General features: G+C 47.4%; 3 protein-coding genes and 1 long non-coding RNA gene across 4 annotated transcripts in view; 2 read left to right on the top strand and 2 right to left on the bottom strand.

The window, feature by feature from the left end:
- Positions 1-10,439: 10,439 nt before the first annotated feature.
- Positions 10,440-11,573, top strand: ntf3 (neurotrophin 3). The gene has a single exon (XM_055905894.1). It carries the CDS (start codon positions 10,473-10,475, stop codon positions 11,253-11,255), a length of 783 nt encoding a protein of 260 aa, XP_055761869.1. The 5' UTR covers positions 10,440-10,472; the 3' UTR covers positions 11,256-11,573.
- Positions 11,574-43,593: 32,020 nt separating this feature from the next.
- On the top strand, positions 43,594-94,345 carry LOC129838791 (golgin subfamily A member 6-like protein 6). Its single transcript, XM_055905965.1, has 6 exons — positions 43,594-43,989; positions 45,656-45,698; positions 47,734-47,847; positions 49,153-49,221; positions 91,613-91,708; positions 92,914-94,345. The coding sequence occupies exons 2-6, from the start codon at positions 45,657-45,659 to the stop codon at positions 93,004-93,006; spliced, it is 414 nt and encodes a 137-aa protein (XP_055761940.1). The 5' UTR covers positions 43,594-43,989; position 45,656; the 3' UTR covers positions 93,007-94,345.
- Positions 94,346-121,446: 27,101 nt separating this feature from the next.
- Positions 121,447-122,880, bottom strand: LOC129838639 (uncharacterized). The gene is made up of 2 exons (XR_008756880.1): positions 122,003-122,880; positions 121,447-121,898 (listed from the first exon to the last, which is right to left on the bottom strand). It is a non-coding gene; the product is annotated as an uncharacterized LOC129838639 (long non-coding RNA).
- Positions 122,881-124,770: 1,890 nt separating this feature from the next.
- Positions 124,771-144,179, bottom strand: part of ano2b (anoctamin 2b) — a gene marked incomplete at its 5' end in the record, with an annotated part of 119,668 nt that continues 100,259 nt past the window's right edge. The window contains 2 exons of the mRNA XM_055905278.1: positions 124,771-125,610; positions 127,474-127,579. Coding sequence (XP_055761253.1) covers positions 125,215-125,610; positions 127,474-127,579 — 502 coding nt within the window. The remainder of the gene's footprint in view (positions 125,611-127,473; positions 127,580-144,179) is intronic.

Raw genomic sequence — 144,179 nt, 5'->3', positions numbered from 1 at the left:
CTGGACCAGTCTGCCCTTTACCGTGTCTGTATCAGTCTGCCCTTTACCGTGTCTGTATCAGTCTGCCCTTTACCATGTCTTAACCAGTCTGCCCTTTACCGTGTCTGTATCAGTCTGCCCTTTACCATGTCTTAACCAGTCTGCCCTTTACCGTATCTGTATCAGTCTGCCCTTTACCATGTCTTTATCAGTCTGCCCTTTACCATGTCTTAACCTGTCTGCCCTTTACCGTGTCTGTATCAGTCTGCCCTTTACCATGTCTTAACCAGTCTGCCCTTTACCGTGTCTGTATCAGTCTGCCCTTTACCATGTCTTTATCAGTCTGCCCTTTACCATGTCTGTATCAGTCTGCCCTTTACCATGTCTTTATCAGTCTGCCCTTTACCGTGTCTGTATCAGTCTGCCCTTTACCGTGTCTGTATCAGTCTGCCCTTTACCGTGTCTTTACCAGTCTGCCCTTTACCATGTCTTAACCAGTCTGCCCTTTACCGTGTCTGTATCAGTCTGACCTTTACCATGTCTTTATCAGTCTGCCCTTTACCGTGTCTGTATCAGTCTGCCCTTTACCATGTCTGTATCAGTCTGCCCTTTACCATGTCTTTATCAGTCTGCCCTTTACCGTGTCTTTATCTGTCTGCCCTTTACCATGTCTTTATCAGTCTTCCCTTTACCAGTCAGCCCTTTACCATGTCTTTATCCGTCTGCCCTTTATCATGTCTTTATCAGTCTGCCGTTTACCATGTCTTTACCAGTCTGCCCTTTACCATGTCTTTACCAGTCTGCCCTTTACCATGTCTTAACCAGTCAGCCCTTTACCATGTCTTAACCAGTCTGCCCTTTACCATGTCTTCACCAGTCTGCCCTTTATCAGTCTGCCCTTATCAGTCTGCCCTTATCAGTCTGCCCTTTACCATGTCTTTATCAGTCTGCCCTTTACCATGTCTTTACCAGTCTGCCCTTTACCATGTCTTTACCAGTCTGCCCTTTATCAGTCTGCCCTTTACCATGTCTTTACCAGTCTGCCCTTTACCATGTCTTTACCAGTCTACCCTTTACCATGTCTTTATCAGTCTACCCTTTACCATCTCTTTGTCAGTCTGCCCTTTACCATCTCTTTGTCAGTCTGCCCTTTACCATGTCTTAACCAGTCTGCCCTTTACCATGTCTTTATCAGTCTGCCCTTTACCATGTCTTTATCAGTCTGCCCTTTACCATCTCTTTGTCAGTCTGCCCTTTACCATGTCTTAACCAGTCTGCCCTTTACCATGTCTTTACCAGTCTGCCCTTTACCATGTCTTTATCAGTCTGCCCTTTACCATGTCTTCATCAGTCTGCCCTTTACGATGTCTTCATCAGTCTGCCCTTTACAATGTCTTTATCAGTCTGCCCTTTACGATGTCTTTATCAGTCTGCCCTTTACCATGTCTTTGTCAGTCTGCCCATTTAAAATACCACAGGCCTTTTTGGGTTGGAGAGTGCATAGTTTTTCCAATAATTATTCTTCTGTAATTGTGGTATCCACAGGATTCTGATAGTCTTGACTACTAATTCAAGGATTTGTAATTTTTCTTGTATATGTTTTTTGTTCTGGGCTCTTTATTATATTTCTGTAGAGGTTTGCAAAGTGATTTCTCCACATATCCCCATGTTCGATAGCCAAATGGTGAGGTTTGCAAAGTGATTTCTCCACATATCCCCATGTTCGATAGCCAAATGGTGAGGTTTGCAAAGTGATTTCTCCTCATATCCCCATGTTGGATAGCCAAATGGTGAGGTTTGCAAAGTGATTTCTCCTCATATCCCCATGTTGGATAGCCAAATGGTGTTTAATTTATTCCAGTTCTCCCAGAAGTGGTTTGATTCTAATGATTCCTCAACTCCATCCAGCTGATTTCTAATGTTGTTTTGTTCTTAGGGTTTGTATTGCTTCAGTGTTTCCCCATATTGAAGGCCTATATATTTGTTGTCTGGTTCTCTGTGTTTTTGATTATATATATTTCTCAATGACTTCTTCAGATTTCTTCATCATTATCAAACCATTTTTCATTCTCTATTCTCTTTGGTTTCCTCTTATGTTTCCAAGGAGGATCATTTGTCAGATATAAAGTTTATGTTCCAAACTGACACATGTACACCTTCGTTGCTGTAGGAGGATGTTATTAAGGCTAAAAAGTTGTCCAGGAGAGATTGTATTTTTTGGCTACTAATTTATTTTTGGTAGATGTCTGTACTGTTCTCACTCTATCTACAGGCCTGTTTAGTACCATGTCATTTATTGGGCCGTGTTGCTTCATGGTTGGATTCCACTCTTCTCAGATACACTGTGGGCTGACTGTGAAGGCTCTGAGAGACTCTGGGTTTAGGTCGGTGAGGAAGTAGTCTACAGTGCTGCTGCCAAGGGATGAGCTGTAGGTGTACCTACCAAAAGAGTCTCCTCTCAGCCTGCCATTGACTATGTACAGACCCAGTGTTCGACAGAGCCTCAGGAGCTGTACTCCGTTTTTGTTTTTCACTTTGTCATAGTTGTTTCTGTGGGGGTATGTGTGGAGGGAAAGGTTATTGCTTCCTGGTAGGTGTTTATCCCTATGACTGTTAATAGTGTCTTGTTCTTCTGCTGTTCTAGCATTCAGGTCTCCACAGACCAGTACGTTGCCTTGGGCCTGAAAGTGACTAATCTCCCCCTCTAGAATGGAGAAGCTCTCTTCGTTGATGTAGGGTGACTCTGAGGGGGGAATGTATGTGGCACAGAGGAAGATGTTTTTATCTGTCAAGATAGCCTCCTTGTTGATTTTTAACCAGATAAAGAATTCTCCTGTTTTGATCAATTCGATTGAATGAGTTAGTTCAGATTCATACCATATTACCATTCCCCCTGAGTCTCTGCCCTGTCTGATTCCTTTTAACCTCTCTAGGATATGTGGGACGGTAGCGTCCCACGTCGTCAACAGCCAGTGAAACTGCAGGTCGCCAAATTCAAAACAACAGAAATCCCATAATTTAAATTCCTCAAACATACAAGTATTTCACACCATTTTAAATATACACTTGTTGTAAATCCAGCCAAAGTGTCCGATTTCAAAAAGGTTTTACGACGAAAGCACACCAAACGATTATGTTAGGTATGAGCCGAAAAGTCACAGAAAAAGACAGCCATTTTTCCAGCCAAAGAGAGGAGTAACAAAAAGCAGAAATAGATATAAAATGAATCACTAACATTTGATGATCTTCATCAGATGACACTCATACATGTATGTTTTGTTCGGTAAAGTTCATATTTATATAAAAAAAAATCTGAGTTTAGACGGGACGCTACTGTCTCACTTGACAAAAAGCCTGAGAAAATGCAGAGCGCCAAATTAAAATTAATTACTATGAAAATTACTATAAAATCAAACTTCACACATGAAAGATACCAAATTAAAGCTACACTGGTTGTGAATCCAGCCAACATTTCAGAATTCAAATAGGCTTTTCGGCGAAAGCATACGATGCTATTATCTGAGGATAGCACCATTGTAAACAAAGAGAGATACGCATATTTCAACCCTGTAGGCGCGACACGAAACGCAGAAATCAAAATATAATTCATGCCTTACCTTTGACGAGCTTCTGTCCCTATAACCTAGTAGAAAGCCAGTGGAAACATCACCTCTGCTCCATGTTTCCTGTAGTACTGTAGTACTGTAGGACTGGCTTTCTGGATGTCTGTAGTATTCTCTCTGGTCTGCAATCTGGTTTCAGGTTATGGACGTGTCACTGCTACCTTAATGGTCCTCAATGATGTCATCATTGCCCTTGGATTCTAAGCAATGTTGTGCTGCTAGTTTTATAGACCTGACCAAAGCTTTTGATACGGTAGACCATTCCCATTCTTGTGGGCCGGCTAATGAGTATTGGTGTCTCTTAGGGGTCTTTGGCCTGGTTTGCTAACAAAGAGTGTAGTATATCAAGTCAGAACATCTGCTGTCTCAGCCACTGCCTGTCACCAAGGGGGTACCCCAAGGCTCGATCCTAGGCCCCACGCTCTTCTCAATTTACATCAACAACATAGCTCAGGCAGTAGGAAGCTCTCTCATCCATTTATATGCAGGTGATACAGTCTTACACTCAGCTGGCCCCTCCCCGGCGTTTGTGTTAAACGCTCTACAACAAAGCTTTCTTAGTGTTCAACAAGCTTTCTCTGCCCTTAACCTTGTTCTGAACACCTCCAAAACAAAGGTCATGTGGTTTGGTAAGAAGAATGCCCCTCTCCCCACAGGTGTGATTACTACCTCTGAGGGTTTGGAGCTTGAGGTAGTCACCTCATACAAGTACTTGGGAGTGTGGCTAGACGGTACACTGTCCTTCTCTCAGCACATATCAAAGCTGCAGGCTAAAGTTAAATCTAGACTTGGTTTCCTCTATCGTAATCGCTCCTCTTTCACTTAAGCTGCCAAACTAACCCTGATTCAGATGACCATCCTACCCGTGCTAGATTACGGAGACGTAAGTTATAGATCGGCAGGTAAGGGTGCTCTCGAGCGGCTAGATGTTCTTTACCATTCGGCCATCAGATTTTCCACCAATGCTCCTTATAGGACACATCACTGCACTCTATACTCCTCTGTAAACTGGTCATCTCTGTATACCCGTCGCAAGACCCACTGGTTGATGCTTATTTATAAAACCCTCTTAGGCCTCACTCCCCCCTATCTGAGATATCTACTGCAACCCTCATCCTCCACATAACACCCGTTCTGCCAGTCACATTCTGTTAAAGGTCCCCAAAGCACACACATCCCTGGTTCGCTCCTCTTTTCAGTTCTCTGCAGCTAGCGACTGGAACGAGCTGCAAACAACACTCAACCTGGACAGTTTTATCTCTTCATTCAAAGACTCAATCATGGACACTCTTACTGACAGTTGTGGCTGCTTTGTGTGATGTATTGTTGTCTCTACCTTCTTGCCCTTTGTGCTGTTGTCTGTTCCCAATAATGTTTGTACCATGTTGTGTTGCTGCCTTGCTATGTTGTTGTCTTCGGTCTCTCGTTATGTAGTGTTGTCTCTCTTGTCGTGATGTGTGTTTTGTCCTATATATATATATATATTTATTTATTTATTACCAGCCACGGTCCCCACAGGAGGCCTTTTGCCTTTAGGTAGGCCGTCATTGTAAAATTTGAATTTGTTCTTAACTGAATTGCCTAGTTAAATAAAGGTTAAATATAATTTAATATTAAAAGTACTACAATATCAACATCATCAATTTCTTTCAGGAAGTCTGTGTTTCTGCTCTTTAGCCCAAAAGCAGAGGACTTCAATCCTTGTCAATTCCAACTTTTTTTAGATCCACACTCACAATCCAACAAGGACAATTAAAATATGATTTTTCAATTAACGTAAACTCTTAGTATGCAAATGTAATTCGTTTATCACGGTAGGTCTCATCTGGGTGGGTCTGAAGCTGGGCTGGTTGAGGACAGGGCTGGGGTGGTCTGAAGCTGGGCTGGGGTGGTCTGGGGAGGACTGGGCTGGTTGAGGACAGGGCTGGAGTGGTCTGAAGCTGGGCTGGGGTGGGCTGGGCTGGTTGAGGACAGGGCTGGGGTGGGTCTGAAGCTGGGCTGGGGTGGTCTGGGGAGGGCTGGGCTGGTCTGGGGAGGGCTGGGGTGGTCTGAAGCTGGGCTGGGGTGGTCTGTGCTGCGCTGGCTGTGGTGGGCATTGAGGTTGGTGGTGCTGTGGCCGTGGCTGGGGGGTCCTGGGCGCTGGTCCGGGACGTTGTCTCGGTGATCCCGGGGGAGGGCTGGCTGGTTGAGGTGGATCTCCTCTGCTGTGTGAGGGCAGGGCTGGGGAGGTCTGGCTGGTTGAGGACAGGGCTGGGGAGGTCTGGCTGGTTGAGGTGGACTCCTCTGCTGTGTGAGGACAGGGCTGGGGAGGTCTGGCTGGTTGAGGACAGGGCTGGGGAGGTCTGGCTGGTTGAGGACAGGGCTGGGGAGGGCTGGCTGGTTGAGGACAGGGCTGGGGAGGTCTGGCTGGTTGAGGTGGACTCCTCTGCTGTGTGAGGGCAGGGGCTCAGTGCTGAGGGGGACATGGTGTCTCTGGGGGGTAGAGAAGGGACTCAGCGCTGAGGGGGACATGGTGTCTCTGGAGGGTAGAGAAGGGACTCAGCGCTGAGGGGGACATGGTGTCTCTGGGGGGTAGAGAAGGGGCTCAGCGCTGAGGGGGAGTGGGGACATGGGGCCTCTGGAGGGTAGAGAAGGGACTCAGCGCTGAGGGGGACATGGGGCCTCTGGAGGGTAGAGAAGGGACTCAGCGCTGAGGGGGAGTGGGGACATGGTGTCTCTGGAGGGTAGAGAAGGGACTCAGCGCTGAGGGGGACATGGTGCCTCTGGAGGGTAGAGAAGGGACTCAGCGCTGAGGGGGACATGGGGCCTCTGGAGGGTAGAGAAGGGTCTCAGCGCTGAGGGGGACATGGGGCCTCTGGAGGGTAGAGAAGGGTCTCAGCGCTGAGGGGGACATGGTGTCTCTGGAGGGTAGAGAAGGGACTCAGCGCTGAGGGGGACATGGGGCCTCTGGAGGGTAGAGAAGGGACTCAGCGCTGAGGGGGAGTGGGGACATGGGGCCTCTGGGGGGTAGAGAAGGGACTCAGCGCTGAGGGGGACATGGGGCCTCTGGGGGGTAGAGAAGGGTCTCAGCGCTGAGGGGGACATGGTGTCTCTGGAGGGTAGAGAAGGGACTCAGCGCTGAGGGGGACATGGTGTCTCTGGAGGGTAGAGAAGGGACTCAGCGCTGAGGGGGAGTGGGGACATGGGGCCTCTGGGGGATAGAGAAGGGGCTCAGCGCTGAGGGGGAGTGGGGACATGGGGCCTCTGGGGGATAGAGAAGGGGCTCAGCGCTGAGGGGGAGTGGGGACATGGGGCCTCTGGGGGATAGAGAAGGGACTCAGCGCTGAGATGGAGTGGGGACATGGGGCCTCTGGGGGGTAGAGAAGGGACTCAGCGCTGAGGGGGACATGGTGTCTCTGGGGGGTAGAGAAGGGGCTCAGCGCTGAGGGGGACATGGTGTCTCTGGGGGGTAGAGAAGGGGCTCAGCGCTGAGGGGGAGTGGGGACATGGGGCCTCTGGGGGGTAGAGAAGGGTCTCAGCGCTGAGGGGGAGTGGGGACATGGGGCCTCTGGGGGATAGAGAAGGGGCTCAGCGCTGAGGGGGACATGGGGCCTCTGGGCTCTAGTACTGCTGCTGTTCTGCTGCCACGGTGCCATGGCAACCGTTTTTGTTTGTCTGCTGCTGTTGCTAACTAGCTCTAATTTAGCTCAAAAAACAGCAAAAAGAGTGAAACCTCTTCATACAAAAAAACAACAGAAGATATATTTAAAGTTAGAGTCCGTGATCCTTTTTGGTTTACTCACTCAGTATGGTTGTTTGATGTAGTTGTATTACCTTCCCTTGCTAGGTTTGTTCCAGCTCGTTTCTTCTGGCTAGCTTGTTAGCCTGCTGGCTAGGTTTATGTTGTGTAGCTAGCTAGCGAGAGGCAAAACTTCTTCATTTGAGGCACAAAGTTACTTTTTTTTCTATTCTGATTGAATAGAGTTGTTGTTCATCACTTCTTGTTTTTCATTATTTTTTTTAGATTAGAGGTTTTATCTCATTCTGTAGCTCTCTCTTTCTCTGTCATTCAGAATCTGGGTGACAACAATGATCTGTCCCAGTGAGAGTCATTATCTAACTGCCAGGGTCTCTGTAGCCAACAGGAATAAACTAGTTCCTCAGACAGAAGACAGGGTGTATCAGAGCAGTGTGTACTATTACTGTGATAGTTTCTCTCAGTGCTGCAGAGGTAGGATCCGTTTAAGCCTGATCCTTTTCTTCCCTCAGGACGTCTACTGGCGTTACACAGACTACTTCCTGATCTGTATGGTGGAGGGTGAAGACATCCCCTTAGATGCTGGTCTTGGGTCAGTTTAGCATTTCCCCACTTATGGTTAAGGTTAGGATTGGGGGAGGTGAGGCTGATCCTAGATCTGTCCCGAGGGGAACTTCAACCCATGTGTTGCAATGGCGTCAGACTTGTAAGAGTTTGGACAGGTTTCCTCTCGTCGTGGCATCTGGAGTCTATAGTAGCAGCAGAGCTACACGCAACACTGCTGCTAATGTTACATTATATTAGCAGAGACCTGCTTTGACCCTTGACCTCAAATAATAGAAATAGAATCTCATTCTAGTCCCCCTCCTGTTTCATGCTCCCACTCCTCCTCCTCCTAATCCTCCTCCTGGTCCTCCCCCGTCCTCCAGCTCCTAGTCCCCCTCCTGTTTCATGCTCCCACTCCTCCAGCTCCTAGTCCCCCTCCTGTGTCATGCTCCCACTCCTCCTCCTCCTAGTCCTCCTCCTGGTCCTCCTCCTCCTAGTCCCCCTCCTGTGTCATGCTCCCACTCCTCCTCCTCCTAGTCCTCCTCCTGGTCCTCCCCCGTCCTCCAGCTCCTAGTCCCCCTCCCACTCCCCATCATCCTCCTAGTCCCCCTCCCACTCCTCCTCCTCCTAGTCCTCCCCCGTCCTCCAGCTCCTAGTCCCCCTCCTGTGTCATGCTCCCACTCCTCCTCCTCCTAGTCCTCCTCCTGGTCCTCCCCCGTCCTCCAGCTCCTAGTCCCCCTCCCACTCCCCCTCATCCTCCTCCTAGTCCCACTCCCCCTCATCCTCCTCCTAGTCCCCCTCCCCCTCATCCTCCTCCTAGTCCCCCTCCCCCTCATCCTCCTCCTAGACCCCCTCCCCCTCATCCTCCTCCTAGTCCCCCTCATCCTCCTCCTAGTCCCCCTCATCCTCCTCCTAGTCCCCCTCCCCCCTCAATCAATCAATCAATCAAGTTTATTTTATATAGCCCTTTGTACATCAGCTAATATCTCGAAGTGCTATACAGAAACCCAGCCTAAAACCCCAAACAGCAAGCAATGCAGGTGTAGAAGCACGGTGGCTAGGGAAACCTCCCTAGAAAGGCCAAAACCTAGGAAGAAACCTAGAGAGGAACCAGCCTATGAGGGGTGGCCAGTCCTCTTCTGGCTGTGCCGGGTGGAGATTATAACAGAACATGGCCAAGATGTTCAAATGTTCATAGATGACCAGCAGGGTCAAATAATAATAATCACAGTAGTTGTCGAGGGTGCAGCAAGTCAGCACCTCAGGAGTAAATGTCAGTTGGCTTTTCATAGCCGATCATTGAGAGTATCTCTACCGCTCCTGCTGTCTCTAGAGAGTTGAAAACAGCAGGTCTGGGACAGGTAGCTCGTCCGGTGGACAGGTCAGGGTTCCATAGCCGCAGGCAGAACAGTTGAAACTGGAGCAGCAGCATGACCTGGTGGACTGGGGACAGCAAGGAGTCATCATGCCAGGTAGTCCTGAGGCATGGTCCTAGGGCTCAGGTCCTCCGAGAGAGAGAAAGAAAGAGAGAATTAGAGAGAGCATACTTAAATTCACACAGGACACTGGAGAAATACTCCAGATATAACAGACTGACTCTAGCCCCCAGACTCAAACTACTGCAGCATAAATACTGGAGGCTGAGACAGGAGGGGTCAGGAGACACTGTGGCCCCATCCGATGATACCCCCGGACAGGGCCAAACAGGCAGGATATAACCCTACCCACTTTGCCAGACCACAGCCCCCACACAAGTAGAGGGATACCTTCAACCACCAACTTACCATCCTGAGACAAGGCCGAGTATAGCCCACAAAGATCTCCGCCACGGCACAACCCAAGGGGGGGCGCCAACCCAGACAGGAAGATCACGTCAGTGACTCAACCCACTCAATTAATGCACCCCTCCTAGGGACGGGATGGAAGAGCACCAGTAAGCCAGTGACTCAGCCCCTGTAATAGGGTTAGAGGCAGAGAACCCCAGTGGAGAGAGGGGATCCGGCCAGGCAGAGACAGAAAGGGCGGTTCGTTGCTCCAGTGGCTTTCCTTTCATAAAACAACATTCATAATGCTCCAGGGCTAATTCCGTTAGCATTTTGGCATGATTCCAGATTCAGAACATAAAACAACATTCATAATGCTCCAGGGCTAATTCCGTTAGCATTTTGGCATGATTCTAGATTCAGAACATAAAACAACATTCATAATGCTCCAGGGCTAATTCCGTTAGCATTTTGGCATGATTCTAGATTCAGAACATAAAACAACATCCATAATGCTCCAGGTGATTAATAACTGATAACTGATAGTCTGTCTCCTCTACTCCACAGATCTTACAGGTGAATATAGTGATGTAATTATTGATTATAGGTGATTGATAACTGATATTCTGTCTCCTCTACCCCACAGATCTTACAGGTGAATCTAGTGATGTAATTATTGATTATAGGTGATTGATAACTGATATTCTGTCTCCTCTACTCCACAGATCTTACAGGTGAATCTAGTGATGTAATTATTGATTATAGGTGATTGATAACTGATAGTCTGTCTCCTCTACCCCACAGATCTTACAGGTGAATCTAGTGATGTCCATGTTGCTGTATGCGTTGTTCCTAGCGTACCTCTATGGTATCCAGGCAACGCACATGGAGCGCCAGCAGCCCCCGCCCACCCAGGACCCCATCAACTCCCTCATCATCCAGCTGCTGCAGGCGGACCTGACACACGGCCGGGGGAGGCAGGGTGAGGGCCGGGACAGGCAGGCCCAGGACACATTGCCCGCCGTTGACACCCATCTGGACGACACTAAATTCCTGGAGAGACGGAGCTCGCTGTACCAGCCTATGGCAGGCCTGTCGTCCGACCTGCTGCAGCAGCAGAAACACTACAACTCTCCCCGGGTCCTGCTGAGTGAGCGCCCGCCCCTGCAGCCTCCTCCGCTGTACTCTATAGATGACTACGTGGGCAGCTCTGACAGAACCAACAAGACCCGCAGGAAGAGATACGCAGAACACAAGAGTTACCGCGGGGAGTACTCCGTCTGTGACAGCCAATCACAGTGGGTGACAGACAAGACGAATGCGGTGGACATCAGGGGTCGTCAGGTCACCGTCCTGGATCAGATAAAGACGGGAACCGCCGAAAGCAACTTTGTTAAGCAGTACTTCTATGAGACCAAGTGTCGGACTGCCAAACCTTTTAAGAGCGGCTGTCGCGGCATCGATGACAAGCACTGGAACTCGCAGTGTAAGACGTCTCAGACGTACGTCAGAGCTCTGACGCAGGACTTGACCTCTGTGGGCTGGCGCTGGATACGGATAGACACTTCCTGTGTCTGTGCGTTGTCACGGAAACACCGCAGGACGTGAACACACACGACCCGACTACAGACATTATGGAATATATTTCCTTATTGTGAAGGGGGGCGGCTGTACATATAAATTATTATTTAAGTTATGTGAAATGCATGTAGTTTCTACATGGCTATATATGATATATAAATATATTTGTTATTTATTGAAGTCATCATCAAAGGAAAAACATAAACCAAGAACTCCTAATGCTGCTCCACAGCCACCACACAGCCTAGCATCTTCAGACTCTACCATTGGGCTGGACAGTACAGCCTAGCATCTTCAGACTCTACCATGGGGCTGGACAGTACAGCCTAGCATCTTCAGACTCTACCATGGGGCTGGACAGTACAGCCTAGTATGGAGAGACTCTACCATGGGGCTGGACAGTACAGCCTAGCATCTTCAGACTCAGACCATGGATCTGGACAGTACAGCCTAGTATGGAGAGACTCTACCATTGGGCTGGACAGTACAGCCTAGTATGGAGAGACTCTACCATGGGGCTGGACAGTACAGCCTAGCATCTTCAGACTCTACCATGGGGCTAGACAGTACAGCCTAGCATCTTCAGACTCAGACCATGGAGCTGGAAAGTACAGCCTAGTATGGAGAGACTCTACCATTGGGCTGGACAGTACAGCCTAGTGTGGAGAGACTCTACCATTGGGCTGGACAGTACAGCCTAGTATGGAGAGACTCTACCATGGGGCTGGACAGTACAGCCTAGTATGGAGAGACTCTACCATGGGGCTGGACAGTACATCCTAGTATGGAGAGACTCTACCATGGGGCTGGACAGTACATCCTAGTATGGATAGACTCTACCATGGGGCTGGACAGCCTAGTATGGAGAGACTCTACCATGGGGCTGGACAGTACAGCCTAGTATGGAGAGACTCTACCATGGGGCTGGACAGTACAGCCTAGCATCTTCAGACTCAGACCATGGATCTGGACAGTACAGCCTAGTATGGAGAGACTCTACCATTGGGCTGGACAGTACAGCCTAGTATGGAGAGACTCTACCATGGGGCTGGACAGTACAGCCTAGCATCTTCAGACTCTACCATGGGGCTAGACAGTACAGCCTAGCATCTTCAGACTCAGACCATGGAGCTGGAAAGTACAGCCTAGTATGGAGAGACTCTACCATTGGGCTGGACAGTACAGCCTAGTATGGAGAGACTCTACCATTGGGCTGGACAGTACAGCCTAGTATGGAGAGACTCTACCATGGGGCTGGACAGTACAGCCTAGTATGGAGAGACTCTACCATGGGGCTGGACAGTACATCCTAGTATGGAGAGACTCTACCATGGGGCTGGACAGTACATCCTAGTATGGATAGACTCTACCATGGGGCTGGACAGCCTAGTATGGAGAGACTCTACCATGGGGCTGGACAGTACAGCCTAGTATGGAGAGACTCTACCATGGGGCTGGACAGTACAGCCTAGTATAGAGAGACTCTACCATTGGGCTGAACAGTACAGCCTAGTATGGAGAGACTCTACCATGGGGCTGAACAGTACAGCCTAGTATGGAGAGACTCTACCATGGGGCTGGACAGTACATCCTAGTATGGATAGACTCTACCATTGGGCTGGACAGCCTAGTATGGAGAGACTTTACCATGGGGCTGGACAGTACATTCTAGTATGGAGAGACTCTACCATGGGGCTGGACAGTACAGCCTAGTATGGAGAGACTCTACCATGGGGCTGGACAGTACAGCCTAGTATGGAGAGACTCTACCATTGGGCTGGACAGTACAGCCTAGTATGGAGAGACTCTACCATGGGGCTGGACAGTACATCCTAGTATGGAAAAGACTCTACCATTGGGCTGGACAGTACATCCTAGTGTGGAGAGACTCTACCATTGGGCTGGACAGTACAGCCTAGTATGGAGAGACTCTACCATTGGGCTGGACAGTACAGCCTAGTATGGATAGACTCTACCATGGGGCTGGACAGTACATCTTAGTATGGAGAGACTCTACCATGGGGCTAGACAGTACAGCCTAGTATGGAGAGACTCTACCATGGGGCTGGACAGTACATCCTAGTATGGAGAGACTCTACCATGGGGCTGGATAGCCTAGTATGGAGAGACTCTACCATTGGGCTGGATAGCCTAGTATGGAGAGACTCTACCATTGGGCTGGACAGTACATCCTAGTATGGAGAGACTCTACCATTGGGCTGGATAGCCTAGTATGGAGAGACTCTACCATTGGGCTGGACAGTACATCCTAGTATGGAGAGACTCTACCATGGGGCTGGACAGTACATCCTAGTATGGAGAGACTCTACCATTGGGCTGGACAGTACAGCCTAGTATGGAGAGACTCTACCATTGGGCTGGACAGTACAGCCTAGTATGGAGAGACTCTACCATTGGGCTGGACAGTACAGCCTAGTATGGAGAGACGACGATGTGCCTTGTTGATATACCTAGGGCAGCAGATGAAAAAGAGGATATGACATCACTAGGGGATATGACATCACTAGGTGTGGAGTACAGGATCTACACCGTCATCCAGCTCATTCTATGACATCACTGCTCTGACTGTTGAAAACAGAAATCTGGTCCAAACGCTATTGTGGACTAAATATGTACTGAATGGATATATGGACAAACCACCAACATGTACAGCTATACGACACACGCGTGCTGATATACAGCAGACCAGACATGTCTGGGTTTTCCATGATGTAGTAACTAATGCTTTTGATGTATCATCCAGGCTCAACACATGAGGTCTGATATGGAGCTTTTTCTACCAAACACCTGGGTGACCTCTGACCTGGAAGAGCTGTGGCTGTAGGGAGGCTGGGCAGTATGCATGGAGCACATGGAGCAGGTCTGGCTGGCCTCATTAGGTCATGTTCCACTAATGTTATCAGGACCAAAGCCTCTCAGCCCAGTCCTCTCCCTGTTAATCTGGTCCTGTCTGACTGTCTCCAGCCTCTAACACTAAACCCACCTCTCTAAGCCTAAAGCCACCTCCACTCTCTAAGCCTAAAGCCACCTCCACTCTCTAAGCCTAAAGCCACCTCCACTCTCTAAGCCTAAAGCCACCTCCACTCTCTAAGCCTAAAGCCACCCCCACTCTCTAAGCCTAAAGCCACCTTCACTCTCTAAGCCTAAAGCCACCTCCACTCTCTAAGCCTAAAGCCACCTCCACTCTCTAAGCCTAAAGCCAACTCCACTCTCTAAGCCTAAAGCCACCTCCACTCTCTAAGCCTAAAGCCACCTCCACTCTCTAAGCCTAAAGCCATCTCCACTCTCTAAGCCTAAAGCCACCTCTACTCTCTAAGCCTAAAGCCACCTCCACTCTCTAAGCCTAAAGCCATCTCCACTCTTTAAGCCTAAAGCCACCTCCACTCTCTAAGCCTAAAGCCACCTCCACTCTCTAAGCCTAAAGCCACCAACCTCTAACCCTGGTGAATGCTCACCTCTATGTTTGGTGACACCCCGCCCTGAGTACAGTGGAACAGTATGATAGACCCTAGTAAAACTTGATAGAACCTGATAGAACCTCAGAACCTGGTAGAATCCCAGAACATCAGAATCTGATAGAACCTGGTAGAACGTCAGAACCTGGTAGAACGTCAGAATCTGGTAGAACCTGGTAGAACATCAGAACCTGGTAGAACCTCAGAACCTGGTAGAACGTCAGAACCTGGTAGAACGTCAGAACCTGGTAGAACCTGGTAGAACATCAGAACCTGGTAGAACGTCAGAACCTGGTAGAACCTGGTAGAACATCAGAACCTGGTAGAACCTCAGAACCTGGTAGAACGTCAGAACCTGGTAGAACCTGGTAGAACATCAGAACCTGGTAGAACCTCAGAACCTGGTAGAACCTCAGAACCTGGTAGAATCTAGTAGAACCCGAGTGAACCCAGTAGAACCTGATAGATCTCTGTGATGTCAAGGGCAAGCAGCAGGTAGGTCGTCCTATAGAACGTTTAGTGGTTCAGTGAGTGTTGAGGCAGGTTAGCAGGCAGGTAGCAGGCCCACATCAGACCGTGCCATAGCTAATGACATCGTGTCTTAGGGAGTGGAAAGCTGCCTAAGGAGATGTTCATCTGTGCAGAGCTAGGATTGAAACCACTAAGCTACCCTGTAAGATGCTTTACGACAGGACAATCCCAGCCTCAGATCTCTGTCGGCGGGCTTTTACCTAAATCATGCATTGATGTCATTTGGAAGTCTGGAGGACAGAGTTGTGTGTTGCATAAGACCTCAGGCTTCCTGTGGGCTACTAGGTCTGACAGCAATGCCAGAGAGCTATTCATAAGACTTCCAGGTCAGAGGTCAGAGGTTAGAGATGGTCAGTTGGTTCAGGTTCAGACACTAAATCTGACACCTGTCTATCAAACTAACCCTACCAAACAAACAACCCTGACCCTTAACCCTACCTCACCCTGACCCCTAACCCTACCCCTAACCCCTAACCCTAACCCTACCCCTAACCCTGACCCCTAACCCTACCCCTACCAAACAAACAACCCTGACCCTTAACCCTACCTCAGTAACCCTACCAAACAAACAACCCTGACCCTTAACACTACCTCAGTAACCCTACCTCACCCTGACCCCTAACCCTACCCCTACCAAACAAACAACCCTGACCCTTAACCCTACCTAACCCTGACCCCTAACACTACCTCAGTAACCCTACCTCACCCTGACCCCTAACCCTAACCCCTAACCCTAACCCCTAACACTACCTCAGTAACCCTACCTAACCCTGACCCCTAACCATACCCCTAACCCCTAACCCTAACCCTGACCCCTAACACTACCTAACCCTGACCCCTAACACTACCTCAGTAACCCTACCTCACCCTGACTCCTAACCCTACCCCTAACCCCTAACCCTACCCCTAACCCTACCTCACTAACCCTACCTAACCCCGAACCCTAACCCTACCCCTAACCCTACCTCACTAACCCTATCTAACCCTGACCCCTAACCCCTGACCCCTAACCCTGACCCCTAACACTACCTCAGGGTCAGAGAAGACCTGTCAACCTCAATGTATTGGGAGGAACATCCACACAACCATCACAGAACATTCACACAACCATCACAGAACATTTACACAACCATCACAAAACATCCACACAACCATCACAAAACATCCACACAACCATCACAGAACATCCATACAACCATCACAGAACATCCATACAACCATCACAAAACATCCACACAACCATCACAGAACATCCACACAACCATCACAGAACATCCACACAACCATCACAGAACATTCACACAACCATCACAGAACATTTACACAACCATCACAGAACATCCACACAACCATCACAGAACATTCATGCAACCATCACAGAACATTTACACAAATTGTAAAATTACAGCCCACAGCCCACAGCCCACAGCCCACAGCCCACAGCCCACAGCTCACAGGCACATAGAGACAGCTAAACCCGACAAACTCAGGCAGCTAACACAGAGCTAACAAAGTGACTAAAGCTTTGATGCAGGGATGGGGAGGTTGACAAATTCTCCAACTCCAGTAGAATTATAAAGCTGTACGATGTTGATACAGGCACCACTAGAAACAACCTGACTCAAATATAGACCCAATCTGACCCAAATATAGACCTTTAACAACCTGACCCAAATATAGACCCAATCTGACCAAAATATAGACCTTTAACAACCTGACCCAGATATAGACCTTTAACAACCTGACCCAAATATAGACCTTTAACAACCTGACCCAAACATAGACCTTTAACAACCTGACTCAAATATAGACCCAACCTGACCAAAATATAGACCTTTAACAACCTGACCCAAATATAGACCCAACCTGACCCAGATATAGACCTTTAACAACCTGACCCAAATATAGACCTTTAACAACCTGACCCAAATATAGACCTTTAACAACCTGACCCAAATATAGACCTTTAACAACCTGACTCAAATATAGACCTTTAACAACCTGACCCAAATATAGACCTTTAACAACCTGACCCAAACATAGACCTTTAACAACCTGACTCAAATATAGACCCAACCTGACCAAAATATAGACCTTTAACAACCTGACCCAAATATAGACCTTTAACAACCTGACTCAAATAAAGACCCAATCTGACCCAAATATAGACCTTTAACAACCTGACCCAAATATAGACCTTTAACAACCTGACCCAGATATAGACCTTTAACAACCTGACCCAAATATAGACCTTTAACAACCTGACCCAGATATAGACCTTTAACAACCTGACCCAAATATAGACCTTTAACAACCTGACCCAGATATAGACCTTTAACAACCTGACCCAAATATAGACCTTTAACAACATGACCCAAATATAGACCTTTAAGAACCTGACCCAAACATAGACCTTTAACAACCTGACCCAAACATAGACCTTTAACAACCTGACACAAATATAGACCTTTAACAACCTGACCCAAATATAGACCCAACCTGACTCAAATATAGACCTTTAACAACCTGACCCAGATATAGACCTTTAACAATCTGACCCAAATATAGACCTTTAACAACCTGACCCAAATATAGACCTTTAACAACCTGACCCAAATATAGACCTTTAACAACCTGACCCAAATATAGACCCAATCTGACCCAAATATAGACCTTTAACAACCTGACCCAAATATAGACCTTTAACAACCTGACCAAAATATAGACCCAACCTGACCCAAATATAGACCCAACCTGACCCAGATATAGACCTTTAACAACCTGACCCAAATATAGACCTTTAACAACCTGACCAAAATATAGACCCAACCTGACCCAAATATAGACCCAACCTGACCCAGATATAGACCTTTAACAACCTGACCCAAATATAGACCTTTAAGAACCTGACCCAAATATAGACCTTTAACAACCTGACCCAAATATAGACCCAACCTGACCCAAATATAGACCTTTAACAACCTGACCCAAATATAGACCTTTAACAATCTGACCCAGATATAGACCTTTAACAACCTGACTCAAATATAGACCTTTAACAACCTGACCCAGATATAGACCTTTAACAACCTGACCCAAATATAGACCTTTAACAACCTGACCCAGATATAGACCTTTAACAATCTGACTCAAATATAGACCTTTAACAACCTGACCCAAATATAGACCTTTAACAACCTGACTCAAATATAGACCTTTAACAATCTGACTCAAATATAGACCCAACCTGACCCAAATATAGACCCAACCTGACCCAGATATAGACCTTTAACAACCTGACCCAGATATAGACCTTTAACAACCTGACTCAAATATAGACCTTTAACAACCTGACCCAAATATAGACCTTTAACAACCTGACCCAAATATAGACCTTTAACAACCTGACCCAAATATAGACCTTTAACAACCTGACCCAGATATAGACCTATAACAACCTGACTCAAATATAGACCTTTAACAATCTGACTCAAATATAGACCTTTAACAACCTGACCCAAATATAGAGGGGGTTGAGAACCAATTACCTATAGGGTGGAACAAAGAGGGGGTTGGAACCAATTACCTATAGAGTGGAACAGAGAGGGGGTTAGAACCAATTACCTATAGGGTGGAACAAAGAGGGGGTTAGAACCAATTACCTATAGAGTGGAACAGACAGGGGGTTAGAACCAATGACCTATAGAGTGGAACAGACAGGGGGTTAGAACCAATGACCTATAGGGTGGAACAGACAGGGGGTTAGAACCATTGACCTATAGAGTGGAACAGAGAGGGGGTTAGAACCAATGACCTATAGAGTGGAACATCATTGTTGCATTGTTCTCTTGTGATAACAGCTGGAGAAGAACTGGCCACCCACACCAGTACAGATAGGAGTTCTCCCACAGACCTACACCCTGCCTTTCTACAACACACACCAGTACAGATAGGAGTTCTCCCACAGACCTACACCCTGCCTTTCTACAACACACACCAGTACAGATAGGAGTTCTCCCACAGACCTACACCCTGCCTTTCTACAACACACACCAGTACAGATAGGAGTTCTCCCACAGACCTACACCCTGCCTTTCTACAACACACACCAGTACAGATAGGAGTTCTCCCACAGACCTACACCCTGCCTTTCTACAACACACACCAGTACACTTTATTACACACTCATACACTCCAATACACTTTAATACACACCAATACACACCAGTACACTTTATTACACACTCATACACACCAATACACTTTAATACACACTAATACACACCAGTACACTTTATTACACACTCATACACTCCAATACACTTTAATACACACTAATACACACCAGTACACTTTATTACACACTCATACACTCCAATACACTTTAATACACACTAATACACACCAGTACACTTTATTACACACTCATACACTCCAATACACTTTAATACACACCAATACACACCAGTACACTTTATTACACACTCATACACTCCAATACACTTTCATACACACTAATACACACCAGTACACTTTAATACACACTAATACACACCAGTACACTTTATTAAACACTCATACACTCCAATACACTTTAATACACTAATACACACCAGTACACTTTATTACACACTCATACACTCCAATACACTTTAATACACACTCATACACCTGGACAGGTCTGACTAACTCAATGTCACTAGAACCCATTGGATATTCTGTCCTATGGTTTCTATTGGTTGGGAGGACAGTGCCCTGCTGTTAACGCTGTAGTAGACACTAGAACCCATTGGATATTCTGTCCTATGGTTTCTATTGGTTGGGAGGACAGTGTCCTGCTGTTACCGTGCCAACTCAATGTCACTAGAACCCATTGGATATTCTGTCCTATGGTTTCTATTGGTTGGGAGGACAGTGCCCTGCTGTTACCGTACTAACTCGATGTCACTCCGGCTGCTTCTAACCACTTGGTGTTAAAAGCCACATACGACCTCCAGTGCTGAATCCAATGCATTTCCTGGATGAGGAATGTTGTTTCCTTCTTCTGTAGAGTTCACAGCTATTCAATGAGGAGATTGTGCCAAACACAGCACATTTAAGGACAGCTACAGGATACGTGCCCCCCCCCCCCCCAGCCCCCCCCCAGCCCCCCCCAGCCCCCCAGCCCCCCCCCCCAGCCCCCTCCAGCCCCCCAGCCCCCCAGCCCCCCCCAGCCCCCTCCAGCCCCCCAGCCCCCCCCCCAGCCCCCCCCAGCCCCCCAGCCCCCCCCCCGCCCCCCAGCCCCCTCCAGCCCCCCAGCCCCCCAGCCCAAAGAGACTCTGTCCTCTGTCCTCTATTCATCTGACTACTGAGAGCTGACTCCAGAGCAGCGCTTAAAGACTCTGTCCTCTATTCATCTGACTACTGAGAGCTGACTCCAGAGCAGCGCTTAAAGACTCTGTCCTCTATTCATCTGACTACTGAGAACTGACTCCAGATCAGCGCTTAAAGACTCTGTCCTCTATTCATCTGACTACTGAGAGCTGACCCCAGAGCAGCGCTTAAAGACTCTGTCCTCTATTCATCTGACTACTGAGAGCTGACCCCAGAGCAGCACTTAAAGACTCTGTCCTCTGTCCTCTATTCATCTGACTACTGAGAGCTGACCCCAGAGCAGCGCTTAAAGACGCTATTCCTTTGACTCTACCGTCTCCAACAGATCAGCACTCACAGCCCGTCTGCCCGTCTGTCCGTCCATCTGTGTGGTGAAACATGAATAAACACATGACTATGTTTTCTATAACTCTCTACCTGTGTGTGTTATTACTGAGTTACATCCTGTGGGTCTGGGACTGTCCAGCAGTAGGCTCCAATGACAGAGACAGAAAGAGGCAGGGAAAAGGAGAGAGAGAGAGGGAGGGAGGCTGCGAGAGAGGGAGGGAGAGAGGCTGCCAGAGAGGGAGGGTGAGAGAGAGAGAGGGAGCGAGAGAGAGACAAAGAGAGGAAGGAAGAGAGAGAGAGGGAGGTAGAGAGAGAGAAGGGAGAGAGAGGGAGGTAGAGAGAGAGAAGGGAGAGAGTGGGAGGGAGATAGAGCGAGAGGAGGGAGAGAGAGAGGGAGGTAGAGGGAGAGGAGGGAGAGAGAGAGGGAGGTAGAGAGAGAGGGAGGGAGAGAGGCTGCCAGAGAGGGAGGGAGAGAGGCTGCCAGAGCGGGAGGGAGAGAGAGAGAGGAGGTAGAGAGAGATGAAGGGAGAGAGGCTACCAGAGAGGGAGGAAGGGAGAGAGAGAGGGAGGAAGGGAGAGAGAGAGGGAGGAAGGGAGAGAGATACAGTTGAAGTCGGAAGTTTACATACACCTTAGCCAAATACATTTAAACTCAGTTTTTCACAATTCCTGACATTTAATCCTAGTAAAAATTCCCTGTCTTAGGTCAGTTAGGATCACCACTTTATTGTAAGAATGTGAAATGTCAGAATAATAGTAGAGAGAATGATTTATTTCAGCTTTTATTTCTTTCATCACATTCCCAGTGGGTCAGAAGTTTACATACACTCAATTAGTATTTGGTAGCATTGCCTTTAAATTGTTTAACTTGGGTCAAACGTTTCGGGTAGCCTTCCACAACCTTCCCACAATAAGTTGGGTGCATTTTGGCCCATTCCTCCAGACGGAGCTGGTGTAACTGAGTCAGGTTTGTAGGCCTCCTTGCTCGCACACGCTTTTTCAGTTCTGCCCACACATTTTCTATAGGTTTGAGGTCAGGCTTTGTGATGGCCACTCCAATACCTTGACTTTGTTGTCCTTAAGCTATTTTGCCACAACTTTGGAAGTATGCTTGGGGTCATTGTCCATTTGGAAGACCCATTTGCGACCAAACTTTTAACTTCCTGATTGATGTCTTGAGATGTTGCTTCAATGTATCCACATAATTTTCCTCCTCATGATGCCATCTATTTTGTGAAGTGCACCAGTCCCTCCTGCAGCAAAGCACCCCCACAACATGATGCTGCCACCCCCGTGCTTCACGGTTGGGATGGTGTTCTTCGCCTTGCAAGCCTCCCCCTTTTTCCTCCAAACATAATGATGGTCATTATGGCCAAACATTTTTTTGTTTTGTTTCATCAGATCAGAGGCCATTTCTCCAAAAATTACGATCTTTGTCCCCATGTGCAGTTGCAAACCGTAGTCTGGCTTTTTTACGGCGGTTTTGGAGCAGTGGTTTCTTCCTTGCTGAGCGGCCTTTCAGCTTACGTCAATATAGGACTCGTTTTACTGTGGATATAGATACGTTTGTACCTGTTTCCTTCAGCTTCTTCACAAGGTCCATTGCTGTTGTTCTGGGATTGATTTGCACTTTTCTCTAGGAGACAGAATGCGTCTCCTTCCTGAGCGGTATGATGGCTGCATTGTCCCATGGTGTTTATACTTGTGTACTATTGTTTGTACAGATGAACATGGTATCTTTAGGTGTTTGGAAATTGCTCCCAAGGATGAACCAGACTTGTGGAGGTCTACAATGTTTTTTCTGAGGTCTTGGCTGATTTCTTTTGATTTTCCCATGATGTCAAGCAAAGAGGCACTGAGTTTGAAGGTAGTCCTTGAAATACATCCACAGGTACACCTCCAATTGACTGAAATTATGTCAATTAGCCTATCAGAAGCTTCTAAAGCCATGACATCATTTTATGGAATTTTCCAAGCTGTTTAAAGGCACAGTCAACTTAGTGTATGTACATTTCTCACACACTGGAATTGTGATAAAGTGAATTATAAGTGAAATAATTTGTCTGTAAATAATTGTTGGGAAAATGACTCGTGTCATGCACAAAGTAGATGTCCTAACCGACTTGCCAAAACTAGAGTTTGTTAAAAACTTCATATGGCTGCAATCCCGGTAACGGGATCGATATGACAACAGCCAGTGAAAGTGCAGGGCGCCAAATTCAAAAAACTGAAATCTCATAATTAAAATTCCTCAGACATACATGTGTCCTATATCATTTTAAAAGGTAATCTTGTTGTTAATCCCACCAAAGTGTCCGATTTCAAATATGCTTTTCAGCGAAAGCACTACAAACGATTATGCTAGGTCACACCAAACCACAATAAGCACAGCCATTTTTCCATCGAAAGATAGCAGTCAGAAAAAGCAGAATATAGCTAAAATTAATCACTAACCTTTGATGATCTTCATCAGATGACACTCATAGGACTTCATGTTACACAATACATGCATGTTTTGTTTGATAAAGTTCATATTTATATAAAAAAATCTGAGTTTACATTGGCGCACGTTACATTCACTAGTTCCAAAAACATCCAGTGATAGTGCATAGCCACATCGTTTCAACAGAAATACTCATCATAAATGTAGATGATAATACAAGTTGTACACGTGGAATTATAGATATACCTCTCCTTAATGCCACCGCTGTATCAGACTTAAAAAAAAGTTTACGGAAAAAGCAAACCATGCAATAATCTGAGACGGAGCTCAGAACAAGAGTCAAATTAGCCGCCATGTTGGAGTCAACAGAAACCAGAAATGACATGATAAATATTCCCTTACCTTTGATGATCTTCATCAGAATGCAATCCCAGGAATCCCAGGTCCACAAAAATGCTTGATTTGTTCGATAATGTCCGTTATTTATGTCCAATTAGCTAATTTGGTTAGCGCGTTTGGTAAACAATTCCAAAGTCACAAAGCGCGTTCACTAAAACGTGATGAAATGTCCAAAAGTTCCGTAACAGTCAGTAGAAACATCTCAATCGATTTATTGAATCAATCTTTATAATGTTGTTAACATACATCTTGAATAACGTTCCAACCGGAGAATTACATTGACTTCAGTTGAGCGATGGAACAGAGCTGCCTCTCGCGTGAACGCGCGTGGTCAAAGCGTGGTCACCTCAAGGCAGTGGTTACTCATTCCTGTCTCCTTCGGCCCCCCTTCACAGTAGAGTCATCAGACAAAGTTCTATTGACTGTTGACATCTAGTGGAAGCCGTAGGAAGTGAAAACTCATCCATATCTCGCTGTAATTTCAACGGGAGCTTGGTTGAAAATCTACCAGCCTCAGAAAAAATCCAAACATGAAGGGGGTCTCACCTAGACCTATACCCCAGTCCAGCCTGACCCAGCCACCTCCCCTCTCACCTAGACCCCAGCTCTCTCCTCCAGCTCCAGTCCAGCCTGACCCAGTCCAACTCCTCAGTATGTTACCTGAACCAGCCACATCCCCTCTCACCTAGACCCCAGCTCTCTCCTCCAGCTCCAGTCCAGCCTGACCCAGTCCAACTCCTCAGTATGTTACCTAACCCAGCCACATCCCCTCTCACCTAGACCCCAGCTCTCTCCTCCAGCTCCAGTCCAGCCTGACCCAGTCCAACTCCTCAGTATGTTACCTAACCCAGCCACATCCCCTCTCACCTAGACCCCAGCTCTCTCCTCCAGCTCCAGTCCAGCCCAGCGGAATGAGGTCAGAGATTTGGACAAACATCGCTCCAGGATACAGTCCTGCTGAGTTGGGAATTGTGCTCCCCCCGTCCATCCTCGGCTCCCCCCTGCCTGCCGCCCAGAACCCCCCCCACCACCCCGCCCACAGCAGGAGCAGGAAGTCCAGCAGCAGCAACAACACAAGTTGGCTGTCTATAAATATCAGGAGTGTAAAGTCTTAGACTACGTCCCAAATGGCACCCTACTCCCTATATAGTGCACTACTTTAGACCAGGGCCCTATAGAACCCTATTCCCTATATATAGTGCACTACTTTAGACCAGGGCCCTATAGAACCCTATTCCCTATATAGTGCACTACTTTAGACCAGGGCCCTATAGAACCCTATTCCCTATATATAGTGCAATACTTTAGACCAGGGCCCTATAGAACCCTATTCCCTATATAGGGCACTACTTTAGACCAGGGCCCTATAGAACCCTATTCCCTATATAGGGCACTACTTTAGACCAGGGCCCTATAGGACCCTATTACCTATATATGGCACTACTTTAGACCAGGGCCCATAGGGAATAGGGTGCACTACTTTTGACCAGGGCCCATAGGGAATAGGGTGCACTACTTTTGACCAGAGCCCATAGGGAATAGGGTGCTATTTGGGACACAGGCCCTGTGTGCTCTGTATTTCCTGGAATAGCCGTGACAATAGTTAAACAAGACATAAGCCTCTCAGAGAGTTAACACTCATCCCTGTCAAGACTCCCTCGTGACAACAGCCTCTGACCAGTCACTCCAGGTCATCTGCCATCCAGCACTGCAGCTGAAGACCTCACTGACTTGACACTGTTGATGTACACAATAACACATACATATGGTCACATCATAGCAGGGAATGGGTGATATAACTAAATAGTGGAATATTATAATGGTGATATAACTAGCTAGTAGAATATTATAATGGGTGATATAACTAGCTAGTAGAATATTATAATGGTGATATAACTAGCTAGTAGACTATTATAATGGTGATATAACTAGCTAGTAGAATATTATAATGGGTGATATAACTAGCTAGTAGAATATTATAATGGTGATATAACTAGCTAGTAGACTATTATAATGGTGATATAACTAGCTAGTATAATATTATAAATGGGTGATATAAATAGCTAGTAGACTATTATAATGGTGATATAACTAGCTAGTAGATTATTATAATGGTGATATAACTAGCTAGTAGAATATTATAATGGGTGATATAACTAGCTAGTAGATTATTATAATGGGTGATATAACTAGCTAGTAGAATATTATAATGGTGATATAACTAGCTAGTAGAATATTATAATGGTGATATAACTAGCTAGTAGAATATTATAATGGTGATATAACTAGCTAGTAGAATATTATAATGGTGATATAACTAGCTAGTAGAATATTATAATGGTGATATAACTAGCTAGTGGATTATTATAATGGGTGATATAACTAGCTAGTAGAATATTACAATGGGTGATATAACTAGCTAGTAGAATATTATAATGGTGTTATAACTAGCTAGTAGAATATTATAATGGTGATATAACTAGCTAGTAGAATATTATAATGGTGATATAACTAGCTAGTATAATATTATAATGGGTGATATAACTAGCTAGTGGATTATTATAATGGGTGATATAACTAGCTAGTGGATTATTATAATGGGTGATATAACTAGCTAGTAGAATATTACAATGGGTGATATAACTAGCTAGTAGAATATTATAATGGTGCTATAACTAGCTAGTAGAATATTATAATGGTGATATAACTAGCTAGTATAATATTATAATGGTGATATAACTAGCTAGTAGATTATTATAATGGGTGATATAACTAGCTATTAGAATATTATAATGGTGATATAACTAGCTAGTAGATTATTATAATGGGTGATAAAACTAGCTAGTAGAATAGCATAATGGGTGATATAACTAGCTAGTAGAATAGTACAATGGGTGATATAACTAGCTAGTAGAATATTACAATGGTGATATAACTAGCTAGTAGATTATTATAATGGGTGATATAAATAGCTAGTAGACTATTATAATGGTGATATAACTAGCTAGTAGACTAGTATAATGGGTGATATAACTAGCTAGTAGAATAGTACAATGGGTGATATAACTAGCTAGTAGAATAGTAAATGGGTGATATAACTAGCTAGTAGAATATTACAATGGTGATATAACTAGCTAGTAGATTATTATAATGGGTGATATAAATAGCTAGTAGAATATTATATTGGTGATATAACTAGCTAGTATAATATTATAATGGGTGATATAACTAGCTAGTGGATTATTATAATGGGTGATATAACTAGCTAGTGGATTATTATAATGGGTGATATAACTAGCTAGTAGAATATTACAATGGGTGATATAACTAGCTAGTAGAATATTATAATGGTGCTATAACTAGCTAGTAGAATATTATAATGATGATATAACTAGCTAGTATAATATTATAATGGTGATATAACTAGCTAGTAGATTATTATAATGGGTGATATAACTAGCTATTAGAATATTATAATGGTGATATAACTAGCTAGTAGATTATTATAATGGGTGATATAACTAGCTATTAGAATATTATAATGGTGATATAACTAGCTAGTAGATTATTATAATGGGTGATAAAACTAGCTAGTAGAATAGCATAATGGGTGATATAACTAGCTAGTAGAATAGTACAATGGGTGATATAACTAGCTAGTAGAATATTACAATGGTGATATAACTAGCTAGTAGATTATTATAATGGGTGATATAAATAGCTAGTAGACTATTATAATGGTGATATAACTAGCTAGTAGACTAGTATAATGGGTGATATAACTAGCTAGTAGAATAGTACAATGGGTGATATAACTAGCTAGTAGAATAGTAAATGGGTGATATAACTAGCTAGTAGAATATTACAATGGTGATATAACTAGCAAGTAGATTATTATAATGGGTGATATAAATAGCTAGTAGAATATTATATTGGTGATATAACTAGCTAGTATAATATTATAATGGGTGATATAACTAGCTAGTGGATTATTATAATGGGTGATATAACTAGCTAGTGGATTATTATAATGGGTGATATAACTAGCTAGTAGAATATTACAATGGGTGATATAACTAGCTAGTAGAATATTATAATGGTGCTATAACTAGCTAGTAGAATATTATAATGATGATATAACTAGCTAGTATAATATTATAATGGTGATATAACTAGCTAGTAGATTATTATAATGGGTGATATAACTAGCTATTAGAATATTATAATGGTGATATAACTAGCTAGTAGATTATTATAATGGGTGATATAACTAGCTATTAGAATATTATAATGGTGATATAACTAGCTAGTAGATTATTATAATGGGTGATAAAACTAGCTAGTAGAATAGCATAATGGGTGATATAACTAGCTAGTAGAATAGTACAATGGGTGATATAACTAGCTAGTAGAATATTACAATGGTGATATAACTAGCTAGTAGATTATTATAATGGGTGATATAAATAGCTAGTAGACTATTATAATGGTGATATAACTAGCTAGTAGACTAGTATAATGGGTGATATAACTAGCTAGTAGAATAGTACAATGGGTGATATAACTAGCTAGTAGAATAGTACAATGGGTGATATAACTAGCTAGTAGAATATTACAATGGTGATATAACTAGCTAGTAGATTATTATAATGGGTGATATAAATAGCTAGTAGAATATTATAATGGTGATATAACTAGCTAGTAGACTATTATAATGGTGATATAACTAGCTAGTAGAATATTACAATGGGTGATATAACTAGCTAGTAGATTATTATAATGGGTGATATAAATAGCTAGTAGAATATTATAATGGGTGATATAAATAGCTAGTAGAATATTATAATGGTGATATAACTAGCTAGTAGATTATTATAATGGTGATATAACTAGCTAGTAGAATAGTACAATGGGTGATATAACTAGCTAGTAGACTATTATAATGGGTGATATAACTAGCTAGTAGACTATTATAATGGGTGATATAACTAGCTAGTACACTATTATAATGGGTGATATAACTAGCTAGTAGAATAGTACAATGGGTGATATAACTAGCTAGTAGAATAGTACAATGGGTGATATAACTAGCTAGTAGAATAGTACAATGGGTGATATAACTAGCTAGTAGAATAGTACAATGGGTGATATAACTAGCTAGTAGAATAGTACAATGGGTGATATAACTAGCTAGTAGAATAGTACAATCGGTGATATAACTAGCTAGTAGACTATTATAATGGGTTATATAACTAGCTAGTAGAATATTATAATGGTGATATAACTAGCTAGTAGACTATTATAATGGGTGATATAACTAGCTAGTAGAATATTATAATGGTGATATAACTAGCTAGTAGATTATTATAATGGGTGATATAAATAGCTAGTAGAATATTATAATGGTGCTATAACTAGCTAGTAGAATATTATAATGGGTGATATAAATAGCTAGTAGAATATTATTATGGTGATATAACTAGCTAGTAGACTATTATAATGGGTGATATAACTAGCTAGTAGAATAGTACAATGGGTGATATAACTAGCTAGTAGAATAGTACAATGGGTGATATAACTAGCTAGTAGAATAGTACAATGGGTGATATAACTAGCTAGTAGACTATTATAATGGGTTATATAACTAGCTAGTAGAATATTATAATGGTGATATAACTAGCTAGTAGACTATTATAATGGGTGATATAACTAGCTAGTAGAATATTATAATGGTGATATAACTAGCTAGTAGATTATTATAATGGGTGATATAAATAGCTAGTAGAATATTATAATGGTGCTATAACTAGCTAGTAGAATATTATAATGGGTGATATAAATAGCTAGTAGAATATTATTATGGTGATATAACTAGCTAGTAGACTATTATAATGGGTGATATAACTAGCTAGTAGAATAGCACAATGGGTGATATAACTAGCTAGTATACTATTATAATGGGTGATATAACTAGCTAGTAGACTATTATAATGGGTTATATAACTAGCTAGTAGAATAGTACAATGGGTGATATAACTAGCTAGTAGAATAGTACAATGGGTGATATAACTAGCTAGTAGACAATTATAATGGGTTATATAACTAGCTAGTAGAATATTATAATGGTGATATAACTAGCTAGTAGACTATTATAATGGGTGATATAACTAGCTAGTAGAATATTATAATGGTGATACAACTAGCTAGTAGAATATTATAATGGTGATATAACTAGCTAGTAGATTATTATAATGGGTGATATAAATAGCTAGTAGAATATTATAATGGTGATATAACTAGCTAGTAGATTATTATAATGGTGATATAACTAGCTAGTAGAATATTATAATGGTGATATAACTAGCTAGTAGATTATTATAATGGGTGATATAAATAGCTAGTAGAATATTATAATGGTGATATAACTAGCTAGTAGATTATTATAATGGGTGATATAACTAGCTAGTAGAATATTATAATGGTGATATAACTAGCTAGTAGATTATTATAATGGGTGATATAAATAGCTAGTAGAATATTATTATGGTGATATAACTAGCTAGTAGAATATTACAATGGGTGATATAACTAGCTAGTAGACTATTATAATGGGTTATATAACTAGCTAGTAGAATAGTACAATGGGTGATATAACTAGCTAGTAGAATAGTACAATGGGTGATATAACTAGCTAGTAGACTATTATAATGGGTGATATAACGAGCTCGAAGAATATTATAATGGGTGATATAACTAGCTAGTATATTATTATAATGGTGATATAAATAGCTAGTAGAATATTACAATGGGTGATAAAACTAGCTAGTGGATTATTATAATGGTGATATAACTAGCTAGTAGAATATTATAATGGTGATATAAGTAGCTAGTATAATATTATAATGGTGATATAACTAGCTAGTAGAATATTACAATGGTGATATAACTAGCTAGTAGAATATTATAATGGTGATATAAGTAGCTAGTAGAATATTATAATGGTGATATAACTAGCTAGTAGAATATTACAATGGTGATATAACTAGCTAGTAGAATATTATAATGGTGATATAAGTAGCTAGTAGAATATTATAATGGTGATATAACTAGCTAGTAGAATATTACAATGGTGATATAACTAGCTAGAGGGAGGGAGAGTGTAGATGACAGTAGAGATGCGAGGGGAGGGTAAGGGACAGGAGAGATGTTGGGGGAGTCTAGAGGACAGGAGAGATGTTGGGGGACTGTAGAGGACAGGAGAGATGTGGGGGGAGTGTAGAGGACAGGAGAGATGTGGGGGGAGTCTAGAGGACAGGAGAGATGTTGGGGGACTGTAGAGGACAGGAGAGATGTGGGGGGAGTGTAGAGGACAGGAGAGATGTGGGGGGAGTCTAGAGGACAGGAGAGATGTGGGGGGAGTGTAGAGGACAGGAGAGATGTGGGGGGAGTCTAGAGGACAGGAGAGATGTGGGGGGAGTCTAGAGGACAGGAGAGATGTGGGGGGAGTCTAGAGGACAGGAGAGAGATGGGGGGAGTCTAAAGGACAGGAGAGATGTGGGGGGAGTCTAGAGGACAGGAGAGATGTGGGGGGAGTGTAGAGGACAGGAGAGATGTGGGGGGAGTCTAGAGGACAGGAGAGATGTGGGGGGAGTCTAGAGGACAGGAGAGATGTGGGGGGAGTCTAGAGGACAGGAGAGATTTGGGGGGAGTCTAGAAGACAGGAGAGATGTGGGGGGAGTGTAGAGGACAGGAGAGATGTGGGGGGAGTCTAGAGGACAGGAGAGATGTGGGGGGAGTCTAGAGGACAGGAGAGAGATGGGGGGAGTCTAAAGGACAGGAGAGATGTGGGGGGAGTCTAGAGGACAGGAGAGATGTGGGGGGAGTCTAGAGGACAGGAGAGATGTGGGGGGAGTCTAGAGGACAGGAGAGATGTGGGGGGAGTGTAGAGGACAGGAGAGATGTGGGGGGAGTCTAGAGGACAGGAGAGATGTGGGGGGAGTCTAGAGGACAGGAGAGATGTGGGGGGAGTCTAGAGGACAGGAGAGATTTGGGGGGAGTCTAGAAGACAGGAGAGATGTGGGGGGAGTGTAGAGGACAGGAGAGATGTGGGGGGAGTCTAGAGGACAGGAGAGATGTGGGGGGAGTCTAGAGGACAGGAGAGATGTGGGGGGAGTCTAGAGGACAGGAGAGATGTGGGGGGAGTCTAGAGGACAGGAGAGATGTGGGGGGAGTCTAGAGGACAGGAGAGAGATGGGGGGAGTCTAAAGGACAGGAGAGATGTGGGGGGAGTCTAGAGGACAGGAGAGATGTGGGGGGAGTGTAGAGGACAGGAGAGATGTGGGGGGAGTCTAGAGGACAGGAGAGATGTGGGGGGAGTCTAGAGGACAGGAGAGATGTGGGGGGAGTCTAGAGGACAGGAGAGATGTGGGGGGAGTGTAGAGGACAGGAGAGATGTGGGGGGAGTGTAGAGGACAGGAGAGATGTGGGGGGAGTCTAGAGGACAGGAGAGATGTGGGGGGAGTCTAGAGGACAGGAGAGATGTGGGGGGAGTCTAGAGGACAGGAGAGATGTGGGGGGAGTCTAGAGGACAGGAGAGATGTGGGGGGAGTCTAGAGGACAGGAGAGATGTGGGGGGAGTGTAGAGGACAGGAGAGATGTTGGGGGAGTCTAGATGACAGGAGAGATGAGGGGGGAGTCTAGAGGACAGGAGAGATGTTGGGGAAGTGTAGAGGACAGGAGAGATGTTGGGGGAGTGTAGAGGACAGGAGAGATGTTGGGGGGAGTGTAGAGGACAGGAGAGATGTGGGGGGAGTCTAGAGGACAGGAGAGATGTGGGGGGGAGTCTAGAGGACAGGAGAGATGTGGGGGGGAGTGTAGAGGACAGGAGAGATGTGGGGGGAGTCTAGAGGACAGGAGAGATGTGGGGGGAGTCTAGAGGACAGGAGAGATGTGGGGGGAGTCTAGAGGACAGGAGAGATGTGGGTGGAGTCTAGAGGACAGGAGATATGTTGGGGGACTCTAGAGGACAGGAGAGATGTGGGGGGAGTCTAGAGGACAGGAGAGATGTGGGGGGAGTGTAGAGGACAGGAGAGATGTGGGGGGAGTGTAGAGGACAGGAGAGATGTGGGGGGAGTGTAGAGGACAGGAGAGATGTTGGGGGGAGTGTAGAGGACAGGAGAGATGTTGGGGGGAGTGTAGAGGACAGGAGAGATGTGGGGGGAGTGTAGAGGACAGGAGAGATGTGGGGGGAGTCTAGAGGACAGGAGAGATGTGGGGGGAGTCTAGAGGACAGGAGAGATGTGGGGGGAGTCTAGAGGACAGGAGAGATGTGGGGGGAGTCTAGAGGACAGGAGAGATGTGGGGGGGAGTCTAGAGGACAGGAGAGATGTTGGGGGAGTGTAGAGGACAGGAGAGATGTTGGGGGGAGTGTAGAGGACAGGAGAGATGTTGGGGGGAGTGTAGATGACAGGAGAGAGGTGGGTGTGGCACACAGGGAGAAGACTAGATGGTATACAGATAAGGACAGAAGTGACTTTTCACAGCTGGTTTAAGCAATTAAAGTAGCAGTTTATTATGAATTAGGTTAAGGTTAGGAAAATGGTTAGGGTTAGCTAAAATGGTTAGGGTTAGCTAAAATGGTTAGAGTTAGCTAAAATGGTTAGGGTTAGCTAAAATGGTTAGGGTTAGCTAAAATGGTTAGAGTTAGCTAAAATGGTTAGGGTTAGCTAAAATGCTAAAATTCTCCCCGACACGACTCCAACATGCACCTTTTTTACCATGGCTGTTTACCATCACGCCGGCAGACGGGGTCAGTGGTGTTATCTGGAACATTGGGTCAGAGGTGACCAGCAATACAGCCCCCCCCCCACACTCCTTCCTGGTATGATGTCATCAGGGGAACATCAGGTTGCTGTGTGGAAAGTTATGTCCCCTACACTCCCCCCACCTCTCATAAGGCCATATAACTGAAACCTCTGGCAGTGTATTAATAAACATAAGGCCATATAACTGAAACCTCTGGCAGTGTTAAACCATAAGGGTATATAACTGAAACCTCTGGCAGTGTTAAACCATAAGGGTATATAACTGAAACCTCTGGCAGTGTTAAACCATAAGGCCATATAGCTGAATTCTCTGGCAGTGTTAAACCATAAGGGTATATAACTGAAACCTCTGGCAGTGTTAAACCACAAGGGTATATAGCTGAAACCTCTGGCAGTGTTAAACCATAAGGGTATATAGCTGAAACCTCTGGCAGTGTTAAACCATAAGGGTATATAACTGAAACCTCTGGCAGTGTTAAACCATAAGGGTATATAACTGAAACCTCTGGCAGTGTTAAACCATAAGGCCATATAGCTGAATTCTCTGGCAGTGTTAAACCATAAGGGTATATAACTGAAACCTCTGGCAGTGTTAAACCATAAGGCCATATAGCTGAATTCTCTGGCAGTGTTAAACCATAAGGGTATATAACTGAAACCTCTGGCAGTGTTAAACCATAAGGGTATATAGCTGAAACCTCTGGCAGTGTTAAACCATAAGGGTATATAACTGAAACCTCTGTCAGTGTTAAACCATAAGGGTATATAACTGAAACCTCTGGCGGTGTTAAACCATAAGGGTATATAACTGAAACCTCTGGCAGTGTATTAATAAACATAAGGCCATATAACTGAAACCTCTGGCAGTGTTAAACCACAAGGGTATATAACTGAAACCTCTGGCAGTGTTAAACCATAAGGCCATTTAACTGAAACCTCTGGCAGTGTTAAACCATAAGGGTATATAACTGAATTATCTGGCAGTATTAAACCATAAGGGCATATAACTGAAACCTCTGGCAGTGTTAAACCATAAGGGTATATAACTGTAACCTCTGGCAGTGTTAAACCATAAGGCCAAATAACTGAATTATCTGGCAGTGTTAAACCATAAGGGTATATAGCTGAACCTCTGGCAGTGTATTACTAAACATAAGGGTATATAACTGAATTCTCTGGCAGTGTTAAACCATAAGGGTATATAACTGAAACCTCTGGCAGTGTTAAACCATAAGGATATATAACTGAAACCTCTGGCAGTGTTAAACCATAAGGCCATATAACTGAAACCTCTGGCAGTGTTAAACCATAAGGGTATATAACTGAATTCTCTGGCAGTGTTTAACCATAAGGGTATATAACTGAAACCTGTAGCAGTGTATTACTAAACATAAGGATATATAACTGAATTCTCTGGCAGTGTTAAACCATAAGGGTATATAACTGAAACCTCTGGCAGTGTTAAACCATAAGGCCATATAACTGAATTCTCTGGCAGTGTTTAACCATAAGGGTATATAACTGAAACCTGTAGCAGTGTATTACTAAACATAAGGATATATAACTGAAACCTCTGGCAGTGTTAAACCATAAAGGCATATAACTAAAACCTCTGGCAGTGTTAAACCATAAGGGTATATAACTGAAACCTCTGGCAGTGTTAAACCATAAGGGTATATAACTGAAACCTCTGGCAGTGTTAAACCATAAGGGTATATAACTGAAACCTCTGGCAGTGTTAAACCATAAGGGTATATAACTGAAACCTCTGGCAGTGTTAAACCATAAGGGCATATAACTGAAACAGTGTATTAGTGTATTACTAAACATACGGGTATATAACTGAAACCTCTGGCAGTGTTAAACCATAAGGGTATATAACTGAAACCTCTGGCAGTGTTAAACCATAAGGGTATATAACTGAAACCTCTGGCAGTGTTAAACCATAAGGCCATATAGCTGAAACCTCTGGCAGTGTTAAACCATAAGGGCATATAACTGAATTCTCTGGCAGTGTTTAACCATAAGGGTATATAACTGAAACCTGTAGCAGTGTATTACTAAACATAAGGATATATAACTGAAACCTCTGGCAGTGTTAAACCATAAAGGCATATAACTAAAACCTCTGGCAGTGTTAAACCATAAGGGTATATAACTGAAACCTCTGGCAGTGTTAAACCATAAGGCCATATAACTGAAACCTCTGGCAGTGTTAAAACCGTAAGGGTATATAACTGAAACCTCTGGCAGTGTTAAACCATAAGGCCATATAACTGAAACCTCTGGCAGTGTTAAACCATAAGGGCATATAACTGAAACCTCTGGCAGTGTTAAACCATAAGGGTATATAACTGAAACCTCTGGCAGTGTTAAACCATAAGGGTATATAACTGAAACCTCTGGCAGTGTTAAACCATAAGGCCATATAACTGAAACCTCTGGCAGTGTTAAACCGTAAGGGTATATGACTGAAACCTCTGGCAGTGTTAAAACCGTAAGGGTATATAACTGAAACCTCTGGCAGTGTTAAACCATAAGGGTATATAACTGAAACCTATGGCAGTGTATTACTAAACATAAGGGTATATAACTGAATTCTATGGCAGTGTATTAATAAACATAAGGGCATATAACTGAAACCTCTGGCAGTGTTAAACCATAAGGGTATATAACTGAATTCTCTGGCAGTGTTAAACCATAAGGGTATATAACTGAAACCTCTGGCAGTGTTAAACCATAAGGCTATATAACTGAAACCTCTGGCAGTGTTAAACCACAAGGGTATATAACTGAAACCTCTGGCAGTGTTAAACCATAAGGGTATATAACTGAAACCTCTGGCAGTGTTAAACCACAAGGGTATATAACTGAAACCTCTGGCAGTGTTAAACCACAAGGGTATATAACTGAAACCTCTGGCAGTGTTAAACCATAAGGCCATATAACTGAAACCTCTGGCAGTGTTAAACCATAAGGCCATATAACTGAAACCTCTGGCAGTGTTAAACCATAAGGCCATATAACTGAAACCTCTGGCAGTGTTAAACCATAAGGGTATATAACTGAAACCTGTAGCAGTGTATTACTAAACATAAGGGTATATAACTGAAACCTCTGGCAGTGTTAAACCATAAGGGCATATAACTGAAACAGTGTATTAGTGTATTACTAAACATAAGGCCATATAACTGAAACCTCTGGCAGTGTTAAACCATGAAGGCATATAACTAAAACCTCTGGCGGTGTTAAACCATAAGGGCATATAACTGAAACAGTGTATTAGTGTATTACTAAACATAAGGGTATATAACTGAATTCTCTGGCAGTGTATTAATAAACATAAGGGTATATAACTGAAACCTCTGGCAGTGTTAAACCATAAGGCCATATAACTGAAACCTCTGGCAGTGTTAAACCATAAGGCCATATAACTGAAACCTCTGGCAGTGTTAAACCATAAGGCCATATAACTGAAACCTCTGGCAGTGTTAAACCATAAAGGTATATAACTGAAACCTGTAGCAGTGTATTACTAAACATAAGGGTATATAACTGAAACCTCTGGCAGTGTTAAACCATAAAGGCATATAACTAAAACCTCTGGCAGTGTTAAACCATAAGGGTATATAACTGAAACCTGTAGCAGTGTATTACTAAACATAAAGGTATATAACTGAAACCTCTGGCAGTGTTAAACCATAAAGGCATATAACTAAAACCTCTGGCAGTGTTAAACCATAAGGGCATATAACTGAAACAGTGTATTAGTGTATTACTAAACATAAGGCCATATAACTGAAACCTCTGGCAGTGTTAAACCATAAAGGCATATAACTAAAACCTCTGGCAGTGTTAAACCATAAGGGCATATAACTGAAACAGTGTATTAGTGTATTACTAAACATAAGGGTATATAACTGAATTCTATGGCAGTGTATTAATAAACATAAGGGCATATAACTGAAACCTCTGGCAGTGTTAAACCATAAGGGTATATAACTGAATTCTCTGGCAGTGTTAAACCATAAGGGTATATAACTGAAACCTCTGGCAGTGTTAAACCATAAGGGTATATAACTGAAACCTATGGCAGTGTATTACTAAACATAAGGGTATATAACTGAATTCTATGGCAGTGTATTAATAAACATAAGGGCATATAACTGAAACCTCTGGCAGTGTTAAACCATAAGGGTATATAACTGAATTCTCTGGCAGTGTTAAACCATAAGGGTATATAACTGAAACCTCTGGCAGTGTTAAACCATAAGGCTATATAACTGAAACCTCTGGCAGTGTTAAACCACAAGGGTATATAACTGAAACCTCTGGCAGTGTTAAACCATAAGGGTATATAACTGAAACCTCTGTCAGTGTTAAACCATAAGGGTATATAACTGAAACCTCTGGCAGTGTTAAACCATAAGGGTATATAACTGAAACCTCTGGCAGTGTTAAACCATAAGGGTATATAACTGAAACCTCTGGCAGTGTATTACTAAACATAAGGGCATATAACTGAAACCTCTGGCAGTGTTAAACCATAAGGGTATATAACTGAAACCTCTGTCAGTGTTAAACCATAAGGGTATATAACTGAAACCTCTGGCAGTGTTAAACCATAAGGGTATATAGCTGAAACCTCTGGCAGTATTAAACCATAAGGGTATATAACTGAAACCTCTGGCAGTGTTAAACCATAAGGGTATATAACTTAAACCTCTGTCAGTGTTAAACCATAAGGCCATATAACTGAAACCTCTGGCAGTGTTAAACCATAAGGGTATATAACTGAAACCTCTGGCAGTGTTAAACCATAAGGCTATATAACTGAAACTTCTGGCAGTGTTTAACCATAAGGGTATATAACTGAAACCTCTGGCAGTGTTAAACCATAAGGCTATATAACTGAAACCTCTGGCAGTGTTAAACCATAAGGGTATATAACTGAAACCTCTGGCAGTGTTAAACCATAAGGGTATATAACTGAAACCTCTGGCAGTGTTTAACCATAAGGGTATATAACTGAAACCTCTGGCAGTGTTAAACCATAAGGGTATATAACTGAAACCTCTGGCAGCGTATTACTAAACATAATGGCATATAACTGAAACCTCTGGCAGTGTTAAACCACAACCACTAAAACCTCAGCTCATCATCTATGTATCACTGGTGTTCTATCTAATAAATCATCAGGCCTGAACACAAACACAGTGAGGTCAGGTTTAAACCCAGGTCAGGAGGACCCGTGACTCATTATACAACTCCCGAGTCCCAGCAGCCTGACCGCTAACTGCTGACTGTTCCCAGCCCCAGCCTCGCACAGGCCCTGAGAGGAACCCCTCACCACTCTTTCCCCAGCCTCTCACAGGCCCTGAGAGGAACACCTCCTTCCCCAGCCTCTCACAGGCCCTGAGAGGAACACCTCATCACTCCTTCCCCAGCCTCTCACAGGCCCTGAGAGGAACCCCTCCTTCCCCAGCCTCTCACAGGCCCTGAAAGGAACCCCTCTTTCCCCAGCCTCTCACAGGCCCTGAGAGGAACCCCTCCTTCCCCAGCCTCTCACAGGCCCTGAGAGGAACCCCTCTTTCCCCAGCCTCTCACAGGCCCTGAGAGGAACCCCTCTTCCCCAGCCTCTCACAGGCGCTGAGAGGAACCCCTCATCACTCCTTCCCAGCCTCTCACAGGCCCTGAAAGGAACCCCTCATCACTCCTTCCCCAGCCTCTCACAGGCCCTGAGAGTAACAACTCATCACTCCTTCCCCAGCCCCTCACAGGCCCTGAGAGGTACCCCTCATCACTCCTTCCCCAGCCTCTCACAGGCCCTGAAAGGAACCCCTCATCACTCCTTCCCCAGCCTCTCACAGGCCCTGAGAGTAACACCTCATCACTCCTTCCCCAGCCTCTCACAGGCCCTGAAAGGAACCCCTCATCACTCCTTCCCCAGCCCCTCACAGGCCCTGAGAGGAACCCCTCATCACTCCTTCCCCAGCCTCTCACAGGCCCTGAAAGGAACCCCTCATCACTCCTTCCCCAGCCTCTCACAGGCCCTGAGAGTAAAACCTCGTCACTCCTTCCCCAGCCTCTCACAGGCCCTGAGAGGAACACCCCATCACTCCTTCCCCAGCCTCTCACAGGCCCTGAGAGGAACACCTCATCACTCCTTCCCCAGCCTCTCACAGGCCCTGAGAATAACACCTCATCACTCCTTCCCCAGCCTCTCACAGGCCCTGAGAGGAACACCTCATCACTCCTTCCCCAGCCTCTCACAGGCCCTGAGAATAACACCTCATCACTCCTTCCCCAGCCTCTCACAGGCCCTGAGAGGAACCCCTACACTCCACCTCTCAGCTAGAGGTGTACCTCTACACTCCACCTCTCAGCTAGAGGTGTACCTCTACACTCCACCTCTCAGCTAGAGGTGTACCTCTACACTCCACCTCTCAGCTAGAGGTGTACCAGTGTGTGTGTGTCCCATAAAGTCATAATAACTTCACACACAGCAACCTGACTATCCCCTGATGACATCACACCAGGAAGGAGATACTCAGCATCACACAGCAACCTGACTATCCCCTGATGACATCACACCAGGAAGTAGATACTCAGCATCACACAGCAACCTGACTATCCCCTGATGACATCACACCAGGAAGTAGATACTCAGCATCACACAGCAACCTGACTACCCCCTGATGACATCACACCAGGAAGGAGATACTCAGCATCACACAGCAACCTGACTATCCCCTTATTACATCACACCAGGAAGTAGATACTGTCCTCTTCTAGGCCAGTGATCCCTCTCTCTCTCCTGTCGTGTCCTCTTCTAGGCCAGTAATCCCTCTCTCTCCTGTCGTGTCCTCTTCTAGGCCAGCGATCCCTCTCTCTCTCCTGTCGTGTCCTCTTCTAGGCCAGTGATCTCTCTCTCTCTGCTGTCGTGTCCTCTTCTAGGCCAGTAATCCCTCTCTCTCTCCTGTCGTGTCCTCTTCTAAGCCAGTGATCCCTCTCTCTCCTGTAGTGTCCTCTTCTAGGCCAGTGATCTCTCTCTCTCTCCTGTCGTGTCCTCTTCTAGGCCAGTAATCCCTCTCTCTCCTGTCGTGTCCTCTTCTAGGCCAGTAATCCCTCTCTCTCCTGTCGTGTCCTCTTCTAGGCCAGTAGTCCCTCTCTCTCCTGTCGTGTCCTCTTCTAGGCCAGCGATCCCTCTCTCTCTCCTGTCGTGTCCTCTTCTAGGCCAGTGATCCCTCTCTCTCCTGTCGTGTCCTCTTCTAGGCCAGTAATCCCTCTCTCTCCTGTCGTGTCCTCTTCTAGGCCAGTGACCCCTCTCTCTCCTGTCGTGTCCTCTTCTAGGCCAGTGATCCCTCTCTCTCCTGTCGTGTCCTCTTCTAGGCCAGCGATCCCTCTCTCTCCTGTCGTGTCCTCTTCTAGGCCAGTAATCCCTCTCTCTCCTGTCGTGTCCTCTTCTAGGCCAGTGATCCCTCTCTCTCCTGTCGTGTCCTCTTCTAGGCCAGTAATCCCTCTCTCTCCTGTCGTGTCCTCTTCTAGGCCAGTAGTCCCTCTCTCTCCTGTCGTGTCCTCTTCTAGGCCAGCGATCCCTCTCTCTCTCCTGTCGTGTCCTCTTCTAGGCCAGTGATCCCTCTCTCTCCTGTCGTGTCCTCTTCTAGGCCAGTAATCCCTCTCTCTCCTGTCGTGTCCTCTTCTAGGCCAGTGACCCCTCTCTCTCCTGTCGTGTCCTCTTCTAGGCCAGTAGTCCCTCTCTCTCTCCTGTCGTGTCCTCTTCTAGGCCAGTGATCCCTCTCTCTCCTGTCGTGTCCTCTTCTAGACCAGTAATCCCTCTCTCTCCTGTCGTGTCCTCTTCTAGGCCAGTGATCCCTCTCTCTCTCCTGTCGTGTCCTCTTCTAGGCCAGCGATCCCTCTCTCTCCTGTCGTGTCCTCTTCTAGGCCAGCGATCCCTCTCTCTCCTGTTGTGTCCTCTTCTAGGCCAGTAGTCCCTCTCTCTCCTGTCATGTCCTCTTCTAGGCCAGTAATCCCTCTCTCTCTCCTGTCGTGTCCTCTTCTAGGCCAGTGACCCCTCTCTCTCCTGTTGTGTCCTCTTCTAGGTCAGTAATCTCTCTCTCTCCTGTCGTGTCCTCTTCTAGGCCAGTAACCCCTCTCTCTCCTGTCGTGTCCTCTTCTAGGCCAGCGATCCCTCTCTCTCCTGTCGTGTCCTCGTCTAGTATTACTGAGGCTTGAATGGTGACATCATGGGTAAATGAGTGCCAGCCCAGGCACATTCTGTAGCGATGGTACCCAGGTCTGGCAAACAACACAAACATGACATCAGTCCCCCCAGCTGACATGACACCCCACAACACCCAACCCCCCATCAGAGCCTCAGGGACGAGCATTGACAGACCCAGCAGTCACCCCGTGGTGGCATGACACCCCACAACACCCAACCCCCCCATCAGAGCCTCAGGGACGAGCATTGACAGACCCAGCAGTCACCCCGTGGTGGCATGACACCCCACAACACCCAACCCCCCCATCAGAGCCTCAGGGACGAGCATTGACAGACCCAGCAGTCACCCCGTGGTGGCATGACACCCCACAACACCCCCCCCCCCCCCCCCCCCCCGTCAGAGCCTCAGGGACGAGCATTGACAGACCCAGCAGTCACCCCGTGGTGGCATGACACCCCACAACACCCCCCCCCCCCCCCGTCAGAGCCTCAGGGACGAGCGTTGACAGACCCAGCAGTCACCCCGTGGTGGCATGACACCCCACAACACCCCCCCCCCCCCCGTCAGAGCCTCAGGGACGAGCGTTGACAGACCCAGCAGTCACCCCGTGGTGGCATGACACCCCACAACACCCCCCCCTCAGGGAACAGACCCAGCAGTCACCCCGTGGTGGCATGACACCCCACAACACCCAACCCCCCATCAGAGCCTCAGGGACGAGCATTGACAGACCCAGCAGTCACCCCGTGGTGGCATGACACCCCACAACACCCAACCCCCCCATCCCAACCCCCCGTCAGAGCCTCAGGGACGAGCGTTGACAGACCCAGCAGTCACCCCGTGGTGGCATGACACCCCACAACACCCAACCCCCCCTCAGGGAACAGACCCAGCAGTCACCCCGTGGTGGCATGACACCCCACAACACCCAACCCCCCCATCCCAACCCCCCGTCAGAGCCTCAGGGACGAGCGTTGACAGACCCAGCAGTCACCCCGTGGTGGCATGACACCCCACAGCACCCAACCCCCCCATCCCAACCCCCCGTCAGAGCCTCAGGGACGAGCATTGACAGACCCAGCAGTCACCCCGTGGTGGCATGACACCCCACAACACCCAACACCCCCCCCCCCCCCCCCCCGTCAGAGCCTCAGGGACGAGCATTGACAGACCCAGCAGTCACCCCGTGGTGGCATGACACCCCACAACACCCCCCCCCCCCCCCCGTCAGAGCCTCAGGGACGAGCATTGACAGACCCAGCAGTCACCCCGTGGTGGCATGACACCCCACAGCACCCAACCCCCCGTCAGAGCCTCAGGGACGAGCGTTGACAGACCCAGCAGTCACCCCGTGGTGGCATGACACCCCACAACACCCAACCCCCCCATCCCAACCCCCCGTCAGAGCCTCAGGGACGAGCGTTGACAGACCCAGCAGTCACCCCGTGGTGGCATGACACCCCACAACACCCAACCCCCCCCGTCAGAGCCTCAGGGACGAGCATTGACAGACCCAGCAGTCACCCCGTGGTGGCATGACACCCCACAACACCCCCCCCCATCCCAACCCCCCGTCAGAGCCTCAGGGACGAGCATTGACAGACCCAGCAGTCACCCCGTGGTGGCATGACGCGTTTCTTTATTAGTGGGAGAGTGCCACTTCTGACAGGCTCCTGCTGAAATAGCTGCCATCTCTGACACGTGTGGTCACACTGTAACATGGGAGGATCACTGGACACACACGGGCTATAATAGTGATCAGTGGACAGACAACGGGACATCACACAGAGAGACAGACCAGAGGACTCTACAGAGACATCACACAGAGAGACAGACCAGAGGACTCTACAGACACACAGAGAGACAGACCAGAGGACTCTACAGACACACAGAGAGACAGACCAGAGGACTCTACAGAGACATCACACAGAGAGACAGACCAGAGGACTCTACAGACACACAGAGAGACAGACCAGAGGACTCTACAGACACACAGAGAGACAGACCAGAGGACTCTACAGAGACATCACACAGAGAGACAGACCAGAGGACTCTACAGACACACAGAGAGACAGACCAGAGGACTCTAGAGACACACAGAGAGACAGACCAGAGGACTCTACAGAGACACAGAAGGCTGAAGCCCACCAGACCAGGCCTCAGGTCAGTGCATCTGACTGCCTTGACTGGGACAGTAGCTTATAGTAGGACACTACTGGAACCAAGGCAAGGAATATGTTCAATGTGCTTGTAATAGTAGTCTCAGACTAGTAGTACTAATAGACAATGAGTATTGAGTGAGAAGGTTTAATGTGACTGAGTGTGGAGGTGTCGGCATGCCGACTGTAAATATTGGTGTTACACTGTGAATTTAATAACTGGGGACCGTGTGTGTGTGTGTGTGTGTGTGTGTGTGTGTGTGTGTGTGTGTGTGTGTGTGTGTGTGTGTGTGTGTGTTTAGTGTTTACTGCAATATGTCAACTGTACTGACTGTGTATTAACTGTAGCTGTGTGTACTGACTGTGTATTAACTGTAGCTGTGTGTGTACTGTACTGACTGTGTATTAACTGTAGCTGTATGTGTAGTGTACTGACTGTGTATTAACTGTAGCTGTGTGTGTAGTGTACTGACTGTGTATTAACTGTAGCTGTGTGTACTGACTGTGTATTAACTGTAGCTGTGTGTACTGACTGTGTATTAACTGTAGCTGTGTGTACTGACTGTGTATTAACTGTAGCTGTGTGTACTGACTGTGTATTAACTGTAGCTGTGTGTGTAGTGTACTGACTGTGTATTAACTGTAGCTATGTGTAGTGTACTGACTGTGTATTAACTGTAGCTGTGTGTAGTGACTGTGTATTAACTGTAGCTGTGTGTGTAGTGTACTGACTGTGTATTAACTGTAGCTATGTGTGTAGTGTACTGACTGTGTATTAACTGTAGCTGTGTGTGTAGTGTACTGACTGTGTATTAACTGTAGCTGTGTGTACTGACTGTGTATTAACTGTAGCTGTGTGTGTAGTGTACTGACTGTGTATTAACTGTAGCTGTGTGTGTAGTGTACTGACTGTGTATTAACTGTAGCTGTGTGTACTGACTGTGTATTAACTGTAGCTGTGTGTGTAGTGTACTGACTGTGTATTAACTGTAGCTGTGTGTGTAGTGTACTGACTGTGTATTAACTGTAGCTGTGTGTGTACTGTACTGACTGTGTATTAACTGTAGCTGTGTGTACTGACTGTGTATTAACTGTAGCTGTGTGTGTAGTGTACTGACTGTGTATTAACTGTAGCTGTGTGTGTAGTGTACTGACTGTGTATTAACTGTAGCTGTGTGTACTGACTGTGTATTAACTGTAGCTGTGTGTGTACTGTACTGACTGTGTATTAACTGTAGCTGTGTGTGTACTGACTGTGTATTAACTGTAGCTGTGTGTGTAGTGTACTGACTGTGTATTAACTGTAGCTGTGTGTGTAGTGTACTGACTGTGTATTAACTGTAGCTGTGTGTGTAGTGTACTGACTGTGTATTAACTGTAGCTGTGTGTGTAGTGTACTGACTGTGTATTAACTGTAGCTGTGTGTGTAGTGTACTGACTGTGTATTAACTGTAGCTGTGTGTACTGACTGTGTATTAACTGTAGCTGTGTGTGTAGTGTACTGACTGTGTATTAACTGTAGCTGTGTGTGTAGTGTACTGACTGTGTATTAACTGTAGCTGTGTGTGTAGTGTACTGACTGTGTATTAACTGTAGCTGTTTGTGTAGTGTACTGACTGTGTATTAACTGTAGCTGTTTGTAGTGTACTGACTGTGTCCTTCCTGTCCAGGATGGACCATGTCATTCAGTTTGAAGGGATTCCCATGTCTAAGGTAAGTGTCCACTGTTGAAAATGAGCTCCACCTGGGAAAAATCCTGTTGAACTTTCATCCAACTCAGAATTCCAAGTTGGGAACTCAGGCATCTTTCTAGAGCTCTGACTTACTGACTTGAAGATCTCTGACGTCAGGATTTGAACTTGTTTTTCCCCTGAGGTCCCAGTTGTCTGAAAAGCACCATCAGTCTCCTCCTCTAGTCCATGGAGGGATGTTATGAGATCATGATGTCATTCTGTAGTCCATGGAGGGATGTTATGAGATCATGATGTCATTCTGTAGTCCATGGAGGGATGTTATGAGATCATGATGTCATTCTCTAGTCCATGGAAGGATGTTATGATATCATGATGTCATTCTGTAGTCCATGAAGGGGATGTTATGATATTATGATGTCATTCTGTAGTCCATGGAGGGATGTTATGAGATCATGATGTCATTCTGTAGTCCATGGAGGGATGTTTTGATATCATGATGTCATTCTCTAGTCCATGGAGGGATGTTATGAGATCATGATGTCATTCTGTTGTCCATGGAGGGATGTTATGAGATCATGATGTCATTCTGTAGTCCATGGAGAGATGTTATGAGATCATGATGTCATTCTGTAGTCCATGGAGGGATGTTATGAGATCATGATGTCCATGGAGGGATGTTATGAGATCATGATGTCATTCTGTAGTCCAGAAAGGGAAGTTATGATATTATGATGTCATTCTGTAGTCCATGAAGGGATGTTATGATATCATGATGTAATTCTGTAGTCCATGAAGGGAAGTTATGATATCATGATGTAATTCTGTAGTCCATGAAGGGAAGTTATGATATCATGATGTCATTCTGTAGTCCATGGAGAGATGTTATGAGATCATGATGTCATTCTGTTGTCCATGGAGGGATGTTATGAGATCATGATGTCATTCTGTAGTTCATGAAGTGATGTTATGATATCATGATGTCATTCTGTAGTCCATGAAGGAATGTTATGATATCATGATGTCATTCTGTAGTCCATGAAGGGATGTTATGATATCATGATGTCGTTCTGTAGTCCATGAAGGGCTGTATGATATCATGATGTCATTCTGTAGTCCATGAAGGGAAGTTATGATATCATGATGTCATTCTGTAGTCCATGAAGGGAAGTTATGATATTATGATGTCATTCTGTAGTCCATGAAGGAATGTTATGATATCATGATGTCATTCTGTAGTCCATGAAGGGGATGTTATGATATTATGATGTCATTCTGTAGTCCATGAAGGGATGTTTTGAGATCATGATGTCATTCTGTAGTCCATGAAGGGATGTTATGAGATCATGATCTCATTCTGTAGTTCACGAGGGGGATGTTATGATATCATGATGTCATTCTGTAGTTTACGAGGGGGATGTTATGATATCATGATGTCATTCTGTAGTTTACGAGGGGGATGTTATGATATCATGATGTCATTCTGTAGTTCACGAGGGGGATGTTATGATGTCATTCTGTAGTTCACGAGGGGGATGTTAAGATATCATGATGTCATTCTGTAGTTCACGAGGGGGATGTTATGATGTCATTCTGTAGTTCACGAGGGGGATGTTATGATGTCATGATGTCATTCTATAGTTCACGAGGGGGATGTAATGATATCATGATGTCATTCTGTAGTTCACGAGGGGGATGTTATGATATCATGATGTCATTCTGTAGTTCACGAGGGGATGTTATGATATCATGATGTCATTCTGTAGTTCACGAGGGGAATGTTTTGATATCATGATGTCATTCTGTAGTTCACGAGGGGATGTTATGATATCATGATGTCATTCTGTAATTCACGAGGGGGATGTTATGATATCATGATGTCATTCTGTAGTTCACGAGGGGATGTTATGATATCATGATGTCATTCTGTAGTTCACGAGGGGGATATTATGATATCATGATGTCATTCTGTAGTTCACGAGGGGATGTTATGATATCATGATGTCATTCTGTAGTCCATGAGAGGGATGTTATGATATCATGATGTCATTCTGTAGTCCATGAGAGGGATGTGTAAGGAGGAGGACTATGCGTTCCTGGGAGAGAAGGGTGAAAGCCACAAGGAGACAGACACGCTGGGAGAAGACTGGAAGGAAGACAAAGTGGAGAGGGTAAATATATACCTCTATCTCTCACTAGGAGAGGGTAAATATAAACCTCTATCTGTCTCTAGGAGAGGGTGGATATCTACCTCTATCTCTCTAGGAGAGGGTAAATATATACCTCTATCTCTCACTAGGAGAGGGTGGATATCTACCTCTATCTCTCTAGGAGAGGGTGGATATCTACCTCTATCTCTCTAGGAGAGGGTGGATATCTACCTCTATCTCTCTAGGAGAGGGTGGATATCTACCTCTATCTCTCTAGGAGAGGGTGAATATCTACCTCTATCTCTCTAGGAGAGGGTGAATATCTACCACTATCTCTCTAGGAGAGGGTGGATATCTACCTCTATCTCTCTAGGAGAGGGTGGATATCTACCTCTATCTCTCTCTAGGAGAGGGTGGATATCTACCTCTATCTCTCTAGGAGAGGGTGGATATCTACCTCTATCTCTCTCTGGGAGAGGGTGAATATCTACCTCTATCTCTCTAGGAGAGGGTGAATATCTACCTCTATCTCTCTAGGAGAGGGTGAATATCTACCTCTATCTCTCTAGGAGAGGGTAAATATCTACCACTATCTCTCTAGGAGAGGGTGGATATCTACCTCTATCTCTCTCTAGGAGAGGGTGGATATCTACCTCTATCTCTCTCTAGGAGAGGGTGAATATCTACCTCTATCTCTCTAGGAGAGGGTGGATATATACCTCTATCTCTAGGAGAGGGTGGATATCTACCTCTAACTAGGAGAGGGTGGATATCTACCTCTATCTCTCTAGGAGAGGGTGGATATCTACCTCTCTCTCTCTAGGAGAGGGTGAATATCTACCTCTATCTCTCTAGGAGAGGGTGGATATCTACCTCTATCTCTCTAGGAGAGGGTAGATATCTACCTCTATCTCTCTCTAGGAGAGGGTGGATATCTACCTCTATCTCTCTAGGAGAGGGTGAATATCTACCTCTATCTCTCTAGGAGAGGGTAGATATCTACCTCTATCTCTCTCTAGGAGAGGGTGGATATCTACCTCTATCTCTCTCAAGGAGAGGGTGGATATCTACCTCTATCTCTCTCTAGGAGAGGGTGGATATCTACCTATATCTCTCTAGGAGATGGTGAATATCTACCTATATCTCTCTAGGAGAGGGTGGATATCTACCTCTATATCTCTCTAGGAGATAGTGAATATCTACCTGAGATTAACTTAACTGGGTTTCGTAAACTAGGGGTTTTCTCTGGCCCTTTCTGATTTTACTGGTTCAAATCTTCAGCAGTGTGATGTAACTTCCTGTGATGTAACTTCCTATGGTTGCCAGGTGCGGCGGCGTCGGGAGCGAGTGCAGCAGGAGCAGGAAAGAGTCAGAGAAGTGGAGGAGAGTAGGAAGGTAACACACTCAGAGATCCTTTAAATAACCACACATCCCTAAACACTTAGAGCCTCTAGGAGCGATGGTCTTTCAGCACGGTATCCCTAAACACTTCCATAAAGCCTCTAGGAGCGATGGTCTTTCAGCACGGTATCCATAAACACTTCCATAAAGCCTCTAGGAGCGATGGTCTTTCAGCATGGTATCCCTAAACACTTCCATAAAGCCTCTAGGAGCGATGGTCTTTCAGCATGGTATCCCTAAACACTTCCATAAAGCCTCTAGGAGCGATGGTCTTTCAGCAGGGTATCCCTAAACACTTCCATAAAGCCTCTAGGAGCGATGGTCTTTCAGCAGGGTATCCCTAAACACTTAGAGCCTCTAGGAGCGATGGTCTTTCAGCACGGTATCCCTAAACACTTCCATAAAGCCTCTAGGAGCGATGGTCTTTCAGCAGGGTATCCCTAATCACTTCCATAAAGCCTCTAGGAGCGATGGTCTTTCAGCACGGTATCCCTAAACACTTCCATAAAGCCTCTAGGAGCGATGGTCTTTCAGCAGGGTATCCCTAAACACTTCCATAAAGCCTCTAGGAGCGATGGTCTTTCAGCACGGTATCCCTAAACACTTAGAGCCTCTAGGAGCGATGGTCTTTCAGCACGGTATCCCTAAACACTTAGAGCCTCTAGGAGCGATGGTCTTTCAGCACGGTATCCCTAAACACTTAGAGCCTCTAGGAGCGATGGTCTTTCAGCAGGGTATCCCTAAACACTTAGAGCCTCTAGGAGCGATGGTCTTTCAGCACGGTATCCCTAAACACTTAGAGCCTCTAGGAGCGATGGTCTTTCAGCACGGTATCCATAAACACTTAGAGCCTCTAGGAGCGATGGTCTTTCAGCACGGTATCCATAAACACTTCCATAAAGCCTCTAGGAGCGATGGTCTTTCAGCACGGTATCCCTAAACACTTCCATAAAGCCTCTAGGAGCGATGGTCTTTCAGCACGGTATCCCTAAACACTTCCATAAAGCCTCTAGGAGCGATGGTCTTTCAGCACGGTATCCATAAACACTTCCATAAAGCCTCTAGGAGCGATGGTCTTTCAGCACGGTATCCCTAAACACTTCCATAAAGCCTCTAGGAGCGATGGTCTTTCAGCACGGTATCCCTAAACACTTAGAGCCTCTAGGAGCGATGGTCTTTCAGCACGGTATCCATAATCACTTCCATAAAGCCTCTAGGAGCGATGGTCTTTCAGCACGGTATCCCTAAACACTTAGAGCCTCTAGGAGCGATGGTCTTTCAGCACGGTATCCATAATCACTTCCATAGAGCCTCTAGGAGCGATGGTCTTTCAGCACGGTATCCATAATCACTTCCATAAAGCCTCTAGGAGCGATGGTCTTTCAGCAGGGTATCCCTAAACACTTCCATAAAGCCTCTAGGAGCGATGGTCTTTCAGCAGGGTATCCATAAACACTTCCATAAAGCCTCTAGGAGCGATGGTCTTTCAGCAGGGTATCCATAAACACTTAGAGCCTCTAGGAGCGATGGTCTTTCAGCATGGTATCCCTAAACACTTCCATAAAGCCTCTAGGAGCGATGGTCTTTCAGCACGGTATCCCTAAACACTTCCATAAAGCCTCTAGGAGCGATGGTCTTTCAGCACGGTATCCCTAAACACTTCCATAAAGCCTCTAGGAGCGATGGTCTTTCAGCACGGTATCCCTAAACACTTCCATAAAGCCTCTAGGAGCGATGGTCTTTCAGCAGGGTATCCCTAAACACTTCCATAAAGCCTCTAGGAGCGATGGTCTTTCAGCACGGTATCCCTAAACACTTCCATAAAGCCTCTAGGAGCGATGGTCTTTCAGCACGGTATCCCTAAACACTTAGAGCCTCTAGGAGCGATGGTCTTTCAGCAGGGTATCCCTAAACACTTCCATAAAGCCTCTAGGAGCGATGGTCTTTCAGCACGGTATCCCTAAACACTTCCATAAAGCCTCTAGGAGCGATGGTCTTTCAGCAGGGTATCCCTAAACACTTCCATAAAGCCTCTAGGAGCGATGGTCTTTCAGCAGGGTATCCCTAAACACTTCCATAAAGCCTCTAGGAGCGATGGTCTTTCAGCATGGTATCCCTAAACACTTCCATAAAGCCTCTAGGAGCGATGGTCTTTCAGCAGGGTATCCCTAAACACTTCCATAAAGCCTCTAGGAGCGATGGTCTTTCAGCACGGTATCCCTAAACACTTCCATAAAGCCTCTAGGAGCGATGGTCTTTCAGCACGGTATCCCTAAACACTTCCATAAAGCCTCTAGGAGCGATGGTCTTTCAGCACGGTATCCCTAAACACTTCCATAAAGCCTCTAGGAGCGATGGTCTTTCAGCACGGTATCCCTAAACACTTCCATAAAGCCTCTAGGAGCGATGGTCTTTCAGCAGGGTATCCCTAAACACTTCCATAAAGCCTCTAGGAGCGATGGTCTTTCAGCACGGTATCCCTAAACACTTCCATAAAGCCTCTAGGAGCGATGGTCTTTCAGCACGGTATCCCTAAACACTTCCATAAAGCCTCTAGGAGCGATGGTCTTTCAGCACGGTATCCCTAAACACTTCCATAAAGCCTCTAGGAGCGATGGTCTTTCAGCACGGTATCCCTAAACACTTCCATAAAGCCTCTAGGAGCGATGGTCTTTCAGCAGGGTATCCCTAAACACTTCCATAAAGCCTCTAGGAGCGATGGTCTTTCAGCACGGTATCCCTAAACACTTCCATAAAGCCTCTAGGAGCGATGGTCTTTCAGCAGGGTATCCCTAAACACTTCCATAAAGCCTCTAGGAGCGATGGTCTTTCAGCACGGTATCCCTAAACACTTAGAGCCTCTAGGAGCGATGGTCTTTCAGCACGGTATCCCTAAACACTTCCATAAAGCCTCTAGGAGCGATGGTCTTTCAGCACGGTATCCCTAAACACTTCCATAAAGCCTCTAGGAGCGATGGTCTTTCAGCACGGTATCCCTAAACACTTAGAGCCTCTAGGAGCGATGGTCTTTCAGCAGGGTATCCCTAATCACTTCCATAAAGCCTCTAGGAGCGATGGTCTTTCAGCACGGTATCCCTAAACACTTAGAGCCTCTAGGAGCGATGGTCTTTCAGCAGGGTATCCCTAATCACTTCCATAAAGCCTCTAGGAGCGATGGTCTTTCAGCACGGTATCCCTAAACACTTCCATAAAGCCTCTAGGAGCGATGGTCTTTCAGCAGGGTATCCCTAATCACTTCCATAAAGCCTCTAGGAGCGATGGTCTTTCAGCACGGTATCCCTAAACACTTCCATAAAGCCTCTAGGAGCGATGGTCTTTCAGCAGGGTATCCCACTTCCATAAAGCCTCTAGGAGCGATGGTCTTTCAGCAGGGTATCCCTAAACACTTCCATAAAGCCTCTAGGAGCGATGGTCTTTCAGCACGGTATCCCTAAACACTTCCATAAAGCCTCTAGGAGCGATGGTCTTTCAGCACGGTATCCCTAAACACTTCCATAAAGCCTCCAGGAGCGATGGTCTTTCAGCATGGTATCCCTAAACACTTCCATAAAGCCTCTAGGAGCGATGGTCTTTCAGCATGGTATCCCTAAACACTTCCATAAAGCCTCTAGGAGCGATGGTCTTTCAGCACGGTATCCCTAATCACTTCCATAAAGCCTCTAGGAGCGATGGTCTTTCAGCACGGTATCCATAAACACTTCCATAAAGCCTCTAGGAGCGATGGTCTTTCAGCACGGTATCCATAAACACTTCCATAAAGCCTCTAGGAGCGATGGTCTTTCAGCAGGGTATCCCTAAACACTTCCATAAAGCCTCTAGGAGCGATGGTCTTTCAGCAGGGTATCCATAAACACTTCCATAAAGCCTCTAGGAGCGATGGTCTTTCAGCAGGGTATCCATAAACACTTAGAGCCTCTAGGAGCGATGGTCTTTCAGCAGGGTATCCCTAAACACTTCCATAAAGCCTCTAGGAGCGATGGTCTTTCAGCACGGTATCCCTAAACACTTAGAGCCTCTAGGAGCGATGGTCTTTCAGCACGGTATCCCTAAACACTTCCATAAAGCCTCTAGGAGCGATGGTCTTTCAGCACGGTATCCATAAACACTTCCATAAAGCCTCTAGGAGCGATGGTCTTTCAGCATGGTATCCCTAAACACTTAGAGCCTCTAGGAGCGATGGTCTTTCAGCACGGTATCCCTAATCACTTCCATAAAGCCTCTAGGAGCGATGGTCTTTCAGCAGGGTATCCCTAAACACTTCCATAAAGCCTCTAGGAGCGATGGTCTTTCAGCACGGTATCCCTAAACACTTAGAGCCTCTAGGAGCGATGGTCTTTCAGCAGGGTATCCCTAAACACTTCCATAAAGCCTCTAGGAGCGATGGTCTTTCAGCACGGTATCCCTAAACACTTAGAGCCTCTAGGAGCGATGGTCTTTCAGCAGGGTATCCCTAAACACTTCCATAAAGCCTCTAGGAGCGATGGTCTTTCAGCACGGTATCCCTAAACACTTCCATAAAGCCTCTAGGAGCGATGGTCTTTCAGCAGGGTATCCCTAATCACTTCCATAAAGCCTCTAGGAGCGATGGTCTTTCAGCACGGTATCCCTAAACACTTCCATAAAGCCTCTAGGAGCGATGGTCTTTCAGCACGGTATCCCTAAACACTTCCATAAAGCCTCTAGGAGCGATGGTCTTTCAGCACGGTATCCATAAACACTTCCATAAAGCCTCTAGGAGCGATGGTCTTTCAGCACGGTATCCCTAAACACTTCCATAAAGCCTCTAGGAGCGATGGTCTTTCAGCACGGTATCCCTAAACACTTCCATAAAGCCTCTAGGAGCGATGGTCTTTCAGCACGGTATCCCTAAACACTTCCATAAAGCCTCTAGGAGCGATGGTCTTTCAGCACGGTATCCCTAAACACTTAGAGCCTCTAGGAGCGATGGTCTTTCAGCACGGTATCCCTAATCACTTCCATAAAGCCTCTAGGAGCGATGGTCTTTCAGCACGGTATCCCTAATCACTTCCATAAAGCCTCTAGGAGCGATGGTCTTTCAGCACGGTATCCCTAAACACTTCCATAAAGCCTCTAGGAGCGATGGTCTTTCAGCACGGTATCCCTAAACACTTCCATAAAGCCTCTAGGAGCGATGGTCTTTCAGCAGGGTATCCATAAACACTTCCATAAAGCCTCTAGGAGCGATGGTCTTTCAGCACGGTATCCCTAAACACTTCCATAAAGCCTCTAGGAGCGATGGTCTTTCAGCATGGTATCCCTAAACACTTCCATAAAGCCTCTAGGAGCGATGGTCTTTCAGCACGGTATCCCTAAACACTTCCATAAAGCCTCTAGGAGCGATGGTCTTTCAGCATGGTATCCCTAAACACTTCCATAAAGCCTCTAGGAGCGATGGTCTTTCAGCACGGTATCCCTAAACACTTAGAGCCTCTAGGAGCGATGGTCTTTCAGCACGGTATCCCTAAACACTTCCATAAAGCCTCTAGGAGCGATGGTCTTTCAGCACGGTATCCATAATCACTTCCAGAAAGCCTCTAGGAGCGATGGTCTTTCAGCACGGTATCCCTAAACACTTAGAGCCTCTAGGATCGATGGTCTTTCAGCACGGTATCCATAATCACTTCCATAAAGCCTCTAGGAGCGATGGTCTTTCAGCACGGTATCCCTAAACACTTCCATAAAGCCTCTAGGAGCGATGGTCTTTCAGCACGGTATCCCTAAACACTTCCATAAAGCCTCTAGGAGCGATGGTCTTTCAGCACGGTATCCCTAAACACTTCCATAAAGCCTCTAGGAGCGATGGTCTTTCAGCACGGTATCCCTAAACACTTCCATAAAGCCTCTAGGAGCGATGGTCTTTCAGCACGGTATCCATAAACACTTCCATAAAGCCTCTAGGAGCGATGGTCTTTCAGCAGGGTATCCATAATCACTTCCATAAAGCCTCTAGGAGCGATGGTCTTTCAGCACGGTATCCCTAAACACTTAGAGCCTCTAGGAGCGATGGTCTTTCAGCACGGTATCCATAATCACTTCCATAAAGCCTCTAGGAGCGATGGTCTTTCAGCACGGTTCACTGTGCCTCTAGGAGCGATGGTCTTTCAGCACGGTATCCCTAAACACTTAGAGCCTCTAGGAGCGATGGTCTTTCAGCACGGTATCCCTAAACACTTAGAGCCTCTAGGAGCGATGGTCTTTCAGCACGGTATCCATAAACACTTCCATAAAGCCTCTAGGAGCGATGGTCTTTCAGCACGGTATCCATAAACACTTCCATAAAGCCTCTAGGAGCGATGGTCTTTCAGCAGGGTATCCCTAAACACTTCCATAAAGCCTCTAGGAGCGATGGTCTTTCAGCACGGTATCCCTAAACACTTCCATAAAGCCTCTAGGAGCGATGGTCTTTCAGCAGGGTATCCCTAAACACTTCCATAAAGCCTCTAGGAGCGATGGTCTTTCAGCAGGGTATCCCTAAACACTTCCATAAAGCCTCTAGGAGCGATGGTCTTTCAGCATGGTATCCCTAAACACTTCCATAAAGCCTCTAGGAGCGATGGTCTTTCAGCACGGTATCCCTAAACACTTCCATAAAGCCTCTAGGAGCGATGGTCTTTCAGCACGGTATCCCTAATCACTTCCATAAAGCCTCTAGGAGCGATGGTCTTTCAGCACGGTATCCATAAACACTTAGAGCCTCTAGGAGCGATGGTCTTTCAGCAGGGTATCCCTAAACACTTCCATAAAGCCTCTAGGAGCGATGGTCTTTCAGCAGGGTATCCCTAAACACTTCCATAAAGCCTCTAGGAGCGATGGTCTTTCAGCAGGGTATCCCTAAACACTTCCATAAAGCCTCTAGGAGCGATGGTCTTTCAGCAGGGTATCCCTAAACACTTCCATAAAGCCTCTAGGAGCGATGGTCTTTCAGCAGGGTATCCCTAAACACTTCCATAAAGCCTCTAGGAGCGATGGTCTTTCAGCAGGGTATCCCTAAACACTTCCATAAAGCCTCTAGGAGCGATGGTCTTTCAGCAGGGTATCCCTAAACACTTCCATAAAGCCTCTAGGAGCGATGGTCTTTCAGCAGGGTATCCCTAAACACTTCCATAAAGCCTCTAGGAGCGATGGTCTTTCAGCACGGTATCCCTAAACACTTCCATAAAGCCTCTAGGAGCGATGGTCTTTCAGCACGGTATCCCACTTCCATAAAGCCTCTAGGAGCGATGGTCTTTCAGCACGGTATCCCTAAACACTTATAGCATCTAGGAGCGATGGTCTTTCAGCAGGGTATCCCTAAACACTTCCATAAAGCCTCTAGGAGCGATGGTCTTTCAGCACGGTATCCCTAATCACTTCCATAAAGCCTCTAGGAGCGATGGTCTTTCAGCAGGGTATCCATAATCACTTCCATAAAGCCTCTAGGAGCGATGGTCTTTCAGCACGGTATCCCTAAACACTTCCATAAAGCCTCTAGGAGCGATGGTCTTTCAGCAGGGTATCCCTAAACACTTAGAGCCTCTAGGAGCGATGGTCTTTCAGCAGGGTAACCCTAAACACTTAGAGCCTCTAGGAGCGATGGTCTTTCAGCACGGTATCCATAATCACTTCCATAAAGCCTCTAGGAGCGATGGTCTTTCAGCACGGTATCCCTAAACACTTCCATAAAGCCTCTAGGAGCGATGGTCTTTCAGCACGGTATCCATAAACACTTCCATAAAGCCTCTAGGAGCGATGGTCTTTCAGCACGGTATCCATAAACACTTAGAGCCTCTAGGAGCGATGGTCTTTCAGCACGGTATCCATAAACACTTAGAGCCTCTAGGAGCGATGGTCTTTCAGCACGGTATCCCTAAACACTTCCATAAAGCCTCTAGGAGCGATGGTCTTTCAGCACGGTATCCCTAAACACTTCCATAAAGCCTCTAGGAGCGATGGTCTTTCAGCACGGTATCCATAATCACTTCCATAAAGCCTCTAGGAGCGATGGTCTTTCAGCACGGTATCCCTAAACACTTAGAGCCTCTAGGAGCGATGGTCTTTCAGCAGGGTATCCCTAAACACTTCCATAAAGCCTCTAGGAGCGATGGTCTTTCAGCACGGTATCCATAAACACTTAGAGCCTCTAGGAGCGATGGTCTTTCAGCACGGTATCCCTAAACACTTAGAGCCTCTAGGAGCGATGGTCTTTCAGCACGGTATCCATAAACACTTCCATAGAGCCTCTAGGAGCGATGGTCTTTCAGCAGGGTATCCCTAATCACTTCCATAAAGCCTCTAGGAGCGATGGTCTTTCAGCACGGTATCCCTAAACACTTAGAGCCTCTAGGAGCGATGGTCTTTCAGCACGGTATCCCTAAACACTTAGAGCCTCTAGGAGCGATGGTCTTTCAGCACCGTATCCCTAAACACTTCCATAAAGCCTCTAGGAGCGATGGTCTTTCAGCACGGTATCCCTAATCACTTCCATAAAGCCTCTAGGAGCGATGGTCTTTCAGCACGGTATCCATAAACACTTCCATAAAGCCTCTAGGAGCGATGGTCTTTCAGCACGGTATCCATAAACACTTCCATAAAGCCTCTAGGAGCGATGGTCTTTCAGCAGGGTATCCATAAACACTTCCATAAAGCCTCTAGGAGCGATGGTCTTTCAGCACGGTATCCATAAACACTTCCATAAAGCCTCTAGGAGCGATGGTCTTTCAGCACGGTATCCCTAAACACTTAGAGCCTCTAGGAGCGATGGTCTTTCAGCAGGGTATCCCTAATCACTTCCATAAAGCCTCTAGGAGCGATGGTCTTTCAGCACGGTATCCCTAAACACTTCCATAAAGCCTCTAGGAGCGATGGTCTTTCAGCAGGGTATCCCTAAACACTTCCATAAAGCCTCTAGGAGCGATGGTCTTTCAGCACGGTATCCCTAAACACTTCCATAAAGCCTCTAGGAGCGATGGTCTTTCAGCACGGTATCCCTAAACACTTAGAGCCTCTAGGATCGATGGTCTTTCAGCACGGTATCCATAATCACTTCCATAAAGCCTCTAGGAGCGATGGTCTTTCAGCACGGTATCCCTAAACACTTCCATAAAGCCTCTAGGAGCGATGGTCTTTCAGCACGGTATCCCTAAACACTTAGAGCCTCTAGGAGCGATGGTCTTTCAGCATGGTATCCCTAAACACTTCCATAAAGCCTCTAGGAGCGATGGTCTTTCAGCACGGTATCCCTAAACACTTAGAGCCTCTAGGAGCGATGGTCTTTCAGCACGGTATCCCTAAACACTTCCATAAAGCCTCTAGGAGCGATGGTCTTTCAGCACGGTATCCCTAAACACTTCCATAAAGCCTCTAGGAGCGATGGTCTTTCAGCACGGTATCCATAAACACTTAGAGCCTCTAGGAGCGATGGTCTTTCAGCACGGTATCCCTAAACACTTCCATAAAGCCTCTAGGAGCGATGGTCTTTCAGCACGGTATCCCTAAACACTTCCATAAAGCCTCTAGGAGCGATGGTCTTTCAGCACGGTATCCATAAACACTTCCATAAAGCCTCTAGGAGCGATGGTCTTTCAGCACGGTATCCATAAACACTTAGAGCCTCTAGGAGCGATGGTCTTTCAGCACGGTATCCATAAACACTTAGAGCCTCTAGGAGCGATGGTCTTTCAGCACGGTATCCCTAAACACTTCCATAAAGCCTCTAGGAGCGATGGTCTTTCAGCACGGTATCCCTAAACACTTCCATAAAGCCTCTAGGAGCGATGGTCTTTCAGCACGGTATCCATAATCACTTCCATAAAGCCTCTAGGAGCGATGGTCTTTCAGCACGGTATCCCTAAACACTTCCATAAAGCCTCTAGGAGCGATGGTCTTTCAGCAGGGTATCCCTAAACACTTCCATAAAGCCTCTAGGAGCGATGGTCTTTCAGCACGGTATCCATAAACACTTAGAGCCTCTAGGAGCGATGGTCTTTCAGCACGGTATCCCTAAACACTTAGAGCCTCTAGGAGCGATGGTCTTTCAGCACGGTATCCATAAACACTTCCATAGAGCCTCTAGGAGCGATGGTCTTTCAGCAGGGTATCCCTAATCACTTCCATAAAGCCTCTAGGAGCGATGGTCTTTCAGCAGGGTATCCCTAAACACTTAGAGCCTCTAGGAGCGATGGTCTTTCAGCACGGTATCCCTAAACACTTCCATAAAGCCTCTAGGAGCGATGGTCTTTCAGCACGGTATCCCTAAACACTTAGAGCCTCTAGGAGCGATGGTCTTTCAGCATGGTATCCCTAAACACTTAGAGCCTCTAGGAGCGATGGTCTTTCAGCACGGTATCCCTAAACACTTCCATAAAGCCTCTAGGAGCGATGGTCTTTCAGCACGGTATCCATAAACACTTCCATAAAGCCTCTAGGAGCGATGGTCTTTCAGCACGGTATCCATAAACACTTCCATAAAGCCTCTAGGAGCGATGGTCTTTCAGCAGGGTATCCATAAACACTTCCATAAAGCCTCTAGGAGCGATGGTCTTTCAGCACGGTATCCATAAACACTTCCATAAAGCCTCTAGGAGCGATGGTCTTTCAGCACGGTATCCCTAAACACTTAGAGCCTCTAGGAGCGATGGTCTTTCAGCACGGTATCCCTAAACACTTCCATAAAGCCTCTAGGAGCGATGGTCTTTCAGCACGGTATCCCTAAACACTTAGAGCCTCTAGGATCGATGGTCTTTCAGCACGGTATCCATAATCACTTCCATAAAGCCTCTAGGAGCGATGGTCTTTCAGCACGGTATCCCTAAACACTTCCATAAAGCCTCTAGGAGCGATGGTCTTTCAGCACGGTATCCCTAAACACTTCCATAAAGCCTCTAGGAGCGATGGTCTTTCAGCACGGTATCCCTAATCACTTCCATAAAGCCTCTAGGAGCGATGGTCTTTCAGCAGGGTATCCATAATCACTTCCATAAAGCCTCTAGGAGCGATGGTCTTTCAGCACGGTATCCCTAAACACTTAGAGCCTCTAGGAGCGATGGTCTTTCAGCACGGTATCCATAATCACTTCCATAAAGCCTCTAGGAGCGATGGTCTTTCAGCACGGTTCACTGTGCCTCTAGGAGCGATGGTCTTTCAGCACGGTATCCCTAAACACTTAGAGCCTCTAGGAGCGATGGTCTTTCAGCACGGTATCCCACTTCCATAAAGCCTCTAGGAGCGATGGTCTTTCAGCACGGTATCCCTAAACACTTAGAGCCTCTAGGAGCGATGGTCTTTCAGCACGGTATCCATAAACACTTCCATAAAGCCTCTAGGAGCGATGGTCTTTCAGCACGGTATCCCTAATCACTTCCATAAAGCCTCTAGGAGCGATGGTCTTTCAGCACGGTATCCATAAACACTTAGAGCCTCTAGGAGCGATGGTCTTTCAGCAGGGTATCCCTAAACACTTCCATAAAGCCTCTAGGAGCGATGGTCTTTCAGCAGGGTATCCCTAAACACTTCCATAAAGCCTCTAGGAGCGATGGTCTTTCAGCAGGGTATCCCTAAACACTTCCATAAAGCCTCTAGGAGCGATGGTCTTTCAGCAGGGTATCCCTAAACACTTCCATAAAGCCTCTAGGAGCGATGGTCTTTCAGCAGGGTATCCCTAAACACTTCCATAAAGCCTCTAGGAGCGATGGTCTTTCAGCAGGGTATCCCTAAACACTTCCATAAAGCCTCTAGGAGCGATGGTCTTTCAGCAGGGTATCCCTAAACACTTCCATAAAGCCTCTAGGAGCGATGGTCTTTCAGCACGGTATCCCTAATCACTTAGAGCCTCTAGGAGCGATGGTCTTTCAGCACGGTATCCATAAACACTTCCATAAAGCCTCTAGGAGCGATGGTCTTTCAGCACGGTATCCCTAATCACTTCCATAAAGCCTCTAGGAGCGATGGTCTTTCAGCAGGGTATCCATAATCACTTCCATAAAGCCTCTAGGAGCGATGGTCTTTCAGCACGGTATCCCTAAACACTTAGAGCCTCTAGGAGCGATGGTCTTTCAGCACGGTATCCATAATCACTTCCATAAAGCCTCTAGGAGCGATGGTCTTTCAGCACGGTTCACTGTGCCTCTAGGAGCGATGGTCTTTCAGCACGGTATCCCTAAACACTTAGAGCCTCTAGGAGCGATGGTCTTTCAGCACGGTATCCCTAAACACTTAGAGCCTCTAGGAGCGATGGTCTTTCAGCACGGTATCCATAAACACTTCCATAAAGCCTCTAGGAGCGATGGTCTTTCAGCACGGTATCCCTAAACACTTAGAGCCTCTAGGAGCGATGGTCTTTCAGCACGGTATCCCTAAACACTTCCATAAAGCCTCTAGGAGCGATGGTCTTTCAGCACGGTATCCCTAAACACTTAGAGCCTCTAGGAGCGATGGTCTTTCAGCATGGTATCCCTAAACACTTAGAGCCTCTAGGAGCGATGGTCTTTCAGCACGGTATCCCTAAACACTTCCATAAAGCCTCTAGGAGCGATGGTCTTTCAGCACGGTATCCATAAACACTTCCATAAAGCCTCTAGGAGCGATGGTCTTTCAGCACGGTATCCATAAACACTTCCATAAAGCCTCTAGGAGCGATGGTCTTTCAGCAGGGTATCCATAAACACTTCCATAAAGCCTCTAGGAGCGATGGTCTTTCAGCACGGTATCCATAAACACTTCCATAAAGCCTCTAGGAGCGATGGTCTTTCAGCACGGTATCCCTAAACACTTAGAGCCTCTAGGAGCGATGGTCTTTCAGCACGGTATCCCTAAACACTTCCATAAAGCCTCTAGGAGCGATGGTCTTTCAGCACGGTATCCCTAAACACTTAGAGCCTCTAGGATCGATGGTCTTTCAGCACGGTATCCATAATCACTTCCATAAAGCCTCTAGGAGCGATGGTCTTTCAGCACGGTATCCCTAAACACTTCCATAAAGCCTCTAGGAGCGATGGTCTTTCAGCACGGTATCCCTAAACACTTCCATAAAGCCTCTAGGAGCGATGGTCTTTCAGCACGGTATCCCTAATCACTTCCATAAAGCCTCTAGGAGCGATGGTCTTTCAGCAGGGTATCCATAATCACTTCCATAAAGCCTCTAGGAGCGATGGTCTTTCAGCACGGTATCCCTAAACACTTAGAGCCTCTAGGAGCGATGGTCTTTCAGCACGGTATCCATAATCACTTCCATAAAGCCTCTAGGAGCGATGGTCTTTCAGCACGGTTCACTGTGCCTCTAGGAGCGATGGTCTTTCAGCACGGTATCCCTAAACACTTAGAGCCTCTAGGAGCGATGGTCTTTCAGCACGGTATCCCACTTCCATAAAGCCTCTAGGAGCGATGGTCTTTCAGCACGGTATCCCTAAACACTTAGAGCCTCTAGGAGCGATGGTCTTTCAGCACGGTATCCATAAACACTTCCATAAAGCCTCTAGGAGCGATGGTCTTTCAGCACGGTATCCCTAATCACTTCCATAAAGCCTCTAGGAGCGATGGTCTTTCAGCACGGTATCCATAAACACTTAGAGCCTCTAGGAGCGATGGTCTTTCAGCAGGGTATCCCTAAACACTTCCATAAAGCCTCTAGGAGCGATGGTCTTTCAGCAGGGTATCCCTAAACACTTCCATAAAGCCTCTAGGAGCGATGGTCTTTCAGCAGGGTATCCCTAAACACTTCCATAAAGCCTCTAGGAGCGATGGTCTTTCAGCAGGGTATCCCTAAACACTTCCATAAAGCCTCTAGGAGCGATGGTCTTTCAGCAGGGTATCCCTAAACACTTCCATAAAGCCTCTAGGAGCGATGGTCTTTCAGCAGGGTATCCCTAAACACTTCCATAAAGCCTCTAGGAGCGATGGTCTTTCAGCAGGGTATCCCTAAACACTTCCATAAAGCCTCTAGGAGCGATGGTCTTTCAGCACGGTATCCCTAATCACTTAGAGCCTCTAGGAGCGATGGTCTTTCAGCACGGTATCCATAAACACTTCCATAAAGCCTCTAGGAGCGATGGTCTTTCAGCACGGTATCCCTAATTACTTCCATAAAGCCTCTAGGAGCGATGGTCTTTCAGCAGGGTATCCATAATCACTTCCATAAAGCCTCTAGGAGCGATGGTCTTTCAGCACGGTATCCCTAAACACTTAGAGCCTCTAGGAGCGATGGTCTTTCAGCACGGTATCCATAATCACTTCCATAAAGCCTCTAGGAGCGATGGTCTTTCAGCACGGTTCACTGTGCCTCTAGGAGCGATGGTCTTTCAGCACGGTATCCCTAAACACTTAGAGCCTCTAGGAGCGATGGTCTTTCAGCACGGTATCCCTAAACACTTAGAGCCTCTAGGAGCGATGGTCTTTCAGCACGGTATCCATAAACACTTCCATAAAGCCTCTAGGAGCGATGGTCTTTCAGCACGGTATCCCTAATCACTTCCATAAAGCCTCTAGGAGCGATGGTCTTTCAGCACGGTATCCATAAACACTTAGAGCCTCTAGGAGCGATGGTCTTTCAGCAGGGTATCCCTAAACACTTCCATAAAGCCTCTAGGAGCGATGGTCTTTCAGCAGGGTATCCCTAAACACTTCCATAAAGCCTCTAGGAGCGATGGTCTTTCAGCAGGGTATCCCTAAACACTTCCATAAAGCCTCTAGGAGCGATGGTCTTTCAGCAGGGTATCCCTAAACACTTCCATAAAGCCTCTAGGAGCGATGGTCTTTCAGCAGGGTATCCCTAAACACTTCCATAAAGCCTCTAGGAGCGATGGTCTTTCAGCAGGGTATCCCTAAACACTTCCATAAAGCCTCTAGGAGCGATGGTCTTTCAGCAGGGTATCCCTAAACACTTCCATAAAGCCTCTAGGAGCGATGGTCTTTCAGCACGGTATCCCTAAACACTTCCATAAAGCCTCTAGGAGCGATGGTCTTTCAGCAGGGTATCCCTAAACACTTCCATAAAGCCTCTAGGAGCGATGGTCTTTCAGCACGGTATCCCTAAACACTTCCATAAAGCCTCTAGGAGCGATGGTCTTTCAGCACGGTATCCCTAAACACTTCCATAAAGCCTCTAGGAGCGATGGTCTTTCAGCACGGTATCCCTAAACACTTCCATAAAGCCTCTAGGAGCGATGGTCTTTCAGCACGGTATCCCTAATCACTTCCATAAAGCCTCTAGGAGCGATGGTCTTTCAGCACGGTATCTCTAAACACTTCCATAAAGCCTCTAGGAGCGATGGTCTTTCAGCACGGTATCCCTAAACACTTCCATAAAGCCTCTAGGAGCGATGGTCTTTCAGCACGGTATCCCTAAACACTTCCATAAAGCCTCTAGGAGCGATGGTCTTTCAGCAGGGTATCCCTAAACACTTCCATAAAGCCTCTAGGAGCGATGGTCTTTCAGCAGGGTATCCCTAAACACTTCCATAAAGCCTCTAGGAGCGATGGTCTTTCAGCAGGGTATCCCTAAACACTTCCATAAAGCCTCTAGGAGCGATGGTCTTTCAGCACGGTATCCCTAATCACTTAGAGCCTCCAGGAGCGATGGTCTTTCAGCACGGTATCCATAAACACTTCCATAAAGCCTCTAGGAGCGATGGTCTTTCAGCACGGTATCCCTAAACACTTAGAGCCTCTAGGAGCGATGGTCTTTCAGCACGGTATCCCTAAACACTTCCATAAAGCCTCTAGGAGCGATGGTCTTTCAGCAGGGTATCCCTAAACACTTCCATAAAGCCTCTAGGAGCGATGGTCTTTCAGCACGGTATCCATAAACACTTCCATAAAGCCTCTAGGAGCGATGGTCTTTCAGCATGGTATCCCTAAACACTTAGAGCCTCTAGGAGCGATGGTCTTTCAGCACGGTATCCCTAAACACTTCCATAAAGCCTCTAGGAGCGATGGTCTTTCAGCACGGTATCCCTAATCACTTCCATAAAGCCTCTAGGAGCGATGGTCTTTCAGCAGGGTATCCATAATCACTTCCATAAAGCCTCTAGGAGCGATGGTCTTTCAGCACGGTATCCCTAAACACTTAGAGCCTCTAGGAGCGATGGTCTTTCAGCAGGGTAACCCTAAACACTTAGAGCCTCTAGGAGCGATGGTCTTTCAGCACGGTATCCCTAAACACTTCCATAAAGCCTCTAGGAGCGATGGTCTTTCAGCACGGTATCCCTAAACACTTCCATAAAGCCTCTAGGAGCGATGGTCTTTCAGCACGGTATCCATAAACACTTCCATAAAGCCTCTAGGAGCGATGGTCTTTCAGCACGGTATCCATAAACACTTAGAGCCTCTAGGAGCGATGGTCTTTCAGCACGGTATCCATAAACACTTAGAGCCTCTAGGAGCGATGGTCTTTCAGCACGGTATCCCTAAACACTTCCATAAAGCCTCTAGGAGCGATGGTCTTTCAGCACGGTATCCCTAAACACTTCCATAAAGCCTCTAGGAGCGATGGTCTTTCAGCACGGTATCCCTAAACACTTCCATAAAGCCTCTAGGAGCGATGGTCTTTCAGCACGGTATCCATAATCACTTCCATAAAGCCTCTAGGAGCGATGGTCTTTCAGCACGGTATCCCTAAACACTTAGAGCCTCTAGGAGCGATGGTCTTTCAGCACGGTATCCCTAATCACTTCCATAAAGCCTCTAGGAGCGATGGTCTTTCAGCACGGTATCCCTAAACACTTCCATAAAGCCTCTAGGAGCGATGGTCTTTCAGCAGGGTATCCCTAAACACTTCCATAAAGCCTCTAGGAGCGATGGTCTTTCAGCACGGTATCCATAAACACTTAGAGCCTCTAGGAGCGATGGTCTTTCAGCACGGTATCCCTAAACACTTAGAGCCTCTAGGAGCGATGGTCTTTCAGCACGGTATCCATAAACACTTCCATAGAGCCTCTAGGAGCGATGGTCTTTCAGCAGGGTATCCCTAATCACTTCCATAAAGCCTCTAGGAGCGATGGTCTTTCAGCACGGTATCCCTAAACACTTAGAGCCTCTAGGAGCGATGGTCTTTCAGCACGGTATCCCTAAACACTTAGAGCCTCTAGGAGCGATGGTCTTTCAGCATGGTATCCCTAAACACTTCCATAAAGCCTCTAGGAGCGATGGTCTTTCAGCACGGTATCCATAAACACTTCCATAAAGCCTCTAGGAGCGATGGTCTTTCAGCACGGTATCCCTAAACACTTCCATAAAGCCTCTAGGAGCGATGGTCTTTCAGCACGGTATCCATAAACACTTCCATAAAGCCTCTAGGAGCGATGGTCTTTCAGCACGGTATCCCTAAACACTTAGAGCCTCTAGGAGCGATGGTCTTTCAGCACGGTATCCCTAATCACTTCCATAAAGCCTCTAGGAGCGATGGTCTTTCAGCACGGTATCCATAAACACTTCCATAAAGCCTCTAGGAGCGATGGTCTTTCAGCACGGTATCCATAAACACTTCCATAAAGCCTCTAGGAGCGATGGTCTTTCAGCAGGGTATCCATAAACACTTCCATAAAGCCTCTAGGAGCGATGGTCTTTCAGCACGGTATCCATAAACACTTCCATAAAGCCTCTAGGAGCGATGGTCTTTCAGCACGGTATCCCTAAACACTTAGAGCCTCTAGGAGCGATGGTCTTTCAGCACGGTATCCCTAAACACTTAGAGCCTCTAGGATCGATGGTCTTTCAGCACGGTATCCATAATCACTTCCATAAAGCCTCTAGGAGCGATGGTCTTTCAGCACGGTATCCCTAAACACTTCCATAAAGCCTCTAGGAGCGATGGTCTTTCAGCACGGTATCCCTAAACACTTCCATAAAGCCTCTAGGAGCGATGGTCTTTCAGCACGGTATCCATAAACACTTAGAGCCTCTAGGAGCGATGGTCTTTCAGCACGGTATCCATAAACACTTCCATAAAGCCTCTAGGAGCGATGGTCTTTCAGCACGGTTCACTGTGCCTCTAGGAGCGATGGTCTTTCAGCACGGTATCCCTAAACACTTAGAGCCTCTAGGAGCGATGGTCTTTCAGCACGGTATCCCTAAACACTTAGAGCCTCTAGGAGCGATGGTCTTTCAGCACGGTATCCATAAATACTTCCATAAAGCCTCTAGGAGCGATGGTCTTTCAGCACGGTATCCCTAAACACTTCCATAAAGCCTCTAGGAGCGATGGTCTTTCAGCACGGTATCCCTAAACACTTCCATAAAGCCTCTAGGAGCGATGGTCTTTCAGCACGGTATCCCTAAACACTTCCATAAAGCCTCTAGGAGCGATGGTCTTTCAGCATGGTATCCCTAAACACTTCCATAAAGCCTCTAGGAGCGATGGTCTTTCAGCACGGTATCCCTAATCACTTCCATAAAGCCTCTAGGAGCGATGGTCTTTCAGCACGGTATCCATAAACACTTAGAGCCTCTAGGAGCGATGGTCTTTCAGCAGGGTATCCCTAAACACTTCCATAAAGCCTCTAGGAGCGATGGTCTTTCAGCAGGGTATCCCTAAACACTTCCATAAAGCCTCTAGGAGCGATGGTCTTTCAGCAGGGTATCCCTAAACACTTCCATAAAGCCTCTAGGAGCGATGGTCTTTCAGCAGGGTATCCCTAAACACTTCCATAAAGCCTCTAGGAGCGATGGTCTTTCAGCAGGGTATCCCTAAACACTTCCATAAAGCCTCTAGGAGCGATGGTCTTTCAGCAGGGTATCCCTAAACACTTCCATAAAGCCTCTAGGAGCGATGGTCTTTCAGCACGGTATCTCTAAACACTTCCATAAAGCCTCTAGGAGCGATGGTCTTTCAGCACGGTATCCCTAAACACTTCCATAAAGCCTCTAGGAGCGATGGTCTTTCAGCACGGTATCTCTAATCACTTCCATAAAGCCTCTAGGAGCGATGGTCTTTCAGCACGGTATCCCTAAACACTTAGAGCCTCTAGGAGCGATGGTCTTTCAGCACGGTATCCATAAACACTTCCATAAAGCCTCTAGGAGCGATGGTCTTTCAGCACGGTATCCATAAACACTTAGAGCCTCTAGGAGCGATGGTCTTTCAGCACGGTATCCCTAATCACTTAGAGCCTCCAGGAGCGATGGTCTTTCAGCACGGTATCCATAAACACTTCCATAAAGCCTCTAGGAGCGATGGTCTTTCAGCACGGTATCCCACTTCCATAAAGCCTCTAGGAGCGATGGTCTTTCAGCACGGTATCCCTAAACACTTAGAGCCTCTAGGAGCGATGGTCTTTCAGCACGGTATCCCTAAACACTTCCATAAAGCCTCTAGGAGCGATGGTCTTTCAGCAGGGTATCCCTAAACACTTCCATAAAGCCTCTAGGAGCGATGGTCTTTCAGCACGGTATCCCTAAACACTTCCATAAAGCCTCTAGGAGCGATGGTCTTTCAGCACGGTATCCCTAAACACTTCCATAAAGCCTCTAGGAGCGATGGTCTTTCAGCAGGGTATCCCTAAACACTTCCATAAAGCCTCTAGGAGCGATGGTCTTTCAGCAGGGTATCCCTAAACACTTCCATAAAGCCTCTAGGAGCGATGGTCTTTCAGCATGGTATCCCTAAACACTTCATAAAGCCTCTAGGAGCGATGGTCTTTCAGCACGGTATCCCTAAACACTTCCATAAAGCCTCTAGGAGCGATGGTCTTTCAGCATGGTATCCCTAAACACTTCCATAAAGCCTCTAGGAGCGATGGTCTTTCAGCACGGTATCCCTAAACACTTCCATAAAGCCTCTAGGAGCGATGGTCTTTCAGCACGGTATCCCTAAACACTTAGAGCCTCTAGGAGCGATGGTCTTTCAGCACGGTATCCATAATCACTTCCATAAAGCCTCTAGGAGCGATGGTCTTTCACCACGGTATCCCACTTCCATAAAGCCTCTAGGAGCGATGGTCTTTCAGCACGGTATCCCTAAACACTTCCATAAAGCCTCTAGGAGCGATGGTCTTTCAGCACGGTATCCCTAAACACTTAGAGCCTCTAGGAGCGATGGTCTTTCAGCACGGTATCCATAATCACTTCCATAAAGCCTCTAGGAGCGATGGTCTTTCAGCACGGTATCCCTAATCACTTAGAGGCTCTAGGAGCGATGGTCTTTCAGCACGGTATCCCTAAACACTTCCATAAAGCCTCTAGGAGCGATGGTCTTTCAGCAGGGTATCCCTAAACACTTCCATAAAGCCTCTAGGAGCGATGGTCTTTCAGCACGGTATCCCTAATCACTTCCATAAAGCCTCTAGGAGCGATGGTCTTTCAGCAGGGTATCCATAATCACTTCCATAAAGCCTCTAGGAGCGATGGTCTTTCAGCACGGTATCCCTAAACACTTAGAGCCTCTAGGAGCGATGGTCTTTCAGCAGGGTAACCCTAAACACTTAGAGCCTCTAGGAGCGATGGTCTTTCAGCACGGTATCCCTAAACACTTCCATAAAGCCTCTAGGAGCGATGGTCTTTCAGCACGGTATCCCTAAACACTTCCATAAAGCCTCTAGGAGCGATGGTCTTTCAGCACGGTATCCATAAACACTTCCATAAAGCCTCTAGGAGCGATGGTTTTTCAGCACGGTATCCATAAACACTTAGAGCCTCTAGGAGCGATGGTCTTTCAGCACGGTATCCATAAACACTTAGAGCCTCTAGGAGCGATGGTCTTTCAGCACGGTATCCCTAAACACTTCCATAAAGCCTCTAGGAGCGATGGTCTTTCAGCAGGGTATCCCTAAACACTTCCATAAAGCCTCTAGGAGCGATGGTCTTTCAGCACGGTATCCATAAACAATTAGAGCCTCTAGGAGCGATGGTCTTTCAGCACGGTATCCCTAAACACTTAGAGCCTCTAGGAGCGATGGTCTTTCAGCACGGTATCCATAAACACTTCCATAGAGCCTCTAGGAGCGATGGTCTTTCAGCAGGGTATCCCTAATCACTTCCATAAAGCCTCTAGGAGCGATGGTCTTTCAGCACGGTATCCCTAAACACTTCCATAAAGCCTCTAGGAGCGATGGTCTTTCAGCACGGTATCCCTAAACACTTAGAGCCTCTAGGAGCGATGGTCTTTCAGCATGGTATCCCTAAACACTTCCATAAAGCCTCTAGGAGCGATGGTCTTTCAGCACGGTATCCCTAAACACTTAGAGCCTCTAGGAGCGATGGTCTTTCAGCACGGTATCCCTAATCACTTCCATAAAGCCTCTAGGAGCGATGGTCTTTCAGCACGGTATCCATAAACACTTCCATAAAGCCTCTAGGAGCGATGGTCTTTCAGCACGGTATCCATAAACACTTCCATAAAGCCTCTAGGAGCGATGGTCTTTCAGCAGGGTATCCATAATCACTTCCATAAAGCCTCTAGGAGCGATGGTCTTTCAGCAGGGTATCCCTAATCACTTCCATAAAGCCTCTAGGAGCGATGGTCTTTCAGCACGGTATCCATAATCACTTCCATAAAGCCTCTAGGAGCGATGGTCTTTCAGCACGGTATCTCTAAACACTTCCATAAAGCCTCTAGGAGCGATGGTCTTTCAGCACGGTATCCATAAACACTTAGAGCCTCTAGGAGCGATGGTCTTTCAGCACGGTATCTCTAAACACTTCCATAAAGCCTCTAGGAGCGATGGTCTTTCAGCAGGGTATCCCTAAACACTTCCATAAAGCCTCTAGGAGCGATGGTCTTTCAGCAGGGTATCCATAAACACTTCCATAAAGCCTCTAGGAGCGATGGTCTTTCAGCACGGTATCCATAAACACTTAGAGCCTCTAGGAGCGATGGTCTTTCAGCACGGTATCCCTAAACACTTCCATAAAGCCTCTAGGAGCGATGGTCTTTCAGCACGGTATCCATAAACACTTAGAGCCTCTAGGAGCGATGGTCTTTCAGCAGGGTATCCATAAACACTTCCATAAAGCCTCTAGGAGCGATGGTCTTTCAGCAGGGTATCCATAAACACTTCCATAAAGCCTCTAGGAGCGATGGTCTTTCAGCACGGTATCCATAAACACTTAGAGCCTCTAGGAGCGATGGTCTTTCAGCAGGGTATCCATAATCACTTCCATAAAGCCTCTAGGAGCGATGGTCTTTCAGCAGGGTATCCATAAACACTTCCATAAAGCCTCTAGGAGCGATGGTCTTTCAGCAGGGTATCCATAATCACTTCCATAAAGCCTCTAGGAGCGATGGTCTTTCAGCAGGGTATCCATAATCACTTCCATAAAGCCTCTAGGAGCGATGGTCTTTCAGCACGGTATCCCTAAACACTTCCATAAAGCCTCTAGGAGCGATGGTCTTTCAGCACGGTATCCCTAAACACTTCCATAAAGCCTCTAGGAGCGATGGTCTTTCAGCACGGTATCCCTAAACACTTCCATAAAGCCTCTAGGAGCGATGGTCTTTCAGCACGGTATCCCTAAACACTTCCATAAAGCCTCTAGGAGCGATGGTCTTTCAGCACGGTATCCCTAAACACTTAGAGCCTCTAGGAGCGATGGTCTTTCAGCACGGTATCCATAAACACTTCCATAAAGCCTCTAGGAGCGATGGTCTTTCAGCAGGGTATCCCTAAACACTTAGAGCCTCTAGGAGCGATGGTCTTTCAGCACGGTATCCCTAAACACTTCCATAAAGCCTCTAGGAGCGATGGTCTTTCAGCAGGGTATCCCTAAACACTTAGAGCCTCTAGGAGCGATGGTCTTTCAGCACGGTAGCCCTAAACACTTCCATAAAGCCTCTAGGAGCGATGGTCTTTCAGCAGGGTATCCCTAAACACTTCCATAAAGCCTCTAGGAGCGATGGTCTTTCAGCACGGTATCCCTAAACACTTCCATAAAGCCTCTAGGAGCGATGGTCTTTCAGCAGGGTATCCCTAAACACTTCCATAAAGCCTCTAGGAGCGATGGTCTTTCAGCACGGTATCCCTAAACACTTCCATAAAGCCTCTAGGAGCGATGGTCTTTCAGCAGGGTATCCCTAAACACTTCCATAAAGCCTCTAGGAGCGATGGTCTTTCAGCACGGTATCCCTAAACACTTCCATAAAGCCTCTAGGAGCGATGGTCTTTCAGCAGGGTATCCCTAAACACTTCCATAAAGCCTCTAGGAGCGATGGTCTTTCAGTACGGTATCCCTAAACACTTCCATAAAGCCTCTAGGAGCGATGGTCTTTCAGCACGGTATCCATAAACACTTCCATAAAGCCTCTAGGAGCGATGGTCTTTCAGTACGGTATCCATAAACACTTCCATAAAGCCTCTAGGAGCGATGGTCTTTCAGCACGGTATCCCTAAACACTTAGAGCCTCTAGGAGCGATGGTCTTTCAGCACGGTATCCATAAACACTTCCATAAAGCCTCTAGGAGCGATGGTCTTTCAGCACGGTATCCCTAAACACTTAGAGCCTCTAGGAGCGATGGTCTTTCAGCAGGGTATCCCTAAACACTTCCATAAAGCCTCTAGGAGCGATGGTCTTTCAGCACGGTATCCCTAAACACTTCCATAAAGCCTCTAGGAGCGATGGTCTTTCAGCACGGTATCCCTAAACACTTCCATAAAGCCTCTAGGAGCGATGGTCTTTCAGCACGGTATCCCTAAACACTTCCATAAAGCCTCTAGGAGCGATGGTCTTTCAGCACGGTATCCCTAAACACTTCCATAAAGCCTCTAGGAGCGATGGTCTTTCAGCAGGGTATCCCTAAACACTTCCATAAAGCCTCTAGGAGCGATGGTCTTTCAGCACGGTATCCCTAAACACTTAGAGCCTCTAGGAGCGATGGTCTTTCAGCAGGGTATCCCTAAACACTTCCATAAAGCCTCTAGGAGCGATGGTCTTTCAGCATGGTATCCCTAAACACTTCCATAAAGCCTCTAGGAGCGATGGTCTTTCAGCAGGGTATCCCTAAACACTTAGAGCCTCTAGGAGCGATGGTCTTTCAGCACGGTATCCCTAATCACTTCCATAAAGCCTCTAGGAGCGATGGTCTTTCAGCACGGTATCCCTAAACACTTAGAGCCTCTAGGAGCGATGGTCTTTCAGCACGGTATCCCTAATCACTTCCATAAAGCCTCTAGGAGCGATGGTCTTTCAGCACGGTATCCCTAAACACTTCCATAAAGCCTCTAGGAGCGATGGTCTTTCAGCACGGTATCCCTAAACACTTCCATAAAGCCTCTAGGAGCGATGGTCTTTCAGCACGGTATCCCTAAACACTTCCATAAAGCCTCTAGGAGCGATGGTCTTTCAGCACGGTATCCCTAAACACTTCCATAAAGCCTCTAGGAGCGATGGTCTTTCAGCACGGTATCCCTAAACACTTCCATAAAGCCTCTAGGAGCGATGGTCTTTCAGCACGGTATCCCTAAACACTTAGAGCCTCTAGGAGCGATGGTCTTTCAGCACGGTATCCCTAAACACTTCCATAAAGCCTCTAGGAGCGATGGTCTTTCAGCAGGGTATCCCTAAACACTTAGAGCCTCTAGGAGCGATGGTCTTTCAGCACGGTATCCCTAAACACTTCCATAAAGCCTCTAGGAGCGATGGTCTTTCAGCACGATATCCCTAAACACTTCCATAAAGCCTCTAGGAGCGATGGTCTTTCAGCAGGGTATCCCTAAACACTTCCATAAAGCCTCTAGGAGCGATGGTCTTTCAGCACGGTATCCCTAATCACTTCCATAAAGCCTCTAGGAGCGATGGTCTTTCAGCACGGTATCCCTAAACACTTCCATAAAGCCTCTAGGAGCGATGGTCTTTCAGCAGGGTATCCCTAAACACTTCCATAAAGCCTCTAGGAGCGATGGTCTTTCAGCACGGTATCCCTAAACACTTCCATAAAGCCTCTAGGAGCGATGGTCTTTCAGCACGGTATCCCTAAACACTTCCATAAAGCCTCTAGGAGCGATGGTCTTTCAGCACGGTATCCCTAAACACTTCCATAAAGCCTCTAGGAGCGATGGTCTTTCAGCACGGTATCCCTAAACACTTAGAGCCTCTAGGAGCGATGGTCTTTCAGCAGGGTATCCCTAAACACTTCCATAAAGCCTCTAGGAGCGATGGTCTTTCAGCACGGTATCCCTAAACACTTAGAGCCTCTAGGAGCGATGGTCTTTCAGCATGGTATCCCTAAACACTTCCATAAAGCCTCTAGGAGCGATGGTCTTTCAGCACGGTATCCCTAAACACTTCCATAAAGCCTCTAGGAGCGATGGTCTTTCAGCACGGTATCCCTAAACACTTCCATAAAGCCTCTAGGAGCGATGGTCTTTCAGCACGGTATCCCTAAACACTTCCATAAAGCCTCTAGGAGCGATGGTCTTTCAGCAGGGTATCCCTAAACACTTCCATAAAGCCTCTAGGAGCGATGGTCTTTCAGCACGGTATCCCTAAACACTTAGAGCCTCTAGGAGCGATGGTCTTTCAGCACGGTATCCCTAAACACTTCCATAAAGCCTCTAGGAGCGATGGTCTTTCAGCACGGTATCCCTAAACACTTAGAGCCTCTAGGAGCGATGGTCTTTCACCACGGTATCCCTAATCACTTCCATAAAGCCTCTAGGAGCGATGGTCTTTCAGCACGGTATCCCACTTCCATAAAGCCTCTAGGAGCGATGGTCTTTCAGCAGGGTATCCCTAATCACTTCCATAAAGCCTCTAGGAGCGATGGTCTTTCAGCACGGTATCCCTAAACACTTCCATAAAGCCTCTAGGAGCGATGGTCTTTCAGCACGGTATCCCTAAACACTTCCATAAAGCCTCTAGGAGCGATGGTCTTTCAGCACGGTATCCCTAAACACTTCCATAAAGCCTCTAGGAGCGATGGTCTTTCAGCACGGTATCCATAAACACTTAGAGCCTCTAGGAGCGATGGTCTTTCAGCACGGTATCCCTAAACACTTAGAGCCTCTAGGAGCGATGGTCTTTCAGCACGGTAACCCTAAACACTTAGAGCCTCTAGGAGCGATGGTCTTTCAGCAGGGTATCCCTAAACACTTCCATAAAGCCTCTAGGAGCGATGGTCTTTCAGCACGGTATCCCTAAACACTTCCATAAAGCCTCTAGGAGCGATGGTCTTTCAGCACGGTATCCCTAATCACTTCCATAAAGCCTCTAGGAGCGATGGTCTTTCAGCAGGGTATCCCTAAACACTTAGAGCCTCTAGGAGCGATGGTCTTTCAGCACGGTATCCCTAAACACTTCCATAAAGCCTCTAGGAGCGATGGTCTTTCAGCACGGTATCCCTAAAAACTTCCATAAAGCCTCTAGGAGCGATGGTCTTTCAGCACGGTATCCCTAAACACTTCCATAAAGCCTCTAGGAGCGATGGTCTTTCAGCACGGTATCCCTAAACACTTCCATAAAGCCTCTAGGAGCGATGGTCTTTCAGCACGGTATCCCTAAACACTTCCATAAAGCCTCTAGGAGCGATGGTCTTTCAGCAGGGTATCCCTAAACACTTCCATAAAGCCTCTAGGAGCGATGGTCTTTCAGCACGGTATCCCTAATCACTTAGAGCCTCTAGAAGCGATGGTCTTTCAGCACGGTATCCCTAAACACTTCCATAAAGCCTCTAGGAGCGATGGTCTTTCAGCAGGGTATCCCTAAACACTTCCATAAAGCCTCTAGGAGCGATGGTCTTTCAGCAGGGTATCCATAAACACTTCCATAAAGCCTCTAGGAGCGATGGTCTTTCAGCACGGTATCCCTAAACACTTCCATAAAGCCTCTAGGAGCGATGGTCTTTCAGCAGGGTATCCCTAAACACTTCCATAAAGCCTCTAGGAGCGATGGTCTTTCAGCACGGTATCCCTAAACACTTCCATAAAGCCTCTAGGAGCGATGGTCTTTCAGCAGGGTATCCCTAAACACTTCCATAAAGCCTCTAGGAGCGATGGTCTTTCAGCACGGTATCCCTAAACACTTCCATAAAGCCTCTAGGAGCGATGGTCTTTCAGCACGGTATCCCTAAACACTTAGAGCCTCTAGGAGCGATGGTCTTTCAGCAGGGTATCCCTAAACACTTCCATAAAGCCTCTAGGAGCGATGGTCTTTCAGCATGGTATCCCTAAACACTTAGAGCCTCTAGGAGCGATGGTCTTTCAGCACGGTATCCCTAAACACTTCCATAAAGCCTCTAGGAGCGATGGTCTTTCAGCAGGGTATCCCTAAACACTTAGAGCCTCTAGGAGCGATGGTCTTTCAGCACGGTATCCCTAAACACTTCCATAAAGCCTCTAGGAGCGATGGTCTTTCAGCAGGGTATCCCTAAACACTTCCATAAAGCCTCTAGGAGCGATGGTCTTTCAGCACGGTATCCCTAAACACTTCCATAAAGCCTCTAGGAGCGATGGTCTTTCAGCAGGGTATCCATAAACACTTAGAGCCTCTAGGAGCGATGGTCTTTCAGCACGGTATCCCTAAACACTTCCATAAAGCCTCTAGGAGCGATGGTCTTTCAGCAGGGTATCCATAAACACTTAGAGCCTCTAGGAGCGATGGTCTTTCAGCAGGGTATCCATAAACACTTAGAGCCTCTAGGAGCGATGGTCTTTCAGCATGGTATCCCTAAACACTTCCATAAAGCCTCTAGGAGCGATGGTCTTTCAGCACGGTATCCCTAAACACTTCCATAAAGCCTCTAGGAGCGATGGTCTTTCAGCATGGTATCCATAATCACTTCCATAAAGCCTCTAGGAGCGATGGTCTTTCAGCACGGTATCCCTAAACACTTCCATAAAGCCTCTAGGAGCGATGGTCTTTCAGCACGGTATCCCTAAACACTTCCATAAAGCCTCTAGGAGCGATGGTCTTTCAGCACGGTATCCCTAAACACTTCCATAAAGCCTCTAGGAGCGATGGTCTTTCAGCACGGTATCCCTAAACACTTCCATAAAGCCTCTAGGAGCGATGGTCTTTCAGCACGGTATCCCTAAACACTTCCATAAAGCCTCTAGGAGCGATGGTCTTTCAGCACGGTATCCATAAACACTTCCATAAAGCCTCTAGGAGCGATGGTCTTTCAGCACGGTATCCCTAAACACTTCCATAAAGCCTCTAGGAGCGATGGTCTTTCAGCACGGTATCCCTAAACACTTCCATAAAGCCTCTAGGAGCGATGGTCTTTCAGCAGGGTATCCATAAACACTTCCATAAAGCCTCTAGGAGCGATGGTCTTTCAGCACGGTATCCCTAAACACTTCCATAAAGCCTCTAGGAGCGATGGTCTTTCAGCACGTTATCCATAAACACTTAGAGCCTCTAGGAGCGATGGTCTTTCAGCACGGTATCCCTAAACACTTCCATAAAGCCTCTAGGAGCGATGGTCTTTCAGCACGTTATCCATAAACACTTAGAGCCTCTAGGAGCGATGGTCTTTCAGCACGGTATCCCTAAACACTTCCATAAAGCCTCTAGGAGCGATGGTCTTTCAGCATGGTATCCCTAAACACTTCCATAAAGCCTCTAGGAGCGATGGTCTTTCAGCAGGGTATCCCTAATCACTTCCATAAAGCCTCTAGGAGCGATGGTCTTTCAGCACGGTATCCCTAAACACTTCCATAAAGCCTCTAGGAGCGATGGTCTTTCAGCACGGTATCCCTAAACACTTCCATAAAGCCTCTAGGAGCGATGGTCTTTCAGCACGGTATCCCTAAACACTTCCATAAAGCCTCTAGGAGCGATGGTCTTTCAGCACGGTATCCCTAAACACTTCCATAAAGCCTCTAGGAGCGATGGTCTTTCAGCACGGTATCCCTAAACACTTCCATAAAGCCTCTAGGAGCGATGGTCTTTCAGCACGGTATCCATAAACACTTAGAGCCTCTAGGAGCGATGGTCTTTCAGCACGGTATCCCTAAACACTTCCATAAAGCCTCTAGGAGCGATGGTCTTTCAGCACGGTATCCCTAAACACTTCCATAAAGCCTCTAGGAGCGATGGTCTTTCAGCACGGTATCCCTAAACACTTAGAGCCTCTAGGAGCGATGGTCTTTCAGCACGGTATCCCTAAACACTTCCATAAAGCCTCTAGGAGCGATGGTCTTTCAGCACGGTATCCCTAAACACTTCCATAAAGCCTCTAGGAGCGATGGTCTTTCAGCACGGTATCCCTAAACACTTCCATAAAGCCTCTAGGAGCGATGGTCTTTCAGCACGGTATCCCTAAACACTTCCATAAAGCCTCTAGGAGCGATGGTCTTTCAGCACGGTATCCCTAAACACTTCCATAAAGCCTCTAGGAGCGATGGTCTTTCAGCACGGTATCCCTAAACACTTCCATAAAGCCTCTAGGAGCGATGGTCTTTCAGCACGGTATCCCTAAACACTTCCATAAAGCCTCTAGGAGCGATGGTCTTTCAGCAGGGTATCCCTAAACACTTCCATAAAGCCTCTAGGAGCGATGGTCTTTCAGCACGGTATCCCTAATCACTTCCATAAAGCCTCTAGGAGCGATGGTCTTTCAGCACGGTATCCCTAAACACTTCCATAAAGCCTCTAGGAGCGATGGTCTTTCAGCACGGTATCCATAAACACTTCCATAAAGCCTCTAGGAGCGATGGTCTTTCAGCACGGTATCCCTAAACACTTCCATAAAGCCTCTAGGAGCGATGGTCTTTCAGCACGGTATCCCTAAACACTTCCATAAAGCCTCTAGGAGCGATGGTCTTTCAGCAGGGTATCCCTAAACACTTCCATAAAGCCTCTAGGAGCGATGGTCTTTCAGCACGGTATCCCTAAACACTTAGAGCCTCTAGGAGCGATGGTCTTTCAGCAGGGTATCCCTAAACACTTAGAGCCTCTAGGAGCGATGGTCTTTCAGCAGGGTATCCCTAAACACTTAGAGCCTCTAGGAGCGATGGTCTTTCAGCAGGGTATCCCTAAACACTTAGAGCCTCTAGGAGCGATGGTCTTTCAGCACGGTATCCCTAAACACTTAGAGCCTCTAGGAGCGATGGTCTTTCAGCAGGGTATCCCTAAACACTTCCATAAAGCCTCTAGGAGCGATGGTCTTTCAGCAGGGTATCCCTAAACACTTCCATAAAGCCTCTAGGAGCGATGGTCTTTCAGCAGGGTATCCATAAACACTTCCATAAAGCCTCTAGGAGCGATGGTCTTTCAGCACGGTATCCATAAACACTTCCATAGAGCCTCTAGGAGCGATGGTCTTTCAGCACGGTATCCATAAACACTTCCATAAAGCCTCTAGGAGCGATGGTCTTTCAGCAGGGTATCCCTAAACACTTCCATAAAGCCTCTAGGAGCGATGGTCTTTCAGCAGGGTATCCATAAACACTTCCATAAAGCCTCTAGGAGCGATGGTCTTTCAGCACGGTTCACTGTACCTCTAGGAGCGATGGTCTTTCACCACGGTTCACTGTACCTCTAGGAGCGATGGTCTTTCAGCACGGTATCCCTAAACACTTAGAGCCTCTAGGAGCGATGGTCTTTCAGCAGGGTATCCCTAAACACTTCCATAAAGCCTCTAGGAGCGATGGTCTTTCAGCACGGTATCCCTAAACACTTCCATAAAGCCTCTAGGAGCGATGGTCTTTCAGCACGGTATCCCTAAACACTTCCATAAAGCCTCTAGGAGCGATGGTCTTTCAGCAGGGTATCCCTAAACACTTCCATAAAGCCTCTAGGAGCGATGGTCTTTCAGCACGGTATCCCTAAACACTTCCATAAAGCCTCTAGGAGCGATGGTCTTTCAGCACGGTATCCCTAAACAATTAGAGCCTCTAGGAGCGATGGTCTTTCAGCACGGTATCCCTAAACACTTCCATAAAGCCTCTAGGAGCGATGGTCTTTCAGCACGGTATCCCTAAACACTTCCATAAAGCCTCTAGGAGCGATGGTCTTTCAGCAGGGTATCCCTAAACACTTCCATAAAGCCTCTAGGAGCGATGGTCTTTCAGCAGGGTATCCCTAAACACTTCCATAAAGCCTCTAGGAGCGATGGTCTTTCAGCACGGTATCCCTAAACACTTCCATAAAGCCTCTAGGAGCGATGGTCTTTCAGCACGGTATCCCTAAACACTTCCATAAAGCCTCTAGGAGCGATGGTCTTTCAGCAGGGTATCCCTAAACACTTCCATAAAGCCTCTAGGAGCGATGGTCTTTCAGCACGGTATCCATAAACACTTCCATAAAGCCTCTAGGAGCGATGGTCTTTCAGCACGGTATCCCTAAACACTTCCATAAAGCCTCTAGGAGCGATGGTCTTTCAGCACGGTATCCCTAAACACTTCCATAAAGCCTCTAGGAGCGATGGTCTTTCAGCACGGTATCCCTAAACACTTCCATAAAGCCTCTAGGAGCGATGGTCTTTCAGCACGGTATCCCTAAACACTTCCATAAAGCCTCTAGGAGCGATGGTCTTTCAGCACGGTATCCCTAAACACTTCCATAAAGCCTCTAGGAGCGATGGTCTTTCACCACGGTATCCCTAAACACTTCCATAAAGCCTCTAGGAGCGATGGTCTTTCAGCATGGTATCCCTAAACACTTCCATAAAGCCTCTAGGAGCGATGGTCTTTCAGCACGGTATCCCTAAACACTTCCATAAAGCCTCTAGGAGCGATGGTCTTTCAGCACGGTATCCCTAAACACTTCCATAAAGCCTCTAGGAGCGATGGTCTTTCAGCACGGTATCCCTAAACACTTCCATAAAGCCTCTAGGAGCGATGGTCTTTCAGCACGGTATCCCTAAACACTTCCATAGAGCCTCTAGGAGCGATGGTCTTTCAGCACGGTATCCCTAAACACTTCCATAAAGCCTCTAGGAGCGATGGTCTTTCAGCACGGTATCCCTAAACACTTCCATAAAGCCTCTAGGAGCGATGGTCTTTCAGCATGGTATCCCACTTCCATAAAGCCTCTAGGAGCGATGGTCTTTCAGCACGGTATCCCTAAACACTTCCATAAAGCCTCCAGGAGCGATGGTCTTTCAGCACGGTATCCCTAAACACTTCCATAAAGCCTCTAGTAGCGATGGTCTTTCAGCACGGTATCCCTAAACACTTCCATAAAGCCTCTAGGAGCGATGGTCTTTCAGCACGGTATCCCTAATCACTTCCATAAAGCCTCTAGGAGCGATGGTCTTTCAGCAGGGTATCCATAAACACTTCCATAAAGCCTCTAGGAGCGATGGTCTTTCAGCAGGGTATCCCTAAACACTTCCATAAAGCCTCTAGGAGCGATGGTCTTTCAGCACGGTATCCCTAAACACTTCCATAAAGCCTCTAGGAGCGATGGTCTTTCAGCAGGGTATCCATAAACACTTCCATAAAGCCTCTAGGAGCGATGGTCTTTCAGCACGGTATCCCTAAACACTTCCATAAAGCCTCTAGGAGCGATGGTCTTTCAGCAGGGTATCCATAAACACTTCCATAAAGCCTCTAGGAGCGATGGTCTTTCAGCAGGGTATCCCTAATCACTTCCATAAAGCCTCTAGGAGCGATGGTCTTTCAGCACGGTATCCCACTTCCATAAAGCCTCTAGGAGCGATGGTCTTTCACCACGGTATCCCTAAACACTTCCATAAAGCCTCTAGGAGCGATGGTCTTTCAGCACGGTATCCCTAAACACTTCCATAAAGCCTCTAGGAGCGATGGTCTTTCAGCACGGTATCCCTAAACACTTCCATAAAGCCTCTAGGAGCGATGGTCTTTCAGCACGGTATCCCTAAACACTTCCATAAAGCCTCTAGGAGCGATGGTCTTTCAGCACGGTATCCCTAAACACTTCCATAAAGCCTCTAGGAGCGATGGTCTTTCAGCAGGGTATCCCTAAACACTTCCATAAAGCCTCTAGGAGCGATGGTCTTTCAGCACGGTATCCCTAAACACTTCCATAAAGCCTCTAGGAGCGATGGTCTTTCAGCAGGGTATCCCTAATCACTTCCATAAAGCCTCTAGGAGCGATGGTCTTTCAGCACGGTATCCCTAAACACTTAGAGCCTCTAGGAGCGATGGTCTTTCAGCAGGGTATCCCTAAACACTTCCATAAAGCCTCTAGGAGCGATGGTCTTTCAGCAGGGTATCCATAAACACTTCCATAAAGCCTCTAGGAGCGATGGTCTTTCAGCACGGTATCCCTAATCACTTCCATAAAGCCTCTAGGAGCGATGGTCTTTCAGCAGGGTATCCCTAAACACTTCCATAAAGCCTCTAGGAGCGATGGTCTTTCAGCACGGTATCCCTAAACACTTCCATAAAGCCTCTAGGAGCGATGGTCTTTCAGCATGGTATCCCTAAACACTTAGAGCCTCTAGGAGCGATGGTCTTTCAGCAGGGTATCCCTAAACACTTCCATAAAGCCTCTAGGAGCGATGGTCTTTCAGCACGGTATCCCTAATCACTTCCATAAAGCCTCTAGGAGCGATGGTCTTTCAGCACGGTATCCCTAAACACTTCCATAAAGCCTCTAGGAGCGATGGTCTTTCAGCAGGGTATCCCTAAACACTTCCATAAAGCCTCTAGGAGCGATGGTCTTTCAGCACGGTATCCCTAAACACTTCCATAAAGCCTCTAGGAGCGATGGTCTTTCAGCACGGTATCCCTAAACACTTCCATAAAGCCTCTAGGAGCGATGGTCTTTCAGCAGGGTATCCCTAAACACTTCCATAAAGCCTCTAGGAGCGATGGTCTTTCAGCACGGTATCCATAAACACTTCCATAAAGCCTCTAGGAGCGATGGTCTTTCAGCAGGGTATCCCTAAACACTTCCATAAAGCCTCTAGGAGCGATGGTCTTTCAGCAGGGTATCCCTAAACACTTCCATAAAGCCTCTAGGAGCGATGGTCTTTCAGCACGGTATCCCTAAACACTTAGAGCCTCTAGGAGCGATGGTCTTTCAGCAGGGTATCCCTAAACACTTAGAGCCTCTAGGAGCGATGGTCTTTCAGCAGGGTATCCCTAATCACTTCCATAAAGCCTCTAGGATCGATGGTCTTTCAGCACGGTATCCCTAAACACTTCCATAAAGCCTCTAGGAGCGATGGTCTTTCAGCACGGTATCCCTAAACACTTCCATAAAGCCTCCAGGAGCGATGGTCTTTCAGCACGGTATCCCTAAACACTTCCATAAAGCCTCTAGGAGCGATGGTCTTTCAGCACGGTATCCATAAACACTTAGAGCCTCTAGGAGCGATGGTCTTTCAGCACGGTATCCCTAAACACTTCCATAAAGCCTCTAGGAGCGATGGTCTTTCAGCACGGTATCCATAAACACTTAGAGCCTCTAGGAGCGATGGTCTTTCAGCAGGGTATCCATAAACACTTCCATAAAGCCTCTAGGAGCGATGGTCTTTCAGCAGGGTATCCATAAACACTTCCATAAAGCCTCTAGGAGCGATGGTCTTTCAGCACGGTATCCATAAACACTTAGAGCCTCTAGGAGCGATGGTCTTTCAGCAGGGTATCCATAATCACTTCCATAAAGCCTCTAGGAGCGATGGTCTTTCAGCACGGTATCCCTAATCACTTCCATAAAGCCTCTAGGAGCGATGGTCTTTCAGCAGGGTATCCCTAAACACTTCCATAAAGCCTCTAGGAGCGATGGTCTTTCAGCAGGGTATCCCACTTCCATAAAGCCTCTAGGAGCGATGGTCTTTCAGCACGGTATCCCTAAACACTTCCATAAAGCCTCTAGGAGCGATGGTCTTTCAGCAGGGTATCCATAATCACTTCCATAAAGCCTCTAGGAGCGATGGTCTTTCAGCAGGGTATCCATAATCACTTCCATAAAGCCTCTAGGAGCGATGGTCTTTCAGCAGGGTATCCATAATCACTTCCATAAAGCCTCTAGGAGCGATGGTCTTTCAGCACGGTATCCCTAAACACTTCCATAAAGCCTCTAGGAGCGATGGTCTTTCAGCACGGTATCCCTAAACACTTCCATAAAGCCTCTAGGAGCGATGGTCTTTCAGCACGGTATCCCTAAACACTTCCATAAAGCCTCTAGGAGCGATGGTCTTTCAGCACGGTATCCATAAACACTTAGAGCCTCTAGGAGCGATGGTCTTTCAGCACGGTATCCCTAAACACTTCCATAAAGCCTCTAGGAGCGATGGTCTTTCAGCAGGGTATCCCTAAACACTTCCATAAAGCCTCTAGGAGCGATGGTCTTTCAGCACGGTATCCCTAGTCACTTCCATAAAGCCTCTAGGAGCGATGGTCTTTCAGCAGGGTATCCCTAAACACTTAGAGCCTCTAGGAGCGATGGTCTTTCAGCACGGTATCCCTAAACACTTCCATAAAGCCTCTAGGAGCGATGGTCTTTCAGCAGGGTATCCCTAAACACTTCCATAAAGCCTCTAGGAGCGATGGTCTTTCAGCACGGTATCCATAAACACTTCCATAAAGCCTCTAGGAGCGATGGTCTTTCAGCACGGTATCCATAATCACTTCCATAAAGCCTCTAGGAGCGATGGTCTTTCAGCACGGTATCCCTAAACACTTAGAGCCTCTAGGAGCGATGGTCTTTCAGCACGGTATCCCTAAACACTTCCATAAAGCCTCTAGGAGCGATGGTCTTTCAGCACGGTATCCCTAAACACTTCCATAAAGCCTCTAGGAGCGATGGTCTTTCAGCACGGTATCCCTAAACACTTCCATAAAGCCTCTAGGAGCGATGGTCTTTCAGCACGGTATCCCTAAACACTTCCATAAAGCCTCTAGGAGCGATGGTCTTTCAGCATGGTATCCCTAAACACTTCCATAAAGCCTCTAGGAGCGATGGTCTTTCAGCAGGGTATCCCTAAACACTTCCATAAAGCCTCTAGGAGCGATGGTCTTTCAGCACGGTATCCCTAAACACTTCCATAAAGCCTCTAGGAGCGATGGTCTTTCAGCAGGGTATCCCTAAACACTTCCATAAAGCCTCTAGGAGCGATGGTCTTTCAGCACGGTATCCCTAAACACTTCCATAAAGCCTCTAGGAGCGATGGTCTTTCAGCAGGGTATCCATAATCACTTCCATAAAGCCTCTAGGAGCGATGGTCTTTCAGCAGGGTATCCATAATCACTTCCATAAAGCCTCTAGGAGCGATGGTCTTTCAGCACGGTATCCCTAAACACTTCCATAAAGCCTCTAGGAGCGATGGTCTTTCAGCAGGGTATCCCTAAACACTTCCATAAAGCCTCTAGGAGCGATGGTCTTTCAGCACGGTATCCCTAAACACTTCCATAAAGCCTCTAGGAGCGATGGTCTTTCAGCATGGTATCCCTAAACACTTCCATAAAGCCTCTAGGAGCGATGGTCTTTCAGCACGGTATCCATAAACACTTCCATAAAGCCTCTAGGAGCGATGGTCTTTCAGCACGGTATCCCTAAACACTTAGAGCCTCTAGGAGCGATGGTCTTTCAGCACGGTATCCCTAAACACTTCCATAAAGCCTCTAGGAGCGATGGTCTTTCAGCACGGTATCCCTAATCACTTCCATAAAGCCTCTAGGAGCGATGGTCTTTCAGCACGGTATCCCTAAACACTTCCATAAAGCCTCTAGGAGCGATGGTCTTTCAGCACGGTATCCCTAAACACTTCCATAAAGCCTCTAGGAGCGATGGTCTTTCAGCAGGGTATCCCTAAACACTTCCATAAAGCCTCTAGGAGCGATGGTCTTTCAGCACGGTATCCCTAAACACTTAGAGCCTCTAGGAGCGATGGTCTTTCAGCAGGGTATCCCTAAACACTTCCATAAAGCCTCTAGGAGCGATGGTCTTTCAGCACGGTATCCCTAAACACTTCCATAAAGCCTCTAGGAGCGATGGTCTTTCAGCAGGGTATCCCTAAACACTTCCATAAAGCCTCTAGGAGCGATGGTCTTTCAGCACGGTATCCCACTTCCATAAAGCCTCTAGGAGCGATGGTCTTTCAGCAGGGTATCCCTAAACACTTCCATAAAGCCTCTAGGAGCGATGGTCTTTCAGCACGGTATCCCTAAACACTTCCATAAAGCCTCTAGGAGCGATGGTCTTTCAGCACGGTATCCCTAAACACTTCCATAAAGCCTCTAGGAGCGATGGTCTTTCAGCACGGTATCCCTAAACACTTCCATAAAGCCTCTAGGAGCGATGGTCTTTCAGCACGGTATCCCTAAACACTTCCATAAAGCCTCTAGGAGCGATGGTCTTTCAGCAGGGTATCCCTAAACACTTCCATAAAGCCTCTAGGAGCGATGGTCTTTCAGCACGGTATCCCTAAACACTTCCATAAAGCCTCTAGGAGCGATGGTCTTTCAGCAGGGTATCCCTAAACACTTAGAGCCTCTAGGAGCGATGGTCTTTCAGCACGGTATCCCTAAACACTTAGAGCCTCTAGGAGCGATGGTCTTTCAGCAGGGTATCCCTAAACACTTCCATAAAGCCTCTAGGAGCGATGGTCTTTCAGCAGGGTATCCCTAAACACTTCCATAAAGCCTCTAGGAGCGATGGTCTTTCAGCACGGTATCCCTAAACACTTAGAGCCTCTAGGAGCGATGGTCTTTCAGCACGGTATCCCTAATCACTTCCATAAAGCCTCTAGGAGCGATGGTCTTTCAGCATGGTATCCCTAAACACTTCCATAAAGCCTCTAGGAGCGATGGTCTTTCAGCAGGGTATCCCTAAACACTTCCATAAAGCCTCTAGGAGCGATGGTCTTTCAGCACGGTATCCCTAAACACTTCCATAAAGCCTCTAGGAGCGATGGTCTTTCAGCAGGGTATCCCTAATCACTTCCATAAAGCCTCTAGGAGCGATGGTCTTTCAGCAGGGTATCCCTAAACACTTCCATAAAGCCTCTAGGAGCGATGGTCTTTCAGCACGGTATCCCTAAACACTTCCATAAAGCCTCTAGGAGCGATGGTCTTTCAGCAGGGTATCCCTAAACACTTCCATAAAGCCTCTAGGAGCGATGGTCTTTCACCACGGTATCCCTAAACACTTAGAGCCTCTAGGAGCGATGGTCTTTCAGCACGGTATCCCTAAACACTTCCATAAAGCCTCTAGGAGCGATGGTCTTTCAGCAGGGTATCCCTAAACACTTCCATAGAGCCTCTAGGAGCGATGGTCTTTCAGCATGGTATCCCTAAACACTTAGAGCCTCTAGGAGCGATGGTCTTTCAGCACGGTATCCCTAAACACTTCCATAAAGCCTCTAGGAGCGATGGTCTTTCAGCACGGTATCCCTAAACACTTAGAGCCTCTAGGAGCGATGGTCTTTCAGCACGGTATCCCTAAACACTTAGAGCCTCTAGGAGCGATGGTCTTTCAGCACGGTATCCCTAAACTCTTCCATAAAGCCTCTAGGAGCGATGGTCTTTCAGCACGGTATCCCTAAACACTTCCATAAAGCCTCTAGGAGCGATGGTCTTTCAGCAAGGTATCCCTAATCACTTCCATAAAGCCTCTAGGAGCGATGGTCTTTCAGCACGGTATCCCTAAACACTTCCATAAAGCCTCTAGGAGCGATGGTCTTTCAGCAGGGTATCCCTAAACACTTCCATAAAGCCTCTAGGAGCGATGGTCTTTCAGCACGGTATCCCTAAACACTTCCATAAAGCCTCTAGGAGCGATGGTCTTTCAGCAGGGTATCCCTAAACACTTCCATAAAGCCTCTAGGAGCGATGGTCTTTCACCACGGTATCCCTAAACACTTAGAGCCTCTAGGAGCGATGGTCTTTCAGCACGGTATCCCTAAACACTTAGAGCCTCTAGGAGCGATGGTCTTTCAGCACGGTATCCATAAACACTTCCATAAAGCCTCTAGGAGCGATGGTCTTTCAGCACGGTATCCCTAAACACTTCCATAAAGCCTCTAGGAGCGATGGTCTTTCAGCAGGGTATCCCTAAACACTTCCATAAAGCCTCTAGGAGCGATGGTCTTTCAGCACGGTATCCCTAAACACTTCCATAAAGCCTCTTGGAGCGATGGTCTTTCAGCAGGGTATCCCTAATCACTTCCATAAAGCCTCTAGGAGCGATGGTCTTTCAGCAGGGTATCCCTAATCACTTCCATAAAGCCTCTAGGAGCGATGGTCTTTCAGCAGGGTATCCCTAAACACTTAGAGCCTCTAGGAGCGATGGTCTTTCAGCACGGTATCCCTAAACACTTCCATAAAGCCTCTAGGAGCGATGGTCTTTCAGCACGGTATCCCTAAACACTTCCATAAAGCCTCTAGGAGCGATGGTCTTTCAGCAGGGTATCCCTAAACACTTCCATAAAGCCTCTAGGAGCGATGGTCTTTCAGCACGGTATCCCTAAACACTCAGAGCCTCTAGGAGCGATGGTCTTTCAGCACGGTATCCCTAAACACTTCCATAAAGCCTCTAGGAGCGATGGTCTTTCAGCACGGTATCCCTAAACACTTAGAGCCTCTAGGAGCGATGGTCTTTCAGCACGGTATCCCTAAACACTTCCATAAAGCCTCTAGGAGCGATGGTCTTTCAGCACGGTATCCCTAAACACTTCCATAAAGCCTCTAGGAGCGATGGTCTTTCAGCACGGTATCCCTAAACACTTAGAGCCTCTAGGAGCGATGGTCTTTCAGCACGGTATCCCTAAACACTTAGAGCCTCTAGGAGCGATGGTCTTTCAGCAGGGTATCCATAATCACTTAGAGCCTCTAGGAGCGATGGTCTTTCAGCACGGTATCCATAATCACTTCCATAAAGCCTCTAGGAGCGATGGTCTTTCAGCAGGGTATCCCTAAACACTTAGAGCCTCTAGGAGCGATGGTCTTTCAGCACGGTATCCCTAAACACTTCCATAAAGCCTCTAGGAGCGATGGTCTTTCAGCACGGTATCCATAACCACTTCCATAAAGCCTCTAGGAGCGATGGTCTTTCAGCATGGTATCCCTAAACACTTCCATAGAGCCTCTAGGAGCGATGGTCTTTCAGCAGGGTATCCCTAAACACTTAGAGCCTCTAGGAGCGATGGTCTTTCAGCATGGTATCCCTAAACACTTCCATAAAGCCTCTAGGAGCGATGGTCTTTCAGCATGGTATCCCTAAACACTTCCATAAAGCCTCCAGGAGCGATGGTCTTTCAGCATGGTATCCCTAAACACTTCCATAAAGCCTCTAGGAGCGATGGTCTTTCAGCAGGGTATCCCTAAACACTTAGAGCCTCTAGGAGCGATGGTCTTTCAGCAGGGTATCCCTAAACACTTCCATAAAGCCTCTAGGAGCGATGGTCTTTCAGCATGGTATCCCTAAACACTTCCATAAAGCCTCTAGGAGCGATGGTCTTTCAGCAGGGTATCCCTAAACACTTAGAGCCTCTAGGAGCGATGGTCTTTCAGCACGGTTCACTGTGAGACTCTGTTCCTGTCCTCAACCAAACACACTGACGCAGGCCTGGAGAGGCTGGCTGTGAACTGGCTGGCTGTGAACTGAGAGCAGTCTACTGTCTGACAGGCTGCCTCACACCAGACACACACTCACTGATGGAGCTACAGACTGACAGAACTCTCTCTCTATAGAACCACATGTCTCAACAAGCTGATGGAGCTACAGACTGACAGAACTCTCTCTATAGAACCACATGTCTCAACAAGCTGATGGAGCTACAGACTGACAGAACTCTCTCTATAGAACCACATGTATCAACAAGCTGATGGAGCTACAGACTGACAGAACTCTCTCTATAGAACCACATGTATCAACAAGCTGATGGAGCTACAGACTGACAGAACTCTCTCTATAGAACCACATGTATCAACAAGCTGATGGAGCTACAGACTGACAGAACTCTCTCTATAGAACCACATGTATCAACAAGCTGATGGAGCTACAGACTGACAGAACTCTCTCTATAGAACCACATGTATCAACAAGCTGATGGAGCTACAGACTGACAGAACTCTCTCTATAGAACCACATGTATCAACAAGCTGATGGAGCTACAGACTGACAGAACTCTCTCTCTATAGAACCACATGTATCAACAAGCTGATGGAGCTACAGACTGACAGAACTCTCTCTATAGAACCACATGTCTCAACAAGCTGATGGAGCTACAGACTGACAGAACTCTCTCTATAGAACCACATGTCTCAACAAGCTGATGGAGCTACAGACTGACAGAACTCTCTCTATAGAACCACATGTATCAACAAGCTGATGGAGCTACAGACTGACAGAACTCTCTCTATAGAACCACATGTATCAACAAGCTGATGGAGCTACAGACTGACAGAACTCTCTCTATAGAACCACATGTATCAACAAGCTGATGGAGCTACAGACTGACAGAACTCTCTCTATAGAACCACATGTCTCAACAAGCTGATGGAGCTACAGACTGACAGAACTCTCTCTATAGAACCACATGTATCAACAAGCTGATGGAGCTACAGACTGACAGAACTCTCTCTATAGAACCACATGTATCAACAAGCTGATGGAGCTACAGACTGACAGAACTCTCTCTATAGAACCACATGTATCAACAAGCTGATGGAGCTACAGACTGACAGAACTCTCTCTCTATAGAACCACATGTATCAACAAGCTGATGGAGCTACAGACTGACAGAACTCTCTCTATAGAACCACATGTCTCAACAAGCTGATGGAGCTACAGACTGACAGAACTCTCTCTATAGAACCACATGTATCAACAAGCTGATGGAGCTACAGACTGACAGAACTCTCTCTCTATAGAACCACATGTATCAACAAGCTGATGGAGCTACAGACTGACAGAACTCTATCTATAGAACCACATGTCTCAACAAGCTGATGGAGCTACAGACTGACAGAACTCTCTCTATAGAACCACATGTATCAACAAGCTGATGGAGCTACAGACTGACAGAACTCTATCTATAGAACCACATGTCTCAACAAGCTGATGGAGCTACAGACTGACAGAACTCTATCTATAGAACCACATGTATCAACAAGCTGATGGAGCTACAGACTGACAGAACTAACGGTCTGTCTGTCTGTCTGTCTGTCTGTCTGTCTGTTGTTGACGAGGTGCCAAAACATGTCTGTAGAGATCACGAGGGAGGAGCGCTTCTGATTGAACAGTTTCCAGATGTAGAACTCTCTGTCTATGCAGCAGCCACACACACAGGAAACAGTATCCCGGCGGGCTCTGCTGAGGCATGTAACTGCCAGGGGTCAGGGTTTAGAGGTCAGGGGTCAGACCAAGCCCTTTCCATCAAGAGGGAAGAGAGGAGTAACAGACCTGTCTGTGTGTGTGTGTGTGTGTGTGTGTGTGTGTGTGTGTGTGTGTGTGTGTGTGTGTGTGTGTGTGTGTGTGTGTGTGTGTGTGTGTGTGTGTGTGTGTGTGTGTGTGTGTGTGTGTGTGTGTGTGTGTGTGTGTGTGTGTGTGTGTGTGTGTGTGTCTCAGGAGAAGGAGCAGCAGTGGCGTCACCATGTAGCAGAGCTGGCCTCCACTCAGGAACAAAGACTCAGAGATAGACTGGCACGACTCCGGCGCTTCAGGGTAACACACACACACACACACACACACACACACACACACACACACACACACACACACACACACAACAGACACGTGGGCTCGCTCACACACACCTCACTAAGCACCTAATCATACCTAGAGGTTGACACCATGTCAAATCTATCAGATAACAGTTTAACCTTTAACCTTTGTAGCTGATCGAAAGCTGTGAGGACAACATGAACATACCTCAGGTTAACATCAAAGAACAGCTTTAGGATATCTAGAAAGACGTCTAATGTTTATAACATGGACATACCTCAGGTTAACATCAAAGAACAGCTTTAGGATATCTAGAAAGACGTCTAATGTTTCTAACATGGACATACCTCAGGTTTACATCATATAGAAACACATCTAATGTTTATAACATGGACATGCCTCAGGACATGGAGGGTCTATGTACCAAAGACTGATCCCATTTATCCATACTGTGGTTCAGGAGGGACATTGAGGGTCTATGTACCAAAGACTGATCCCATTTATCCATACTGTGGTTCAGGAGGGACATTGAGGGTCTATGTACCAAAGACTGATCCCATTTATCCATACTGTGGTTCAGGAGGGACATTGAGGGTCTATGTACCAAAGACTGATCCCATTTATCCATACTGTGGTTCAGGAGGGACATTGAGGGTCTATGTACCAAAGACTGATCCCATTTATCCATACTGTGGTTCAGCAGGGACATTGAGGGTCTATGTACCAGAGACTGATCCCATTTATCCATACTGTGGTTCAGGAGGGACATTGAGGGTCTATGTACCAAAGACTGATCCCATTTATCCATACTGTGGTTCAGGAGGGACATGGAGGGTCTATGTACCAGAGACTGATCCCATTTATCCATACTGTGGTTCAGGAGGGACATGGAGGGTCAATGTACCAAAGACTGATCCCATTTATCCATACTGTGGTTCAGGAGGGACATTGAGGGTCTATGTACCAAAGACTGATCCCATTTATCCATACTGTGGTTCAGGAGGGACATTGAGGGTCTATGTACCAAAGACTGATCCCATTTATCCATACTGTGGTTCAGGAGGAACAGGGACATTGAGGGTCTATGTACCAAAGACTGGTCCCATTTATCCATACTGTGGTTCAGGAGGAGCAGGGATTTCCCCACATTAGATTCACTGAAGGCATGTGATGTTAACGTGTGTGTGATGTCTCTCTCCCTGCAGGACTTCCAGAGGAGTGTGCTAGCAGAGGAGATGTCCCTCCAGACTGACTCTGAGTCCAGCCAAGCCCTGGACCAGCTGCTTACCAGGATCTAGACAACATAGACCTGCAGGAAAGACCCATTTCACAACCAGTTCACAGACAACCTGTCCCTTCTAATCAGTATATATCTATAGTCATCTGTCTCCACTAACACCTGTCTGCTGTTCCGTCTACAGAGTGATCTAGACTGTATAGATCTATAGTCATCTGTCTCCACCTGTCTGCTGTTCAGTCTACAGAGTGATCTAGACTGTATAGATCTATAGTCATCTGTCTCCACCTGTCTGCTGTTCCGTCTACAGAGTGATCTAGACTGTATAGATCTATAGTCATCTGTCTCCACTAACACCTGTCTGCTGTTCCGTCTACAGAGTGATCTAGACTGTATAGATCTATAGTCATCTGTCTCCACCTGTCTGCTGTTCAGTCTACAGAGTGATCTAGACTGTATAGATCTATAGTCATCTGTCTCCACTTGTCTGCTGTTCCGTCTACAGAGTGATCTAGACTGTATAGATCTATAGTCATCTGTCTCCACCTGTCTGCTGTTCAGTCTACAGAGTGATCTAGACTGTATAGATCTATAGTCATCTGTCTCCACCTGTCTGCTGTTCAGTCTACAGAGTGATCTAGACTGTATAGATCTATAGTCATCTGTCTCCACTTGTCTGCTGTTCAGTCTACAGAGTGATCTAGACTGTATAGATCTATAGTCATCTGTCTCCACCTGTCTGCTGTTCAGTCTACAGAGTGATCTAGACTGTATAGATCTATAGTCATCTGTCTCCACCTGTCTGCTGTTCAGTCTACAGAGTGATCTAGACTGTATAGATCTATAGTCATCTGTCTCCACCTGTCTGCTGTTCAGTCTACAGAGTGATCTAGACTGTATAGATCTATAGTCATCTGTCTCCACTTGTCTGCTGTTCAGTCTACAGAGTGATCTAGACTGTATAGATCTATAGTCATCTGTCTCCACCTGTCTGCTGTTCAGTCTACAGAGTGATCTAGACTGTATAGATCTATAGTCATCTGTCTCCACCTGTCTGCTGTTCTGTCTACAGAGTGATCTAGACTGTATAGATCTATAGTCATCTGTCTCCACCTGTCTGCTGTTCAGTCTACAGAGTGATCTAGACTGTATAGACTGTATTAGTAATAGGAGCTGTATTAATAATAGGAGCTGTATTAGTAATAGGAGCTGTATTAATAATAGGAGCTGTATTAGTAATAGGAGCTGTATTAATAATAGGAGCTGTAGGAGGGTGTTCCCGGTCTGATGGACCCTGGGCTGGGGGAGGATGTTCCAGGTCTGATGGACCCTGGGCTGGGGGAGGGTGTTCCCGGTCTGATGGACCCTGGGCTGGGGGAGGGTGTTCCAGGTCTGATGGACCCTGGGCTGGGGGAGGGTGTTCCCGGTCTGATGGACCCTGGGCTGGGGGAGGATGTTCCAGGTCTGATGGACCCTGGGCTGGGGGAGGGTGTTCCCGGTCTGATGGACCCTGGGCTGGGGGAGGGTGTTCCCGGTCTGATGGACCCTGGGCTGGGGGAGGGTGTTCCCGGTCTGATGGACCCTGGGCTGGGGGAGGGTGTTCCCGGTCTGATGGACCCTGGGCTGGGGGAGGGTGTTCCCGGTCTGATGGACCCTGGGCTGGGGGAGGGTGTTCCCGGTCTGATGGACCCTGGGCTGGGGGAGGGTGTTCCAGGTCTGATGGACCCTGGGCTGGGGGAGGGTGTTCCATGTCTGATGGACCCTGGGCTGGGGGAGGGTGATCCAGGTCTGATGGACCCTGGGCTGGGGGAGGGTGTTCCAGGTCTGATGGACCCTGGGCTGGGGGAGGGTGTTCCAGGTCTGATGGACCCTGGGCTGGGGGAGGGTGTTCCAGGTCTGATGGACCCTGGGCTGGGGGAGGGTGTTCCAGGTCTGATGGACCCTGGGCTGGGGGAGGGTGTTCCAGGTCTGGGCTGAGGGAGGGTGTTCCAGGTCTGATGGACCCTGGGCTGGGGTAGGGTGTTCCAGGTCTGATGGACCCTGGGCTGGGGGAGGGTGTTCCAGGTCTGGGCTGGGGGAGGGTGTTCCAGGTCTGGGCTGGGGGAGGGTGTTCCAGGTCTGATGGACCCTGGGCTGGGGGAGGGTGTTCCAGGTCTGATGGACCCTGGGCTGGGGGAGGGTGATCCAGGTCTGGGCTGGGGGAGGGTGTTCCAGGTCTGGGCTGGGGGAGGGTGTTCCAGGTCTGGGCTGGGGGAGGGTGTTCCAGGTCTGGGCTGGGGGAGGGTGTTGCAGGTCTGATGGACCCTGGGCTGGGGGAGGGTGTTCCAGGTCTGATGGACCCTGGGCTGGGGGAGGGTGTTCCAGGTCTGGGCTGGGGGAGGGTGATCCAGGTCTGGGCTGGGGGAGGGTGTTCCAGGTCTGATGGACCCTGGGCTGGGGTAGGGTGTTCCAGGTCTGATGGACCCTGGGCTGGGGGAGGGTGTTCCAGGTCAGATGGATGCGTGGAGGATCTGTTTACTCAGATGTGTTCAGATCTAGGTGTGTCCTGGCAAACAGACTAGCCTGCCCTGTCAGTGTGTGTGTGTGTGTGTGTGTGTGTGTGTGTGTGTGTGTGTGTGTGTGTGTGTGTGTGTGTGTGTGTGTGTGTGTGTGTGTGTGTGTGTGTGTGTGTGTGTGTGTGTGTGTGTGTGTGTGTGTGTGTCCCACGGCGTTTTTGAACGACACACTAAAATAACGTGGTTCTCTTTGATGAACCTTTAAAGGAGACCGGGACAAAAGATGTTGATGGACAGAGAGTGAAAGGAATGGGGGGGTGGAAAAGGAGGGAGGGAAAATACAGAGAGAAAGGGAGGGAAATACAGAGAGAAAGGGAGGGAAAATACAGAGAGAAAGGGAGGGAAAATACAGAGAGAAAGGGAGGGAAAATACAGAGAGAAAGGGAGGGAAATACAGAGAGAAAGGGAGAGAAAATACAGAGAGAAAGGGAGGGAAATACAGAGAGTAAGGGAGGGAAAATACAGAGAGAAAGGGAGGGAAAATACAGAGAGAAAGGGAGGGAAAATACAGAGAGAAAGGGAAGGAAGGGAGAAACAGGTGTCTCCTTTGGTCTGCCATTGGCGAAGAGAGAGAGATGTCCCCTCAAGACCACAATCCCTTGTCTCTTTCTCCATCTCACCGCTGATCCCTCTCTTCCACCCAGAGAACAGACCTAGAGAACATGACCTGTAGCTGGGACTAATCCAGAGCTCTGAGCTGCCTGATCCCTCTCTTCCACCCAGAGGACAGACCTAGAGAACAGGACCTGTAGCTGGGACTAATCCAGAGTTGCCTGATCCCTCTCTTCCACCCAGAGGACAGACCTAGAGAACATGACCTGTAGCTGGGACTAATCCAGAGCTCTGAGCTGCCTGATCCCTCTCTTCCACCCAGAGGACAGACCTAGAGAACAGGACCTGTAGCTGGGACTAATCCAGAGCTCTGAGCTGCCTGATCCCTCTCTTCCACCCAGAGGACAGACCTAGAGAACATGACCTGTAGCTGAGACTAATCCAGAGCTCTGAGCTAACTGATCCCTCTCTTCCACCCAGAGGACAGACCTAGAGAACAGGACCTGTAGCTGGGACTAATCCAGAGCTCTGAGCTGCCTGATCCCTCTCTTCCACCCAGAGGACAGACCTAGAGAACATGACCTGTAGCTGAGACTAATCCAGAGCTCTGAGCTGCCTGATCCCTCTCTTCCACCCAGAGGACAGACCTAGAGAACAGGACCTGTAGCTGGGACTAATCCAGAGCTCTGAGCTGCCTGATCCCTCTCTTCCACCCAGAGGACAGACCTAGAGAACATGACCTGTAGCTGGGACTAATCCAGAGCTCAGAGCTGCCTGATCCCTCTCTTCCACCCAGAGGACAGACCTAGAGAACAGGACCTGTAGCTGGGACTAATCCAGAGCTCTGAGCTGCCTGATCCCTCTCTTCCACCCAGAGGACAGACCTAGAGAACAGGACCTGTAGCTGAGACTAATCCAGAGCTCTGAGCGGCCTGATCCCTCTCTTCCACCCAGAGGACAGACCTAGAGAACATGACCTGTAGCTGAGACTAATCCAGAGCTCTGAGCTGCCTGATCCCTCTCTTCCACCCAGAGGACAGACCTAGAGAACATGACCTGTAGCTGAGACTAATCCAGAGCTGCCTGGTCCCTCTCTTCCACCCAGAGGACAGACCTAGAGAACATGACCTGTAGCTGGGACTGATCCCTCTCTTCCACCCAGAGGACAGACCTAGAGAACATGACCTGTAGCTGGGACTAATCCAGATCTCTGAGCTGCCTGATCCCTCTCTTCCACCCAGAGGACAGACCTAGAGAACATGACCTGTAGCTGAGACTAATCCAGAGCTCTGAGCGGCCTGGTCCCTCTCTTCCACCCAGAGGACAGACCTAGAGAACATGACCTGTAGCTGGGACTAATCCAGAGCTCTGAGCTGCCTGATCCCTCTCTTCCACCCAGAGGACAGACCTAGAGAACATGACCTGTAGCTGGGACTAATCCAGAGCTCTGAGCGGCCTGGTCCCTCTCTTCCACCCAGAGGACAGACCTAGAGAACATGACCTGTAGCTGGGACTAATCCAGAGCTCTGAGCTGCCTGATCCCTCTCTTCCACCCAGAGGACAGACCTAGAGAACAGGACCTGTAGCTGGGACTAATCCAGAGCTCTGAGCTGCCTGATCCCTCTCTTCCACCCAGAGGACAGACCTAGAGAACATGACCTGTAGCTGGGACTAATCCAGAGCTCTGAGCTTCCTGATCCCTCTCTTCCACCCAGAGGACAGACCTAGAGAACAGGACCTGTAGCTGAGACTAATCCAGAGCTCTGAGCTGCCTGATCCCTCTCTTCCACCCAGAGGACAGACCTAGAGAACATGACCTGTAGCTGGGACTAATCCAGAGCTCTGAGCTTCCTGATCCCTCTCTTCCACCCTGAGGACAGACCTAGAGAACATGACCTGTAGCTGGGACTAATCCAGAGCTCTGAGCTTCTTGTGCTGCTTACTAACATACTGGGTTGGAACTTGCTACAGTAACTAAGATCAGTGCCTAAACCATGACCAATAATGATTTGGCACTTTCACTAAAACATTGTTGAATTCTCCTGAATGGCTGAGCTTGTCTGAACATCCAGATTTACTGCATCACTGTAGTGTTTATGGTATTGCCTTCAGAATAAAAGCAGACATCACTCTAGTGTTTATGGTATTGCCTTCAGAATAAAAGCATACATCAATCTAGTGTTGATGATATTGCCTTCAGAATAAAAGCAGACATCACTCTAGTGTTTATGGTATTGCCTTCAGAATAAAAGCAGACATCACTCTAGTGTTTATGGTATTGCCTTCAGAATAAAAGCAGACATCACTCTAGTGTTTATGATATTGCCTTCAGAATAAAAGCATACATCACTGTATTGTTTATGAAATTGCCTTCAGAATAAAAGCAGAGGAAAAAGTAACTGTTGTATGTTGTGTTTCTATTTTCATGTCTGCATCTATAGTTTATGTGTGTGTGTGTGTGTGTGTGTGTGTGTGTGTGTGTGTGTGTGTGTGTGTGTGTGTGTGTGTGTGTGTGTGTGTGTGTGTGTGTGTGTGTGTGTCTCTAGAACAAGGAACCTAAAAGGAGAGTTAAAGTCAGATTCTACTGGTCTCTCTCCTGTCCTCCACTACACTAACTCTATCCAGAGAATGACATACTGGTCTCTCTCCTGTCCTCCACTACACTAACTCTATCCAGAGAATGACATACTGGTCTCTCTCCTGTCCTCCACTACACTAACTCTATCCAGAGAATGACATACTGGTCTCTCTCCTGTCCTCCACTACACTAACTCTATCCAGAGAATGACATACTGGTCTCTCTCCTGTCCTCCATTACACTAACTCTATCCAGAGAATGACATACTGGTCTCTCTCCTGTCCTCCATTACACTAACTCTATCCAGAGAATGACATACTGGTCTCTCTCCTGTCCTCCACTACACTAACTCTATCCAGAGAATGCCATACTGGTCTCTCTCCTGTCCTCCACTACACTAACTCTATCCAGAGAATGACATACTGGTCTCTCTCCTGTCCTCCACTACACTAACTCTATCCAGAGAATGCCATACTGGTCTCTCTCCTGTCCTCCACTACACTAACTCTATCCAGAGAATGACATACTGGTCTCTCTCCTGTCCTCCACTACACTAACTCTATCCAGAGAATGACATACTGGTCTCTCTCCTGTCCTCCACTACACTAACTCTATCCAGAGAATGACATACTGGTCTCTCTCCTGTCCTCCATTACACTAACTCTATCCAGAGAATGACATACTGGTCTCTCTCCTGTCCTCCTTTACACTAACTCTATCCAGAGAATGCCATACTGGTCTCTCTCCTGTCCTCCATTACACTAACTCTATCCAGAGAATGACATACTGGTCTCTCTCCTGTCCTCCATTACACTAACTCTATCCAGAGAATGACATACTGGTCTCTCTCCTGTCCTCCATTACACTAACTCTATCCAGAGAATGACATACTGGTCTCTCTCCTGTCCTCCATTACACTAACTCTATCCAGAGAATGACATACTGGTCTCTCTCCTGTCCTCCACTACACTAACTCTATCCAGAGAATGACATACTGGTCTCTCTCCTGTCCTCCATTACACTAACTCTATCCAGAGAATGACATACTGGTCTCTCTCCTGTCCTCCACTACACTAACTCTATCCAGAGAATGACATACTGGTCTCTCTCCTGTCCTCCACTACACTAACTCTATCCAGAAAATGACATACTGGTCTCTCTCCTGTCCTCCACTACACTAACTCTATCCAGAGAATGACATACTGGTCTCTCTCCTGTCCTCCACTACACTAACTCTATCCAGAGAATGACATACTGGTCTCTCTCCTGTCCTCCATTACACTAACTCTATCCAGAGAATGACATACTGGTCTCTCTCCTGTCCTCCTTTACACTAACTCTATCCAGAGAATGCCATACTGGTCTCTCTCCTGTCCTCCATTACACTAACTCTATCCAGAGAATGACATACTGGTCTCTCTCCTGTCCTCCATTACACTAACTCTATCCAGAGAATGACATACTGGTCTCTCTCCTGTCCTCCATTACACTAACTCTATCCAGAGAATGACATACTGGTCTCTCTCCTGTCCTCCATTACACTAACTCTATCCAGAGAATGACATACTGGTCTCTCTCCTGTCCTCCACTACACTAACTCTATCCAGAGAATGACATACTGGTCTCTCTCCTGTCCTCCATTACACTAACTCTATCCAGAGAATGACATACTGGTCTCTCTCCTGTCCTCCACTACACTAACTCTATCCAGAGAATGACATACTGGTCTCTCTCCTGTCCTCCACTACACTAACTCTATCCAGAAAATGACATACTGGTCTCTCTCCTGTCCTCCACTACACTAACTCTATCCAGAGAATGACATACTGGTCTCTCTCCTGTCCTCCACTACACTAACTCTATCCAGAGAATGACATACTGGTCTCTCTCCTGTCCTCCACTACACTAACTCTATCCAGAGAATGACATACTGGTCTCTCTCCTGTCCTCCACTACACTAACTCTATCCAGAGAATGACATACTGGTCTCTCTCCTGTCCTCCATTACACTAACTCTATCCAGAGAATGACATACTGGTCTCTCTCCTGTCCTCCACTACACTAACTCTATCCAGAGAATGACATACTGGTCTCTCTCCTGTCCTCCACTACACTAACTCTATCCAGAGAATGACATATTGGTCTCTCTCCTGTCCTCCACTACATTAACTCTATCCAGAGAATGACATACTGGTCTCTCTCCTGTCCTCCATTACACTAACTCTATCCAGAGAATGACATACTGGTCTCTCTCCTGTCCTCCACTACACTAACTCTATCCAGAGAATGACATACTGGTCTCTCTCCTGTCCTCCATTACACTAACTCTATCCAGAGAATGACATACTGGTCTCTCTCCTGTCCTCCACTACACTAACTCTATCCAGAGAATGACATACTGGTCTCTCTCCTGTCCTCCACTACACTAACTCTATCCAGAGAATGACATACTGGTCTCTCTCCTGTCCTCCACTACACTAACTCTATCCAGAGAAAGACATACTGGTCTCTATCCAGAGAATGACATACTGGTCTCTCTCCTGTCCTCTATTACACTAACTCTATCCAGAGAATGACATACTGGTCTCTCTCCTGTCCTCTATTACACTAACTCTATCCAGAGAATGACATACTGGTCTCTCTCCTGTCCTCCATTACACTAACTCTATCCAGAGAATGACATACTGGTCTCTCTCCTGTCCTCCACTACACTAACTCTATCCAGAGAATGACATACTGGTCTCTCTCCTGTCCTCCATTACACTAACTCTATCCAGAGAATGACATACTGGTCTCTCTCCTGTCCTCCATTACACTAACTCTATCCAGAGAATGACATACTGGTCTCTCTCCTGTCCTCCATTACACTAACTCTATCCAGAGAATGACATACTGGTCTCTCTCCTGTCCTCCACTACACTAACTCTATCCAGAGAATGACATACTGGTCTCTCTCCTGTCCTCCATTACACTAACTCTATCCAGAGAATGACATACTGGTCTCTCTCCTGTCCTCCACTACACTAACTCTATCCAGAGAAAGACATACTGGTCTCTATCCAGAGAATGACATACTGGTCTCTCTCCTGTCCTCCGCTACACTAACTCTATCCAGAGAATGACATACTGGTCTCTCTCCTGTCCTCCATTACACTAACTCTATCCAGAGAATGCCATACTGGTCTCTCTCCTGTCCTCCATTACACTAACTCTATCCAGAGAATGACATCCTGGTCTCTCTCCTGTCCTCCATTACACTAACTCTATCCAGAGAATGTCATACTGGTCTCTCTCCTGTCCTCCATTACACTAACTCTATCCAGAGAATGACATACTGGTCTCTCTCCTGTCCTCCATTACACTAACTCTATCCAGAGAATGACATACTGGTCTCTATCCAGAGATTGTCATACTGGTCTCTCTCCTGTCCTCCATTACACTAACTCTATCCAGAGAATGACATACTGGTCTCTCTCCTGTCCTCCATTACACTAACTCTATCCAGAGAATGACATACTGGTCTCTCTCCTGTCCTCCATTACACTAACTCTATCCAGAGAATGACATACTGGTCTCTATCCAGAGATTGTCATACTGGTCTCTCTCCTGTCCTCCATTACACTAACTCTATCCAGAGAATGACATACTGGTCTCTCTCCTGTCCTCCATTACACTAACTCTATCCAGAGAATGACATACTGGTCTCTCTCCTGTCCTCCATTACACTAACTCTATCCAGAGAATGACATACTGGTCTCTCTCCTGTCCTCCACTACACTAACTCTATCCAGAGAATGACATACTGGTCTCTCTCCTGTCCTCCACTACACTAACTCTATCCAGAGAATGACATACTGGTCTCTCTCCTGTCCTCCATTACACTAACTCTATCCAGAGAATGACATACTGGTCTCTCTCCTGTCCTCCATTACACTAACTCTATCCAGAGAATGACATACTGGTCTCTCTCCTGTCCTCCATTACACTAACTCTATCCAGAGAATGACATACTGGTCTCTCTCCTGTCCTCCATTACACTAACTCTATCCAGAGAATGACATACTGGTCTCTCTCCTGTCCTCCACTACACTAACTCTATCCAGAGAATGACATACTGGTCTCTCTCCTGTCCTCCACTACACTAACTCTATCCAGAGAATGACATACTGGTCTCTCTCCTGTCCTCCATTACACTAACTCTATCCAGAGAATGACATACTGGTCTCTCTCCTGTCCTCCATTACACTAACTCTATCCAGAGAATGACATACTGGTCTCTCTCCTGTCCTCCATTACACTAACTCTATCCAGAGAATGACATACTGGTCTCTCTCCTGTCCTCCATTACACTAACTCTATCCAGAGAATGTCATACTGGTCTCTCTCCTGTCCTCCACTACACTAACTCTATCCAGAGAATGACATACTGGTCTCTCTCCTGTCTAACCAACCACTCTGTTCAGATGAATCCTGATGGGGGGGGGGGGGGGGGGGAGACAGAAGGAAGGAAAAAGAAAGAGACAATGAAAAATGGTTTGATAAAAAACTCAATAACCTAAGACAGACAGAGACCCAGAAAACCTGAGCCTACACCTTCACTATAGTGAAGCACTAAAACCTGGGCCTACACCTTCACTGTAGTGAAGCACTAAAACCTGGGCCTACACCTTCACTGTAGTGAAGCACTAAAACCTGAGCCTACACCTTCACTATAGTGAAGCACTAAAACCTGGGCCTACACCTTCACTATAGCACTAAAACCTGAGCCTACACCTTCACTATAGTGTAGCACTAAAACCTGGGCCTACACCTTCACTATAGTGAAGCACTAAAACCTGAGCCTACACCTTCACTATAGCACTAAAACCTGAGCCTACACCTTCACTATAGTGTAGCACTAAAACCTGGGCCTACACCTTCACTGTAGTGAAGCACTAAAACCTGGGCCTACACCTTCACTGTAGTGAAGCACTAAAACCTGGGCCTACACCTTCACTATAGTGAAGCACTAAAACCTGGGCCTACACCTTCACTATAGTTAAGCACTAAAACAATACAGAAAAAGAAGAAACAGCACGTCAGAAATCAGCTCAATGTAATTAAAAAATCCATAGAATCTAACCACTTCTGAGAAAATTGGAAAACACTAAACAAACAACAACACGTAGAATTATCTATCCAACATGGAGATGTATGGGTAAACCACTTCTCCAATCTGATTGGCTCCATAACAAAGAACAGCAAAAGCATTTACATGATCGAATACAAATCTTAGAATCAGCTATTAAAGCCGACCAGAACCCACTGCATTCAACAATTACATTGAATGAAGTACTGAAATTATTAAATATACAGACCACAATAACTACCGTGGGATATCTGTCAACAGCAACCTTGGGAAAATCCTCTGCATTGTCATTAAAATCAGACTCCTACATTTCAAGCAATGTACTGAGCATGTATGTACAAGCAATGTTCTGAGCATGTATGTACAAGCAATGTACTGAGCATGTATGTACAAGCAATGTTCTGAGCATGTATGTACAAGCAATGTACTGAGCAAATCTCAAATTGGCTTTTTATGAAATGACTCTACGACAGACCACGTATGCCCGCTGTACATCCTAATTGACAAACAAACAAACCAAAACAAAGGCAAAGTCTTCTCATGATTTCAAAAAGGCTTTTGACTCAATTTAGCATGAGGATCTGCTCTACAAATTGATGGAAAGTGGTGTTGGGGGAAAAACATAGAACATTATAAAATCCATTTACAAAAACAACAAGTGTGCAGATAAAATGGGCAAAAAACACACATTTCTTCCCACAGGGTCATGGGGTGAGACAGGGCCGTGGGGTGAGACAGGGCCGTGGGGTGAGACAGGGCCGTGGGGTGAGACAGGGCCGTGGGGTGAGACAGGGCCGGGGGGTGAGACAGGGCCGGGGGGTGAGACAGGGCCGGGGGGTGAGACAGGGCCGGGGGGTGAGACAGGGCCGGGGGGTGAGACAGGGTCGTGGGGTGAGACAGGGCCGTGGGGTGAGACAGGGCCGTGGGGTGAGACAGGGCCGTGGGGTGAGACAGGGCCGTGGGGTGAGACAGGGCCGTGGGGTGAGACAGGGCCGTGGGGTGAGACAGAGCCGTGGGGTGAGACAGGGCCGTGGGGTGAGACAGGGCCGTGGGGTGAGACAGGGCCCTGGGGTGAGACAGGGCCGTGGGGTGAGACAGGGCCGTGGGGTGAGACAGGGCCGTGGGGTGAGACAGGGCCGTGGGGTGAGACAGGGATGCAGCTTAAGCCCCACCCTCCTCAACATATATATCAACGAATTGGCGATGGCACTAGAACAGTCTGCAGCACCCGGCCTCACCCTACTAGAACAGTCTGCAGCACCCGGCCTCACCCTACTAGAACAGTCTGCAGCACCAGGCCTCACCCTACTAGAACAGTCTGCAGCACCTCACCCTACTAGAACAGTCTGCAGCACCCGGCCTCACCCTACTAGAACAGTCTGCAGCACCAGACCTCACCCTACTAGAACAGTCTGCAGCACCTCACCCTACTAGAACAGTCTGCAGCACCCGGCCTCACCCTACTAGAACAGTCTGCAGCACCAGGCCTCACCCTACTAGAACAGTCTGCAGCACCAGGCCTCACCCTACTAGAACAGTCTGCAGCACCTCACCCTACTAGAACAGTCTGCAGCACCTCACCCTACTAGAACAGTCTGCAGCACCCGGCCTCACCCTACTAGAACAGTCTGCAGCACCTCACCCTACTAGAACAGTCTGCAGCACCCGGCCTCACCCTACTAGACCAGTCTGCAGCACCCGGCCTCACCCTACTAGAACAGTCTGCAGCACCCGGCCTCACCCTACTAGAACAGTCTGCAGCACCCGGCCTCACCCTACTAGACCAGTCTGCAGCACCTCACCCTACTAGAACAGTCTGCAGCACCCGGCCTCACCCTACTAGACCAGTCTACAGCACCAGGCCTCACCCTACTAGAACAGTCTGCAGCACCTCACCCTACTAGACCAGTCTGCAGCACCAGGCCTCACCCTACTAGAACAGTCTGCAGCACCTCACCCTACTAGAACAGTCTGCAGCACCCGGCCTCACCCTACTAGACCAGTCTGCAGCACCCGGCCTCACCCTACTAGAACAGTCTGCAGCACCCGGCCTCACCCTACTAGAACAGTCTGCATCACCCGGCCTCACCCTACTAGAACAGTCTGCAGCACCCGGCCTCACCCTACTAGAACAGTCTGCAGCACCCGGCCTCACCCTACTAGACCAGTCTGCAGCACCTCACCCTACTAGAACAGTCTGCAGCACCCGGCCTCACCCTACTAGACCAGTCTACAGCACCAGGCCTCACCCTACTAGACCAGTCTGCAGCACCCGGCCTCACCCTACTAGAACAGTCTGCATCACCCGGCCTCACCCTACTAGAACAGTCTGCAGCACCAGGCCTCACCCTACTAGAACAGTCTGCAGCACCCGGCCTCACTCTACTAGACCAGTCTGCAGCACCCGGCCTCACCCTACTAGACCAGTCTGCAGCACCCGGCCTCACCCTACTAGAACAGTCTGCAGCACCCGGCCTCACCCTACTAGAACAGTCTGCAGCACCCGGCCTCACCCTACTAGAACAGTCTGCAGCACCTCACCCTACTAGAACAGTCTGCAGCACCCGGCCTCACCCTACTAGAACAGTCTGCAGCACCAGGCCTCACCCTACTAGAACAGTCTGCATCACCCGGCCTCACCCTACTAGACCAGTCTGCAGCACCCGGCCTCACCCTACTAGACCAGTCTGCAGCACCCGGCCTCACCCTACTAGACCAGTCTGCAGCACCCGGCCTCACCCTACTAGACCAGTCTGCAGCACCAGGCCTCACCCTACTAGACCAGTCTGCAGCACCCGGCCTCACCCTACTAGAACAGTCTGCAGCACCTCACCCTACTAGAACAGTCTGCAGCACCCGGCCTCACCCTACTAGAACAGTCTGCAGCACCCGGCCTCACCCTACTAGACCAGTCTGCAGCACCTCACCCTACTAGAACAGTCTGCAGCACCTCACCCTACTAGAACAGTCTGCAGCACCCGGCCTCACCCTACTAGAACAGTCTGCAGCACCCGGCCTCACCCTACTAGACCAGTCTGCAGCACCCGGCCTCACCCTACTAGACCAGTCTGCAGCACCCGGCCTCACCCTACTAGAACAGTCTGCAGCACCCGGCCTCACCCTACTAGAACAGTCTGCAGCACCAGGCCTCACCCTACTAGAACAGTCTGCAGCACCCGGCCTCACCCTACTAGAACAGTCTGCAGCACCTCACCCTACTAGAACAGTCTGCAGCACCCGGCCTCACCCTACTAGAACAGTCTGCAGCACCTCACCCTACTAGAACAGTCTGCAGCACCCGACCTCACCCTACTAGACCAGTCTGCAGCACCAGGCCTCACCCTACTAGACCAGTCTGCAGCACCAGGCCTCACCCTACTAGAACAGTCTGCAGCACCCGGCCTCACCCTACTAGAACAGTCTGCAGCACCCGGCCTCACCCTACTAGACCAGTCTGCAGCACCCGGCCTCACCCTACTAGAACATTCTGCAGCACCTCACCCTACTAGACCAGTCTGCAGCACCCGGCCTCACCCCACTAGAACAGTCTGCAGCACCCGGCCTCACCCTACTAGAACAGTCTGCAGCACCGGGCCTCACCCTACTAGAACAGTCTGCAGCACCCGGCCTCACCCTACTAGAACAGTCTGCAGCACCTGGCCTCACCCTACTAGAACAGTCTGCAGCACCCGGCCTCACCCTACTAGAACAGTCTGCAGCACCCGACCTCACCCTACTAGAACAGTCTGCAGCACCCGACCTCACCCTACTAGAACAGTCTGCAGCACCCGGCCTCACCCTACTAGAACAGTCTGCAGCACCCGGCCTCACCCTACTAGAACAGTCTGCAGCACCCCAGCCTCACCCTACTAGAACAGTCTGCAGCACCCGGCCTCACCCTACTAGAACAGTCTGCAGCACCCGGCCTCACCCTACTAGAACAGTCTGCAGCACCCGGCCTCACCCTACTAGAACAGTCTGCAGCACCTGGCCTCACCCTACTAGAACAGGCTGCAGCACCCCAGCCTCACCCTACTAGAACAGTCTGCAGCACCCGGCCTCACCCTACTAGAACAGTCTGCAGCACCCGGCCTCACCCTACTAGAACAGTCTGCAGCACCCGGCCTCACCCTACTAGAACAGTCTGCAGCACCCGGCCTCACCCTACTAGAACAGTCTGCAGCACCCGGCCTCACCCTACTAGACCAGTCTGCAGCACCTCACCCTACTAGACCAGTCTGCAGCACCAGGCCTCACCCTACTAGACCAGTCTGCAGCACCCGGCCTCACCCTACTAGACCAGTCTGCAGCACCCGGCCTCACCCTACTAGAACAGTCTGCAGCACCCGGCCTCACCCTACTAGACCAGTCTGCAGCACCCGGCTTCACCCTACTAGAACAGTCTGCAGCACCTCACCCTACTAGACCAGTCTGCAGCACCCGACCTCACCCTACTAGAACAGTCTGCAGCACCCGGCCTCACCCTACTAGAACAGTCTGCAGCACCCGGCCTCACCCTACTAGAACAGTCTGCAGCACCAGGCCTCACCCTACTAGAACAGTCTGCAGCACCCGGCCTCACCCTACTAGAACAGTCTGCAGCACCTCACCCTACCAGAATCTGATGTCAAATGTCTAATGTTTGCTGATGATCTGGTGCTTCTGTCCCCAACCAAGGAGGGCCTACAGCAGCACCTAGATCTTCTGCACAGATTCGGTCAGACCTGGGTCCTGACAGTAAATTTCAGTAAGACCAAAATAATGGTGTTCCAAAAAAAAGTCCAGTTGCCAGGACAACAAATACAAATTCCATCTAGACACCGTTGCCCTAGAGCACACAAAATACTATACATACCTCGGCCTAAACATCAGCGCCACAGATAACTTCCACAAAGCTGTGAACGATCTGAGAGACAAGGCAAGAAGGGCCCTCTATGTCATCAAAAGGAACATAAAATTCTACATATAATTATTATTATTATTATTTTTATTTTATTTTATTTAACCGTTATTTTACCAGGTAAGTTGACTGAGAACACGTTCTCATTTGCAGCAACGACCTGGGGAATAGTTACAGGGGAGAGGAGGGGGATGAATGAGCCAATTGTAAATAAATTAGGATCTGGCAAAAAATACTTGAATCAGTCATAGAACCCATTGCCCTTTATGGTTGTGAGGTCTGGGGTCCGCTCACCAACCAAGAATTCACAAAATGGGACAAATACCAAATTGAGATTGCATGCAGAATTCTGCAAAAATATCCTCTGTGTACAACGTAAAACACCAAATAATACATGCAGAGCAGAATTAGGCTAATACTCGCAAATGATCAAAATCCAGAAAAGAGACGTTAAATTCTACACCCACCTAAAAGGAAGCGATTCCCAAACCTTCCATGACAAAGTTATGACCTACAGTGAGATGAACATGGAGAAGAGTCCCCTTAGCAAGCTGGTCCTGGGGCTCTGTTCACAAACACACCCCACAGAGCCATCACCTACAGAGAGATGAACCTGGAGAAGAGTCCCCTAAGCATGCTGGTCCTGGGGCTCTGATCAAACACAAACACACCCCACAGAGCCCCAGGACAACAGCACAATTAGACCCAACCAAATCATGAGAAAACTAAAAGTTAATTACTTGACACATTGGAAAGAATTAACAAAAAAACAGAGCAAACTAGAATGCTATTTGGCCCTAAACCGAGAGGACACAGTGGCAGAATACCTGACCACTGACTGACCCTAAACAGAGAGTACACAGTGGCAGAATACCTGACCACTGTGACTGGCCCTAAACAGAGATGACACAGTGGCAGAATACCTGACCACTGTGACTGGCCCTAAACAGAGAGTACACAGTGGCAGAATACCTGACCACTGACTGGCCCTAAACAGAGAGTACACAGTGGCAGAATACCTGACCACTGTGACTGTCCCTAAACAGAGAGTACACAGTGGCAGAATACCTGACCACTGTGACTGACCCTAAACAGAGAGTACACAGTGGCAGAATACCTGACCACTGTGACTGACCCTAAACAGAGAGTACACAGTGACAGAATACCTGACCACTGTGACTGACCCTAAACAGAGAGAACACAGTGGCAGAATACCTGACCACTGACTGACCCTAAACAGAGAGTACACAGTGGCAGAATACCTGACCACTGTGACTGACCCTAAACAGAGAGTACACAGTGGCAGAATACCTGACCACTGTGACTGACCCTAAACAGAGAGTACACAGTGGCAGAATACCTGACCACTGTGACTGACCCTAAACAGAGAGGACACAGTGGCAGAATACCTGACCACTGTGACTGACCCTAAACAGAGAGTACACAGTGACAGAATACCTGACCACTGACTGGCCCTAAACAGAGAGTACACAGTGGCAGAATACCTGACCACTGACTGGCCCTAAACAGAGAGGACACAGTGGCAGAATACCTGACCACTGACTGGCCCTAAACAGAGAGTACACAGTGGCAGAATACCTGACCACTGTGACTGGCCCTAAACAGAGATGACACAGTGGCAGAATACCTGACCACTGTGACTGTCCCTAAACAGAGAGTACACAGTGGCAGAATACCTGACCACTGACTGGCCCTAAACAGAGAGTACACAGTGGCAGAATACCTGACCACTGTGACTGACCCTAAACAGAGAGTCCACAGTGACAGAATACCAGACCACTGTGACTGGCCCTAAACAGAGAGTACACAGTGGCAGAATACCTGACCACTGACTGACCCTAAACAGAGAGTACACAGTGGCAGAATACCTGACCACTGACTGGCCCTAAACAGAGAGTACACAGTGGCAGAATACCTGACCACTGACTGGCACTAAACAGAGAGAACACAGTGGCAGAATACCTGACCACTGACTGACCCTAAACAGAGAGTACACAGTGGCAGAATACCTGACCACTGACTGACCCTAAACAGAGAGTACACAGTGGCAGAATACCTGACCACTGACTGGCCCTAAACAGAGAGTACACAGTGGCAGAATACCTGACCACTGACTGGCCCTAAACAGAGAGTACACAGTGGCAGAATACCTGACCACTGTGACTGACCCTAAACAGAGAGTACACAGTGGCAGAATACCTGACCACTGACTGGCCCTAAACAGAGAGTACACAGTGGCAGAATACCTGACCACTGTGACTGTCCCTAAACAGAGAGTACACAGTGGCAGAATACCTGACCACTGTGACTGACCCTAAACAGAGAGTCCACAGTGACAGAATACCTGACCACTGACTGGCCCTAAACAGAGAGTACACAGTGGCAGAATAACTGACCACTGACTGGCCCTAAACAGAGAGTCCACAGTGGCAGAATACCTGACCACTGACTGGCCCTAAACAGAGAGTACACAGTGGCAGAATACCTGACCACTGTGACTGACCCTAAACAGAGAGAACACAGTGGCAGAATACCTGACCACTGACTGGCCCTAAACAGAGAGTACACAGTGGCAGAATACCTGACCACTGACTGGCCCTAAACAGAGAGTACACAGTGGCAGAATACCTGACCACTGACTGGCCCTAAACAGAGAGTACACAGTGGTAGAATACCTGACCACTGACTGACCCTAAACAGAGAGTACACAGTGGCAGAATACCTGACCACTGTGACTGGCCCTAAACAGAGAGTACACAGTGACAGAATACCTGACCACTGTGACTGACCCTAAACAGAGAGTACACAGTGGCAGAATACCTGACCACTGTGACTGGCCCTAAACAGAGAGTACACAGTGACAGAATACCTGACCACTGTGACTGGCCCTAAACAGAGAGAACACAGTAGCAGAATACCTGACCACTGACTGGCCCTAAACAGAGAGTACACAGTGGCAGAATACCTGACCACTGACTGACCCTAAACAGAGAGAACACAGTGGCAGAATACCTGACCACTGTGACTGACCCTAAACAGAGAGTACACAGTGGTAGAATACCTGACCACTGACTGGCCCTAAACAGAGAGAACACAGTAGCAGAATACCTGACCACTGACTGACCCTAAACAGAGAGAACACAAGGGCAGGCAGAATACCTGACCACTGACTGGCCCTAAACAGAGAGTACACAGTGGCAGAATACCTGACCACTGACTGACCCTAAACAGAGAGTACAGAGTGGCAGAATACCTGACCACTGACTGACCCTAAACAGAGAGAACACAAGGGCAGGCAGAATACCTGACCACTGACTGGCCCTAAACAGAGATGACACAGTGGCAGAATAACTGACCATTGTGACTGACCCTAAACAGAGAGTACACAGTGGCAGAATACCTGACCATTGTGACTGACCCTAAACAGAGAGTACACAGTGGCAGAATACCTGACCACTGTGACTGACCCTAAACAGAGAGTACACAGTGGCAGAATACCTGACCACTGTGACTGGCCCTAAACAGAGAGTACACAGTGACAGAATACCTGACCACTGACTGGCCCTAAACAGAGAGTCCACAGTGGCAGAATACCTGACCACTGACTGGCCCTAAACAGAGAGTACACAGTGGCAGAATACCTGACCACTGTGACTGACCCTAAACAGAGAGTACACAAGGGCAGGCAGAATACCTGACCACTGTGACTGGCCCTAAACAGAGAGTACACAGTGGCAGAATACCTGACCACTGACTGACCCTAAACAGAGAGTACACAGTGGCAGAATACCTGACCACTGTGACTGTCCCTAACCAGAGAGTACACAGTGGCAGAATACCTGACCACTGACTGGCCCTAAACAGAGAGTACACAGTGGCAGAATACCTGACCACTGACTGACCCTAAACAGAGAGTACACAGTGGCAGAATACCTGACCACTGACTGGCCCTAAACAGAGAGTACACAGTGGCAGAATACCTGACCACTGACTGACCCTAAACAGAGAGAACACAGTGGCAGAATACCTGACCATTGTGACTGACCCGAACTTAAGGAAAGCTTTGACTATGTACAGACTCAGTGAGCGTAGCCTTGCTATTGAGAAAGGCCGCCGTAGGCAGACATGGCTCTCAAGAGAAGACAGGCTATGTGCTCACTGCCCACAAAATGAGGTGGAAACTGAGCTGCACTTCCTAACCTCCTGCCAAATGTATGACCAGATTAGCGACACATATTTCCCTCAGATCACACAGACCCACAAAGAATTCAAAAACAAATCCAATTTTGCTAAACTCCCATATCTACTGGGTGAAATTCCACAGTGTGACATCACAGCAGCAAGATTTGTGACCTGTTGCCACAAGAAAAGGGCAACCAGTGAAGAACAAACACCATTGTAAATACAACCCATAATTATGCTTATTTATATTCCCTTTTGTACTTTAACTACTAGCGCATCGTTACAACACTGTATATATACATAATATGACATTTGAAAAGTCTCTATTATTTTGGAACTTCTGTGAGTGTAATGTTTACTGTTCATTTTTATTGTTTATTTCATTTATTATCTATTTTACTTGCTTTGGCAATGTTAACATATGTTTCCCATGCCAAGAAAGCCCCTTAAATTGAATTGAGAGAAAGAGAGAGAGAGACATAGTAAACATCACCTGAGACAAATCATTTCATCAACGTTTTGAGGAGCCGGTTCAGGAATGTGCCACAGGCTGGGCTTAAGCACCAACACAATAGGGGAAAGTAGAGGAGTAGCCAACACATGACACCCTGTGAAAGTGCAGCCTGGTTTATGACTTCAGAACACTCTCCATACATTATCCTGCTCCGCTCTGCTGTCATCTGGGTCAGAACACTCTCCTTACATTATCCTGCTCCGTTCTGCTGTCATCTGGGTCAGATAGTCAGAACACTCTCCTTACATTATCCTGCTCCGTTCTGCTGTCATCTGGGTCAGATAGTCAGAACACTCTCCTTACATTATCCTCCTCTGTTCTGCTGTCAATCTGGGTCAGATAGTCAGAACACTCTCCTTACATTATCCTCCTCCGTTCTGCTGTCATCTGGGTCAGATAGTCAGAACACTCTCCTTACATTATCCTCCTCCGTTCTGCTGTCATCTGGGTCAGATAGTCAGAACACTCTCCTTACATTATCCTCCTCCGTTCTGCTGTCATCTGGGTCAGATAGTCAGAACACTCTCCTTACATTATCCTACTCCGTTCTGCTGTCATCTGGGTCAGATAGTCAGAACGCTCTCCTTACATTATCCTGCTCCGTTCTGCTGTCATCTGGGTAAGATAGTCAGAACACTCTCCTTACATTATCCTGCTCCGTTCCGCTGTCATCTGGGTCAGATATTCAGAACACTCTCCTTACATTATCCTGCTCCGTTCTGCTGTCATCTGGGTCAGATAGTCAGAACACTCTCCTTACATTATCCTCCTCCGTTCCGCTGTCATCTGGGTCAGATAGTCAGAACACTCTCCTTACATTATCCTGCTCCATTCTGCTGTCATCTGGGTCAGATAGTCAGAACACTCTCCTTACATTATCAAGCTCCGTTCTGCTGTCATCTGGGTCAGATAGTCAGAACACTCTCCTTACATTATCCTCCTCCGTTCTACTGTCATCTGGGTCAAATAGTCAGAACACTCTCCTTACATTATCCTGCTCCGTTCTGCTGTCATCTGGGTCAGATAGTCAGAACACTCTCCTTACATTATCCTCCTCCGTTCTGCTGTCATCTGGGTCAGATAGTCAGAACACTCTCCTTACATTTTCCGCCTCCGTTCTGCTATCATCTCGGTCAGAAAGTCAGAACACTCTCCTTACATTATCCTGCTCCGTTCTGCTGTCATCTGGGTCAGATAGTCAGAACACTCTCCTTACATTATCCTGCTCCGTTCTGCTGTCATCTGGGTCAGATAGTCAGAACACTCTCCTTACATTATCCTGCTCCGTTCTGCTGTCATCTGGGTCAGATAGTCAGAACACTCTCCTTACATTATCCTGCTCCGTTCTGCTGTCATCTGGGTCAGATAGTCAGAACACTCTCCTTACATTATCCTCCTCCGTTCTGCTGTCATCTGGGTCAGAACACTCTCCTTACATTATCCTCCTCCGTTCTGCTTTCATCTGGGTCAGATAGTCAGAACACTTTCCTTACATTATCCTCCTCCGTTCTGCTGTCATCTGGGTCAGAACACTCTCCTTACATTATCCTGCTCCGTTCCGCTGTCATCTGGGTCAGATAGTCAGAACACTCTCCTTACATTGTTCTGCTGTCATCTGGGTCAGAACACTCTCCTTACATTATCCTCCTCCGTTCTGCTGTCATCTGGGTCAGATAGTCAGAACACTCTCCTTACATTATCCTCCTCCGTTCTGCTGTCATCTGGGTCAGATAGTCAGAACACTCTCCTTACATTATCCTGCTCCGTTCTGCTGTCATCTGGGTCAGATAGTCAGAACACTCTCCTTACATTATCCTCCTCCGTTCTGCTGTCATCTGGGTCAGATAGTCAGAACACTCTCCTTACATTATCCTCCTCCGTTCTGCTGTCATCTGGGTCAGATAGTCAGAACACTTTCGGAATGCACTGCATCTAAGTGACTTTCTCCACATTTTGTTACGTTACAACCTAACCTAACCCTAACCCTAACCTAAAATGGATTCCATTGTTTTTAAATCTACACACAATACTCCATAATGACAAAGCAAATACAACTATTCAGATCCTTTACTCAGTACTTTGTTAAAGCACCTCTGTTAAAGCACGTCTTCTTGGTTTTGATGCTAAGCTTGGCACACCTGTATTTGGGGAGTTTCTCCCATTCTTCTCTGCAGATCCTCTCAAGCTCTGTCAGGTTGGATGGGGATCGTTGCTGCACAGCTATTTTCAGAGTTAAATCTTGGTTTCATCAGACCAGAGAATCTTGTTTCTCATGATCTGCGAGTCTTTAGATGCCTTCTGGCAAATTCCAAGAGGGCTGTCATGTGCCTTTTACTGAGGAGTGGCTTCCGTCTGGCCAATCTACCATAAAGGCCTGATTGGTGGAGTGCTGCAGAGATGGTTGTCCTTCTGGAATGTTCTCCCATCTCCACCGAGGAACTCTGGAGCTCTGTCAGAGTGATCATTGGGTTCTTGGTCACCTCTCTGACCAAGGCCCTTCTCCCCCGATTGCTCAGTTTGGCCGGGCTGCCTGCTCTAGGAAGAGTTTCGGTGGTTCCAAATGTCTTCCATTTAAGAATGATGGAGGCCACTGTGTTCTTGGGGACGTTCAATGTTGCAGAAATGTTTTGGTACCCTTCCCCAGATCTGTGCCTCAACACAATCCTGTCTCGGAGCTCTACAGTTGGCTTGGTTTTTGACATGCACTGTCAACTGTGGGACCGTATATAGACAATTCATGTCCAATCAATTGAATTTACCACAGGTGGACTCCAATGAAGTTGTAGAAACATCTCAAGGATGATCAATGGAAACAGGATGCACCTGAGCTCCATTTCAAGTCTCATAGAAAAGGGTCTAAATGCTGACGTAAATAAGATGTTTTTATTTTTTTAAATTTGCTAAAATGTCTTAAAACCTGTTTTTGCAATGTGATTACGGGGTAGTGTCTCTAGATTGATGAATACATTTTTTATTTAATTTTAGATTAAGGGTGTAAGGTCACAAAATGTGGAAAAAGTCAAAGGGTCTGAATACTTTACAAATGCACTGTAGGTTTAATCCACTATGATGTTACAGGGCTGGGTTGTTCTGATAGGTTTAATCCACTATGATGTTACAGGGCTGGGTTGTTCTGATAGGTTTAATCCACTATGATGTTACAGGGCTGGGTTGTTCTGATAGGTTTAATCCACTATGATGTTACAGGGCTGGTTGTTCTGATAGGTTTAATCCACTATGATGTTACAGGGCTGGTTGTTCTGATAGGTTTAATCCACTATGATGTTACAGGGCTGGTTGTTCTGATAGGTTTAATCCACTATGATGTTACAGGGCTGGGTTGTTCTGATAGGTTTAATCCACTATGATGTTACAGGGCTGGGTTGTTCTGATAGGTTTAATCCACTATGATGTTACAGGGCTGGGTTGTTCTGATAGGTTTAATCCACTATGATGTTACAGGGCTGGGTTGTTCTGATAGGTTTAATCCACTATGATGTTACAGGGCTGGGTTGTTCTGATAGGTTTAATCCACTATGATGTTACAGGGCTGGGTTGTTCTGATAGGTTTAATCCACTATGATGTTACAGGGCTGGGTTGTTCTGATAGGTTTAATCCACTATGATGTTACAGGGCTGGGTTGTTCTGATAGGTTTAATCCACTATGATGTTACAGGGCTGGGTTGTTCTGATAGGTTTAATCCACTATGATGTTACAGGGCTGGGTTGTTCTGATAGGTTTAATCCACTATGATGTTACAGGGCTGGGTTGTTCTGATAGGTTTAATCCACTATGATGTTACAGGGCTGGGTTGTTCTGATAGGTTTAATCCACTATGATGTTACAGGGCTGGGTTGTTCTGATAGGTTTAATCCACTATGATGTTACAGGGCTGGGTTGTTCTGATAGGTTTAATCCACTATGATGTTACAGGGCTGGGTTGTTCTGATAGGTTTAATCCACTATGATGTTACAGGGCTGGGTTGTTCTGATAGGTTTAATCCACTATGATGTTACAGGGCTGGGTTGTTCTGATAGGTTTAATCCACTATGATGTTACAGGGCTGGGTTGTTCTGATAGGTTTAATCCACTATGATGTTACAGGGCTGGGTTGTTCTGATAGGTTTAATCCACTATGATGTTACAGGGCTGGGTTGTTCTGATAGGTTTAATCCACTATGATGTTACAAGGCTGGGTTGTTCTGATAGGTTTAATCCACTATGATGTTACAGGGCTGGGTTGTTCTGATAGGTTTAATCCACTATGATGTTACAGGGCTGGGTTGTTCTGATAGGTTTAATCCACTATGATGTTACAGGGCTGGGTTGTTCTGATAGGTTCCATATGGGTTTAATCCAGAGTGATGGCTGTCCCCAACTCAGTGCTCTGACAGTCAGGTCCCATTCAGAGTTGTAATGTCTCCTAGCTAACAGAGTGAAGGGTTTAGGCGGTCTGACTAGCAGCATGTTCTGACAGAGTTGTGATGTTACAGGAGCTGGGCTAGGAGACATCAGAACTCTGTGAATATGTCCCAGTTCACTCTGTCCTCATTAATCAGTAATGATCTCATCTCACAGCCATCATCATCATCATCGTCTGGTGGGCTACTCTTATTCTGATGTCAAGTCCTTCCTCTTTCTCGCCACCTCATGTACTTTCTCTCGTCCAATCTCTCTTGCTTCCTTTCTTCCCTCCCTCTTCCTCCCCCTCTTCTATGAGCTAGGGACTATGCTAGTCACTCAATGGGATATCCTTCCTTCTGGCGGCAGGACAGGGCGAGATGTGAATTTCAGAGTAATTCCGTGCCACGGATGTAATGCACGTGCCCCAACCCCCTATAAATACCTGGGCCCCAACAACCCCCTATAAATACCTGGGCCCCAACAACCCCCTATAAATACCTGGGCCCCAACAACCCCCTATAAATACCTGGGCCCCAACAACCCCCTATAAATACCTGGGCCCCAACAACCCCCTATAAATACCTGGGCCCCAAAAACCCCCTATAAATACCTGGGCCCCAACAACCCCCTATAAATACCTGGGCCCCAACAACCCCCTATAAATACCTGGGCCCCAACAACCCCCTATAAATACCTGGGCCCCAACAACCCCCTATAAATACCTGGGCCCCAACAACCCCCTATAAATACCTGGGCCCCAAAAACCCCCTTTAAATACCTGGGCCCCAATAACCCCCTATAAATACCTGGGCCCCAACAACCCCCTATAAATACCTGGGCCCCAACAACCCCCTATAAATACCTGGGCCCCAACAACCCCCTATAAATACCTGGGCCCCAAAAACCCCCTATAAATACCTGGGCCCCAACAACCCCCTATAAATACCTGGGCCCCAACAACCCCCTATAAATACCTGGGCTCCCCAACCCTATAAATACCTGGGCTCCCCAACCCTATAAATACCTGAGCCCACCAACCCTATAAATACCTGGGCTCCCCAACCCTATAAATACCTGGGCCCCCCAACCCTATAAATACCTGGGCCCCCCAACCCTATAAATACCTGGGCCCCCCAACCCTATAAATACCTGGGCTCCCCAACCCTATAAATACCTGGGCCCCCCAACCCTATAAATACCTGGGCCCCCCAACCCTATAAATACCTGGGCCCCCCAACCCTATAAATACCTGGGCCCCCCAACCCTATAAATATCTGGGCTCCCCAACCCTATAAATACCTGGGCCCCCCAACCCTATAAATACCTGGGCCCCCCAACCCTATAAATACCTGGGCCCCCCAACCCTATAAATACCTGGGCCCTCCAACCCTATAAATACCTGGGCTCCCCAACCCTATAAATACCTGGGCCCCCCAACCCTATAAATACCTGGGCCCCCCAACCCTATAAATACCTGGGCCCTCCAACCCTATAAATACCTGGGCCCTCCAACCCTAATAAATAAGTCCCAGACTGTATAGTGTGTTGTCCTCCATGATTTAACAATAGAAATACGTCCCAGACTGTATAGTGTGTTGTCCTCCATGATTTAACAATGGAAATAAGTCCCAGACTGTATAGTGTGTTGTCCTCCATGATTTAATAACAATGGAAATAAGTCCCAGACTGTATAGTGTGTTATCCTCCATGATTTAACAATGGAAATAAGTCCCAGACTGTATAGTGTGTTGTCCTCCATGATTTAATAACAATGGAAATAAGTCCCAGACTGTATAGTGTGTTATCCTCCATGATTTAACAATGGAAATAAGTCCCAGACTGTATTGTGTGTTATCCTCCATGATTTAACAATGGAAATAAGTCCCAGACTGTATTGTGTGTTATCCTCCATGATTTAACTCATGTGCATGTATGGCTTTTCAAGTTTTATGTGGGCTTGTTTTTTTTTTAAATGGTCAAATTAATAAACTAAACTAACAGCAGTAAAAGGTTACAGAACTCAGTGTGACCCTGATTTAGCCCACTGCAGTAGAAGGTTACAGAGGCAGTGTGACCCTGATTTAACCCACTGGAGTAGGTTACAGAACTCTGTACGACCCTGATTTAACCCACTGCAGTAGAAGGTTACAGAGGCAGTGTGACCCTGATTTAGCCCACTGCAGTAGAAGGTTACAGAGGCAGTCCAAAACGTTCCCAGTGTTGTTGTAAGATATAGCACTCAGATTGATAATGACGTTTTCTGGAAGAGCTCTCTGAAAAAAATGTCTGTAATTTCATGCATGGAGTTTTTGGCCCAGATCAATCTGATCTGATTATTCTGACAAATGACCAGTCAGATTTTATTAGTATATGCATCACAGGAGGCTGCTGAGGGGAGGATGGCACATAATAATGGACAGAGTGAATGTAAGGGCATCAAATACATGGAAAACGTGTTTGATACCATACCATTATTATTCATACCAGTCATTAACACTAGCCTGTCCTCCCTAATTAAGGTGACATTATTCATACCAGTCATTAACACCAGCCTGTCCTCCCTAATTAAGGTGCCATTATTCATACCAGTCATTAACACCAGCCTGTCCTCCCTAATTAAGGTGACATTATTCATACCAGTCATTAACACTAGCCTGTCCTCCCTAATTAAGGTGACATTATTCATACCAGTCATTAACACTAGCCTGTCCTCCCTAATTAAGGTGACATTATTCATACCAGTCATTAACACTAGCCTGTCCTCCCTAATTAAGGTGACATTATTCATACCAGTCATTAACACTAGCCTGTTCTCCCTAATTAAGGTGACATTATTCATACCAGTCATTAACACCAGCCTGTTCTCCCTAATTAAGGTGACATTATTCATACCAGTCATTAACACGAGCCTGTCCTCCCTAATTAAGGTGTCATTATTCATACCAGTCATTAACACTAGCCTGTCCTCCCTAATTAAGGTGACATTATTCATACCAGTCATTAACACCAGCCTGTTCTCCCTAATTAAGGTGACATTATTCATACCAGTCATTAACACCATTCTGTCCTCCCTAATTAAGGTGACATTATTCATACCAGTCATTAACACCATTCTGTCCTCCCTAATTAAGGTGACATTATTCATACCAGTCATTAACACCATTCTGTCCTCCCTAATTAAGGTGACATTATTCATACCAGTCATTAACACTAGCCTGTCCTCCCTAATTAAGGTGACATTATTCATACCAGTCATTAACACTAGCCTGTCCTCCCTAATTAAGGTGCCACCAACCTCCTCTGATATGTATCCTCCTACTTTGAAGGGGTAAGCGGGTAGATTCTACAGTCTAGATCAGGGGTTCCCAAACTCAGTCCCGGGCCCCCCCCCAGGTACACACCTTGGTTTCTGAACGACACATCTGATTCTAATAACCAACTCATCATCAAGCGTTGATGACTGGAATCAGCTGAGTAGTGCTAAAGGGAAAAACACACGGTCCATCCCAGGGGCCCCGGCACCGAGTTTGGGAAGCCCCGGTCTAGACGATCCTATCTGCCAATCAGGGCTCTGTATATTACATTTGTATCAACACAGCCACATGATCAGACTGAGCATTTCAATGGCAAAAGGAGGCAATAAATGACCAAAATATATTAGCCGTTATTTTAATGAAATAAACAGTGATTTAATTAGACATACAATGATGATGATTTAAAAATACAATTTTAAAAAAACTGATAGATAGATAGAATGAACCGGAACGAAGAGTGGCTTTAAGAGAAGAGATAGAATGAACTGGAATGAAGAGGGGCTTTAAGAGAAGAGATAGAATGAACCGGAACGAAGAGTTCCACCCTCTCATTGCAACAACTGCATGGGGACTTCAAGAGAAAAGATAGAATGAGGATTGGAACCGGAACGAAGAGCTCCACCCTCTCTTTGCAAGTTACGGGCGAGACTATGGACCAAATGTCCCCTTCCCTTGTGAAATGTGAAAGATGCTAACACCTGTGAAATGTGAAAGATGCTAACACTTGTGAAATGTGAAAGATGCTAACACCTGTGAAATGTGAAAGATGCTAACACCTGCGAGAAGTCAAAGATGCTAACACCTGCGAGAAGTCAATGATGCTTACACCTGTGAGAAGTCAAATATGCTAACACCTTCGAGAAGTCAAAGATGCTATCACCTGTGAGAAGTCAAAGATGCTATCACCTGTGAGAAGTCAAAGATGCTAACACCTGCGAGAAGTCAAAGATGCTATCACCTGTGAGAAGTCAAAGATGCTATCACCTGTGAGAAGTCAAAGATGCTAACACCTGCAAGAAGTCAAAGATGCTTACACCTGCGAGAAGTCAAAGATGCTAAAACCTGCGAAAAGTCAAAGATGCTAAAACCTGCGAGAAGTCAAAGATGCTAACACCTGCGAGAAGTCAAAGATGCTATCACCTGCGAGAAGTCAAAGATGCTAACACCTGTAAGAAGTCAAAGATGCTAACACCTGTAAGAAGTCAAAGATGCTAACACCTGTGAGAAGTCAAAGATGCTTACACCTGCGAGAAGTCAAAGATGCTAACACCTGTGAGAAGTCAAAGATGCTAACACCTGTAAGAAGTCAAAGATGCTAACACCTGTGAGAAGTCAAAGATGCTAACACCTGTGAGAAGTCAAAGATGCTAACACCTGTGAAATGGTGATCTGTCCAAAGCTCCAGAAGTAGCGCGTTATGTCGCGCATCCCGTTGTATGATGACAGATGTATGGTATCATTTATGTTGATGTAGTCTGTCCACCAGAGATTATCATGACATACACACACTGGTCCTCTATATGATGCTATGTTATCCTCACTCTGAACCTTGATATTCTATACATTATTCAGGCATTATTATGATTAAGTTTTATTTTTTTACAGGAGCAGTGCACATTAATCAACATTTCTGAAAAGGTGAAGGAGGGGTAAACAGCAGCTCCATGTCTTTAGGTTATTGGTGAAGGAGCGGTAAACAGCAGCTCCATGTCTTTAGGTTATTGGTGAAGGAGCGGTAAACAGCAGCTCCATGTCTTTAGGTTATTGGTGAAGGAGCAGTAAACAGCAGCTCCATGTCTTTAGGTTATTGGTGAAGGAGCAGTAAACAGCAGCTCCATGTCTTTAGGTTATTGGTGAAGGAGCAGTAAACAGCAGCTCCATGTCTTTAGGTTATTGGTGAAGGAGGGGTAAACAGCAGCTCCATGTCTTTAGGTTATTGGTGAAGGAGGGGTAAACAGCAGCTCCATGTCTTTAGGTTATTGGTGAAGGAGGGGTAAACAGCAGCTCCATGTCTTTAGGTTATTGGTGAAGGAGCAGTAAACAGCAGCTCCATGTCTTTAGGTTATTGGTGAAGGAGCAGTAAACAGCAGCTCCATGTCTTTAGGTTATTGGTGAAGGAGCGGTAAACAGCAGCTCCATGTCTTTAGGTTATTGGTGAAGGAGGGGTAAACAGCAGCTCCATGTCTTTAGGTTATTGGTGAAGGAGCAGTAAACAGCAGCTCCATGTCTTTAGGTTATTGGTGAAGGAGGGGTAAACAGCAGCTCCATGTCTTTAGGTTATTGGTGAAGGAGCGGTAAACAGCAGCTCCATGTCTTTAGGTTATTGGTGAAGGAGCAGTAAACAGCAGCTCCATGTCTTTAGGTTATTGGTGAAGGAGGGGTAAACAGCAGCTCCATGTCTTTAGGTTATTGGTGAAGGAGCGGTAAACAGCAGCTCCATGTCTTTAGGTTATTGGTGAAGGAGCAGTAAACAGCAGCTCCATGTCTTTAGGTTATTGGTGAAGGAGCAGTAAACAGCAGCTCCATGTCTTTAGGTTATTGGTGAAGGAGCGGTAAACAGCAGCTCCATGTCTTTAGGTTATTGGTGAAGGAGCAGTAAACAGCAGCTCCATGTCTTTAGGTTATTGGTGAAGGAGGGGTAAACAGCAGCTCCATGTCTTTAGGTTATTGGTGAAGGAGCAGTAAACAGCAGCTCCATGTCTTTAGGTTATTGGTGAAGGAGGGGTAAACAGCAGCTCCATGTCTTTAGGTTATTGGTGAAGGAGCGGTAAACAGCAGCTCCATGTCTTTAGGTTATTGGTGAAGGAGGGGTAAACAGCAGCTCCATGTCTTTAGGTTATTGGTGAAGGAGCGGTAAACAGCAGCTCCATGTCTTTAGGTTATTGGTGAAGGAGGGGTAAACAGCAGCTCCATGTCTTTAGGTTATTGGTGAAGGAGCGGTAAACAGCAGCTCCATGTCTTTAGGTTATTGGTGAAGGAGCGGTAAACAGCAGCTCCATGTCTTTAGGTTATTGGTGAAGGAGCAGTAAACAGCAGCTCCATGTCTTTAGGTTATTGGTGAAGGAGGGGTAAACAGCAGCTCCATGTCTTTAGGTTATTGGTGAAGGAGCAGTAAACAGCAGCTCCATGTCTTTAGGTTATTGGTGAAGGAGCAGTAAACAGCAGCTCCATGTCTTTAGGTTATTGGTGAAGGAGCGGTAAACAGCAGCTCCATGTCTTTAGGTTATTGGTGAAGGAGGGGTAAACAGCAGCTCCATGTCTTTAGGTTATTGGTGAAGGAGCGGTAAACAGCAGCTCCATGTCTTTAGGTTATTGGTGAAGGAGCGGTAAACAGCAGCTCCATGTCTTTAGGTTATTGGTGAAGGAGGGGTAAACAGCAGCTCCATGTCTTTAGGTTATTGGTGAAGGAGGGGTAAACAGCAGCTCCATGTCTTTAGGTTATTGGTGAAGGAGCGGTAAACAGCAGCTCCATGTCTTTAGGTTATTGGTGAAGGAGCAGTAAACAGCAGCTCCATGTCTTTAGGTTATTGGTGAAGGAGGGGTAAACAGCAGCTCCATGTCTTTAGGTTATTGGTGAAGGAGGGGTAAACAGCAGCTCCATGTCTTTAGGTTATTGGTGAAGGAGCAGTAAACAGCAGCTCCATGTCTTTACGTTATTGGTGAAGGAGGGGTAAACAGCAGCTCCATGTCTTTAGGTTATTGGTGAAGGAGGGGTAAACAGCAGCTCCATGTCTTTAGGTTATTGGTGAAGGAGCAGTAAACAGCAGCTCCATGTCTTTAGGTTATTGGTGAAGGAGGGGTAAACAGCAGCTCCATGTCTTTAGGTTATTGGTGAAGGAGCAGTAAACAGTGTTTTTCCTTAAGGGAACTATACAGTCACCACTCATTATGCAGATAAACACACAACGGTGAAGAATATGTAGATTATCAGGCAGGAAGAACAAGTCCATGATCAGCACATTCCATCATCACACTGCTTCAGAAAGAGAACGCCAAGTCTACATGGGGTGAGAGGTCACAGAGGAGCATTCAGACTCTGTGTAGTTACCACACTAGTGTCTAAACTTCCCCTGTTGTGGGGATAAAGAAAGTTTGTATGGAATCGCTACAGTAGCGTGTCAGACCGCTGTGTGTCGGGCTGCGTCGTTGCTAGGGGACACGGACATCTGTCGGGCCGCGTTGTTGCTAGGGGACATGGACATCTGTCTGGTGAACTGGCTGAAACTGGCAGCCCTGCATCTCGCCCGGGATTCCCCTCCCTCTCCGCCCGGGGGCTGGCCTAGGCCCTGAGAGAGGCCTAGGGGTAGAGTACGGAAGTGGGCCGTGTCGGGGTGACCCTGGCTGGGCTGGTCCTTGGAGGAGAAGAGGCTCTGGAGGAGGTGGAACTTGTCCTTCTCCTCCCGGAGGAACACGTCCACCAGCAGAGTCTTCTCTCTCTTCAGCTGCTCACTGATGTTCTTGGGGACGTCTGGGATCACCCAGGCAACCAGCAGGCTCAGGAACATCACCAGGTTCTGATGGAGAGAGAGAGAGTCATGGACGTCAGGGTGGAGATTGAAGGAAGGACAGAGGAGCACAAAGCCACGAGTTTGTTGAACTGGTTGGTGTTGTACTGAATCATCTGATAAATGCTCCACTGTGACTAAAATACAACCACACTGATCATTGGTCCAACCACAGTACCAGGTAACAGGTCCAGAGTCAGTTTGATATTACATACAGTACCAGGTAACAGTTTGGACAAACCTACTCATTCAAGGGTATTTCTTTATTTTTAAATTGTTCAAACATTGTAGAATAATAGTGAAGACATCATAACTATGAATTAACACATATGGAATTATGTAGTAATCAAAAAAGTGTTAAACAAAACCAAATTTTTTCAGATTCTTCAAAGTAGCTACCCTTTGCCTTGACAGCATTACACACTCTTGGCATTCTCTCAACCAGCTTCATGAGGTAGTCACCTGGAATGCATTTCAAATAACAGGTGTTGTTAAAAGTTAATTTGTAGAATTTCTTTCCTATTTAATGTGTTTGAGCCATTCAGTTGTGTTGTGACAAGGTAGGGGTGGTATACAGAAGATAGCCCTATATGGTAAAAGACCAAGTCCATATTACGGCAAGAACAGTTCAAATAAGCAAAGAGAAACGACAGTCCATCATTATTTTAAGACACGAAGGTCAGTCAATCCGGAACATTTCAAGAACTTTGAACGTTTCTTCAAGTGCACTCGCAAAAACCATGAAGCGCTATGATGAAACTGGCTCTCATGAGGACCGCCACAGGAAAGGAAGACCCAGAGTTACCTCTGCTGCAGAGGATAAGTTCATTAGAGTTACCAGCCTCAGAAATTGCAGCCCAAATAAATGTTTCACAGAGTTCAAGTAACAGACACATCTCAACATCAACTGTTCAGAGGAGACTGCGTGAATCAGGCCTTTATGGTCGAACTGCTGCAAAGAAATCACTACTAAAGGACATCAATAAGAAGAAGAGACTTGATTGGGCCAAGAAACATGAGCAATGGACATTAGACCAGTGGAAATCTGTCCTTTGGTCTGATGAGTACAAATGTAAGAATTTTGGTTCCAACCGTCGTGTCGTTGTGAGACGCATAGTGAACAGAGGATCTGTTGGTTCCCACCATTGGTTCCCACCGTGAAGTATGGAGGAGGTGGTGTGATTTTGCTTTGCTGGTGACACTGTCAGTGATTTATTTTGAATTCAAGGCACACTTACCCAGCTTGGCAACCACAGCATTCTGCAGCGATACGCCATCTCATCTGGTTTGCGTTTAGTGGGACTATCATTTGTTTTGAGTGAAGGAAAAGCAGCCAACAAGTGCTCAGCAAAAGTGGGAACTCCTTCAAGAATGTTGGAAAAGCATTCCAGGTGAAGCTGGTTGAGAGAATGCCAAGAGTGTGCAAAGCTGTCATCAAGACCAAGGGTGGCTAGTAGGTGTGTCCAAACTTTTGACTGGTACTGTATATACAGTATATCTCCTGATAAAGTACTTGTTTAATGTTGATAGGTGTCTCTGCTCTTTGTGGTACTGTATATCTCCTGATAAAGTACTTGTTTAATGTTGATAGGTGTCACTGCTCTTTGTGGTACTGTATATCTCCTGATAAAGTACTTGTTTAATGTTGATAGGTGTCACTGCTATTTGTGGTACTGTATATACAGTATATCTCCTGATAAAGTACTTGTTTAATGTTGATAGGTGTCCCTGCTATTTGTGGTACTGTATATCTCCTGATAAAGTACTTTTTTAATGTTGATTGGTGTCCCTGCTATTTGTGGTACTGTATATCTCCTGATAAAGTACTTTTTTAAATGTTGATAGGTGTCCCTGCTATTTGTGGTACTGTACCTGGAACAGGATGACGAAGGCCAGTCTGGCAGCTAGAACGGCCCAGTAGGTTTTAGAGAACTGGTAGGCTTCAGCTGACCACGGAGGCTCTCTGTAGTCCTTATACCTGGGGGGTGGGGGGGGGGGGGGGTTACTAGAGGTCTTGGAAATGTTAGAGATCCTTCTAAGGCAGACAGCAGACGGACACACCCTCTATTCTCTACACCAGTTACTAGATAGAACACATTACTAACCAGACAGATACTAGGTAAAACACATGACTAACCAGACAGATACTAGATAGAACACATGACTAACCAGACAGTCACAGGTACTGAGGCAAAATTAGTTGAGAACCACTGGTCTAGGAGACAGAGCCATAATGGAGGAGGTCAGACTGTAGTCTAGGGGACAGAGCCATAATGGAGATGGTCAGACTGTAGTCTAGGGGACAGAGCCATAATGGAGGAGGTCAGACTGTAGTCTAGGGGACAGAGCCATAATGGAGGGGGTCAGACTGTAGTCTAGGGGACAGAGCCATAATGGAGGGGGTCAGACTGTAGTCTAGGAGACAGAGCCATAATGGAGGTGGTCAGACTGTAGTCTAGGGGACAGAGCCATAATGGAGGAGGTCAGACTGTAGTCTAGGGGACAGAGCCATAATGGAGGAGGTCAGACTGTAGTCTAGGAGACAGAGCCATAATGGAGGAGGTCAGACTGTAGTCTAGGGGACAGAGCCATAATGGAGGTGGTCAGACTGTAGTCTAGGGGACAGAGCCATAATGGAGGTGGTCAGACTGTAGTCTAGGGGAAAGAGCCATAATGGAGGTGGTCAGACTGTAGTCTAGGGGACAGAGCCATAATGGAGGTGGTTTGACTGTAGTCTAGGAGACAGAGCCATAATGGAGGTGGTCAGACTGTAGTCTAGGAGACAGAGCCATAATGGAGGTGGTCAGACTGTAGTCTAGGGGACAGAGCCATAATGGAGGTGGTCAGACTGTAGTCTAGGGGACAGAGCCATAATGGAGGTGGTTAGACTGTAGTCTAGGGGACAGAGCCATAATGGAGGTGGTCAGACTGTAGTCTAGGGGACAGAGCCATAATGGAGGTGGTCAGACTGTAGTCTAGGGGGCAGAGCCATAATGGAGGTGGTTAGACTGTAGTCTAGGGGACAGAGCCATAATGGAGGTGGTCAGACTGTAGTCTAGGGGACAGAGCCATAATGGAGGTGGTCAGACTGTAGTCTAGGGGACAGAGCCATAATGGAGGTGGTCAGACTGTAGTCTAGGAGACAGAGCCATAATGGAGGTGGTCAGACTGTAGTCTAGGAGACAGAGCCATAATGGAGGAGGTCAGACTGTAGTCTAGGAGACAGAGCCATAATGGAGGTGGTCAGACTGTAGTCTAGGAGACAGAGCCATAATGGAGGAGGTCAGACTGTAGTCTAGGGGACAGAGCCATAATGGAGGAGGTCAGACTGTAGTCTAGGAGACAGAGCCATAATGGAGAAGGTCAGACTGTAGTCTAGGGGACAGAGCCATAATGGAGGTGGTCAGACTGTAGTCTAGGGGAAAGAGCCATAATGGAGGTGGTCAGACTGTAGTCTAGGGGACAGAGCCATAATGGAGGTGGTCAGACTGTAGTCTAGGGGACAGAGCCATAATGGAGGTGGTTTGACTGTAGTCTAGGAGACAGAGCCATAATGGAGGTGGTCAGACTGTAGTCTAGGAGACAGAGCCATAATGGAGGTGGTCAGACTGTAGTCTAGGGGACAGAGCCATAATGGAGGTGGTCAGACTGTAGTCTAGGGGACAGAGCCATAATGGAGGTGGTTAGACTGTAGTCTAGGGGACAGAGCCATAATGGAGGTGGTCAGACTGTAGTCTAGGGGACAGAGCCATAATGGAGGTGGTCAGACTGTAGTCTAGGGGGCAGAGCCATAATGGAGGTGGTCAGACTGTAGTCTAGGGGACAAAGCCATAATGGAGGTGGTTAGACTGTAGTCTAGGGGACAGAGCCATAATGGAGGTGGTCAGACTGTAGTCTAGGGGACAGAGCCATAATGGAGGTGGTCAGACTGTAGTCTAGGGGACAGAGCCATAATGGAGGTGGTCAGACTGTAGTCTAGGGGACAGAGGCATAATGATGCCCCTCAGTACCCCTCTATCCAGACCATGGCTAGAGGACCATGTCTAGAGGGCCGTGGCTAGAGGACCATTGATAGAGGACCGTGGCTAGAGGACCATGGCTAAAGGACCATGGCTAGAGGGCCATGGCTAGAGGGCCGTGGCTAGAGGGCCGTGGCTAGAGAACCATGGATAGAGGACCGTGGCTAGAGGACCGTGGCTAGAGGACCGTGGCTAGAGGACCGTGGCTAGAGGGCCGTGGCTAGAGGGCCGTGGCTAGAGGGCCGTGGCTAGAGAACCGTGGATAGAGGACCGTGGCTAGAGGACCGTGGCTAGAGGACCGTGGCTAGAGGACCGTGGCTAGAGGACCGTGGCTAGAGGACCGTGGCTAGAGGGCCGTGGCTAGAGGGCCGTGGCTAGAGGGCCGTGGCTAGAGGGCCGTGGCTAGAGGGCCGTGGCTATAGAACCGTGGCTAGAGGACCGTGGCTAGAGGACCGTGGCTAGAGGACCGTGGCTAGAGGACCGTGGCTAGAGGACCGTGGCTAGAGGACCGTGGCTAGAGGACCGCGGCTAGAGAACCGCGGCTAGAGGACCGCGGCTAGAGGACCGCGGCTAGAGGACCGCGGCTAGAGGACCGCGGCTAGAGGACCGCGGCTAGAGGACCGTGGCTAGAGGACCGTGGCTAGAGGACCGTGGCTAGAGGACCGTGGCTAGAGGACCGTGGCTAGAGGACCGTGGCTAGAGGACCGTGGCTATGGAACCGTGGCTAGAGGACCGTGGCTAGAGGACCGTGGCTAGAGGACCGTGGCTAGAGGACCGTGGCTAAAGGACCGTGGCTAGAGGACCGTGGCTAGAGGACCGTGGCTAGAGGACCGTGGCTAAAAATCCATGGCTAGAGGACCGTGGCTAGAGGACCGTGGCTAGAGGACCGTGGCTAGAGGACCGTGGCTAGAGGACCGTGGCTAGAGAACCGTGGCTAGAGAACCGTGGCTAGAGGACCGTGGCTAGAGGACCATGGCTAGAGGACCGTGGCTAGAGGACCGTGGCTAGAGGACCGTGGCTAGAGGACCGTGGCTAGAGGACCGTGGCTAGAGAACCGTGGCTAGAGAACCGTGGCTAGAGAACCATGGCTAGAGGACCGTGGCTGGAGGACCGTGGCTAGAGGACCGTGGCTGGAGGACCATAAAGCACAATAACAGCCCGTTAATTTTTCTATTAGAAACTTGGTTTCTACTATGAAACAACTAGAGTCGCTAGAGGTACTACGATACTACGGCTGGTCAGACAGACGGGTACTACGATACTACGGCTGGTCAGACAGACGGGTACTACGATACTACGGCTGGTCAGACAGACGGGTACTACGATACTACGGCTGGTCAGACAGACGGGTACTACGATACTACGGCTGGTCAGACAGACGGGTACTACGATACTACGGCTGGTCAGACAGACGGGTACTACGATACTACGGCTGGTCAGACAGACGGGTACTACGATACTACGGCTGGTCAGACAGACGGGTACTACGATACTACGGCTGGTCAGACAGACGGGTACTACGATACTACGGCTGGTCAGACAGACGGGTACTACGATACTACGGCTGGTCAGACAGACGGGTACTACGGCTTGTCAGACAGACGGGTACTACGGCTTGTCAGACAGACGGGTACTACGGCTGGTCAGACAGACGGGTACTACGGCTGGTCAGACAGACGGGTACTACGGCTGGTCAGACAGACGGGTACTACGGCTGGTCAGACAGACGGGTACTACGGCTGGTCAGACAGACGGGTACTACGGCTGGTCAGACAGACGGGTACTACGGCTGGTCAGACAGACGGGTACTACGGCTGGTCAGACAGACGGGTACTACGATACTACGGCTGGTCAGACAGACGGGTACTACGATACTACGGCTGGTCAGACAGACGGGTACTACGATACTACGGCTGGTCAGACAGACGGGTACTACGATACTACGGCTGGTCAGACAGACGGGTACTACGATACTACGGCTGGTCAGACAGACGGGTACTACGATACTACGGCTGGTCAGACAGACGGGTACTACGATACTACGGCTGGTCAGACAGACGGGTACTACGATACTACGGCTGGTCAGACAGACGGGTACTACGGCTTGTCAGACAGACGGGTACTACGGCTTGTCAGACAGACGGGTACTACGGCTTGTCAGACAGACGGGTACTACGGCTTGTCAGACAGACGGGTACTACGGCTGGTCAGACAGACGGGTACTACGGCTGGTCAGACAGACGGGTACTACGGCTGGTCAGACAGACGGGTACTACGGCTGGTCAGACAGACGGGTACTACGATACTACGGCTGGTCAGACAGACGGGTACTACGATACTACGGCTGGTCAGACAGACGGGTACTACGATACTACGGCTGGTCAGACAGACGGGTACTACGATACTACGGCTGGTCAGACAGACGGGTACTACGATACTACGGCTGGTCAGACAGACGGGTACTACGATACTACGGCTGGTCAGACAGACGGGTACTACGATACTACGGCTGGTCAGACAGACGGGTACTACGATACTACGGCTGGTCAGACAGACGGGTACTACGTTACTACGGCTGGTCAGACAGACGGGTACTACGATACTACGGCTGGTCAGACAGACGGGTACTACGATACTACGGCTGGTCAGACAGACGGGTACTACGTTACTACGGCTGGTCAGACAGACGGGTACTACGATACTACGGCTGGTCAGACAGACGGGTACTACGATACTACGGCTGGTCAGACAGACGGGTACTACGATACTACGGCTGGTCAGACAGACGGGTACTACGATACTACGGCTGGTCAGACAGACGGGTACTACGATACTACGGCTGGTCAGACAGACGGGTACTACGATACTACGGCTGGTCAGACAGACGGGTACTACGATACTACGGCTGGTCAGACAGACGGGTACTACGATACTACGGCTGGTCAGACAGACGGGTACTACGATACTACGGCTGGTCAGACAGACGGGTACTACGATACTACGGCTGGTCAGACAGACGGGTACTACGATACTACGGCTGGTCAGACAGACGGGTACTACGATACTACGGCTGGTCAGACAGACGGGTACTACGATACTACGGCTGGTCAGACAGACGGGTACTACGATACTACGGCTGGTCAGACAGACGGGTACTACGATACTACGGCTGGTCAGACAGACGGGTACTACGATACTACGGCTGGTCAGACAGACGGGTACTACGATACTACGGCTGGTCAGACAGACGGGTACTACGTTACTACGGCTGGTCAGACAGACGGGTACTACGATACTACGGCTGGTCAGACAGACGGGTACTACGATACTACGGCTGGTCAGACAGACGGGTACTACGATACTACGGCTGGTCAGACAGACGGGTACTACGATACTACGGCTGGTCAGACAGACGGGTACTACGATACTACGGCTGGTCAGACAGACGGGTACTACGATACTACGGCTGGTCAGACAGACGGGTACTACGATACTACGGCTGGTCAGACAGACGGGTACTACGATACTACGGCTGGTCAGACAGACGGGTACTACGATACTACGGCTGGTCAGACAGACGGGTACTACGATACTACGGCTGGTCAGACAGACGGGTACTACGATACTACGGCTGGTCAGACAGACGGGTACTACGTTACTACGGCTGGTCAGACAGACGGGTACTACGATACTACGGCTGGTCAGACAGACGGGTACTACGATACTACGGCTGGTCAGACAGACGGGTACTACGATACTACGGCTGGTCAGACAGACGGGTACTACGATACTACGGCTGGTCAGACAGACGGGTACTACGATACTACGGCTGGTCAGACAGACGGGTACTACGATACTACGGCTGGTCAGACAGACGGGTACTACGATACTACGGCTGGTCAGACAGACGGGTACTACGATACTACGGCTGGTCAGACAGACGGGTACTACGATACTACGGCTGGTCAGACAGACGGGTACTACGGTACTACGGCTGGTCAGACAGACGGGTACTACGATACTACGGCTGGTCAGACAGACGGGTACTACGATACTACGGCTGGTCAGACAGACGGGTACTACGCTACTACGGCTGGTCAGACAGACGGGTACTACGATACTACGGCTGGTCAGACAGACGGGTACTACGATACTACGGCTGGTCAGACAGACGGGTACTACGATACTACGGCTGGTCAGACAGACGGGTACTACGCTACTACGGCTGGTCAGACAGACGGGTACTACGTTACTACGGCTGGTCAGACAGACAGATGAAAACACAGAAACTATTTTAACTGACTTCTTTCAGAGTGGACATCGAAGCCGAGTTGAATTTCCTCTAAACGTTTGATTGGCTGTATTAAATTAGGAAAACATCAGAGAGACAGACTGGTCCTGGTGTATGGCCATATACAGGCATGGAGCAGGAATGTGTGAGACTGGCTCCGATTCACCCAGCCACCCTACACTCTATCTGCCCTCAGGCCCCTGCCTCTCCCTGGGAGCCCCCCACCCCCCCAGCCACCCTACCCTCTATCTTCCCTCAGGCCCCTGCCTCTCCCTGGGAGCTCCCCACCCCACCCCCCCCACCCACCCAGCCACCCTACCCTCTATCTGCCCACAGGCCCCTGCCTCTCCCTGGGAGCCCCCCACCCCCCCAACCACCCTACCCTCTATCTGCCCTCAGGCCCCTGCCTCTCCCTGGGAGCTCCCCACCCCACCAGCCACCCTACATTCTATCTGCCCTCAGGCCCCTGCCTCTCCCTGGGAGCTCCCCCCCCCACCCTACACTCTATCTGCCCTCAGGCCCCTGCCTCTCCCTGGGAGCTCTCCCCTCCCCCCCCCCACACACACAGAGATCTGACTCCCTGAAAAAGACATCACCTCAATGCTCCTCTGGCTGCCTCCATGTTTGGTTATCACAATACTGACCATGTCAAAAATAGAACAGACACACATTCATTCAATAACACAGTGATATATTTGTTGTTATTTTGGCTCTGTACTCCAGCACTTTGGATTTTAAATGATACAATTACTATGAGGTTAAAGTGTTGATATCAAGCTTTAATTTGAGGGTATTTTCATCCATATCGGGTGAATCGTTTAGAAATTACAGCACTTTTTAGTCCCCCCCCCCTTTTTAGAGGATCAAAAATCTTTGGACAAATTCACTTATATTTGTGTTACTCAAAAGTTTAGCATTTGGTTCCATATTCATAGCAAGCGATGAGTAATGGAGCCGGAGGAGATGGCTGCCGTTTTACGATCTCCTAACCAACTGTGCTATCCTGCGTGTTTCTTGCGTAATTTGTAACTTAATTTGAACATAATGTTTCTGCCACCGTGTCTTATGACTGAAAAGAGCTTCTAGAAACCAGGACAGCGATAACTCGCCCCGTACTGGAGGAAAACGTTTTCTTTAACGAGTCGGACGGGAAGGATTTACTCCAGACACCCGACGAGGCCCTCATCCCCGTCATTCGCAGGAGAAAGAGACGGAGATATCGGGGACGAAGGTCTGGGTGCCTTGTAAGGATCCGACGGGCGAGCGGGTAATCTCCCTTTACCATCGGTCCTATTAGCCAACGTACAGTCAATGGAAAATAAAATAGACGAACTACGATCACGGGACATTAAAAACTGTAATATCTTATGTTTCACCGAGTCGTGGCTGAATAACGACATGGATAACATACAGCTGGCGGGTTTTACACTGTATCAGCAGGATAGAACAGCAGCCTCTGGTAAGACACGGGGCGGAGGTCTATGTATATTTGTAAACAACAGCTGATTGGTAAACAACAGCTGTAAACAACAGCACGATGTCTAAGGAAGTCTCGAGGTTTTGCTCGCCTGAGGTAGAGGATCTCATGATAAGCTGTAGACCACACTATTTACCAAGAGAGTGTATCTATATTCTTTGTAGCTGTCTATTTACCACCACAGGTTAGCATGGTTAGCATGTCTTGGAGGTATGATATAAAATGCTAACCTCCCCTGTTATTGTAATGGTGAGAGGTTAGCATGTCTTGGGGGTATGATATAAAATGCTAACCTCCCCTGTTATTGTAATGGTGAGAGATTAGCATGTCTTGGGGGTGTGATATAAAATGCTAACCTCCCCTGTTATTGTAATGGTGAGAGGTTAGCATGTCTTGGGGGTATGATATAAAATGCTAACCTACCCTGTTATTGTTATGGTGAGGGGTTTGCATGTCTTGGGGGTATGATATAAAATGCTAACCTCCCCTGTTATTGTAATGGTGAGAGGTTAGCATGTCTTGGGGGTTGATTTAAAATGCTAAACTCCCCTGTTATTGTAATGGTGAGAGGTTAGCATGTCTTGGGGGTATGATATAAAATGCTAACCTCCCCTGTTATTGTTATGGTGAGAGGTTAGCATGTCTTGGGAGTATGCTATAAAATGCTAACCTCCCCTGTTATTGTAATGGTGAGAGGTTAGCATGTCTTGGGGGTATGATATAAAATAATAACCTCCCCTGTTATTGTAATGGTGAGAGGTTAGCATGTCTTGGGGGTATGCTATAAAATGCTAACCTCCCCTGTTATTGTAATGGTGAGAGGTTAGCATGTCTTGGGGGTATGATATAAAATAATAACCTCCCCTGTTATTGTAATGGTGAGAGGTTAGCATGTCTTGGGGGTATGATATAAAATAATAACCTCCCCTGTTTTTGTAATGGTGAGAGGTTAGCATGTCTTGGGGGTATGATATAAAATGCTAACCTCCCCTGTTATTGTAATGGTGAGAGGTTAGCATGTCTTGGGGGTATGATATAAAATGCTAACCTCCCCTGTTATTGTAATGGTGAGGGGTTAGCATGTCTTGGGGGTATGATATAAAATGCTATCCTCCCCTGTTATTGTAATGGTGAGAGATTAGCATGTCTTGGGGGTATGATATAAAATGCTAACCTCCCCTGTTATTGTTATGGTGAGAGGTTAGCATGTCTTGGGGGTATGATATAAAATGCTAACCTCCCCTGTTATTGTAATGGTGAGAGGTTAGCATGTCTTGGGGGTATGATATAAAATGCTAACCTCCCCTGTTATTGTAATGGTGAGAGGTTAGCATGTCTTGGGGGTATGATATAAAATGCTAATCTCCCCTGTTATTGTAATGGTGAGAGGTTAGCATGTCTTGGGGGTATGATATAAAATGCTAACCTCCCCTGTTATTGTTATGGTGAGAGGTTAGCATGTCTTGGGGGTATGATATAAAATGCTAACCTCCCCTGTTATTGTTATGGTGAGAGGTTAGCATGTCTTGGGAGTATGCTATAAAATGCTAACCTCCCCTGTTATTGTAATGGTGAGAGGTTAGCATGTCTTGGGGGTATGATATAAAATGCTAACCTCCCCTGTTATTGTAATGGTGAGAGGTTAGCATGTCTTGGGGGTATGATATAAAATGCTAACCTCCCCTGTTATTGTAATGGTGAGAGGTTAGCATGTCTTGGGGGTATGCTATAAAATAATAACCTCCCCTGTTATTGTAATGGTGAGAGGTTAGCATGTCTTGGGGGTATGCTATAAAATAATAACCTCCCCTGTTATTGTAATGGTGAGAGGTTAGCATGTCTTGGGGGTATGATATAAAATGCTAACCTCCCCTGTTATTGTAATGGTGAGAGGTTAGCATGTCTTGGGGGTGTGATATAAAATGCTAACCTCCCCTGTTATTGTAATGGTGAGAGGTTAGCATGTCTTGGGGGTATGATATAAAATGCTAACCTCCCCTGTTATTGTTATGGTGAGAGGTTAGCATGTCTTGGGAGTATGCTATAAAATGCTAACCTCCCCTGTTATTGTTATGGTGAGGGGTTTGCATGTCTTGGGGGTATGATATAAAATGCTAACCTACCCTGTTATTGTAATGGTGAGAGGTTAGCATGTCTTGGGGGTAGAAGTGTTTAGAAACATATTCTATTCTTATTTACAATAGAAGTGACTCCAAAATGACACAATACATTATTTACCGTTCATTTCTATTGGGCACAAAATAATCTGGAACACAACCAAAGCAAACAACAAATGAATCCAACAAGTTTGTTAAGTCACAAGCTTGATGTAAACACTGCGTGCTATGGGAATATGGGACTGAATACAAAACGGCTGACTACTTTAACACACATTAGTGAATGTGTCCTAATACTTTGTCTGTCATTTCTAAAACGGGTTCCCCTGATCAAATCAAATCAAATGTATTTATAAAGCCCTTCGTACATCAGCTGATATCTCAAAGTGCTGTACAGAAACCCAGCCTAAAACCCCAAACAGCAAGCAGTGCAGGTGTAGAAGCACGGTGGCTAGGAAAAACTCCCTAGAAAGGCCATGTGATGTGGATGAAAATACCCTCAAATTAAATCTGACAGTCTGCTCTTTAACCTCATAGTAATTGTATCATTTCAAATCCAAAGTTCTGGAGACCCCTGTCTATCACTACTGTTGGAGACCCCTGTCTATCACTGTTGGAGACCCCTGTCTATCACTGTTGGAGACCCCTGTCTATCACTGTTGGAGACCCCTGTCTATCACTGTTGGAGACCCCTGTCTATCAATACTGTTGGAGACCCCTGTCTATCAATACTGTTGGAGACCCCTGTCTATCAATACTGTTGGAGACCCCTGTCTATCACTGTCTCAATACTGTTGGAGACCCCTGTCTATCAATACTGTTGGAGACCCCTGTCTATCACTGTCTCAATACTGTTGGAGACCCCTGTCTATCACTGTCTCAATACTGTTGGAGACCCCTGTCTATCAATACTGTTGGAGACCCCTGTCTATCAATACTGTTGGAGACCCCTGTCTATCACTGTCTCAATACTGTTGGAGACCCCTGTCTATCAATACTGTTGGAGACCCCTGTCTATCACTGTCTCAATACTGTTGGAGACCCCTGTCTATCAATACTGTTGGAGACCCCTGTCTATCACTGTTGGAGACCCCTGTCTATCAATACTGTTGGAGACCCCTGTCTATCAATACTGTTGGAGACTACTGTCTATCAATACTGTTGGAGACCCCTGTCTATCACTGTCTCAATACTGTTGGAGACCCCTGTCTATCACTGTTGGAGACCCCTGTCTATCACTGTCTCAATACTGTTGGAGACCCCTGTCTATCACTGTCCCAATACTGTTGGAGACCCCTGTCTATCACTGTCCCAATACTGTTGGAGACCCCTGTCTATCACTGTCTATCAATACTGTTGGAGACCCCTGTCTATCACTGTTGGAGACCCCTGTCTATCACTGTTGGAGACCCCTGTCTATCACTGTCTCAATACTGTTGGAGACCCCTGTCTATCACTGCCTCAATACTGTTGGAGACCCCTGTCTATCAATACTGTTGGAGACCAATGTCTATCACTGTCCCAATACTGTTGGAGACCCCTGTCTATCAATACTGTTGGAGACCCTTGTCTATCACTGTCCCAATACTGTTGGAGACCCCTGTCTATCACTGTCCCAATACTGTTGGAGACCCCTGTCTATCAATACTGTTGGAGACCCCTGTCTATCACTGTCTATCAATACTGTTGGAGACCCCTGTCTATCACTGTTGGAGACCCCTGTCTATCACTGTTGGAGACCCCTGTCTATCACTGCCTCAATACTGTTGGAGACCCCTGTCTATCACTGTTGGAGACCCGTGTCTATCACTGTTGGAGACCCCTGTCTATCACTGTCTCAATACTGTTGGAGACCCTTGTCTATCACTACTGTTGGAGACCCCTGTCTATCACTGCCTCAATACTGTTGGAGACCCCTGTCTATCACTGTTGGAGACCCCTGTCTATCACTGCCTCAATACTGTTGGAGACCCCTGTCTATCACTGTTGGAGACCCCTGTCTATCACTGTTGGAGACCCCTGTCTATCACTGTCTCAATACTGTTGGAGACCCCTGTCTATCACTGCCTCAATACTGTTGGAGACCCCTGTCTATCACTGTTGGAGACCCCTGTCTATCAATACTGTTGGAGACCCCTGTCTATCAATACTGTTGGAGACCCCTGTCTATCAATACTGTTGGAGACCCCTGTCTATCACTGTCTCAATACTGTTGGAGACCCCTGTCTATCAATACTGTTGGAGACCCCTGTCTATCACTGTCTCAATACTGTTGGAGACCCCTGTCTATCACTGTCCCAATACTGTTGGAGACCCCTGTCTATCACTGTCTCAATACTGTTGGAGACCCCTGTCTATCACTGTTGGAGACCCCTGTCTATCAATACTGTTGGAGACCCCTGTCTATCAATACTGTTGGAGACCCCTGTCTATCAATACTGTTGGAGACCCCTGTCTATCAATACTGTTGGAGACCCCTGTCTATCACTGTCTCAATACTGTTGGAGACCCCTGTCTATCACTGTCCCAATACTGTTGGAGACCCCTGTCTATCAATACTGTTGGAGACCCCTGTCTATCACTGTTGGAGACCCCTGTCTATCAATACTGTTGGAGACCCCTGTCTATCAATACTGTTGGAGACCCCTGTCTATCACTGTCCCAATACTGTTGGAGACCCCTGTCTATCACTACTGTTGGATACCCCTGTCTATCAATACTGTTGGAGACCCCTGTCTATCACTGTCTCAATACTGTTGGAGACCCCTGTCTATCACTGTTGGAGACCCCTGTCTATCAATACTGTTGGAGACCCCTGTCTATCAATACTGTTGGAGACCCCTGTCTATCAATACTGTTGGAGACCCCTGTCTATCAATACTGTTGGAGACCCCTGTCTATCAATACTGTTGGAGACCCCTGTCTATCAATACTGTTGGAGACCCCTGTCTATCACTGTCTCAATACTGTTGGAGACCCCTGTCTATCAATACTGTTGGAGACCCCTGTCTATCACTGTCTCAATACTGTTGGAGACCCCTGTCTATCAATACTGTTGGAGACCCCTGTCTATCACTGTCTCAATACTGTTGGAGACCCCTGTCTATCAATACTGTTGGAGACCCCTGTCTATCACTGTCTCAATACTGTTGGAGACCCCTGTCTATCAATACTGTTGGAGACCCCTGTCTATCAATACTGTTGGAGACCCCTGTCTATCAATACTGTTGGAGACCCCTGTCTATCACTGTCTCAATACTGTTGGAGACCCCTGTCTATCACTGTTGGAGACCCCTGTCTATCACTGTTGGAGACCCCTGTCTATCACTGTCTCAATACTGTTGGAGACCCCTGTCTATCACTGTCTCAATACTGTTGGAGACCCCTGTCTATCCTCTAGATGAGTGTGTGACAGTACCAGAGGAAGTTGGACTGATTTCCACTAGTATCTCTGGGGAACGGAGTTGAAATCTGCAACAAAACAAGGGTCAGCCCATTCCCACCCCTCCCTCCCTCACACACACACACACATGCACACACACATGCACACACACATGCACACACACACACACACGCACACACACACATGCACACACACATGCACACACACATGCACACACACACACAGCCAATTTTCAAGTGAGCCCCTTTGCCAGAAAACGTGGTCCACGCCTGATATCATTCCCCCCCTGATAAAGCCCCCAGCTTCTCTAGTTCCCCAGCCCAGTATGTTGAAGCAGAACCACAGTATGTGGCCCTGTGTGGCACGTTGCTCCAGGGCTGAGGGTTTGATTCCTGCTGTGTGGCTGGTAGAGCGTGTTGCTCCAGGGCTGAGGGTTTGATTCCTGCTGTGTGGCTGGTAGAGCATGTTGCTCCAGGGCTGAGGGTTTGATTCCTGCTGTGTGGCTGGTAGAGCGTGTTGTTCCAGGGCTGAGGGTTTGATTCCTGCTGTGTGGCTGGTAGAGCGTGTTGCTCCAGGGCTGAGGGTTTGATTCCTGCTGTGTGGCTGGTAGAGCATGTTGCTCCAGGGCTGAGGGTTTGATTCCTGCTGTGTGGCTGGTAGAGCGTGTTGTTCCAGGGCTGAGGGTTTGATTCCTGCTGTGTGGCTGGTAGAGCGTGTTGCTCCAGGGCTGAGGGTTTGATTCCTGCTGTGTGGCTGGTAGAGCGTGTTGCTCCAGGGCTGAGGGTTTGATTCCTGCTGTGTGGCTGGTAGAGCGTGTTGTTCCAGGGCTGAGGGTTTGATTCCTGCTGTGTGGCTGGTAGAGCGTGTTGTTCCAGGGCTGAGGGTTTGATTCCTGCTGTGTGGCTGGTAGAGCGTGTTGTTCCAGGGCTGAGGGTTTGATTCCTGCTGTGTGGCTGGTAGAGCGTGTTGCTCCAGGGCTGAGGGTTTGATTCCTGCTGTGTGGCTGGTAGAACGTGTTGCTCCAGGTCTGAGGGTTTGATTCCTGCTGTGTGGCTGGTAGAACGTGTTGCTCCAGGGCTGAGGGTTTGATTCCTGCTATGTGGCTGGTAGAGCGTGTTGTTCCAGGGCTGAGGGTTTGATTCCTGCTATGTGGCTGGTAGAGCATGTTGCTCCAGGGCTGAGGGTTTGATTCCTGCTGTGTGGCTGGTAGAGCGTGTTGCTCCAGGGCTGAGGGTTTGATTCCTGCTGTGTGGCTGGTAGAGCGTGTTGTTCCAGGGCTGAGGGTTTGATTCCTGCTGTGTGGCTGGTAGAGCGTGTTGTTCCAGGGCTGAGGGTTTGATTCCTGCTGTGTGGCTGGTAGAGCGTGTTGCTCCAGGGCTGAGGGTTGGATTCCTGCTGGGTGGCTGGCAGAGCGTGTTGTTCCAGGGCTGAGGGTTTGATTCCTGCTGTCTGGCTGGTAGAGCGTGTTGTTCCAGGGCTGAGGGTTTGATTCCTGCTGTGTGGCTGGTAGAGCGTGTTGCTCCAGGGCTGAGGGTTTGATTCCTGCTGGGGCCACCCATACCAAAATGTATGTCTGCACTACTTAAAGTCGCTTTGGATAAAAGTGTCTGCTAAATGGCAGAGGGTGAACAGACATAAGATTTAAGTGCCTTTGAACGGGGTATGGTAGTAGGTGCCAGGCGAACCGGTTTGTGTCAAGAACTGCAACGCTGCTGGGTTTCTCACAGTCAACCGTTTCCCGTGTGTATCAAGACTGGTCCACCACCCAAAGGACATCCAGCCAACTTGACACAACTGTGGGAAGCATTGGAGTCAACATGGGCCAGCTTCCCTGTGGAACGCTCTTGACACAACTGTGGGAAGCATTGTAGTCAACATGGACCAGCTTCCCTGTGGAGTCAACATGGACCAGCTTCCCTGTGGAGTCAACATGGGCCAGCTTCCCTGTGGAGTCAACATGGGCCAGCTTCCCTGCGGAGTCAACATGGGCCAGCTTCCCTGCGGAGTCAACATGGGCCAGCTTCCCTGCGGAGTCAACATGGGCCAGCTTCCCTGCGGAGTCAACATGGGCCAGCTTCCCTGTGGAGTCAACATGGGCCAGCTTCCCTGTGGAGTCAACATGGGCCAGCTTCCCTGTGGAGTCAACATGGGCCAGCTTCCCTGTGTAACGCGTGGCATCTCTCCCTCCATCTGCCCTGTCCCCACCCGGCCCACCCCCCCAGGAAGATGGTATCTCTCCCTGCACCCCTGTCCCCACCCGGCCCCCCCCCCCCCCCAGGAAGATGGTATCTCTCCCTGCACCCCTGTCCCCCCCCCCCCCCCCCCCCCCCCCAGGAAGATGGTATCTCTCCCTCCATCTGCCCTGTCCCCACCCGGCCCCCCCAGGAAGATGGTATCTCTCCCTCCATCTGCACTGTCCCCAACCGGCCCACCCCCCAGGAAGATGGCATCTCTTCCTCCATCTGCCCTGTCCCCACCCGGCCCCCCCCCAGGAAGATGGTATCTCTCCCTCCACCCGTCCCCACCCGGCCCACCCCCCAGGAAGATGGCATCTCTTCCTCCATCTGCCCTGTCCCCACCCGGCCCCCCCCCCAGGAAGATGGCATCTCTTCCTCCATCTGCCCTGTCCCCACCCGGCCCCCCCCCCAGGAAGATGGCATCTCTTCCTCCATCTGCCCTGTCCCCCCCCCCCCCCCCCCCCAGGAAGATGGTATCTCTCCCTCCACCCACCCCTGTCCCCACCCGGCCCCCCCCCCAGGAAGATGGTATCTCTTCCTCCACCTGCCTTGTCCCCACCCCCCCCCCCCCCCCAGGAAGATGGTATCTCTCCCTCCATCTGCCCTGTCCCCACCCCCCCACCCCCCAGGAAGATGGTATCTCTCCCTCCATCTGCCCTGTCCCCAACCGGCCCACCCCCCAGGAAGATGGTATCTCTCCCTCCCTCCACCCCTGTCCCCACCCGGCCCACCCCCCCCCCAGGAAGATGGTATCTCTCCCTCCCTCCACCCCTGTCCCCACCCGGCCCACCCCCCAGGAAGATGGTATCTCTCCCTCCACCCCTGTCCCCACCCGGCCCACCCCCCAGGAAGATGGTATCTCTCCCTCCACCCCTGTCCCCACCCCCCCACCCCCCAGGAAGATGGTATCCCTCCCTCCACCCCTGTCCCCACCCGGCCCACCCCCCCCCAGGAAGATGGTATCTCTCCCTCCCTCCACCCCTGTCCCCACCCGGCCCACCCCCCAGGAAGATGGTATCTCTCCCTCCCTCCAC

Source organism: Salvelinus fontinalis, chromosome 39 (assembly GCF_029448725.1).
Source record: "Salvelinus fontinalis isolate EN_2023a chromosome 39, ASM2944872v1, whole genome shotgun sequence".
In the NCBI taxonomy this organism is placed as follows: Eukaryota; Metazoa; Chordata; class Actinopteri; order Salmoniformes; family Salmonidae; genus Salvelinus; species Salvelinus fontinalis.
This window is presented reverse-complemented; position numbering and strand designations above follow the sequence as displayed.

Bases quoted from the DNA above. Each gene is read 5' to 3' on its own strand.
- ntf3 (XM_055905894.1), top strand. From the start codon at position 10,473: ATGTCCATGTTGCTGTATGCGTTGTTCCTAGCGTACCTCTATGGTATC.
- LOC129838791 (XM_055905965.1), top strand. From the start codon at position 45,657: ATGGACCATGTCATTCAGTTTGAAGGGATTCCCATGTCTAAG. The intron at 45,699-47,733 runs GTAAGTGTCCAC...GTCATTCTGTAG, and splicing joins AAGGGATTCCCATGTCTAAG to TCCATGAGAGGGATGTGTAA. The intron at 91,709-92,913 runs GTAACACACACA...CTCTCCCTGCAG, and splicing joins CACGACTCCGGCGCTTCAGG to GACTTCCAGAGGAGTGTGCT.